General features: G+C 43.8%; 1 protein-coding gene and 2 long non-coding RNA genes across 4 annotated transcripts; all 3 read right to left on the bottom strand.

Annotated features, from left to right (window-relative positions):
* Positions 1-35,675: 35,675 nt before the first annotated feature.
* On the bottom strand, positions 35,676-61,666 carry ctsl.1 (cathepsin L.1). Its single transcript, XM_073028365.1, has 9 exons — positions 61,550-61,666; positions 61,358-61,455; positions 54,918-55,060; positions 49,812-50,003; positions 48,944-49,135; positions 46,735-46,900; positions 41,984-42,089; positions 37,916-38,011; positions 35,676-37,404 (listed from the first exon to the last, which is right to left on the bottom strand). Exons 2-9 carry the CDS (start codon positions 61,452-61,454, stop codon positions 37,398-37,400), a joined length of 999 nt encoding a protein of 332 aa, XP_072884466.1. The 5' UTR covers position 61,455; positions 61,550-61,666; the 3' UTR covers positions 35,676-37,397.
* Positions 61,667-91,172: 29,506 nt separating this feature from the next.
* Positions 91,173-99,636, bottom strand: LOC140715879 (uncharacterized). Its single transcript, XR_012096203.1, has 3 exons — positions 96,147-99,636; positions 95,127-95,222; positions 91,173-92,649 (listed from the first exon to the last, which is right to left on the bottom strand). It is a non-coding gene; the product is annotated as an uncharacterized lncRNA (long non-coding RNA).
* A 6,487-nt stretch (positions 99,637-106,123) lies between these two features.
* On the bottom strand, positions 106,124-133,117 carry LOC140715878 (uncharacterized). 2 transcript variants are annotated; one of them, XR_012096201.1, is made up of 6 exons: positions 133,010-133,117; positions 131,475-132,687; positions 116,464-116,589; positions 110,287-110,352; positions 110,101-110,162; positions 106,124-107,629 (listed from the first exon to the last, which is right to left on the bottom strand). It is a non-coding gene; the product is annotated as an uncharacterized lncRNA (long non-coding RNA). The 2 variants fall into 2 exon arrangements; XR_012096202.1 differs by lacking the exon at positions 116,464-116,589.
* Between the last annotated feature and the right edge of the window lie 11,062 nt (positions 133,118-144,179).

The raw sequence follows: 144,179 nt of genomic DNA, 5'->3' as shown, positions 1-144,179 counted from the left end.
AGACCACTGCTACACTACGATAAGGAATGTCTCTCTCTTCTTCCTGAGACCACATTTTGACAAGTCAGTTGGCTGTACTCCTGCTACCTGCGTACAGACAGAGCCTGAAGATCAAGGCTCCAGAGATCAAGACAACCAAGAGTTGGTCACGGGAGGCAGAGGAACGGTTACAGGAGTTAGTGGACTGGACTATATTTCAAGAACTCATCTGAGGACCTGAATGACTACACCAGGGTTGTTACAAACTTTATTAAAACAGCTGTGGATGAGCGTGTCCCCACAAAATCATTCAGGGTTTTCCCCAATCAGAAGACCTGAACGAACAATGAAATCTGGAATGTGCTGAGAGCTAGAACAGAGACATTCAAGTGCAGAGATCAAGAATGCTATAAGAGGCACAGGTATGATATACAGAAGTCCATCTCTTGAGCAAAGTGGATATTCTGGACTAGACTGGAATCAATGAGGGATGCTCGACAGCTGTGGCAGAGCTTGAATGCCATAACTTCTTACAAAGTTAAATCTTGTGAAATAGGGGAAAGCAGAACTTCACTCCCAGATGAGCTCAATGCATTCTATGCTCGTTTGAATCACCAAAACAGGGAGGAGCTATCGTGCACCCCCATGCCTTCTGATGATCCTTTGATCTCAATATCTGAAGATAACATGCGGGCTGCCTTCAAGAGAATGAATCCAAGGAAAGCTTCTGGCCCAGATGGAGTACCTGGCCAAGTACTGAAGACCTGTGCTGACCAACTAGCTAGAGTATTCACAGATATCTTCAACCTCTCGCTCGGGCAGTGTGTGGTACCCACCTGCTTCAAGCAGGTTTCAATCGCACCATTGCCCAAGAAGAGCAAGGTAACCAATCTAAATGACTATTGCCCAGTGGCACTTACATCCACAGTGATGAAGTGTTTTGAGAGGCTGATGTTGAGAGTTCCTGTCTGAAGGCAACTTGGATCCACTCCCATTCGCCTACCAAAGCAACAGGTCTACAGCAGATACTATCTCGTTGGCTCTTCACATAACTCTGAAACATCTGGACAAGAAAGATGCAAACATCAGGATACTCTAATAATACATTTTACTTTGTACTTTGAGCTTTGATTTAGCATTCACGCTCATTTAAATAATTCAATATGGGTTATATGTAAAAATATGTGAATTGCGTGTATCAATACACTACCATGTGATACATGGGCATCTTGTTTAAAAGTAAAGACGAATACCTGCTTTTGCAGACTCGCGTGTTTTCCTTTGAATTAGTTTAAAGTTTTGTAGTTACAAAATATAACAGTATTGATAATGGCTGGGGTCACATGTCTTGTAAAGACACCGCCCAGAAGAAGGCAATGGTAAACCACTTTTGTAGAAAATTTGCCAAGAACAATCACAGTCTCATCATACAACATGGCACATAAGGATGGCGATGATGATACAACATTATAAAAGGTAATTACAAGCAGGCAAATTCCATTGAGTTTCAGACTACAACTAGAGGTCAGGGGTTAAAGATACAGGGTAAAATTTTTAAGGGCAACCCGAGGGGGATCTTCTTCACTCAAAGGGTGGTGTGAGTGAGGAATGAGCAGACAGAAGAAGTGGTGGAATCAAGCTCGATTGCAACATTTGAGAGAAATTTGGGTAGGTACATGGATGGGACGGGTATGGAGAGCTATGGTCCAGAAGTGAGTTGATGACAGTGGGCAGAATAACAGTTCAGCACAGACTAGATGGGCCAAATGGCCTGTTTCTGTGCCATAATGCTCTACGACTCTGCTGGTCCTCAGCGGGAGGGAGGTGGATGTGTGAAATGGTTCGTGGCTGTCAGGCCTGGAGGGCGCACAGCTTGACTGCGTACAGCAGGGTTTCCGCGAGCTGACACGGGATCTCCTTTCCACAAGGCCGAGTGCCACTTTCACAATTCTGGAACCTTCTTGCAGCAATGCCCATTCGTGGTAGGAGTGAGAAGCCAGGGAAATAGAGAACAGATCTTATTCCTCTGCCGTCAGCCCTCCCTGCAGTGCTAAATCTCATTAAGTGAGCTTCCTTACTGCTGCAGAACAAGATGGATCAAGCCTAAATCAAAGTCAATATTGAGTTTATTGTCAAGTGCATCATTACATATTTCACAGGTGCAATGAAATACTGCACATGCAGCAGCATCACAGTCACGTGCTGTAGTAGCACAGTACCGTGCAGAGGTCCCAGGTGCATATTTATATGGGGTGCCTAAGGCTTATGCACAGGACGGTATTTGTCAACGTGGAGCAGAGAGCGAGTTTGTAAATCTGGTGGAACAAAGATGTTGGGAATGGCGAGGGTGGAGTGCCACGGGAGGGGTGTGGGACATCTGGTAGAGAAGGAGTGCCGGGGCAAGGGCTGGCGTGGGTGCAGACTCACCCAGCCCTGACACGCCAGGAAAGGTAATTTGACTCCAAACAGTTGGTTTATTGTTCATTACAGAATGTCTCTCTGGTGCTTCCCACTCCCTCCCCTCTCCCTTCCCCTTTTCCCAACCATGATTCCCCTCTCCCTGCCCCCTTCCCACTCTCAGCCCACAATAGAGATGCGTATCAGAATCAGGTTTATCATCACTCACATATGTCATGAAATTTGTTCTTTTTTGCGCAGAGGTACAGTGCAATACATAAAATTACTACATTACTGTGCAAAAGTCTTAGGCACCATAGCTGTATGTGCCTAAGACTTTTCCACAAAACTGTAAGCAGCATTTACAAGCGAAACCCACATTCATTCATTCATTCATTTATTTATTTGTTTGTTTATTTAGTGATACAGTGCTGGACAAGCCCTTTGTGCCCAACAGGCAGTACCACCCAGCAATCCAGCTATTTAACCCTAGGCTAATCAAAGGAGATGGAGCTTAGGAGAGACAATGGCGCCTAACGGCAATTCCTTTGCTTGCATCTTCAGAAACAACTCTATTTCTATCTTCAATATCTCTGTTTTTCCCTTTCATGATTCTTTTGAACACTCTGACCCGGAGTTAGATGCTAACTTCTGTACTTTGCAGGAATGGGACCCACTCTTGGGGTCTCCCGACTGGCTGTTATTCAATATACCAAGGTTGCAGTCCAGATATATTGTATACATTTCTCTGACGTTAAAGGTATCTTGAAACCTTTGAAGGACCATTTACAATGAACAATTAACCTACTAAGCCATACGCCTTTGGACCATGGGAGGAAACCAGAGCAACTTGGACAAAACCCAAGTGGTCTTGGGGGGGGCAATGTACAAAGTCTTTACAGTTGGTGCCAGAGATGAATTCTGATATCTGGAATGCCCCAAGCTGAAATAGCGTCGCACTGACTAGTACGCTACCGTGGCACCCAAACTTAAGCACAAATTGAACTCAGTTTTTACAAGACAGAACAGCATTGGAACAAAAGAAATCAAAGTGCTCAGAGTGATTTAATGTTCCTATACATTTTCGTGATTAGTGTTTCAAAACTCAATAACTCATGTTCTCAGTACTATTTACATTTTCACTTGTGAAATTTCTCTTCTTTTGCAGAATAAAGATGAAGATGACAAAGAAGAAGATGGTGCCAGCGAACATCACCACCAAGGGGCGACAATCTCAAACTGGTCACAAAGCAATTCCTTTCACTTCTTTTACATCTTTTTATTTTGGGTGTGACTCTGTTGGAGCCTGTAATTTACATTCTGGCAGCATGATTTCGGGTCAATCGGGCAATCTGTTGCTTTGCTGTCTCTGAGAGAGCTCCACGAGGCTGCAAGCAAAGTGTGTGGCATGGGGGCCAGGAAGCCAGGAGGCAGGGCACAACCCACGATCGACTCCACCTCTCACTGAACAAAGTACCGAGGGAGATTGAAATCATCGAGGCGGGTGTGGAAGGTGAGCGAGTGTTCAGCGCTGTCTGCCAGTACCTCACTCATGGCTGCCGAGGAAGGTGTTGACATGTGACCCTATCTTTCTCCTCTCACTTGATGTTCCTGAAAGAAGGAACTTGCGTTTGAAAGATCTCTCTCTTTCCCCTTGATGCTGTCAACAGGCGGTGCAGGCGCAAGGTTTAACTGATGTGGATTGTAGATTTGGATTCTAATTCAGTCCTTATGATGTGTTCTATTTCTTGTTACTGCTTTTGGGCTGTTTTTGAATTTGGCAGCCTGCAGGTAATGAAAACTGATCTGAGCTGAACCGAAATACAACTTTTGATTTTGTGGTTTATATTCGGTGTTTTTGCTCGTTTTTTCCTGCTGCTATTTGTGCAAGTTTTTTTTGCACGTGGAGGGGGGGGGGGGGACGGGGTTGATGTTTGATGTTTCTCTTTGAACAGGTTGGTTCCATGGTTCTTGGTTTTGTGACTGTCTGCAGGAAGGTGAATCTCAGGATTGTGTACCGCATTTGATAATAAATGTACTTTGAATCTTAATTGTTTGTCAGCCTTTGTTTATATAAATTCATAAATTCTATAGTATTTCTTTATTTTCCTGTAAATGCCTTCAAGAAAATGAATCTCAAGGTTCTATATGGTAGCATTTACATACTTGGATAATAAATTTACTTTGAACTTTGCGTTTATTGAGTTTATTATCTGTATTTATTGAATTTAGTTATTTAAATCTTACATCCGTTCCACAACGTGAGGGAGTAAAAATCTTTGCGTTATGACTCCATTGCAATGCACGGACATGTGAATTTATAAGGCTAATGGCTTGTAGAAAGAAGCTGATCTGTAGCCTGTTGGTCCTGGCTTTAATGCTGTGGTACCATTTGCCGGGTGGAAGCCGCTGAAACAGTTTATGGTTGGGGGTGACTGGTGACCCCATTGATCTTCCAGGCCTTCTTTATGGACTTTCTGTTGTAAATGTCCTCAATGGAGGGAGGTTCACCTCCACAGATGCGCTGGGCTGTCCGTACCACTCTCTGTAGTGCCCAGCGATCAAGTTTGGTGCAGTTCCCGTACCGGGCGGTGATACAGCCAATCAGATTGCTCACAATGGTGCCCCTGTAGAAATTCCTGAGGATTTGGGGGCTCATGCCGAACTTCTTCAGTCACCTGAGGTGGAAGAGATGCTGTTGTGCTTTTCTTGTCGCACAGCCAGTGTGTACGGTCCAAGTAAGATAATCGGTGATGTGTATACTGAGGAACTTGAAACTACTCACCCTCTCAACCGCAGACCCATTGATGTTGATCAAGGCAAGCCTGTCTCTGTTCCTCCTGTAATCCACGATCAGCTCTTTTGTTTTTTGGACATTGAGGGAGAGGTTATTATCCTGGCACCACTGTGTCAGGGTGTTGACCTCTCCTCCGTAGGCTGTCTCGTCACCGCTAGAAAAAAGGCTGATCAATGCCGTGTCATCTGCAAATCTGATCGGCAGATTGGAGCCGTGTGTGGCAGCAGTGTCGTGGGTGTAAAGGGAGTAGAGGAGGGGACTCAAGACACAGCCCTGGGGGGGGGGGGGGGCACCTCTGTTGAGGATCAGCGGGGCAGAGATGAGGGAGTCCATCCCTGCCACCAGTTGGCGATAAGGGTTGGTTCATTAGCTGAGTGGTCGAAGGGAAGTCGTTGCTCTTGAACCTGGTGGTGTTGGACCTCCTGCCTCCTTGAGGAAACACCTCCAGTAGATGCTAACAATGATGGGGAAGGATGTGCCCATGAAGCATTGGCCAGAGTCCTCTAACCTCTGCAGCTTCTTACATTCCTGTGTATTTGAACTGCTCTGTCAGCAATGATAATGCATACAGTCCAAATACTTTCAACTGTGCTTCTGTAGAAGTTTGCTAAAGTGTTCTGTGACTAGCAAGCCTCCTTCACACTAATGGTAGACATTTACAAAAGTGAGGCACACTGCGGGGTAAATGCCTGCAGCTTGAGAAATCATCTTCTTCATCATTATGTGCCATGTTGAATTGACATGGGCAATTATAGACTATGACCATGATTGCTCTTGGCAGATTTTCTACAGAACTGGTTTGCCATTGCCTTCTTCTGGGCAGTGTCTTTACAAGACAGGTGACCCCAGCCATATTCAATACACTTGAATACACATGTTCAATACAGATTGTCTACCTGGCGTCAGTGGTTGCATAGCCAGGACTTGTGATGTGCACCAGCTGCTCATACAACCACCCACCACCAGCTCCCATGGCTTCACGTGACCCTGATCGGGGGATAGGCAGGTGCTACACCTTGCCCAACGTGATATCTGCAGGCTAGCAGAGGGAAGGAGCACCTTACACCTCCTTTGGTAGAGACGTATCTCCACCCCGCCTTCCAAGCTTTAGAAAAGCCTATGATTTAATGAGATGATACATTTATTGTATTTCCATGGTGAGTATTCGTGTGGCTTGGTTGTGAGCATCTTAATCTATACAATAAAGAGTAGCTGTTCCATATTGAACCATCCTGTTTCTCAAGACAACTTGAAGCAGGGCAATGCCCAATGCACTAACTACAGTACGCCTGGATTGATATGGAACATAGAAAACAGCATGGACAAGCCTTTTAATCCACAGTGTTGTTCTGACCTTTACAAAGTTCAAAGGTGCTGTACACTCACTTGCTAATAAAGTATGCTTACATTATGCAACCTTGAGACTCCTCTTCTTGCAAGCAGCCACAAATCAAAGAAACCCCAAAAGATCCCATTAAAAATGCATACTCTAATTTTCATCCATAATATAGCAAAAGAAAGCACAGTATATTCTTCTGTTGCTAAACGTCAGAATCATGCTATTTCCACAGAGTAGGAAGGATACTTCCAGTCAAGATGGAGCCGGCAAATAATGATTCTACGGGAGATATCAATTATTTCACTTTCTCTACATCCTGTACTTAATCTTAATTGTGTTTCAGAATCTGTTGCAGACTTGGAGTTATCAAGTATCGCTCTTCTGTCTGCAGGAAAATTCCAGGAGAGGACAACGAGCCAGAACTGCCTGGAGCAGAAGATCAGAGATGGGGCACGTTGCCATGATCGACTCTATTTCTCACCGATCAAAGTGTCGGGGAAGGTGGAAACATCGAGGCGAATGCGGCGGGGTCCGGGTCGGCGGTCGCTCTCCACGGAGGCCGCGTGTCAGCGATTGTTCTCTACCAAAGGACTGAGTTCGAGCGGTCGCTGTCCTCGGTGCTGACATTCTGAGCTCTCCGTGATTATTGGTCTCCTTCAGTTCTCTGAGCTTTCTTTCTTGTTGGCGATTGACGGGTTAGGAGCTTGGGGGTTCTAATATCCGTATGGGCGATATGTTAGTTTTTGTGCGAGGGAGGGCTTGGAGATTTGGAGTCGGATGTTCTTGCTGATGCTTTTCCGTGTGGGGGACCTGTTAGTTTTTTTGCGAGGAAGGGAGCTGGGGGTTTAATGTTCCAGCTGCCTTTTTCCGGAGAGGCAATCAGTTAGTTTTCGTGTGAGGAAGGGGTTGGGGGGGGGGGGGGGTTGGAGTTGGCGAATTTTTGTTTCTATTTCCTTTTTATGTGTGCGTGGTGGGGGGAGTGGTTTGATGTCTTTTCATTCAACAAATTCCATGGTTTTTCTGTACGTCCTGGCTATCTGGAGAAGACATATCTCAGAGTTGTAGTCTGCACATACTATATACTTTGATAATAAAATGAACCTTTGAACCTTTGGATAAATTGCCTCCAACATGAGCTTTTGCTGTTGGAATATTTATAAAGGGGGTAATTACTAAAGAGGGTTCAGGCAGATGGCAACTCATCAGAAAAACTCTGATTCAAACCTCAGCTGCCTTGTGGCTATACCCACTCACAGGCAAGGTTTCAGGAATAAACCCCAAGGGAAAAATGCAGAGCTGGAGTCCCTAAGGTAGTGTTCAATTCTGACTGGCAACTCCTGGTGCCGAACTGCATCGGTCTTTGCCGTTCCTTTGGATTCACCAGCTGAGCGGAGAGGGCAGCGCCCACTGCATGGCCAACAGCTTGCTCTAGTCTGCACTCGTAGATGGCTAGGACGTAAAATCCATGGTCGATCCCTCAGCTATTAAGGATGGATACAAAAGAGCCTGCAGACACTGGAATGTGGAGTAACAAACAATCCACTGGAGGAACTCAGCCCGGCAAGCAGCATCTGTGGAGAAGAAAGGAAAAAAAACCCTGTCCTGATATCCAAAAGCATGACAATTCCTCCTCTGTTTCCAACAGATGCTGCTCAGCTGCTGAGACCCTCCAACAGATTACTTAATGCTGAATATTAAAAGCTATTCAGAGAACTGAGTCATTGCCATTTACATGATTACGTGTTTCATTTTCCATATTCAGGGAAGAACTAATATTACCGATAGATTACTCCTTAATGATTGCCTGTCTGATGTTCAATAAGCAATGAAAAACTATTGGACTAGAATCAGTGGTCCCCAACCACTGGGCCGTGGACTAGATAACACCAATGGCCAGCTGGTGCTTCTGTGGTTTTGTTATTGGTTTATTACTGTTACAGGTACCAAGATACTGTGAACAAATCGCCTTACATGCTGTTCGCACAGATTAATCCATTACCCAATGCACTGAGGTAGAACAAGGTAAAACAATAACAATGCAGAATAATGCTTAAAAGCATAAGCGCAGGAAAAGTGAAAGATTATTCTCAGTATTAGACCTAGAATCAAGTTTAATATCATCGGCATATGTCATGAATTTTGGTTAATTTTGCGGCAGCAGTACAATGCAGTAAACAATAACAGAGAAAAAACTGTGAATTATAATAAATATATTTACACACACACACACACACACACACACACACACACCAAAAAAGCAAGGAGAGAGAAGAGAATATCCTGAATGGGTGGGATCTTGGATTATGATGACAGTTTTACTGTGACAGCAAGAAGTACAGACAGAGTCAATAGAGGGAAGGCTGGTTTCCGTGGTGTGCTGAGCTGTGTGCGTCAATGAAAATTCATATGGGACGATGGGAAAGTGACAGGTTTCTTTCGCCTCCAGAGCGAGTGAAGGCGTAGGTGAGCTTTCTTGTTCGAGACATCAACGTGTGGGTGGGCTGCAGTCAGTGCACAGGAAATTCTGCAGATACTGGAAATCCAAAGCAACACACACACACACACACACACACACAATGCTGGAGGAGCTCAGCAGGTCAGGCAGCATCTATGGAAATGAATAAACACGCAACGTTTCTGGCCGAGACCCTTCTTCAGGACTTAATTGCCTGATGCCATGCCAGTACAGAACAGAGTGACCACACCTCCTACTCTACCGTTAGACCCAGTTCTGGGCCTAGCAGCAGTTCCTGGTTGTACTAAGCAAAAGGGCCGAATGCACTTTGCATTTGTGTTCACAAATTACACAAGACTGGAGAAAGCACAATCTGTTCTCAAGTGCTTCCAAACTGCAGGATCATGCTAGTTCAGCAGAATGACAGAGACGTTAGAGAGAGAGTAATACCCTGAACTCACCCTTCTGCACTGGCAATATTTACAACATACTTTATGTAAAGGCTAAAGCCATTCTTCCACCGGCTGTTTTACCAAGGGAGTGAGAGGAATCGACGAAGTCCATAGAATAGAGTCTGGATTCCGGGAGGTGATGAACTCTGTCCATTGATAAAAATAGGCATGAGTCATCACTATTTCCCCAAATTCAAAAACAGAACAATGTCACTAATATTACCTCCTTATGTGCCATGTAGTATGACGTGGGTGATCATGGTCTTTCAACTGTCTTTAATCTGACCGTCGCCTGTGGGGAAGATCCCCTTCACGCTGTTAATTTTATTCTTTTCACATTTCACGGCCTTGATTGCTCTTGGAAGCATTACCTTCAGAAGTGGTTTGCCATTACCATCTTCTGGGCAGTGTCTTTACAAGCCGGGTGACCTCCCCCCTCCTGCGCCCCCCCCCCCCCCCAACCATTGCCAATACTCTTCAGAGATTGTCTGCCTGGAGTTAATGGTCGCATAACCAGTATTTGTGATGTGCTCCAGTTGCTCATACGACCACCCATCACCTGCTCCCATGGTTTCATGTGACCCTGACGCAAATGGCCTAATCCTGCTCCTACGTCTTATGGTCTTATAGACACTGTAGGTGAAGACCAGAGACTCAATACAAATGAGTGGGTTGGTGTTGGATGTACCAGTTATGGTCAGTGTAAAACCCAGGGATATTGATCATTAAGGGGTAATCTATCGGTAAGTTACAATATTTGTTTGATACAGGAACATAAAGGCTAATTGGTAAACATCAGTAAGGAAGGGCAGTGGGGTGGAGATAGGTCTTTGGTAAAGGTGGTCTAAGATGTTCCTTCCCTCCACTAGCCTGTAAGTCACATTGGGCAAGGTGTAGCACCTGCTTAGGGTCACATGTACCCTTGGGAGTGGGTGGTATATGGTCACAGGGAGAACGTACAAACTTCTTGCAAAGAGTGGTGGGAAATAGATTTAGATCTCAGCTGCTTTAAGGCACCATTAGTTAACGTATATTACATGCTTTCTTTTGCAATTGTTTTAGGAAAACATTTTCCAATTATTAGAAGCTGTATAAGAGTCTCAATTGTCTGCTATCCCATTCCGTGCTTTGAGTACCTTCATCTTACAAAGCAGAATAAAGCCACCATTACCCTGGAAACTACTCTTTGTTGCCGAGCCAGCTAGCCATTATCTTTCACACAGTTGGAATCTGAAAACAGAACTAATTATTACCCGCTAATAAGCCCTCCATAAGTGGCCACTGGGAAGAATCACATTTAGCTTTAATAATGTACTGTGTCAGCTGTGCAGGCTAATGACTCCCCCAGCCACACTCACAGCAGTTGTCTCTCATCAACCCTGTTGGCTGTCTTCTTTGATTCAGCCAGCAATTATAGATTAACTGGAGCAGTCGAATGCTGTGTGATTGATTTGACATTCAGTGGGTTTTAATTTCAGCAAACTGATAATCCGGCAGCAAGATGAGAATTGATAATATTTATAATTCGGATCAGATACTTCACAATGGCTTTTGAGCAATAGTACTATTCCTTCCCCTCGCCATGGGCAGAAACTGGCGTGCACCTGTTTAAGTTCTGGGGGCAGTGCCAACTTTGCTATGCTTCCCTCAGTGTTAGCTTTTCCCTGAGGACCTGCAAAGTGAGCAGTAAGGTGCATTCTCACTTGAACCCCGTCCTGTCCCTAACCCATGTGCAGTTACTGTCCGGTATTGGAGGGTGCGCGTGAGTTCAATGTCCATTCAGAAATCGGACAGCAGAGGGGAAGAAGCTGTTCCTGAATCACCGAGTGTGTGCCTAGCCTCCGTAGTATCTGGAACAGCTTCAAGGAGCGATGCCTCAAAAAGGCGGCTTCAATCAGTAAGGACCCCATCACCCAGCATGTGCCCTCTTCTCATTGATGCCATCAGTGAGGAGAAACAGGAGCCTGAAGGCACACACTCAGTGAATTGGGAACAACTTCTTCCCCTCTGCCATTAGATTTCTGAATGGACATTGAACCCATGAACTCTGCCTCACTACTTTTTTTCTCTCTTTTTGCATTACTTATTTAATTTAGCTATACTTACTGTAATTCACATGTTGTCTCTATTGTTATGTATTGCAATGTACTGCTCCCACAAAGCCAACATATTTCACAACATATGCTGGTAATATTAAAGCTGATTCTGAGGAATTACTACATTGTAGTTCAGAGAAAATTGTTGTTTCCTGTTACCTAGTCCAGGCCACAGACACCACAGCCACAAGCTACTCTTGTCCGAGCTGCACCAGAACATGTGGATCTTGGATCAGCTTCTACAGTCAACTGAGAACCCATCAATAGACAGCCCATTAAGAGGGCATCGTACTTGACTCGAATGATTTCATTACTGCCACTGCTACAATACTACTTAGCTCAGGAACATAAATTCACCTTCAAAGTGAGATTCATCCATTTTTTCACACATTCATCAAAACATATGGTAAAAACGTGTCGCTTGTGTTAATAACCAACACAACCTAAGCATGTGCCCACGAGTGTCACCACACGTTCCAGGACCAACACAGCATGCCCACAGTGCTCAGCAGAACAAGCCAAGCCACAGCAACAGAACAACTGCAAAACAGGCTCCCTCCCGCCCGCCCATCAACCCGGTCACACACGTAGAGTCCTCCAACCCGACGACAGACCGCCTCCAGGCCCCTGGCTTCCACTGGTCTCACTGACAATGGAAAAAGCCTTCTTGTATTCACCTTGTCTATACCCCTCACATTTCACTTTTAGGCATACTGACTTATGAGAATGCAGAACATAAGAAATAGGAGCAGGAGTAGGCATTCGGTCCATTGAACCTGCTCCGCCATTCAATAAGATCATGGCTGATCTGGCCATGGGCTCATCTCCATCTAATGCAAGCAGGTTTTTCCCACTGAGGTTGGGTAAGATGAGAACTAAGGGTCATGGGTTAAAGGTGCAAGGTGAAATATTTAAGGGGAACCTGAAGGGAATCTTCTTCACTCTGAGTGTGGTGAGATTGTGGAACAGGCTGACAGTGGAAAAGGTGGGTGTGGGCTTGCTTACAACGTTTAGGAGAATTGAATTGAATTGACTTTATTACTTACAATCTTCACATACATGAGGATTAAAAATCTCTATGTTACGTCTCCGTCTAAATGTGCAATGTGCATCATAGTAATTTATAATAACTATGTGCAACAGGACAGTAACAAGATGGCTAAATATGAACAGTCAATATAACATAGAAATACAGTTGCGTCAGCATGAATTAAGCAGTCTGATGGCCTGATGGAAGAAGCTGTCCCGGAGCCTGTTGGTCAGCTATTATGCTGCGGTATGCTTGCGGTAGCAGCTGGAACAGTTTGTGGTTGGGGTGACTCGGGTCCCCAATGATCCTTTGGGCCCCTTTTACACACCTGTCTTTGTAAACGTCCTGAATAGTGGGAAGTTCACAACTACAGATGCGCTGGGCTGTCCGCACCACTCTCTGCAGAGTCCTGTGATTGAAGGAAGTACAATTCCCATACCAGGCAGTGATGCAGCCAGTGCAGGATGCTCTCAATTGTGCCCCCGGAGAAAGTTCTTAGGATTTGGGAGCCCATACCAAACTTCTTCAACCGTCTGAGGTGAAAGAGGCACTGTTGTGCCTTTTTCACCACACAGCCAGTATGTACAGACCATGTGAGATCCTCAGTGATGTTTATGCCGAGGAATTTAAAGTTGTTCACCCCCTCAACCCCAGATCTATTGAATCAATAGGGGCTAGCCTGTCTCCATTCCTCCTGTAATCCACAACCAGCTCCTTTGCTTTTGCGACATTGAGGGAGAGATTGTTTTCTTGACACCACTGTGTCAGGGTGATGACTTCTCTGTAGGCTGCCTCATTATTACTTAAGATTGGGCGAATCAATGTAGTGTCATCAGCAAATTTAATTAGCATATTGGAGCTATGGGTGACACAGAGAGTAAAGGAGGGGGCTTAGTACATAGCCCTGAGATTTGATGTGTATATAGATGAGGGGTTTTGTAGAGTTGTGGGACTAGACAATAGATGGCATCCGAGCTGTGTCTAGGCACACAGTTGTGAGTGTAAAGATTGTAGAGCAGAAGGCAGTGCTGACTGTCAGCAAGAAGGAGATTTTATTTCCAATCCACACAGACCATGGTCTCCCGGGGAAGAAGTCAGGGATCCAATTGCAGAGGGAGGTACAGAGGTCCAGGTTTTGGAGCTTGTTGATACATTTGGGTAGATGCTGAGCTGTAATCGATAAACGGCAGCGGGATGTAGGTACTACTAACTTCCAGATGAAGCAAGGCTGAGCAGAGAGCCAATGAGATTGCATTTCCTGCAGACCTACTGTGGCGCTAGACAGATTGCAGCTTGTCCAGGTCCTTGCTTAGGCAAGAGTTGGTTCTAACCATGACCAACCTCTCAAAGCACTTTATCACGGTAGATGTGAGTGCCACTGGGCGATAGTCGTTGGGGCAGTTCACCCTGCTCTTCTTGGGCACTGGTATGACTATCGACCTTTTAAAGCAGGTGGGAACCTCTGAATGCAGCAGTATGGAATTGAAAATGTCCTTAAGCACTCCAACCAGGTATTCAGCACAGGCTTCCAATGCCCTACCAGGCACACATCAGTTTCTGACACCTTGCGAGGCCTCACCCTTTTGAAAGGTGTGCCGATGTTGGCCTCTGAGGCAGAGATCACTGTCAGCAAATACTGCAGAGATTCTCCATTTCAAAGCATGCATAAAAGGCATTGGGCTCATCTGGGAGTGAACCATTCGTGATGATAGGTTTCACTTTGTAGAAGGTAATGGCCTGCAAACCCTGCCAGAGCTGACGTGCATCTGATTCTCTCTCTAACCTCAATCGGAATTGTCTATTGCTCTTAAGATAGCCATATGTAGGTTGTATCTGGACTTCTTGTATATTTCTTCAACACCGGTCTTCAATGCTACATCTAGCCCTCAGCAGACAATGAACCTCCTGGTTCATCGATGGCTTTTGATTTAGGAATGTCCGGTAGGTTCTCAAAAGCTCACAGGTTTTGATGAAGTCGATGATGCATTCATCCAGACCTGAAGATGAATCCTTGGATATTGTCCAGTCCACCGATTCAAAGCAGTCCTATAAGCGCATCTCAGCCTCCCCTGAGCATACCTTCTTGGTCCTCACCACTGACGCTGCAGTCCTTAGTCTCTCCCTATATGCTGGGAGTAGAAGTACAGCCAAGAGATCAGAACTTCCAAAGTGTGGGTATGGGATGGCATGGTAAGCAGTCTCGATGGTGGTAGAACATTGGTCAATTGTGTTGGCTCCTCTGGTTCCTCAGGTGAGATGTTGGCAGTAGTTCTTCAGAGACTCCCCCAGGATGGCCAGGTTGATATGCCCCGCACTGATAAGGAAACCATCAGAGTGCACAGTTCCATGCCTGATGATAACAGAGCTTAGCTCCCCTTGTGCCCTGAGGTGAAACGTACACTGTTAGCAGGATGATGAATGGTAAAAAGGATGGCATTGGACTGCAAGGTGTTCCAGGTCGGGTGAACAGGACTGAGACAGAGCTGCTACATCTGTGCACCATGATGAGTTAATTATAAAGCGTACTCCACCTCCTCTTTTATTTAAAGACTGCACTGTCCTATCTTTGGTGAGAATGGTGAAGCCATAAAGCTGCTGCAGTACATCCAAAATGGTGGGGGATAGCCATGTTTCTGTGGAGCAAAGAACACAGCAGTCCCTGATGTCCATCTGGTACAGAAGTGTTTTTCTGATGCCTTCTATTTTATTTTCCAAAGATTATACATTCACTGGCAGGATAGTCAGGAGTGGGGTTTTAAGGCCTGTGCTATTGCCACAACTATTGTTGGCAGAACTTTAGATGGTGATGAGAAGGCGTACAGGAGCGAGATAGATCAGCTGGTTGAGTGGTATTGCAGCAGTGGCCTAGCGCTCAATGTCAGTAAGGCCAAGGAATTGATTGTGGACTTCAGGAAAGGTAGGTTGAGAGAATACACACTAGTCCTCATCGAGGGATCAGAAGTAAGCAGTTTCAAGTTCCTGGGCGTCAATATCTCTGTGGGTCTATCCTGGGCCAAACATATCGCTGCAATTAGAAAGAAGGCACGACAGTGGATATACTTCATTAGGAGTTTGAGGAGAATTGGTATGTCACCAATGACACTCGCAAATTTCAATAGATGTAGCGTGGAGAAGATTCTAACTGGCTGCATCACCATCTGGTATGGGGGGGGGTGGGGCAAGGCACAGGACTGGATAAAGCTGCATAAAGTTGCAAACTCAGCCAGCTCCATCACGGGCACTAGCCTCCCGGCGTCACAGACACCGTCAAAAGACGATGCCTCAAAAAGGCAGCATCTCTCATTCCTACCATCACGGAGGAGGTACACACACACTCAATGATTTAGGACAGCTTCTTCCCCTCTGCCATCAGATTTCTGATTGGACATATGTTATTATATATATATATATATATATATATATAAATACTTACTGCAATTTCTAGTTGTTATTATTATGTATAGCAATATACTGCTGCCACAAAACAACAAATTTCATGACACATGCTGGTGATATTAAACCTGATCTGATTCTGATAATAGTGTGGCATGGACTAGATGGGCTGAAGGGCCTGCTTTTATGCTCTAGTGCTTGCTGATATTGGACCTCCAACGTCCCCAGTGGACTCAAATCTAATTGTATTCTGAGTATTTTAAAAATTGTACTATTTAAAATAAACTCGTATCATTTCAAGAAAGAGGAAATGGGAAGGTAGCTGTATGGTTAACAACTCAACCACATTATGTATGATGACTGAAGAAGTCCACTGTATGTGAACCCTTGCCTGGTGTAAAGAGAAAGGGGAACTGGATCGCCATCTCAGCTGACAAAGCTGACTGGAGATATGTGTCAGTCAGTTAAGGATAGGAGTGGGAACAGAATCAGATACATGTCACTGATACATGTGAACTGCGTCCGGTGCTCCCGGTGTGGCCTTTTATATATTGGCGAGACCCGACGCAGACTGGGAGACCGTTTCGCGGAACACCTACGCTCGGTCAGCCAGAAAAAGCAGGATCTCCCAGTGGCCACACATTTTAATTCCACGTCCCATTCCCATTCTGATATGTCTATCCATGGCTTCCTCTATTGTCAAAATGAATCCAAACTCAGGTTGGAGGAACAACACCTTATATACAGGCTGGGTAGCCTCCAACCTGATGACATGAACATTGAATACCCCTCCTCCCCTTCTTACCCCATCCCTGACATATTTAGTTGTTTACCTGTTCTCCATCTCCCTCTGGTGCTTCCCCCCCTCTTTCTTTCTCCTGAGGCCTCCCGTCCCATGATCCTTTCCCTTCTCCAGCTCTGTATCGCTTTCGCCAATCACCTTTCCAGCTCTTAGCTTCATCCCACCCCCTCCGGTCTTCTCCTATCATTTTGCATTTCCCCCTCCCCCTTCTACTTTCAAATCTCTTACTATCTTTCCATTCGGTTAGTCCTGACGAAGGGTCTTGGCCCGAAACGTCGACATCGCTTCTCCCCATAGATGCTGCCTGGCCTGCTGCGTTCCACCAGCATTTTGTGTGTGTTGTTACATGTGAAATTTGTTGCCTTTGTAGCAGCAGCACATTGCAATACATAATAATAGAGAGAAACAAACTTTGAATTACAGTAGAAGGAGAAATCAATATTCATGCCGTTAGCTTGGAGGCTACCCAGGCAGAACATAAGGTGATGCTCCTCCACCCTGAAGATGGCCTCAACTTGGCACAAAAGGAGGCCAGGGACTGATATGTCAGAACGGGAATGGGAGCTGGAATTTAAAAATTGGTCACTGGGAAGTCCTATTTGCGGCGGACCGAGTGGGAACACATGACAAAGTGGCCGACTGATTTATGATGGGTTTCCCCAAAGTAGAGGAGGCTGCATCGGGAGCACGGGATATAAGATCCCAGCAAATTTGTAGTTGAAGGGTGCCTCACCTGGAAGGACAGTTTGGGGCAAGGTGAGGGATGAGGTGAATGGGCTGGCTGCTTGCAGGGAGAAGTGCCGGGAAGTTTTACGAAACCTGAGCTTAAGATTATTTATTTTGACATGTTAGTTAATTCCCTGTCAGGATAATTGGTCAAGAAGAAAATAGCTTCGAAAGAGATTAGCTTTATTCGTCACATATACATCAAAACATAGAATCATACAGTGAAATGCGTTGATGACCAACACAATCCGAGGATGTGTTGGGAACAGTCCACACATGTTGCCATGTTTCTGGCACCAACATAGCATGCCCACAACTTGCTAACCATAACCATGCATCTTGGGAAAGTGGGAGGAAACCCACGCGGTCACAGAGAGAACATACAAACTCCTTTACAGACAGGGTTGGGAACTGAACCCGCAATCGGAGATCACTGATGCTGTTAAATTAACCACGACACCACTGCGTCATCCCTCCTTAGTTTTCCTTTAATGTACCGATTACACTGGACAAAAAAAGATTTTGCTTCCTGAATACCTTTGGAGGTGCCTTATGGATTTTAGGCTGCTGATCATGAAAATTTTCAGATCGCACATCATTTTTTTGAAATCACCCATATTTATTATTTCAATTCATAATTTAAGTCAGAATAACTGATGCCAAGATTAAGGAAGGCATTTTTGTTTGCCCACTAATCACACAGGTCATAGTAATAGGCAATTCAAAGAACATCCAGTTGGACCAGAGAAAATTGCATGGAAGGCATTCTAGAATGTTGTTGAATATAATGTGTTTAATTGCATAACAGTGCTGACACTTTGCAATAGTTCAACTAAGCTAAAAATGTTTTGTTGATGATTTTCATTTGCTCTTAGTGTCTGAGGCTTCTTGTGTAAGTGTCCAACAATGATCAACTAGCATTGATGGATTCCAATTGCCCTGATACTTTCTTGGCAACTAAAGATTCATTTTCTGCATTCCCATTTAGACTTCTTCCCGTCAAATCTTGGCGCTGTCAATGACAAGCATGGTGAAAGGTTTCACCAGGACATTGCGGTCATGGAGAAATGGTATCCGGGCAGCTGGAATCCATCAATGCTGGCTGATTATTGTTGGACACTTAAACAAGAAGCCTTAGACACTGAGTACAAATGAAAATCATCAACAAAACATTTTTAGCTGAGTTGAACTATGGCAAAACATCAGCACCGTTATGCAATTAAACATATTATATTCAATTAAAGTTAATTTCTTGTTTCTCTGAAGTGCTGCATGACACACGTAGTCTGAAATTATATTTGTGTTCAACTTCAAGTGATCTATCATAAACAAAACAAAATTTTTGAAGAAGCAACACTTCCAAAAAAAAAATTGCTGACCAGTGTTTTCTCAAAAGGTGTCTTTATGTTTGAAAATGTCTGCTGACATTGATGCTTAGTAGACCATTTGTTAAATTAATGTGACATTTCTGCTCTTGAAATATCCAGTGACATTGACCCACTGTCTCATTCTTGGCTGTTTCCATGACCAGATACAAAACCATAAATCCCGCTGATTCACCACCAGCAAATAGTCTTCCCAAATTAGTACACAACAAATGACCAGAAACAAAATTGCTGTGGTTGGCTTACTATTTCATTTTGAGTTTGCAAATAATAAACGCTACTGTTTAGAACACAAAGACTCTCTCGGTGTGACTCCCTGTTGCCACATTCACTAAACAAACAAGCTGGAGAGCTTTGTGAATATCCGTGTAGGTGTGAATCCCTTGAGGTGCGTGGAAGGAACCAGATCCCAGCTTTCACTGCCCGAACAACATCACAACTGAACAGGAAATCAGACATTCTGTTTGGTAGATGAAAGAGAGCTTGCTTTACCTTCTTTCCACGGGTGTTTCCAACCTGGGGTCTAAGGACCACTTCCCTAATATCATTAGTCCATGGCATAAAAACGATTGGCAACCCCCGGTCTATTGCCTTCATTCAAAGGCATTGCAGTTCATACACCAAACACTGATACTAAGCTGCCAGTATGGATGGGTAAAATAAGTTGTTGATAGATTGGTCTTCATAAATCTGAGTATTGAATCTGTATCACTTTCGCCAATCACCTTTCCAGATCTTAGCTTCATCCCACCCCTTCCGGTCTTCTCCTATCATTTTGCATTTCCCCCTCCCCCCACTACTTTCAAATCTCTTAGTATCTTTCCTTTCAGTTAGTCCTGACGAAGGATCTCGGCCCGAAACGTTGACAGTGCTTCTCCATATAGATGCTGCCTGGCCTGCTGTGTTCCACCAGCATTTTGTGTGTGTTGTTTGAATTTCCAGCATCTGCAGATTCCTCGTGTTTGCTCATTGAATACAAGAGTTGGAGTGGTTCTACAGTTCGATTTAATATCAGAGGATGTATAATACAGCATACAACCTGAAATTCTCATTCTTCACAAGCATCCACAAAACAGAGAAAAGCCCCCTCAGAATAATCGACAGAAAGCATTAGAACTGCAAAACCCTCTCCCCCTCGCATGCACAGGCAGCAGTAAAGCATCAATCCTCCCCCCCCCCACTTGCTCCAGCCCCTCCCCACCCTCCATGCAAGCAATAGCAAGCCCCCCAATGACACCATGATCTAGAATCTGCACCCGCCCCGGCACCCCTCCCTTGGCACTCCACCCTCGCCAATCCCAACATCCTTTGCTCCTGCCAGATTTACATACTCACTCTGTGCTCCATGTTCACGAGCACAGCACTGAGCAGGCGTCTTAGGCACATTTATATAGCTAGGATACATCTACCACCTTCTAAGTTCAAAGTAAGTTGTATTATCAAAGTACACATATGTCACCATATACAACCTTAAGACTCATTTTCTTGCAGGCATTTACAGGAAAATAAAAAAAGGTTTCAAAGGTACATTTAATGTCAGAGAAATGTATACAATATAAATCCTGAAATTCCTTTTATTCACAACCATCCATGAAAAACAGAGGAGTGCTCCCAAACAATGAGTGACATTTAAATGTTAGAACCCCGAAGTTCCCCCCCACCAGCTCCCCTCCCTCCCACGCGTATGTGGCAGCGAGCAACGATTCCCCTTCCCCTAGCGGCAATAAAAAAGCAGCATCGGCACCCGCCACCGAGCACTCAAGTGTGAGCAAAGCAACATAAAGGACACAGACTTGCCGTTACTCCAAAGATGACTTGTCCACCCGATAATTGACATACCACAAGCTATCTCTCTCCCTAATAAGGAAGAAAGAGGTGCCTCCGTTTCACAGCAAGAGGGGAGACGTAACAAACAACTTGCGGATTTACGATGTTAAACGTCCGTGTGTCGCTTTTTTCCAAAATCTGTGCCCAGAGATCTTGGGTCTCTGGGCACACAGCCTTAGATCTTCCATATCCCACGACATACCAATCTCCTGCCCGGACACTGACCTCCGAACTCCCGGTCTCCAGAGCCACGGAATCTTGGCTCTCCGAAGGCAAGCGGAGCTCCAAAGGCCGTGTCCTTGGCGTTCTGAATAACAGCCATTTGTGAAACCCCGAGAGCGGGTCCCATTCCCGCAAAGAACCGTAGTCAGTGTGTAGCTGATGCACCATCAATAACTCTCGGAGACGTGAGGCGAGATATAGGCTTTTATTGGCTGGAAGAAAGAACAAGCAGCAAGTGACCACCACACAACATCCTGGAGACTGAGGCCGGGGCTGTGCCTCCAATCGCCTTTATACCGGGGTCCGTGGGAGGAGCCACAGGAGCAGTCAGCGGGGGGGGGGGCATGTCCAGACAGGTATATGTAGTTCACCACAGTAACTCCAGGTCAGGGTCTTCAAAAGAAAAACAGAAATATCAAAGATGGAAATAAAGCTGTTTCCGAATTTGCAAGCAAAGGAGTTGTTATTAGGCGCATTGATTCTCCTAAACTCTGCTTAGGAGTACAATAGAATTCAAGAAAAACTCTACATACCAAAGACTGACAAACAACCAATGCGATAAAAAAAAGTCAAATAGCGCAAAAAATATAAAAATTAAAGAGATAGTACCGTGATCATAAGTTGTAGAGTCCTCGAGAGTGAGTCAATAGCTTGTGAAGTCAGTTCAACATTCAGGTGAGTGAAGTGATCCACACTGGCTCAGGAGCCTGCTGGCTGAAGGGTAATAATTGTTCCTGAACCCGGTCATTTGGGACCTAAGGCTCCTGCACCTCCTGCCCGATAAATTATGATAAGATTATGGAAGATATTGGAACCAAAGCTATGAGGTGGGATTGTGCCCAGTTCAAATCATCAAGTCAGACTCAACCAGGTGCTCTGAAATGAAATGTCCAATTTAGAAAATCCTCAGAGTATGAGACAGTCTTTGAGTTCAGAGAATACAGTTGATGTTTTCAGGTGATCAAACTTTAATTAGAACATAATTTTACTTCGCCTTAATTAAATGTAATCATCAAAGTCTGACTGTTGCTTTCAGTTTGTAAGAAAAGGACATTTTCCTGAAACCTAGCTCTGTTATCCATGAGGTTTAACAGTGAAATTCACTGAAACTAATCAAATGTTCTATTTCAGCAAATGGCTCAACTCATGGTAATGAAATATTAACTTTTTTTTGTGGTTGAATCAGACAAAGGCTTGCTTTTGATAACTACTAAGTCAAATATTACAAAATTATTTCAGAACTACAGACATTCACAATTAAACATCTCTTTATTCCGGTATTGGTTACTTTGGTTCCTTCTATGCGTTGTGTGTTGCTCCAGGTTCCAACATCTACAGTCTCTCCAACAACATTTGTTCGCTTGTTAAGGCGCGTAACAGATCATTAGAACTGGAATCGGTATTGATTTATTATTGTGCCTTCTACTTGATGGGAGGGAGCAGAAGAGAGAATGACCGAGGTGGGTGGGGTCTTTATCAAATCAGGAAGAAGTGTAGACAGAGTCCATGATCGAAGCTGGTGTCCGTCATGTGCTGAGTTGTGGTCACTACTCTCTGCAGTTTCTTGTAGTCACATGCAGAGAAGTTCCAATACCAAGCTATAAATACTTACTTGTTATTGCTTATCTATGTATTAATTATTATTATTATTTATTTATTTTCATTTTTGTACAGTTTGTTGTCTTCTGCACTCTGGTGGAACACCCAAATTGGATGGTCTTTCATTGATTCTGTTATGGTTATTATTCTATAGATTTATTGAGCAGACTCACAAGGAAGTGAATCTCAGGGTTGTATATGGTGACATATATATACTTTGATAATAAGGTCACTTTGAACTATGATGCATCAAAATATAAAGCTTTCTATGGTGCATCGATAAAAATTCATTAAAGTTGACAGGGAGATGCCAAATTTCTTTAGCCTCCCAAAGAAGTAGAACTGCTGGTGAGCTTTCTTGGTTATGGTATCAGCGGTCAGATCCAAGAATGACTTTTCCTGAGTGAAATTTCAGTCATTCGTACTCAATTACCAAGGGTTACTTTATGTACAGATACTCCTGCATCTCCTGTACCTAAAGTGTGGCTGCTGAGTGAAGTTTGTGGTCTGCTGCTGTAGCCCATCCACTTCAGGGTTAAATGGGTTGTGTGTTCAGAGACGCTGTTCGGCACACCACTGTTGTTATGCGTGGTTATTTGAGTTACTGTCTCCTTCCTGTCAGCTTGAACCAGCCTGGCCATTCTCCTCTGAACTCTCTCAACGACAAGGCGTTTTCACCCACAGAACCCACAGAACTGCCACTCACTGGATGCTTCTTTGATTTTTGAACCATTTGCTGTAAACTCTAGAGACTGCTGAGTGTGAAAATCCCAGGAGATCAGCGGTTTCTGAGATACTCAAACCACCCTGTCTCACACTAACAACCATTATACAGTCAAAGTCACTTAAGGTCAAAAATTTTTCCCATTCTGACGTTTGCTCTGAACAACAAATGAACCTCTTGACCATGTCTGCATGCTTTTGCTGCCATATGATAGGCTGATTGGATATTTGCATTAATGAGCAGGTGCACAGATGTACCTAATAAAGTGGCCAAAGAGCCACACCGAAACCGTTGTACATTGTGCTCTGTAGGACTGGCTTTATGTTGTGTTCATTACACTTGTTGTGATTTTTTTATGTTGCATCGGATCTAGAGTAGCGATTATTTTCTTCCCCTTTACTTTTGTGTATTGAAAAATGATAAAATGCTATCTTGAATCTTTAACCTTTCTGCAAAAACTGCATTCATAACAAAATTAAAATTTCATATTTCCTTAAAAAGGATTTATGCAACCAAGGAAAACAAGCTAGCAAGTCCCAACAGCGGCGTACAGAGTACCTCATTGTTAACTAATTTGGTATATTCATTTATATTATTTAGTTGTTGCAAAAATCCATTTAAAAATTAACCTCATCTCACTTCAGTTTCTGAAGGTTCAGCTGTGCTGACATCAGCTAATGGAAGGCATTAAAATTCTATAATGCAGCAAAAAAACCTGACCATGTCTGGCAGATCCAGTGGGAGCACTTTCCTTTCAGCTCTTTCGAGCGCACTGGTGTGGTTGTGGAACACATCTCCTCCTCTTCAACTTCACGAGGCTTGGAATCCATGTATATCCTGTGCATATCTCAACTCAGATATTAGGAAGGAAAAGGCCATTTCAATGATAGGACCTGGCACAGCGCAGTATAGGAACAGGTTCTTTGGATCACAAAGTCTACACCGAACACCATGCCAAGTTAATTAGAACTCTTCAAAGTTCAAAAGTTCAAGGCAAGTTTATTATCAAAGTAAATAAAGTTTTGAATAAAGTTGAAAGAGTACATAGAAAATTTACAAGGATGTTGCCAGGGACTGGAGGATCTGAGTTATATGGAATTATATAGGACTCTCAAACAGGAGAAAATCTGCAGACGCTGGAAATCAAAGCAATGCACACAAAATGCTGGAGAAACTCAGCAGACAAGGCAGCATCTATGGAAAAGAGTAAATGGTCAATGTTTCGGCCCGAGACCCTTCACCAGGACTGGAAAGGAAGGTGGAAGATGTCAGAATAAAAAGGAAGGGTCTTGGCCCGAAGCATCAACTGTTTACTCTTTTCCACAGTTGCTGCCTGGCCTGCTGAGTTCCTCCAGTGCTTTGCTTGGAGGTTAGGACTCTATTCCTTGGAATGTAGAGGACTGAGAGGAGACTTGATAGAAGTATATAAAATTAAGAGGGGTACAGATAGAGTAAATTCAAGCAGGCTTTTTCCACTGAGGTTGGGTAGGACAACAACTAGAGACCATGGGCTAAGGGTGAGATGTTTAAAGGGAACATAAGGAGAAACGTCTTCACTCAGAGGGTCATGAGAGTGTGGAACGAACTGCCAGTGTAAGTGGAGCATATGAGCTTGATTTCAACATTTAAGAGAAGTTTGGATAGTTACAGGATTGGAAGGATATGGAGGGCTATGGTTCTGGTACAGGTCAACGGGAGTAGGCAGTTTAAATGGATCAGTACAGGGCTAAAGGGGCTTTTTTTGTGCTGTGACTCTATGTAAAAAAAATTAAACAAGTCACACAAAAAGAAAACAGAAGTAGTGAGGTAGTGTTCATGGGTTCATTGTCCATTCAGAATCTGATAGCAGAGGGGAAGAAGCTGTTCCTGAATCGTTGAGTGTGGACCTTCAGACTTCTCGCCCTCCTCCCTGATGGTAGCAATAAGAAGAGGGAATGTCCTAGATACTAAGGGCCCTTAATGACGGATGCCACCTTCTTTAGGCATCACCTGTTGAAGATGTCCGCGATGCTGGGGAGGTTAGTGCACATAATGGAGACAGCCTGAGTTTACAACATTATGCAGCTTATTTCAATTCTGTGGAGTGCCCCCCTCCATACCAGGTGGTGATGCAGCCAGTTAGAATGCTCTCCACTGTACATCTGGTAACATACCAAATCTCCTCAAATTCCTCGTGAAGTATGATGGGGGGGGGGGGCATGGATTCTTAACAGTTGCATCAAAATGTTTGGCCCTCTACCTCCTACTTGATGGTAGCTATGAGAAGAGAGCAAAGAATGAGAAAAATACGCTCAGTGGGCCAAGTTATTGGGCAGACCTGTACAGCTGCTCGTTAGTGCAAATATCTAATCAGCCAACCATGTGACAGCAACTCAGTGCATAAAAGCATGCAGACATGGTCAAGGGGTTCAGTTGTCATTCAGACCAAACATCAGAATTGGAAAGAAATGTGATATGAGTGACTTTGACCGAGGAGTGATTGTTGGTGCCAGATGGGGTGGTTTGAGTATCTCAGAAGCTGCTGATCTCCTGGGATTTTCACGCAAACAGTCTCTAGAGTTTAGAGAGAATTGTTCGAAAGAAAGCAAACTATGAGCAGCTGTCCTGTGGGCGAAAGCACCTTGTTAATGAGAGAGGTTAACAAGTTAACAGGAGGGTGACCGTAACTCAATAACCTTGCGTTAAAAAAGTTTTGTGAAGAAAAACATCTCTGAATCTACAATATGTTAAACCTTGAAGTGGATGGGCTATAGCAGCAAAAGACCACAAACCTGCACTCTATTATTTTTTACCTGTTACGCCGCTGGTGTTTAGGGCAGCAATGAAGGTCCTCCATCCCTGGCAGTGCTCAGGACTTCCTTCATTGTGTCAGTAGCCTCCTCTCGGTTTTCACTACTGTCAGTCATGCAAGTCCCGGGTGAAATAATGTCACACTCAGATGTATTCATTGGCTATATTTAAGAGTGAGTTAGATATGGCCCTTGTGGCTAAAGGGATCAGGGGGTATGGAGAGAAGGCAGGTACAGGGTTCTAAGTTGGATGATCAGCCATGATCATACTGAATGGCAGTGCAGGCTCAAAGGGCCGAATGGCCTACTCCTGCACCTATTTTCTAAGTTTAGAAGGATTCTTTATTGCTGTTTGCGTAAAAATTTCATTTGACCAGTCAAGGTTGTTAGCCCTGAGCTGAGCCCCTGAACCTGGAGGTCTGATGGGACCACTCTTAGTCCGATCTCTACCCTTTGACCTGTTTGGCATGGGTGACCCTACCAAAAGCCAAAGCATAAAGCCCTGACTCCAGCCAACATAGCTCTCTGTTAGGGTCACTGAGGCACACAAGCCTCCAAACCCTATGACAGGATTGAGGTCCTCTGGAAGGAAACTTACACATGTTTTTATTCCACAACAGGGTTAGGTCATGATGAATATCAGCAGCAGATGGCAGAATAGAGCAGCAACAGGCTGAGATTTATCAAGTGACAGCAGCTAATGCATTCATAAAGAAACCAAGGCAGCCAACTCTCCCGATCTGACTCAGGAGGACAAGGTCACAAAGGCCTCAGATTTTTTATTATATTGTAAGATTGCTTGCACAAACTGAATGAATTAAACCCTCAATGCATCAATAGACTCATTATTCAAAGCTGTTGACTTGTCAGCGATACACAGAGATCTAAACTAACTTGCTGACTTTATTGTCAATCTTGGACATGTCACACAATATAATAAAGAGGCCAGCTGACACTTTAAGTTGCATTGCTCAGGAACTACCTTTGAAACTGCAGACATCAGTTGATCATGAGGCTCTGGGTTGCACTCTGTAATACCAAGATACTGGAGCAGAATTAGGCCATTTGGCCCATTGAGTTTACTCTGCCATTTCATCATGGCTGATCCATTTTCTCTCTCAGCCCCAGTCTCCTGGCTTCTCCCCATATCCCTTCATGCCCTGACTAATCAAGAATCTATCAACCTGTGTCTTATATATACATAAAGATTAGGCCTCCACAGCCACCTGTGGCAAAGAATTCCACAGATTCACCACTCTTAGGCTAAAGAAATTACTCCTCATCATCATTCTAAAAGGACAACCTGAGGCTGTGTCCTCTGGCCCCAGACTCTCCCTCCATAGGAAACATCCTCTCCACAAGTCCTTCCACCATTTGATACATTTCAATTAGGTGACCCCTCACTCTTCTGAATTCCAGCAAATACAGGCCCAAAGCCATCTAACGCTCATCATACGACAAGCCATTCAATACTGGAATCATTTTTGTGAACCTCCTTTGAACCCTCTCCAGTTTCAGCACATTTCGTTCAAAGATAAGGGGCCCAAAACTGCGATTGAGGGAAGTATAGTTTCCACACCAGGCGGTGATGCAGCCAGTCAGGATGCTCTCAATTGTGCCCCTGTAGAAAGTTCTTAGGGTTTGGGGGCCCATACCAAACTTCCTCAACCGTCTGAGGTGAAATAGGCGCTGTTGTGCCTTTTTCACCACACGGCTGGTGTGCACAGACCACGTGAGGTCCAAGGTGATGTGGATGCCAAGGAAATTGAAGCTGTTTACCCTCTCACCCCAGATCCATTGATGTCAATAGGTGTTAGCCCATTTCCACTCCTCCTGTAATCTCGCAACCAGCTCCTTTAGGTTTGTGACATTGAGGGAGAGGTTGTTTTCTTGACACCACTGTGCCAGAGAGATGACTTCTTCCCTGTAGGCCACCTCGTTATTGTTTGAGATATTGCCAATCAATGCAGGGTCGTCGGCAAACTTAATTAGCAGACTGGAGCTGTAGGTGGCGATACAGTCATGCCATTTGGCATGCATTTTTTACCTCTATAACACTGCCCTTTGGCATGCATTTTCTAATCTCACTGGAATTTAGAAGAGTGAGGGGGTGATCTCATTGAAACATTGAAAGGCCTCAATATAGTGGATGTGGCAGGGATGGTTTCCATGGTGAGGCAGTCTAGGACCAGAGGACACAGCCTCAGAATAGAAGGACATCCATGTAGAATGGAGCTGAGGAGAATTTCTTTTGCCAGAAGGTGGCAAATCCACGGAATTCATTGCCACAGGCAGCTGTGGAGCCCAAGTCACTGGATGCATTTAAGGTAGAGGTTGTGATTAGTCAGGGCATGAAAGGTTATGGGATGGGAAGCAGGAGACTGGCGTTGAGAGGGAAATGGATCAGCCATGATGAAATGGTGGAACAGACTTGAGCCGAACAGCCTAATTCTGTTCCTATGTCTTATGGTCTCAAGCCTGAAAATTGGATCTGTTACTGGCTATTTTTCATGCATGTATTGTGCGCAAATAACTATTTATTCTCGGGATGGCTGAGATTGTGATGATTTCTGGGTAAAATCACACCATCAGGAAGATAACAGCATCTGTTAATCATAAGCTGGAACAATTTGATTCATACTGGGAAAAATGGTTTAACTACATGATGCCTCATAGGCCTGATTTTATTCTCACAAATCAATGAATATGTTTAAAATAAAAAGATCACTCCCTACTTGTACATAATTTTTTTCCTTTTGCTTGTTTTTTCTTTCCACTCTTTTCTATAAGTGTATAGCTCAGATAAAAACTATGTGGCAATTTGCGACATATACGATTATATGATATATATGTACAATGTCTGAAACATATCTCATGGAAATGTTTGTTTGATGATGAACTTCAATAAAAAAAAATAAATTACAAAAAAATTACAGAAGTCATAGAAAAGTACAGCATAGAAACAGGCCCTTCAGCCCATCTAGTCCATTCCAAGCCATTTAAGCTCTCTGATCTCATCAACCAGCGCCTGCACCATAGCCGTCCATTCCCCTCCCATCCTTGTACCTTTCCAAACTTCTCTTATACATCGAAAACTTCCCTTTTAGTTCAATGGATGTTTTCCTATTGAGAGACTAATATTTAATTAAATCACAGTCACTTCCTTTACATTTCTCGATAGTTGGTGTTAATTACAATATTAAGTTCAAGTTTATTGTCAGCTGACTGTAAATATCTACAACCAAAGAAAACAACAATCTTCTGGAGCACGGTGCACCCACACAACATATATCACACACAGCGCATCACACAAAATATTACCATATACAAGTGAATAAAATGACATTCCAAAAGCATGTGAAGTGTGAATCACTGGTAAACAGTTAGGATCATATTGAATGGTGAAGCATGCTAGAGATGCCTAATCCGTGTATTGGCACAGAAGGAAAACAAGCCCCTGAAGGAACTCAACAGTTCAGGCACCGTTGGTGGTGGGAAGTGGACAGTCGACATTTCAGGTTGAATTGAATTGAATTGAATTGACATTTTTACTTACATCCTTCACATACATGAGGAGTAAGAATCTTCACGTTACATCTCCGACTAAATAGGCAATGTGCAATTTAGTCATTTGTAATAAATAGTATGTACAACAGGACAGTCAATATAGCATAGAAGTACAATTATATCAGTGGGAATTAATCAGTTTGATGGCCTGGTGGAAGAAACTGTCCCGGAGCCTGTTGGTCCTGGCTTTTATGCTGCAGTTCAGTTTCCTGGATGGTAGCAGTTGGAACAGTTTGTGGGTGGGGTGACTCAGGTCCCCAGTGATCCTATGGGCTCTTTTTACACACCTGTCCTTGTAGATATCCTGAATAGTGGGAAGTTCACATCTACAGATGCGCTGGGCTGTCCGCACCACTCTCTGCAGAATCCTGCGATTGAGGGAGGTACAGTTCCCATACCAGGCAGTGATGCAGCCAGTCAGGATGCTCTCAATTGTGCTCCTGTAGGAAGTCCTTAGGATTTGAGGGCCCATACCAAGGTTGAGACCTTCATCAAGACCAGTCTCGACCCCAAATGTCAACACTCTGTTTCCCTCCACAAATGCTGCTTGATCCACTGAGTTCCTCCAATAGTTCTAATTTTTGGTTCCAAACCCAAACTGTCTGCTCCCTCTTCTTTCTTGTCTGTTCATATTCTGTGGTGGGGATACCTTGGAATGTGAGCTCTGGTCACTGAAGATGTTCAGCACATCAAGAAAGAATAAAATCCAGGTTCTAGGCTTTGGTGTCAATACAGAAATAAAAAGTACAAAGTACCAAACAAATCTATTACCAAAGTATGTACATATATGTATATACTGGGCACCCACAGCAGAACAAAATAATCAATGATAAACGACACACAAAGACTGATAAATAATCAATGTGCAAAAGAAGACAAACTGTGCAATAGATAGACAGATAAATAACTAAAGAAATAAATTCTAAGAACTTGAGTTGTAGAGACCTTGAAAGTGAGTCCATAGGTTGTAGAAACTGATCAAAGATGCAGTGAGTGAAATTATCCACACTAGTCCCGAAGCCTGATGGCTGAAGGATAATAACTGCTCCTAAACATGGTGGTGAGAGACATAAGACTCCTGGGGGTGGGTGGGAGGGGGGCTAACGCGCAGGATCAAAATAAGCCGCAAAGAGTTGTAAACTCAGTCCGCTCCATCATGGGCACTAACCTCCGTAGCATCCAAGACATCTTCAAAGAGCGATGCGTCAAAAAGGCAGTGTCCATCATTAAGGACCCGAATCACCCAGGTCACACCTTGTTCTCATTGCTACCATCAGGGAGGGGGTATAGGAGCCCGAAGACCTCATTACTACCATCAGGGAGGAGGTACAGGAGCCTGAAGACCCCTCTTCTCATTACTACCATCAGGGAGGGGGTACAGGAGCCTGAAGACCCCTCGTCTCATTACTACCATCAGGGAGGAGGTACAGGAGCCTGAAGGCACACACTCAATGATTCAGGAACAGTTTCTTCCCCTCTGCCATCTGATTTCTGAATGGACATTGAACCCATGAACAAGATCTCACTACTTTTTTATTTCTGTTTTTTGCACTATTTAATATATATATATATACTTAATGTAATTCACAGCTTTATTCTATTATTATGTATTGCATTGAAAAGGACAACACATTTCACAATGCCTGCTGTTGATATTAAACCTGTTTCTGATTCTGTATCTCCTTCCTGATGGCAAAAGTGTGAAGAGAGCACGGCCTGGATGGTGGGGTCCTTGATGATGGACGCTGCTTTCTTGTGGCAGTGCTCCTTGTAGATGTTCTCAATGGGGGGGCAGGCTTTGCCCGTGATGGACAGGGCTGTGTCTATCACATTTTGAAGGCTTTTCCGTTCAAGGGCGTTGCTGTTTCCATACAAGGCCATAATGCAACTAGTCAAGGTTCTCTGCTTGACAAATATAACGTGATAACAAAATAGGGTAACATGAGTCCAGATACTTCAAAGACAACTTTGGAAATTTTACTTCCAATCCCAATAGTTAATCGAAGGTCAGCAAGTTAAAATTTACTATAATCTAACTGTTTCCCTAAGTCTCTGAAATAATTTAGAGAGGACAATTCAGGAAGCTTAAATTTCCTTCCACAATAATGAGCAGTTTCCATCAAAATCTTAAAATGAAGATTAGAAAGTTTCCTAGCTTCCTGTTTATAAATATTTGCCAATGTATACTTCTTTCAGAACACTCTATACAGCCAAAAGAAAAGCTCTTCAGAGCTGCAGCGCCTTGACATAGTCAAGGAAATGATGCATCAGCAAGATCTCTCAACCAGAGATAAAATGATTAGGTAATCAGTTTTATGGTTGAAGGTTAGATGTTGGGCAGGCAACCAGTGATGAATCTACCTCGATAATACCCACATTATCAGGCCAACAGAGACTTGGTTTATGTGAAACCCTGACCAGTGCAGAATATAACAACATCTACAACTTTGTGTTCAATGCTCGAGCCCACAAATGTCTCACTCGGGTAGGAACAGCGTGAAAACTGATTAAACCCACATTAACTGATAAAAGGTTGGCATTACTCAAAGCCTGAAGTTTTTTACTTTATATTCTGTGGTTTTGCCCGTTCTTTCTTGTTGTCATTTGTGTGATTTGTTTGCCTTTTTGCTGCATGGGGGATTTGAGGTTTGGGGTTTGACATTATTCTTGCCACTTGCCTGATTTGCTTTCTTTTTTTGCACATGGGGGAGGCAGGGTCTGAGGCTTGGGGTCTGATGTCCTCGTTGCCGTCTGCATGATTTGTTTGTGCTTTGTGCGTGTGTGGGGGGGGGGGGGGTTCCAGTTGGGGTTTGGGATTTGATGTTTCTGGTGTCTTACGCGTGATTTGACTTTTTTATTAACACGAGGGGGCGGTTTGTGGTTTGGGGTCTGATGTTCCTGTTGCTGTTTGCATGATTTGGGGGGGTTTGCTGATGCTACTCGGGAGAGTTTTTTTAAATTATTTTTTTTATAAGTTTCTGCACTACAACAGAAAAAAAACCTTGCCAACAAAATGGAGATTTATACAGTGCGAAAACAGACGAGTCTAATATACAAGTCATAACAATACAGAAAAAGCACCCAAAATGAAATCATATAAAGTTAGAATCCTCCCCTCGCTCCTACTACTAAACTCCAAGCCATTACAATGTAAAGAAAAGTTCATCAGAGCTTTCGTCACCACAGAGCTGTAAATATAAAAAAAGTATACTTACTACCTAAACTATAATGTACTTCACAACAAAAAAACAGAAAAAAAAAGCTGAAAGTAAGGGATTGTAGTACAAAAAAATGGATAAACCGTTAATTTAAAGAGGAATTATGAAAATACTCAAGAAAAGGTCCTCACACCTTATGAAACTTTCTGTCCGAATTAAGAAGTGAATAATGAATCTTTTCAAGGTCTAAACAGGATATAATATCACTAAGCCATTGAGCATGAGTGGGTGGGGCAACATCTCTCCATCTGAGAAGAACTGACTGTCTAGCCAAAAGAGATGCAAAAGATACTGCTCGACGTTTAGTCGGACTCAAATGCATGTCAACTTCACTCAAGGTGCCAAAAAGAGCAATCAGAGGGTTAGGTTCTAAATGGCAATTAAGAATATGGGATAAAGTTTTTTAAAAAATCTCCAAAATTTCTCCAAACTAGGACAGGCCCAATAAGTATGAATAAGAGAAGACTCACCCCCTTTATGGTTATCACAAAAGGGACTAATGTCAGGATAGAACCATGATAATTTAATTTTAGACATTGGGAGAGTTTAAACTAGTTTTGCAAGGGGTTGGGAACCATATCTCCATGTCAGTAAGGGAAGGACCAGACCAGAAGGTCTACGTCAGGGAAAGTATTGAAAGGCAAAATTGAAATACCAGGTGCGATGGGTCAGATAGTTTGAAGTGTGTGTGTTTAATTCTGGGAGTAAATGAGTAAGGGTGATGAACATGGATCAGTACATGGAACTACAATGTTGTAGCCATTTCTGAAACTTGGTTGAGAGAGGGGCAGGAATGGGCGATTAACGTAACAAGTTTTCGAAGTTTTAGAAATGACAGAGAAGGAAGTAAAAGTGAGTGGAGTTGTGCAACTAATCAGGGACAATATCACAGCTACACTCAGGAGAGACGTAATGGAGGGGTCAGGCATGGAGTCCATTTGGGTAGAACTTGGGGTGCAATCACTCTGAGGAGAATATTCTACAGACCCCTAATAACAACTGGGACATTGGGGAAGAGATAAGTCATCAGCTTGAGGAAATATATAAAAATAACAGGGTTCTTTTCATGGGGGATTACAACCTCCCTAATATAAACTGGGCCCTTCTTAGTGCAAAGGGTTTAAATGGAGCATAATTCATTAAGTGTATCCAGGAAGGTTTCTTAAATCAATATGTGGATGGTCCAACAAGAGGAGGGGCCTTACTGAACCTGGTGTTGGGTAATGACCCTGGCCCAGTGACTGACCTTTCAGTGTGTGAACAATTAGGGAGAATTGATCACAGCTCCTCAACTTTCAGGAGAGCTATAAATAAATAATGGTACGGTCCTTGTGGGAGAGTTTTAAATAGGAGTTGGGCAACTTACGAGGGCGTGAGGCAGGAACTAAGAAGCGTTAATTGGGAACACCTTTTCTTCTGGCATGTCCACAGTGTTTAAAGATCAATTGCACAGAGTACAGGAAAGGTATTGCTCCTGTTAGAAGGAAGGTCGGGGGGCAAGGTGGAAAGATCAGAGAACTTTCAGGTAAGAGAAGTGATGAATTTAGTCAAGAAGAAAAAGGGAAAGTATGTAAAGCTCCAGAAGTCAGGATCAAACAGAGCATATGAGGAGCATAAAGAAGGCAGAAAAGAACCAAAGAAGGGAATTAGGAAAGCTGGGAAGGCATGAGAAGTCCTTGGTAAGTAGGATTAAGATGGATCCCAATGCCTTCTATGCATACATCAAGAGCAAGAAGGTAACTAAGGAGAGGGTGGGACCCCTCAAAGATAAAGGGGGGAGCATTTGCTTGCATGGAGAATGTGAGTGAGGTACTTAATGAGTACTTTGCTTCAGTATCTACCAAGAAAAAGGATATGGAGGAACAGGAGATCAGTGCTGAATGTATAAATATGTTAGGGCATTTAGTGGTCAAGGGGGAGGAAGTGTTGGGCCTCTGAAGGAGTATTAAGCTGGATAGGTCCTGAGGGTCTGATGAGATTTACCCCAGGTTATTGAAGGAGGCAAGAGATGAGATTGATGGGCCGTTGACCAGTATCTTCATGTCCTTTCTAGCCACAGGCAAGTTTCTAGAGGACTGGTGACTGCCTAATATTGTGCTTCTATTTAAGATGGAAACAAGGGAAAAATCCTGGGAACTATAGAACAGACAGCTTCAACTGCCATTTGCCCGTTTTTCTTTGTGCAGGTGGGGAGGGGTGGGTTGAGGTTTGGTGTTCTTGTTGCCGTTTGCACAATTTGTTTTATTTTCATGCATGGGGGGGAGGTAGTTGATGATTTTCTTTGAGTGCCTGCCATGGTTTTCTGGAGAAGATGAATCTCTGAGTTGTATACCACAGACATGCAGACATACTTTGAGGAACAACACCTTATATTCCGTTTGGGTAGCCTCCAACCTGATGGCATGAACATTGATTTCTCTAACTTCCGTTAATGCCCCTCCTCCCCTTCTTACTCCATCCCTGATTTATTTATTTCCCCTTCCCCCTTTTTTTCTCTCTCTGCCCATCTCTCTTTGTCCATTCTCCATCTCCCTCTGGTGCTCCCCACCCCTTTCTTTCTCCCTAGGCCTCCCGTCCCATGATCCTTTCCCTTCTCCAGCTCTGTATCATTTTTGCCAATCACCTTTCCAGCTCTTAGCATCACCCCACCCCCTCCTGTGTCCTCCTATCATTTTGGATTTCCCCCTCCTCCTCCTACTTTCAAATCCCCTCCTACTCTCAAATCTCTTACTATCTTTTCTTTCAGTTAGTCCTGACAAAGGGTCTTGGCCTGAAATGTCGACAGCGCTTCTTCCTATAGATGCTGCCTGGCCTGCTGCATTCCACCACCATTTTGTGTGTGTTGCTCGACAATAAATGAACTTTGAATCTTTGCATCTTGAATCTTGAATTTATTATTAAAGTGCATATGTGATACCACATACCATATGTTAAAATTGATCAACTTTCTGCCAAGCAATTACAGACAGAAAGAAATCCCCCAGAATTTTACAAAAACCTATACATAACCAGACAAGCTCTGACAAACAACCAGTGCAGTGATGTCAACAAGTTCCACTGATCTCAGCTGCAAATAAATGGTTTATAAGGTAAAGTTTAGATGTTTAGAACATTATGAAAGGAGTAAATAAGGTGGACAAGCAGTAATTTTTACCCAGGATCAAAATAAGTAATACTAGAGTACATTTACAGTACTGTGCAAAATTTTTTGGCGCACATGTATAGCAAGGGTACCTAAAACATTGGCACAGTACTGTAGTAATTTTATGTATTACACTGTACTGATGCTACAAAAACAGACAAATTTTATGACATATGTGAGTGATGATAAGCTTGATTCTGATATGGGTCTCTATTGTGGAGTGAGAGTGGGAAGGGGGCAGGAATCATGGTTGGGAAAAAAGGAAGGGAGCGGGCAGTGCCAGACAAACTTTCTATAATGGTCAATAAACCAATTGTTTGGAATTGAATAACCTTGCCTGGTGTCTCAGGATGTCTACACTCACCCTTGACACCTCTTCCCTGCCACCTGTCCCACAACCCTCCCACGGCACTCCCGCAGATAGCCTTCACTCCCTCCAGATTTGCAAACTCGCTGTCCACTCCACCAGGACAAATACAGTACTGTGCAAAAGTCTTAGGTACCCTAGCAATATACATGTGCCTAAGACTCTTGCACAGTTCTGTATTTAAGGTGCTAGAGGGGGAAATGCCTAATACCTTTAAGGTGAGAGGAGATGTTCGAGGTGAGGGGGGATAAGTTCAAATTGTTTGGGGCAATTTATTTTTACAGAGTGGTGGATACCAGGAATGTGCTGACAGAGGCAAATATGATAAAGGCTTTTAAGGTATTCTTAAATGTTCATACGAATGTGCGTGGAATTGAGGAGTATGGACTGTTTGTAAGCAGAAGAGATGACTCAGATGTTTAATTTTGGTTCAGCACGACATTGTGGGGCAAAGGCCCTGTTCTAGTCTATTGCTCTGTACTACATTCTATGGAAAAATTTTGAGGTTTTTAACATTGTCAACAATATCTGGACAAGCAGCACAAACAAAATGCTGGAGGAACTCAGCAGGCCAGGCACCATCTGTGGAAAAAAAGTGCAGTCAACGGTTCAGGTGGAAACCCTTCGGCGGGTCATTATCATTTATGGGAAGGGTTTCAGCCTGAAACGTCGACTGCACTTATTTCCACAGATGCTGCCTGGCCTGCAGAGTTCCTCCAGCATTTTGTGTGTGTTGCTCGGATTTCCAGCGTCTGCAGGTTTTCTCCTGTCAGGAAAAGCAAATTCCAAATGCCTACACAGAAAATGTCAGATTGTGAGGAGCACCTTAAACATCACAGAAAATTCAATTATATGTCAACATAGAAATACATTCCGGAAAAAAGTACATATCGTCCAAAATTCAACTGGTCAGGATCACAATCGCATATTACAATCCAGTGTAAAAGTGTGCAACAAATTGAGCTTGCAAAATCTATTCATAAAAGGACTATATATCGTACCATTATGTTATAAATTGTTTTAATAGTGCACCAAAGATATGTGACTTCTTTAGAAGATCTCGGGCCAATTACTTCAAGTTGTTCAGAATTTCAATATCTGAAAAAAAAAACAAAGCACTTTAGAAATGGTGGAACTAATGTGTTGAAAATGACAAGAAGAAGTAGAAATTCCTGGTTCAATCTGGAATAGAAATATAATTTATGTATATAAGCTATCTTATGTATTTATATTTATGGTTGCAATGACTCCTTAATTTAATTAGACAGAATTCACCCAATCTGTCAAGGGTTAAGTTCACTGTGTATAGTTCCTGTTATGTTGTACGTTATTACGTTTTGGGCCGGGGTTTTTTTTATATAAAGCGACAGTAACTCAAATAACTACACGTTACAACAGTGGTGTTCAGAAGAGCATCTCTGAATGCAGAACATGTCGAACCTTGAAGTGGACGGGCTACAGCAGCAGAAGACCATGAGCATACACACAGTGGCCGCTTTATTAGATACCTCCTTTTCCTAATAATATTTCACTTAATTGCTACAAAAATGTTTTCTCAAAGTGCACGTAAAAGGATTTTGAAGATGTAAGTAAAGACATTTCAACGTACACTGTAGGGAAGCTGGCATCTGTCGCAATTCCACACTGATTATTCTTGTTTCTTGACATATAGATGTATCCGCCATCACCCCAAGTTGTGCCCCAGCTAGGAAAAACAAAACATTCGTTAAAGAAGAGTTAAAATCCAATTTTCAGTAATCATACTTGTCAGAGGTTAACTTTATTTATCTCATATCTATTTATCTCATTTATTTATCTTTATTTGTCTCATTTGCAATTGTTACGATACGGCAACAATTGAATATAGAATGGAGACAGGTTTTCTATAAACAAATTAAACATTTATTTAAACTCAGCTCAACAACAAATGAAAAGTAAACAAACGACTAACTTAACCGTAAGTTAACTGCTATACGGCAACTCAAACAGATCTTAAAGCAATAAATGTGAACACGGTTCTTAAAGTGATAAATGTAAAAGTCCAAGTGATTTAGACAGTCAATTAGGAGAGACTTTCACAGCAAGGCTTTCCCGTTTTATACTTTTTTAACGTTTTTTAACAGGCCGTCACATGACCTCTCACTGGCGGGGAAATTACATCATGTGACCTCACACTGGCAGAAAAATTACATCACCCCACCATCACAAGACCATTACATCATGCTCACCAGATACTCAATTACATCATGGTCGTAAGACAGTCACAAGATACCCACGGGGTATGGGACACAGTACTGTACAAAAGTTCTGGCACGTATAAATTCGGACTATTTTCTAAATGGGGAGAAAGTCCTGGAATGTGAGATGCAGAGGGACTTGGAGGTTAACTTGCAGGTTGAGACGGTGGTGAGGAAGGCAAATGCAATGTTCGCATTCATTCCAAGAGGCCTAGAATGCAAGAGCAAGGATGTGATGCTGAGGCTTTGTAAGGAGTTTATAAGGGTGTACTACAGGAGAAGGAGAAGGAGGAGAGGAAAAGGTATTGTTTAAAAATTCAGGACTGGAATGACCCAATGAATTTGAAATATTATATTATTATATGGGCATCCAGAGGCATTTTATAAAGTTCCTTGCAAAAGACGATTGGTTAGAGTTGAAGTCGTGGAATCAAAAGGGAGTTTTTGAACTGAAAGAGTAATTGGTTGATCGCAGGAAGCATAGGACAGGGAGCAAACATGTATTTAAAATTGTCAGGGTGCAGTCCCACAAGGATCAGTGTTGGCCACAACCAATGACTGCTTTTTTTTAAACAATGTAGATAATGGAATACTTGCTGGTGTCATGCCAACCATTCTATCAGCAACTGAGACAGAAGAATTGAAGAGACATTATAAGGTGAAGGAAGAAGGCCAAACGGTGTCAAGTGTGTGCAAATGCAAAGCCATCTACTTGAAAATGAATACATGTTTGAAGTACATGTATTATCAAACTACGTACACTTTATACAACCTTGAGACTCGACTCCTTGCCGGCAGCCACGAAACAAAAAAATCCAAAAGAGTCCATTAAAAACAAAAGAAGACTATCTCAGAGACACAGAGAGAGAGAGAGAGAGAGAGAGAGAGAGAGCCAATTGAGCGAACAATAAAACAAACAAACAGCATTCAGAACTGAAGTTCACAAAGCCAACCATCGCTGCTGCCAATCTAGATGTCCACTAGCTGCGGGCCAGTCTGGCACAGATTCAAGCAAACCCTGCCGTGCAGGTGGTTAGCTAGAAACAATAGAAATCCCAAGAGCCCTGGGAGTCCATGGACGCAAAAATGTCACAGGCAAGTAAAATAATACGGATGGTTGCAAAATAAACTCATGCTAATTTCCCTGGATACAGAGGAGAGGAATATATGAGGGCAGATGTTATGCAACACACACAAAATGTTGGAGGAACTCAGCAGGCCAGGCAGCATCTATGGAAAATAGTACAGTCAATGTTTCGGGCTGAGACCCTACGACAGGACTGGAGGAGAAAGCTGAGGGGTGGATTTAAAAGGTAAGAGAGGGGGGAGAGAAACACCAGGTGATAGGTGAAACCTGGAGGAGGAGGGGAGATGTAAAGAGATGGGAAGTTGATTGGTGAAAGAGATACGAGGCTGGAGAAGGGGGAATCTGATAGAAGAGGACAGAAGGCCATGGAAGAAAGAAAAGGGGGGGAGGAGCACCAGAGGAAAGAGATGGGCAGGCAAGGAGACAAGGTGAGAGGGAAAAGGGGTTGGGGAATGGTGAAGGGAGGGAAGGGAGGGAATTACCAGTAGTTCGGGAAATTGATGTTCATGCTATAAGGTTGGAGGCTACCCAGACAGAATATAAGGTGTTGTTCCTCCAGCCTAAGCATAGCCTCATCACGACAGAGGAAGAGACCATAGATAGACATATCAGAATGGGAATGGGAAGTGGAATTAAAATGGGTGGCACTGAGAAATCCTGTTTTTTTTTCTGGCAGATAGTGTAGGTGCTCAATGAAGTGGTCTCCCAACTTATATCGGGACTCATCGATACACAGGAAGCCAGACCGGGTCCACCAGACAGAGTATATGATTCTAACAGACTCACAGGTGACGTGTTGCTTCACCTGGAAGGATTGTTTGGGGCCCTGAATGGTAGTGAGAGAGGAGGTGTAGGGGCAGGTGCTGCACTTGTTCCACTTGCAAGGATAAGTGCCAGGAGGGAGACCAGTGGACAAGGGAGTTGCATAGGGAGTGATCTCTGTGGGGTGGGGGGTGGAGAGAAAGATTTGCTTGGTGGTGGTGGGATCACATTGGAGATGGCAGAAGTGCAGAGAATTATATGCTGGACACGAAGGCTGGTGGGGTGGTAGGTGAGGACAACAGAAGCCCTGGTTGGGTGGTAGGAGGATAGGGTGAGATCAGACGTGCGTGAAATAGAAGAGATGCGGTTGAAGGCAGCATTGATTGGTGGAGGAAGGGAAGCCCCTTTTGTTGAAGAAGGAGGACAGCTCCTTCGTCCTGGTATGAAAAGCCTCATTCTGAGAGCAGATGCGGTGGAAATGGAGGAAATGAGAGAAGGAGATGATGTTTGTATAAGTAACAGGGTGGGAAGAGGTATAATCCAGGGTAGAATTTGTGTTGGATCTATACAAAGCTAAATTCTGCATCCCATGCTTTAGGATGGATATGTTCACTTTGAATGAAGTGCCAAACATAACTGCAGAAATCTGATCTCAACTCCAAGAAAATGGAGGGTTATGAGCTGTGCAGGAAGAAAGTGTTAGTTTGTTTGTGGAGTGTGTTTGCGTATATGGGTCAGCACAATATTGTGGCCTGAAGACGCTGCACTGTGCTGCACTGTTCTAGTTCTGTGTTGTTCTACATTTATCTATAATGCTAGGGCCAACGTGTCTGTTGCTGAACTTCTGGAAATGTTTCAGACAAATGCAGTTTAAATATCTCTTTGTGGTTTCTTAGATCCTTATCACCTAGTGCATTCAAGATGGAAAGTCTTACCTTAATTTCCACAACTGAAGTTCTGAAGTTTAAAAGAAAAGTTTTATGTAGTTAGGTCATTTTTAATAGGAATGGAAATTGGTGTGTTGATGATTAATCACAAGAGTTGTCATTTATCATCTTTCTTGTACCTTTGTAAATGGACCAGTTAGATAATCTGGTAGCCTGTAATGAAACTCCATAAGGGCTGGATATCGGAGGTCATTCATTCATTATGTGCCGTGTTCTATGACGTGGGCGATCATGGTCTACGACCATGATTGTTCCTGGCAAATTTTTCTACAGAAGTGGCTTGCCATTGCCTCCTTCTGGGCAGTGTCTTTACAAGACAGTGACCCCAGCCTTTACCAATACTCTTCAGAGATTGTCTGCCTGGAGTCAGTGGTCGAATAACCAGGACTTGTGAAATGCACTGGCTGCTCATACGACCATCCACCACCACCTCCCAGGGCTCCACGTGACCCTGATTGGTGGGGTTTAAATAGGTGCTACACCTTGCCCAAGGGAGACCTTCAGGCTAGTGGAGGGAAAGAACACCTTACATTTCCTTTGCCACCCCGTGCATCAGAGATATTCACAATAAAATAACAGTGAACATCCTGACATCAACAGGATTCAATAGATTTTAAGGATTGTATATAACGTTTACATGTTACCTGTTCTTAACCAGCCAGTAGTCTGTTCCTTCTAATGTCCCATATCCGACAGCGAGAACACCATGGTCGAGAAAATAACTACTGCACATTTGCTCATCATAAACTCCTGAAAGCAATGGGGCAGAAAGGCAAATATTATTCCTTAAGGAAAGAGATTAAACATAGGAGTTAAAACACAGCAGTTTAGTTGGAGACACAAGAGATTCTGCAGATGCTGGAAACCTGGAGCAACAACCACAAAACACTGGAGGAACTCAGCAGGTCATGTAGAGGCTATGGAGGGAAGCAATGGCTAGTTTGAATTCAAGTCAAGTCAAGTAACTTTTTATTGTCATTTTGACCATAACTGCTGGTACAGTACACAATAAAAACGAGACATTTTTCTGGACCATGGTGCTACATGAAACAGTACAAAAACTACACTGAACTACATGTAAACAACACAGAAAAAAACTACACTAGACTGCAGACCTACCCAGGACTGCATAAAGTGCACAAAACAGTGCAGGCATTACAATAAATAATAAACAGGACAATAGGCACAGTAGAGGGCAGTAAGTTGGTGTCAGTCCAGGCTCTGGGTATTGAGGAGTCTGATGGGTTTGGGGAAGAAACTGTTGTTACGTACCCCTGACACGGGACAGTGGTGTACTTGTCATGTGACAGGTGTTGAAGCTATACTGGACTTGAGGTAATGGTCTTGTGATGATGGAGTGATGTCATTTTCCCGCCAGTAGAGGTCATGTGACAGGTTTTTTTTTACAGGGTATAAAAGGAGGACCCCTCCCTGTGAGGAGGGGCAGTTTGTGGCTGGATTTGCCATGTTGGCTTCATGCCACTGCGTGATTTAATGTTATGACGCAGTTTAGTTGAAAGATGAAGTTTTATCTAATGCCTAAAGTTTAAAAGGTCATTGCCAGCAGTTTCTTTATAATACTGCTAGTTGAAAATCAGTGGAGAGTGAAGATCGGAGTTCGGGAGTCAAAAGATCGAGGGAAGTCGATTTCGACGGTGAAACAGGTTCGACCTTGTTTGATCCTCATTCGGAAGGAATTCATTGACTGTTCTCGTGTTAATCCCTGTGAATAGCAGAAAGGATTGGGTACAGTTTTGTAAAGGAAAGGTCAGTGCCTTTAAGCCGTTTCCTTTGTCCATCTACGTAAATTCTTCATGGGAAAAGTTCGATTTCTGGGAACCGAAACAACACGACATGAAAGAGAATTTAAATCATCTTGAAAAGTCTCTCCCTTAAATGGACTGTGGGCATTTTGAACTTTTGCAAAGTTACTTTGAAGAACTGTTTGTGCAACATCGCTTTAAGAACTGTTTAAGCTTCCTTGCTTTAAGAACTGTTTAAGCTGCCGCACAGCAGCTGATTTCCGGTTGCGTGAGTGGTTTGTTTACTTTTGGGGGGGTTTGTTTTCAGTGTTTAATAAACGTGTTATTTGTTATAAAAACCCCTGCCTAACTCATATATTTATTGTTGTTTGAATCCGTAACATTGTTACATAGTCCAGTTGTGAGAGCCCGAATGCTTCGGTGCCTTCTCCCAGACGGCAGGAGGGAGAAGAGTTTGTAGGAGGGGTGCAAGGGGTCCTTCACAATGCTGTTTGCTTTGCGGATGCAGCATGTGGTGTAAATGTCCGTGATGGCGGGAAGAGAGACCCCGATGATCTTCTCAGCTGACCTCACTATCCGCTGCAGGGTCTTGCGATCCGAGATGGTGCAATTCCCGAACCAGGCAGTGATGCAGCTGCTCAGGATGCTCTCAATACAACCCCTGTAGAATGTGATGAGGATGGGGGGTGGGTGGAAGATGGACTTTCCTCAGTTGTTTATACATCAGCGATAATGAGCTTGTACTTCCTGCCAGTTATTTCAATTTTTGCTTTCATTTCCTCATGGAATTTAGATTTCACTGACAAAGTCAGCATTTGTTGTCCATTCAAGGTCCAGATACATTTATTATCAAAATATGTATGTGGTATACAGCTTTGAGATTTGTCTTCCCCACAGTCAGCCATGAAACAAAGAAAACCATGGAAGCCATTCAAAGAAAAACATTAAACCCCTCCCCCAAAGCATTAAAAAAACACAAGTTGTGCCTCCTCTCTATGTTTCTGGGCCTCGAGGTCACTTGTCAACTGGAATCTTCACGGAGACAGCCAAGTGCCAGATTGCTCAATCGATCACAGTAGATAACAGTAGATGAACTGTAGATCACAGGCTCTAACAGTACTAGAAACACATTTAGAATAAGAAGAAGACGTTAAAGAAGTGAAGCTAACAGTTTTGTGGTCTATCTGGAAGATGTCACCCGAGGTAGCACTGTTCGCTGGTTCCATCTTGACCAGAAGAGGTTAAGAGTCTTAATCACCTCTGGATGGGCGGTTTGCCGAGATATTTTAAAGATGTTAAAATTAAGCAGCATTTGCTTCAGCAACATTTGAATCTGAATTCACAAGCAGCCAGCCAAAGTAAGGACCACATATCTTAAACTCCGATGGACATTTGTGAATCAAATGGGTTGTTATAACACCTGGTATTTTATGGCTCTCATCACTGACCCCTCTTTTAATTCTAATGATTCTAAGTTTCCCAGGTACCATGGCAAAATATCTCTTAGTTCAAAATCCAGGTCTCTGGATAATGTTCTATAACGCCAGGCTGAACAAACCTGGATTGTTTTCTATGGAGCGGTGGTGGCTGAGGGATGATCTGGAAGAGGTTTTGTTAGATTATGAGAGGCATTGTTTACTTCGGTCATTCGAGACACACTGCCCAGCGTTTCCTCCGATTTAATCCTAGCCTAATCATGGGACGATGTACAATGACCAATTAACCTACCAAATGGTAAGTCTTTGGCATGCGGTAGGAAACCGGAACACCCGGAGCAAACCCCATGTGGTCACGGGGAGAGCATAAAAACTTCCTACAGGAGTCATGTGTTGAATTTTGTGTTGCGCCTTATGGTCGGTTGTCATGGGGTTGGGTTGTGGTAGAATGAATATAGTCACACATTCACTCTTTGTGTCATTGGTTTTAGTTAGAGAGAGGCTTAGTAGGGGATATGGGTGTTTTTGTTGACCATTAACCTTGCTTATTTCACTATTGCTTCGCTAGTTTTGTTATCTCTTTTAGTGCTATAGAAGATCGTTTGTCTTTGCTGGTTTCATTATAAAGGGTTGAACATACTTTTTGCAACTTGGAACTCAGGTATTTGGAAGAGTGCCATACGGTGTCAATTCCCTCACTCAGTCTCTCAGCGGCTTTGACTTGTTCTTCAAGTAACCATGACAGAGAGCATGGTCTGGATGGTGGGGGTCCTTGCTGATGGATGCTGGTTTCTTGGGGCAGTGCTCCTTGTAGATGTGCTTAACGTTGCGGAGGGATTTTCCTGTGATGGACTGGGCTGTATCTAGTTGGTACCAATCGGCTTACAGCAGACGTTGCCTAATGATCTAGAGATTAATATCTGATCTTGTTCTCGCCCATACACACCATGTGTCAGAACACCTACTGGGTGACCTACATCACTACATCAGGTTGGACGTAGTAAAGCGCATCATAATGAGTCGAGTCTCTCACTCAGTCTCTCAGTGGTTTTGGTTTGTTTCTCAAGTAACCGCTGCAGGCGGAGATAGAGTAGACATGTGAGTGTAGGAATGTGAAGGGTAAGTTTTTTGTTACTCAGGTGGATGCCTGATTCTGCTGCCTAGGATGACGAGAGAGCAGATCCATTGGGCACTTTCAAGAGGTGTTTAGTTAGGCAACTGAATGTGGGGAAGATGGAGGGATATGGACGTTGTGTAGGCAGAAGAGATTAGTTGGCCATTAATTGTCTTGGCACAACATTGTGGGCTGAATGGCCTGTTCCAGTGCTGTACTCTTCTATGTTCTATATTCTATAATAAATGATTTGAACTGTTCCTACAACCAACTTTCAAGGACTCTTTATTTCATTCTCTCATGTTCTCGTTATTTGTTGCTATTTGTTAATGCTTACATTTGCACAAGTTTGTGGTCTTCTGCACTCTGGTTGATCTTTCATTGATCCTGTTATAGTTACTGTTCTATGAATTTGCTGAGTATGCCCGCAGGAAAATGAATCTCAGGGTTGTATATGGTGACATAGATGTACTTTGATAATAAAATTGACTTGGAATGTTGAATGTGAGGGAAATGGCTGGATATGGTCATTGTATAGGTAGAAGGGATTAGTTCTCTTTTTGATTACTAATTTATTTAGGTTAGCAGAACATTGTAGGCTGAAGGGCTTGTTTTTGTGCTGTACTAGATTATGTTCTATGTTCTATAATGACTTCATGACCTTAATAACTGTGTTTCAGTACAATACACAAATCTATCATATTTGATCTGTAACCCCCATATTATGAATGATAGAACATCAGAGCCCCCAAACCCCCCTCTGCACCCTTCACGGAAGCAGAAGGAAAGGCATTAACAGCCCTCCCTCCCCCCACTCAAATCAGCAAAAGCACCAACCCTCCCCACCCTCCCCCCACCCACCATTGTGTAAGAAACTACAAAAGCCCCCAAAGAGACCTAGATTCAGATTCCATCAAAACAACAGTCCATCACCCAGCTCTTTGGTGTTTCAGACAAGCTCTCTCTCACTTGTGAAGGAGAGAGAGATTGCTCCTGCAAAAATGAGACTGGAGACCAGTAACTCCCTGTTCCAATGTTCTGATATGAGAATATAACGCACACAATTCTAACCAGCCACCTACCTGAGGAGTAGAGCATGAACGATGGATGGCTTGCATCAATAGCAACAGACACTGGTCCATTCATAGCCACGGCGTACTTCAGTGATCGCTCACTTCCTTTTTTGACCTGAACAAATCCATTGCAAGTAGCACCAACGGTTCTTGGATTGTATCTACAAGGTCCATCCTAAACAAACGAAACAAGAGGAACTGTATATCTATAGATATAGATAGACAGATAGGGTGTCTGGGAAGTTTGCACAGTACTGTATTTGTCAAGCTGGAGCGGAGAGTGAGTTTGTAAATCCGGCGGGAGCAAAAGATGTTGGGAATGGTGAGGGTGAAGCGCTGCGGGAGGGGTGTGGAACAGGTGGCAGACAAGGAGTGCCGAGCAGGGGTGGTGCTGCTGTGATGCGGGTACAGACACACAAAAACTTGCAATTAAAGTTGTTGTTCAAGTTCAAATCTATTGCACGTGGCACATTTAGACAGAGATGTAGCGTAAAGATTTTTACTCCTCATGTATATGAAGGATGTAAGAAATAAAGTCAATTCACTTCAATTCAATTCAATTCGACTCAGTCCGATTATACATATATATCACCGAATGAAATAACGTTCCCCCAGACTACGCTGCACCCACAAAACATATTACACGCAGCTCTCTAACCAAAATAGTAAAGTTCAATGTTCGAAGTAAACTTGTTATTATCAAAGTACATACATGTCACCATGTATGGTGATTGGACACGCTAGAGGCAGGAAATATCTTCCCGATGTTGCGGGAGTCCAGAACTAGAGGCCACAGTTTAAGAATAAGGGGTAGGCCATTCAGAACAGAGTTGCGGAAAAAAATTTTCACCCAGAGAGTTGTGGATCTGTGGAATGCTCTGCCTCAGAAGGCAGTGGAGGCCAATTCTCTGGATGCTTTCAAGAAAGAGTTAGACAGAGCTCTTAAAGATAGCGGAGTCAAGGGATATGGGGAGAAGGCAGGAATGGGGTACTGATTGTGGATGATCAGCCATGATCACATTGAATGACGGTGCTGGCTCGAAGGGCCGAATGGCCTACTCCTGCACCTATTGTCTATACAACCCTGAGATTCATCTTCTTGTGGGCATACACAGCAAATCTATAGAATAAGAACAGGATCAATGAAAGGTCAACCAGAGTGCAGAAGACAACAAACTGGGCAAATGCAAATACAAATAAACAACGAGAACTTGAGATAAAGAGTCCTTAAAGTGAGATCATTGGTTGTAGGAACATCTCAATGATGGGGCAAGTGAGTGTGGTTATCTCCTTTTGTTCAAAAGCCTGATTGTTGAGGGGTAGTTACTGTTCTTGAACCTGCTGGTGTGAGTCCTGAGGCTCTTGTACCTTCAACCTGATGGCAGCAGCGAGAAAAGAGCATGGCCTGGGTGGTGGGGATCCCTGATGACGGACGCTGCTTTCCTATGACAGTCTTTCATGTAGATGTGCTCAATGGTTGGGAGGGCTTTACACATGATGCACTGAGCCGAACCCACTATCTTTTCCTGAATTTTCTATTCAAAGCCATGGTCGTTTCCATACCAGGCCAAGATGCAGCCAGTCAATACACTCTCCACCACACAGCTATAAGTTAATAAAATACAATTCAAATGAGTTAACAAAATATAATTCAAAATGAATGTCATGGAGTGCAGTGCAGGTAACCAGCTCGCTGTCCTGGTGATGAGACCTTGGGGGTGGCAGGGTATTCATTAGTCTCACAGCCTGAGGGAAGAGCTGTTACCCAGTCTGGCAAATCTAGTCCTGATGCTCCTGTACCTCCTTCCTGATTGTCTATTGTCTGTTGTCTATTGAGGCTTTTCATTCCAGAACTTATGAGATGTCCTCCTTCTTCAAAGAAAGGGACTTTCCTTTCTCCACAATCAACGCTGCCCTAACCTATGACCTCTAGTTGCAGTCCCACCTGCACTTCCTGTACTCCTGTACTTCCTTCCTGATGGTGGAGTCTAGGGAGCGTTGGTCATGTCACTTTACAACCAGTGGCAAAATGTCCGCAAGAAAATTGCCAAGATCGGAGAACAAGTCAACCCAACCATCAACCGCCTGAGCTATACAATTTCTGAACACTTTCCGTCCTCAGAGATGTTGACACCCAGGGTGTACATTAATGTCTTGTTAATTCACATTGCGTTATCATCTTACTATGGGAAACTCGAGCAGGATTATTTTGGCCTACCTCTGCCTCATAGGGGTATGACCATTCTGTGTCGATTCCTCCGTTGTCTATTATATATTGAAATGCATTATTCATAAGCCCTCCGTCACAGCCATAATTTCCGTATTCAGAGGAACAATCCACCAGTTGCTGCTCACTCAGAGAAATTAATTGACTGGTTTTTCTGTAGTGCTGTCCTTCCAAAGCCCCTGTCTGTAGAAACATGTACAGGTCACACACAGTTAAGTTAAAACCCCAAAAATAATAGTTATTTATTCATTTAGAGATACAGCATGGAACCGACTCTTCCAATGAGCCGCAGCACCCATAGTAAATTTTCTCTGTACTCTTTCAACCTTATTTACATCTGTCCTGTAGGTAGGTGACCAAAACTGCCCAGAATGCTTCTAACTAGACCTCACCAATGTCTTACACAACTTCAACATAACGTCCCATCTCCTGTACTCAATAGCTTTGATTTATGAAGGCCAATGTGCCAAAATCTTTCTTTACAACCCTATGTACCTGTGGATGACTTCCAGTTTTAGCCTCACCAAACATCAATGGAAAAAGGTTGCTTAAATTATATTTACAGCACAGAATAGGCTCTCCTGGCGCTTTGAGCCAAGCTATCCAGCAATCTCCTGCTAATCACAGGACAACTTACAATGACCAATTAACCTTCCAACCGGTACATCATTGGACTCTGGGAGGAAACCAGAGCACCTGGACAAGGGTCATGGGGAGAACAGACAAACTCCTGACAGGCAGCCTCGGGATTTGAACCCAGGTCGCCAGCACTGTATACCATTGCACTAACCACTACGCTACCGGGCCACCTCGTACGGAATAGGCTTGACATTTACCTTTAGTGAATGAGTACACATACCGCACTGAATGCCCAACAGGAACCACACATTTTCTGGTCTTTGACAGGAGTCACATAGCCTTCCTTACTCCAGTCGACTGTATCAGGCAGACTAACATTCTTGTAGGTCAGAGAGGCAAAGCCAGTGAATTTTGTGCCATTAACAGTTTTCAGGCACTTACCAAGTACCATTTTTTTATATTCTTCTTCAGCCTGCAGAAGAAGCAATCAATTATTAACATTGAACCTTTTTAATATTAATAGACGAGGGATAAGGTAACATTTTGTAGGTAATTCTTCACCATTTTAACAAGGATAAGAGAGTTATGGCTTTCTTTGTGTAAATCATATATGTCAAACTCAAGGCCCGCAGGCCAAATCCGGCCCGCGGTGGAATTATCTTTGGCCCACGAGATAATATCTAATTACTATTAAAGCTGGCCCCAGTAATCGAAGCGCCTATGGCGTATGATATGGCTAATGCTGAGTTTATTCAGGTACCAGGTTTTCAGGGACTTTAGTGTTTATTCGGCAGTCTTGCTCGGCAGTCTTCTTCATAAGAAACGGAATTTGTAAAGTGAAACACTTTGTAGTTATAGCAGAGACTGAGACACATGAGAGCAGGCTGAAAAAACGGAGGCAACGAAAGCTGCGTTTGCACGCGTCCGACTGATCCGGCCCGCATGAAGCTGCATTTCGCTCAAACTGGCCCGTGACCTAAAATGAGTTTGACACCCCTGGTGTAAATGTACAGTACTGTGCAAAAGTCTTAGGCTATAGCTAGGGTGCCTAAGATTTTTGCAATGTCCTGTAGTAATTTTATGTATTGCACTGTACTGCTGCTGTGAAAAAAAATAAATTTCATGACATATGTGAGTGATGACAAACCTGATTCTGATATGGGTCTCTATTATGGACTGAGAGTGGATAAGGGCCTGAGAGAGGGGTATCATGGTTGGGAAAAGGGGAAGGGAGAGGGAAGCACCAGAGAGACATTCTGTAATGATCAATAAACCAATTGTATGGAATCAAATGATCTTGCCTGGAGTCTCAGGGGTGAGGGTGTCTACATCCGCATGACCCTCCCCACCTGCAGCCCACTTTCTCCACCATCTATCTCACACCCCTCCCACGGCGCTCCACACACGCCATTCTCAACATGCTTTGCTCCCAACAGATTTACAAACTTGCTCTCCACTGCACATTGACAAATAGAATACTGTGCAAAAGTTTGGGGCTTTCTAGCTGTATACATGTGTCTAAGACTTTGGAATATTTAATGTGAACTTCAGCTTCCTACTGCCAATGACAAAGAATTATGAAACCCCTTTTAAGGGCGTCTCTAGAGATGCAGCCCTTAACCTCTCGCTAACAGCCACTAGACACAGCTGTGAGAAAAGCACCTCTCTCAGACTCCACATGTCTAGGGTAGATATGACTTGGGTCCTGTCGAACCTATGAGGTTAGGATGAATCACCTGCCCAGACCCTGTGAATGATGTTTAAGTTACTGCTCCCAAGCAATCGCCTGTCAGCAAGAAATAACAGGTTGCACACTGCATGCAATTATAAAGAAAGCATATTTAAGAATGTTAACTTAACCAAACAGTTATTAAAGAAAATAAAGGAAAAGGGCCCATCAGAATTACATACATAAGAACATAAGAGATAGGAGCAGGAGTAGGCCAATCGGCCCCTCAAGCCTGCTCCGCCATTCAACAAGATCATGGCTGATCCAATCTTAACTCTAGTTTTCACCGAATCCCACAAGGCAACAGTGCCAACCAACAGGGCACCATGCCGCCCATTTTATTTTATTATTCATCCCGCCCAAACCCATGTGATCACCCGGGGGAGAAAACCGAGTTGCCAATTGAGGAGAAAAAATCTGGAAAATTCCTCTCCAACCCATCCAGGCTATTGAAAACTGGTCCAGGAGATCACATGGCTGATCTAAACCTAGCCTCATGTCCACTTACCTGCTCACTCACCATATCCCCTAATGCCATTTTTATCCAGGAAAATGTCTATCTCTTTAATTAAACAGTTAAAGGTGCACATAAGTTGGAGTTCATCTTGAAGTTGTCTTTAACTCGTGCGCTGGACCCTCGCTCTGTGTGAAAACATGCACCACCTTCCGAATCTTGCTCAAAATCCATCTCAAACAAATGGGCTCCCCCATGGGAGTATTTGTCCTCCCTCCCTGAAGCCATTCATCTGCACAAAGCACCTTATGCAACAGGGACGGCATCCTCAGCCATCTTCCCTCCTGCCTTCTCCCAGCTCCCGCCAAAAAGACCTCGAGCCACACCAGTGTCCGTCACAAAAGCCTCTCCACCCATCGTTCTCTAGGACCTTCTCCCATTTCCACCATCCTGATTAGCTGACACCACATTCCTAAGTTTAACAACAAAGCTCCTTATCTCAGCTCAAACCCAAACAGGCTGGAATTAGAACTGCTAAAATGAAATGCCAACAGCATACCAGTAAAAATCTTAACCAGATCATTACAATTAAAACGGTGGGAAGTCCTGCAGTTTGCCTTTTGTTCCTGACACCAGCATCTGCCGTCTCTCATCTCTACAGCCCATGGTGTTCTTTAAAATGTTAAGCACCATTGTAATGCAGAATATACAACAGTACAACAGCAATTTCACCAAGAAACAATATACTCCTGATGAGATAAGGATCACCTTAGAAAACATCCAACCTGGACAATTAAATAAGTAGTGAAAAGTAGAAATTAAAAAGTAGTGAGGTAGTGTTCATGGGTTCAATGTCCATACAGAAATCGGATGGCAGAGGGGAAGAAGCTGTTCCTGAATCATTGAGCGTGTGTCTTCAGGCTCCTGTACCTCCTCCCTGATGGCAGCAAAGAAAACAAGGCATGACCTCTGTGATGGGGGTCCTTAGTGATGGAAGCCGACTTTTTGAGGCATCGTTCCTTAAGATGTCCTGGATTCTATGGAAGCTAGTGCCTACGATGGAGCTGACTAAGTTTACAACTCTCTGCGGCTTACTTTGATCCTGTGCAGTAGCTGTGCCCCCAAGATCAGATGGTGATGCAGCCAGTTAGAATGCTCTCCATGGTACATCTGTAGAAATTTGTAAGTGTCTTTGGTGACACATCAAATCTCCTCACCCTCCAAATGAGATATAGCCACTGTCATGCCTTCTTTGTGGCTGCATCGATATGTTCGGTCCAGGATAGGTCCTCAGAGATATTGACACCCAGGAACTGGAAATTGCTCACCCTTTCCACTTCTGATCCCTTATGAGGACTGGTGTGTGTTCCCTCATCCTACCCTTCCTGAAGTCCACAATCAGTTCTTTGGATTTAAAATGCAGCCCAAGCACACAAATAAATGCAAGGGCCACAACAAGGCTGAGAGGTCAAGAGATCAAAGGTTCAAAGATTCATTTTAATATCAGACGTCTATTCTGATACTATTAAGGTGGGAGGTGGGAGGAACTAGGAATGGTGGTGCCAATGATTTTAGCAGACCCAGGCGACTGCTTCCAGTTCAACCATGAAATGGCTTATTCTTCTTCTCTTATGTCTTTCTTTTCAGTCAAGGTGGCTGGGGTTCTGTCAGATCTACAGTTCAAACTATGGTTCTTCGCATGCGGTGGGATTTTGTACCGGCTGTGTGGCCTGTGTCTATCTCCAGGAACTGGCTGGAAGATGAGCAGCCTCATAGACGACCCAATCCCTCACAAATTTCACCCGCTGAAGGACCGTGGGAGACTGAAACGAGACGGAAGGCAGTGTGGGTGGTGTCAGAAGAAGGCCCCTATACTCAAGCGATCCCTCGCTCTCTCCCTCTCTTTTGATGGTGACTGGGAGCCTGTCGGTCCTCGGGTCAGGGGGCCTTGGAGAAGCGGTGTGTAAGATTGTAACATTGGAACAGCGAGTTGACGGTCTCCAGTCTCATTGTTGCAGGAGTGACCTTTCTCTCCCTCCATGGAGAGAGAGGGAGAGCCTTTCTGAGATACCAAAGTGCTGGGTTATGGACTCTAGTTTTTGATACACTCTAGATTAGAGCTTCGTTGGGGGGAGGGAGGGGGGCTTTTGCTGTTTGCTTGCATACGGAGTGTTGGGGTTGTTGCATCTGCTGCTGCAAGTGGGTGGTGGGGTAGGAGGAGGGTCGATGCTTCTGCTGCTGATTGTGTGTAGACGGGAGAGGTGGGGGGGGGTTTCGGAGTTCTGATGTTTCTATCATTCATACTATGGGGTTTCTTGATTTGTTGATGTCCGTGAAGTGTAAGAATTTCATGTTGTATACTGTATACATTCTTTGATATTAAATCAAACCATTTGAACCATTCAGGAGTCTTATAACGGTGGGATAGATGCTGTCCTTAAGCCTGGTGAAATGTTCTCCAGCTATTGCATCTTCCGCTTGATTGCCAAGGGGAGAAGAGAGATTGACAGGGTGAGGGGAATCCTTAATTACGTAGGCTGCTTTCCTGAGGTAGCTGGAAGAGTATACAATGGATGGATCCAGGTGAGGAACTGAGAATGAGGAAGAAAGAGTAGAAATGGTTTCTGAGGCTGGGAGGTAATAGGTGGAGGCAACAAAGATAGCCCACTGGTGTTAAAAGAAAATGTTATCAGAGCATAAATCTTGGAATTCCATCACTCTCTCTTTTGAAGCATTGAAATAACACAATCCAACACACAAAACATGACCTCCTTCATGCTGTTGTTCTTATTCTTTTCTCTATCCATGCCCATGATTGTTCTTGGCAATTTTTTCTACAGAACTGGTTTGCCATTGCCTTCTTCTGGGCAGTGTCTTTAAAAGACAGGTGACCGCAGCCGTATTCTATACACTTCAAAGATTGTCTGCCTGGTGTCAGTGGTCGCATAGCCAGGACTTGTGATGGTCACCAGCTGTCCGTACGACCATCCACCACCTAGTCCTGTGGCTTCACATGACACTGATTGGTGATGGAGTGGGAGGGAGGCTAAGCAGGTGCTACCTTTTGCCCAAGGATGAGCTGCAGGCTGGTGGAGGGAAGGAGCACTTTTCACTTCCTCTGGTAGAGACATATCTCCACCCCATCACCTGCTTAAGCTGTACTATAAAGGCACCATTCAGGAAAATAATAGATGTTGAATTACCAGGTCAGAAAAGGAATTCATTGCCATTCGGTAGGTGGACAAGCCCTTGTCTGCCTTCATATTGTGCAGCATAACCACCTTCCGGTTTTTCAGCCAGATGTCTTTACGATGGGCTACCTCTTCAGCTGAAGAGTAGGTTTTACCTTGAATGAAAGGAACAAGGTTACAAAATGTGCCCAGCCACTCTGTATCCTCAGAAGTGGAGTGAACGTTAATGGAGCTAATGAAACTAGAAAAGATTGGAAGTACCGAGCAGGTCAGGCAGCCTCTGTGGAGAGAGAAGTAAAATTAGTGCATCAGATCACTGACCATATATCAGATTTAAGAGGTTATTGTGACTTGATTTAGTGAACTGATCTATGGTGAGAATACACCAGAACAAACCAAAAGCCATGGATGAACTAAAAGATTTGCAGTCTGCTAAGGGCTAGATCTCTGGCATTCAAGACGAGTAATCCAGAATTATACAAGAAGGCCTGTATGATCTATGGAAGGGTATTTTTAAGGCAAAAGAACTAGTCCAATTGATATATTTTCCTTCTCTCCCTCTCTCTCTCTCTCTCTCTCTCTCTTCTCTCTTTCCCTCTCCCTCTCTCCCTCTTTCTCTCTCCCTCTCTTCCTCTCTTTTGCTTTCCCCTGCCAATCTCTCCCCTCTCTCTCTCTCTTTCTTTCTCTCCCCCTCTCTCTCACTTTCTTTCTTTCTCTCTCCCTCTCTCTCTCTCTCTCTCCTCTCTCTCTCTCTCTCTCTCTCTCTCTCTCTCTCTCTCTCTCTCTCTCTCTCTCTCTCTTTCCCTCTCTCTCTCTTTCTTTCTCTCCCCCTCTCTCTCTCTCACTTTCTTTCTTTCCCTCTCCCTCTCTCCCTTTCTCCCATCCTCATCGAAACAGCAAGCTGCTTTGACTCCCCTCTCACTGTAGTAGGAACGATCTCACTCTCTCCCTCATTAGTGACAGAGAACCTGTCAGAGATGTAGTTTTTGACGGTCCCTCTGTGGTGATTTGCTATTGCTTGCATGGTGGGTGGTGGTGGCGGGGGTGGGGTTGATGATTTTTCTGCTGCATGTGTCAGGGGGACTTTAGGGTTCTGATGTTTCCTGTCCTTCATTTTTTCAGGTTTTCTTCTGCTTCATGGATGTCAGCAAAGAATAAGAATTTCAGGTTGTATATTGTATACATTTTCTTATATTAAATTGAGCCATTGATTGAATGGAGTTGAAAGGGATAATAAATCAGCCATAATGGAATGGTGGAGCAGACTCAATAGGCCAAATGGCCTAAGTCTGCTCCTGTGTCTTATATTCTTCCGATGTCCAAGTGCTCGAGATAAACATTGCAGACGGAATGCAGGCCTAGTCTGTGTGTGTAGGCCTCCGTTAGTCTCGATAGGCCATGGATTTGCACCTTGGAAAGTTTCCAGGGCACAAGTCTGGGCAAGCTTTATTTTTATGGAAGACCGGCAGTTGCCCAAGCTGCAAGTCCATGCCACGCCACTAATGTTGTCCAAGGGAAGGGCATTAGAGTCTGTGCAAGCTCTGCACAATCAACAAGTGTACCAAAGCAAGAATCAACCTAGGGACCGATCTCCATTTGCCTTAACCTTCATCTGCTTTGGAAAATATCTTGCTATTAGAAAATATATATAATATTTATAGAGTATTACGAACAATTAAATCTCTTTCAACACATGCAAAATGCTGGAGGAACTCAGCAGGTCAGGCAGCATCTGTGGAAATGAATAAACAGTTGACAATTCAGGCCGACACCCTTCTTTAAGACTGAAAAGGACAGGGAAAACGCCAGAAAAAAAAGATGGGAGAGAGAGGAAGGAGGCTAGCTAGGAGGTGATAGGTGAAACCAGGTAGGTGGGAAAGGTAAAGGGCTGGAGAGGAAGGAATCTGATAGGAGAGGAGAGTGGACAATAGGAGAAAGGGAAGGAGGAGGGGACCCAGGGGGATGTCTCTTTAAATCTCTTTGCGTAGCTCTGTACCAGAAGTTAATTGATAAAGCTCCAAATGAAGGACGTCAGGATGATTTATTATAGAATTGTACTGAGATATGGCATGAAACCTGACCCTTCAGCCCATCTAGTCTGTCCCAGCTCTCAACCAAAAATTTACACCAATCCCTGCTTGAATCCTCCACACTTTTTCACCAACTCCTCAGTCATTCTGGTACATCACCTCCCCCCCCCCCCACTAGGAGCCATTTACAGTGGCAAATAAACTTGAAAACCCACACGTCTTTGACGTGGGGTGAAACTGGAGCACGCAAAGACAACCAGAGGGAGGACGTGCAAACACTCCACAGACAGTGCCTGAGGTCAGGACTGAAACCAGGTCACTCGCATTCTGAGGCGATGACTCTACCAGCTGGGCCGCTGTGACACTGTAGTCAGTTCAAGCTACCATACAGCAATGTTCAGTCATAGAATCACAGAACTGTGCAGCTCAGAAAGGAGACCATTCACCCATCACATCCATACTAAACCTTCAGCCCATTTATTCTGGATCCACTTGTCCATATTAGGAGAGTAAGGGGAGATTTGATGGAGGTATACAACATTATAAGACTATAAGATATAGGAGCAGAATTAGGCTATTTGGCCCATCGAGTCAGTTCTGTTATTTCATCATGGCTGATCCATTTTTCCTTCTGAGCCCTTATCTCTTGCCTTCTCCCCGTATCCCTTCACACTCTGACCAATCAAGAATCTATCAACCTCTGCCTTAAACATACATAAAGACTTGGCCTCCACAACTGCCTGTGGCAAAGAATCCCACAGATTCACCACTCTCTGCCTCAAGAAATTCCTCCTCATCTCCGTTCTATTAGGACACCCCTCTATTCTGAGTCTGTGTCCTCTGGTCTTTGACTCTCCCACCATACGGAACATCCTGTCCACATACACTCTATCAAGGCCTTCCACCATTCGATAGGTTTCAATTAGGTCATCCCTCATTCTTTTAAATTCCAGTGAATACAGGCCCAGAGCCATCAAACACTCTTCATATGACAGGCTGTTAATCCTGGAAACTACTGACATGATGAGGGAAGCCCTGAACACTGCCAGAGATGGAGGACCTTCATTGCTGCCCGAAACACCATCGGCATAACAGGCAGTAAGTAACCGTGCTGAGTTTGAGTGAGACTAGAACCAGTGTTTATAAATTAAGGGTGAATGGCGAAATATTTCAGGGGAACCTGAGGGGGAGCTTCTTCACAAAGAGGATGTTGTGAGAGTGGAATATTGAAGGTTACCAATTGCGTGAGACTAGAACTGAGGTCATGGGGTTAAGGATGAAAGGTGAAACGTTTAAGCAGAACATGAGGGGGAGCTTCTTCACTCAGAGTGTAGAACAAGCTGCCTGATGCACCATCAATAACTCTCTCTGAGATGTGAGGTGAGATATCGGCTTTTATTGACTGGAAGAAAGAACAAGCAGCAATTGACCACCATGCTACATCCTGGAGACTGAGGGCAGGGCTCAGGCCCCAATCGCCTTTATACCGGGGTACGTGGGAGGAGCCACAGGAGCAGTCAGCGGGGGGGGGCGTGTCCAGACAGGTATATGTAGTTCACCACACTGCCAACAGAATTGGCGGGTGAGGGATCGATTTCAACATTTTTAAAAATGATGGGAGGTGTTTGGAGGGCTAATTCTAGGGGCAGATCAATGGGCAGACTAGCAGTTCGGCACAGACTAGATGGGCCAAGGGGTCTGTTCCTGGGCTTTTTTTTGATACGCATACCATGGGAACAAGATTCTAGCCTATGCCTCTTGTAATTTCCAGGATGAGAATCGAGTTTCTTATCACTGAAATACATTATGTGCAGAACTCTCGGACCCTGTATGTTTTAAACATTGTTTCCGATGGCATGGCCTCCACAGGTTCGTGATCTCTACATCATCGAGGCCCTCTGGGATTACCTGGAGAAACAGAAGCCAGCGAGACAGCCAAAGTCCGCAGAGGAACTGTGGCAAGTTCTCCCAGATACCTGGAACAACCTACCGACAGATCTGCTTATAAAACTGCAAGGCAGTGTACCTAAGAGAACTGATGCAGTTTTAAAGGCAAAGGGTGATCACACCAAATATCGATTTGAAGCATAGAAAACCTACAGCACAACACAGGCCCTTCGGCCCACAAAGTTGTGCTGAACACTACCTTAGAAATTACTCGGCTTCCCCATAGCCCTCTATTTTACTAAGCTCCATGTACTTATCCAAAAGCCTCTTAAAAGACCCTATCGTATCCGCATCCACCACCGTTGCTGGCAGCCCATTCCACACACTCACCACTTTGATTTAGTTTTGTACTGTTTACTGCTCTTTATAATAATTTCTTTGATATTTAGCAACTTTTCATTTCATGACTTTGAAAGCATCTTCGCTCTACAGAACTTACTTTACAGGTGCCTCGGACTTTTGTACAGTACTGTATGTCATGAAAAATGTTGTTTTATGGCAATAGTACACTGCAAGACATAAAAGTTATTATAAGGTACGTACCTTTGTAGACCTTTATCAGCTCGACCCTTAACCTCCTTCACTCCAGGGAAAACAAGCTCACCTATCCCATCTTTCTGTATAACTAAAACCCTGCAGACCAGATAACATCCTGCTGAATCTCCTCTGCACTCTCTCCAGTGCATTCACATCCTTAATATACTGTGGTGAGCAGAACTGCACGCAATACTCACAGTGTAGCCAAACTATGCTGTTGTATAATGCTGCAACTTAACATTCTGATCAAGTCAAGTTTATTGTCATTTAACTATATATATATATATGTACCGCCAAATGAGACAATGTTTCTTTGGCCCAGGGTGTAAAGCACACCAGTACACTCAACACAAATATAAGACACGATAACTTGGAAAGTACGAATTAAACCTACAGATGAATTAAACAGAGATAAACAAAGTAAAGTGCATAAATTAAATATGGTAGGGTACAGTACACTATACAGGTGACACTTCGAACGTGATGTGGCATGGGAGTTCAGAAGCCTAATGCCTTGAGGGAAGAAACGGTTACCTATCCTGACTATTCTCACTTTTATGCATTGGAGTCTCCTGCCTGTTGGAAAAAGTCAAAGAGGATGCTGGATGGATGGGTGGGATTCTTAATAACACTAAGGACCCTGCATGTGCAGTTCTCCTGATGAGGGTCCCAAATGGATGGTAGGGAGACACCAATGCTTCCCTCAACCATTCTCAGAGACCTTTCTAGGGACTTCCAGTCCAATGCTCTGCTACTCCCATACCAGATGGAGATGCAGCATGTCAGGAAGCTCTCAATGGTGCTCCTGTAAAATTCAGGGAAGATTGGTGGGGTGCGGGGGGAGCCTCGCTTGCCTCAATCTCCTTAGGAAGTGGAGGTGCTGCTGTGAATTTTTATTCAGGTTATATTATAATGATACAGTACATAAATCTGAATGAGGTCCACCGCCCTATCTAGCTGTGTTGTCACATTCAGGAAACAATGAACTTGTATCATGGGGTCCCTCTGTTCATCAACATAGAGCATAGAACATTACAGCAAAGAACAGGCCCATCAGCCCACAATGTTGTGCCAACCCTTTAACCTAGTCTCTGGTCAATCTAACCCTTCCCACCAACATAGCCCTCCATTTTACTTTCATCCATGTGTCTATCCAAGAGTTTTGTAGAATCTCTTAATGTACCTGCCAGCATATTCCACGTTCTCATCAATCTCCATGTAAAAAACTTACTTTTAACATTTCCCCTATAGTTTCCATCAGTCACCTTAACATTATGCCTCTTGTTTCAGCCATTTCAGCCCTGAGAAAAAGTCTCTGAGTATCCTCTTGATCGATTCCTCTTATCATCTTGTACATTTCTCTCAAGTTGCCTCTCATCTTCCTTCGTTCAAAAGAGAAAAGCCCTAGCTCGCTCAACCTATTAGCGTAAGACCTGCTCTCTAGTCCAGGCAGCATGCAAGTAAATCTCCTCCGCACCCATTCAAAAGCTTCCACATCCTTCCTATAATAAAGGGACCAGAACTGATCACAATACTCAAGTGTGATCTAAGCAGGGCTTTATAGAACTGCAACATTACCTCACAGCTGTTGAATTCAGTCCTACAAATACTGAAGGTCAACATATCAGGTGCCTTCTCAACAAGCCTATTGACCTGCACGACAAATTTGAGGGATCTATGGATGTTAAACTCAAGATCCCTCCGTTCCTCCACACTACTAGAAATCCTGTCATTAACCCAGTATTCTGTCGTCTTGTTGTCATTGTTCAAAGAATCCATGACTTGGTGTACAGTATCCACTCACAGAAGTGGGTAGTTCAAAACACACAAGACACGGACAGGTTTGTGCAGCAATCATTTCACAGCTAAATGTGCACAAGATAAAGCAAAATAATTATAATTAAAATTAACAAAATAAGACAAAATAATTATAGTTACCAAACTTTTCTTTCCAGGCAAGCCATTCCATTTCTTCAACCGAGGAGCTAGCGGCACTTGACAATGTCAAAGCCATCGTCAGTATCAAAAGCTTCATTCTAGATTAAAGAATTGAAATCAAATTATTTGATTCAAAGTTTTAAAAGGTGTGAGTTGGAACATTTGTAGAGGAACAGCAATGGTCATTCTCACCCAAGGTTTTCTGTGAGCCAAACTGCTGTTCAGATTAGTCTCCGGTGAAATAACACCCCAAGTGCAGGAATCGAAAGAAATCTAGTATTTATACACATGAACTTGCCATCTGTCATGTTTGCTTGCTGAGTTAAAAAAAAGAGGAAATGGGTGGTTCCTTTTAATTTGGTACAAACCACATGACAATGGTAGGAAATAGATGAATCAACGGGCAATTTCCCTGATAAATACCAATAAATAGCTGGGAAATGTGACAGGGTATTCTCATTTGAAAAAATAACATTTGATTTTTTTTCTTGTTTCGTACAAGTCACAAAAGTTTTCTCTTTAGAAGTGCACTTCCTTATTCCAAGCATTGATTTGAACTCAGCCCTGTGTGTATGCAAGTAACCACTGTCCTTATCTGGCCGTGTTGAGAGCATTCCTTCACACTGTGCTCTGCAGACTGGGAAAGGCATTCCTCGGTCAATCCCTGATCTACTTCCGGCGCCGTAGCGTACAAGCCACTGGCTCAGAGAAGCCGCTCACAAAATTTTACTGATGTGCTGTGGAGAGCATTCTAACTGATGCACCACCATCTGGTTTGGGTGGGGGCAGCTACTGCACAGGATCGAAATAAGCTGCAAAGATTTGTAAACTCAGCCAGCTCCATCATGGGCACTCACCTCCTCAGCATCCAGGGCATCTTCAGGGAGCAAGGCCTCAAAAAGTTGGCATCCATCATTAAGGACCCCCACCACCCAGGATATCAGAACATGGCCTCTTCTCATTGTTACCATCAGGGAGGAAGTACAGAGGCCTAAGGAACACACTCAGTGATTCAGGAACAGCTTCTGCCATCAATTTTCTGAATGGACGTTGAACCCATGAACAACACCTCACTACATTTTTTCTCTTTTTGCACTACTTATAGTTATACAGCTCTCGTTACATGCACATGCAGTTCAACTCTTTGAGTGATCGTACAGAAAGTTTGAAGTTAATAACTCATCTCCTTCTACCTCGGGCCACGAACTTATCAATCACCCTATGCTGTGGACCACTTTCTAGAGGTCCAAGATGCCAACTTCTACAAAGACGGGATCCGTATGCTCCACGACCACTGGACTAAGTGTGTAAATGTAGGAGGGGACTATGTTGAAAAATAAATGTGCCAGATTTTCTAAAATTGACTCCTTCTACCTTAGGCCATGAATTTATCAATCACCCCTCGTATATATTTCTTACCATAAATTAGTTTTTATTATGTATTGCAATGTGCTGCTGCTCATAACAACAATTTTCACGATATATGCAGGTGATATGAGACCTGCTTCTGGTTCTGATTCTGATGAATAGTGAACCCCAGTGTGCTGTTGATGGGAGCTAATGCCATAGGAACTTTCGTGAACCAAATAAGTACATGTATTTACTCCTGTTGGGTGGGACTGCAACTAGAGGTCATAGGTTAGGGCAGCATTGATTGTGGAGAAAGGAAAGTCCCTTTCTTTGAAGAAGGAGGACATCTCATAAGTTCTGGAATGAAAAGCCTCAATAGACAACAGACAATAGACAATCAGGAAGGAGGTACAGGAGCATCAGGACTAGATTTGCCAGACTGGGTAACAGCTCCTCCCTCAGGCTGTGAGACTAATGAATGCCCTGCCACCCCCAAGGTCTCATCACTAGGACAGCGAGCTGGTTACCTGCACTGCACTCCATGACATTCATTTTGAATTATATTTTGTTAACTCATTTGAATTGTATTTTATTAACTTCTATAGCTGTGTGGTGGAGAGTATATTGACTCGGCCTGGTATGGAAACAACCATGCCTTTGAATAGAAAATTCAAGAAAAGATAGTGGGTTCGGCCCAGTGCATCATGTGTAAAGCCCTCCCAACCATTGAACACATCTACATGAAAGACTGTCATTGGAAAGCAGCGTCCGTCATCAGAGATCCCCACCACCCTGGCCATGCTCTTTTCTCACTGCTGCCATCAGGTAGAAGGTACAAAAGCCTCAGGACTCACACCACCAGGTTCAAGAACAGTTACTACCCCTCAACCATCAGGCTCTTGAACAAAAGGAGATAACCACACTCACTTGCCCCATCATTGAGATGTTCCTACAACCAATGATCTCACTTTAAGGACTCTTTATCTCAAGTTCTCGTTGTTTATTTGTATTTGCATTTGCCCAGTTTGTTGTCTTCTGCACTCTGGTTGACCTTTCATTGATCCTGTTATTATTCTATAGATTTGCTGTGTATGCCCACAAGAAGATGAATCTCAGGGTTGTATAGACAATAGGTGCAGGAGTAGGCCATTTGGCCCTTCGAGCCAGCACTGCCATTCAATGTGATCATGGCTGATCATCCACAATCAGTACCCCATTCCTGCCTTCTCCCCATATCCCTTGACTCCGCTATCTTTAAGAGCTCTATCTAACACTTTCTTGAAAGTTTCCAGAGAATTGGCCTCCACTGCCTTCTGAGGCAGAGCATTCCATAGATCCACAACTCTCTGGGTGAAAAAGTTTTTCCTCAACTCCGTTCTAAATGGCCTACCCCTTATTCTTAAACAGTGGCCTCTGGTTCTGGTCTTCCCCAGCATCGGAAAGATGTTTCCTGCCTCTAGCATGTCCAATCCCTTAATAATCTTACATGTTTCAATCAGATCCGCTCTTATCCTTCTAAATTCCAATGTATACAAGCCCAGTCGCTCAAATCTTTCAACATATGACAGTCCCGCCATCCCGGGAATTAACCTCGTGAACCTACGCTACACTCCCTCAATAGCAAGAATACCCTTTCTCAAATTTGGAGACCAAAACTGAACACAATACTCCAGGTGTGGTCTCACCAGGGCCCTGTACAACTGCAGAAGGACCTCTTTGCTCCTATACTCAACTCCCCTTGTTATGAAGGCCAACATGCCATTATCTTTCTTCACTGCGTGCTGTAGCTGCATGCTTACTTTCAATGACTGATGAACAAGGACACCTAGATCTCATTGTACTTCCCCTTTTCCTAACTTGACACCATTCAGATAGTAATCTGCCTTCCTGTTCTTGCCACCAAAGTGGATAACCTCACATGTATCCACATTAAACTGCATCTGCCATGCATTTGCCCACTCACCCAATCTGTCCAAGTCACCCTGCATTCTCCTAACATCCTCCTCATATTTCACACTGCCACCCAGCTTTGTGTCATCTGCAAATTTGCTAATGTTACCTTTAATCCCTTCTTCTAAATCATTAATGTATATTGTAAATAGCTGCGGTCCCAGCACCGAGCCTTGTGGTACCCCACTAGACACTGCCTGCCATTCTGAAAAGGACCCGTTAATCCCTACTCTGTTTCCTGTCTGCCAACCAATTTTCTATCCATGTTAGTACCCTACCCCCAATACCATGTGCTCTAATTTTGCCCACTAATCGCCTATGTGGGACCTAATCAAAGGCTTTCTGAAAGTCCAGGTACACTACATCCACGGCTCTCCCTTGTCCATTTTCATAGTTACATCCTCAAAAAATTCCAGAGGATTAGTCAAGCATGATTTCCCCTTCACCTCATCCTGAGAGCCGATGTGGTGGACAGGGGAACTGAGAGAAGGGGGTGGAATTTTTATCAAGTGACAGAGTGGGAAGAGTTGTGAGAATCCATGGGTTTACTAAAGATATCAGTAGGTAGACAATCCTAAGGGATAGAAAGATCAAGAAGGGGGAGGGAGGTGTCGGAAATGGACAGAGCGAATTGAGGGCAGGGTGGAAGCTGCAGGCAAAGTTAATGATGTTGATGAGCTCGGCATGGCTGCAGGAAGCAACACCAATGCAGTCGTCGGTGTAGCGTAGGAAGAGCTGGGGAGTGATACCAGTGTCAGCTTGAAACATAGACCGCTCCACGTAGCTGACAAAAATGTAGGCAAAGCTGCAACTCATGCGAGTGCCCATGGCTTCACTCTTTGTTTGAAGGAAGTGGAAGAAGCAGAGGGAGAAATTACTGAGGGTGAGGAACAGTTCTGCCAGACGGAGAGAGTGGTAGTGGAGAGGAACTGGTTCAGTGTGTTGTTCAGAAAGAAGCGGAGAAATTTAAGGCCCCCCTGATGAGGGATGGAGGTGTATAGGGACTAGACATCAATAGTGAAAATTATATGATTGGGGCCAGGGAATATTGAGATCAATAGACTGTGAAGTGTCACAGATGTAGGTGGGAAGGAACTGAACCAGGGGATATAAAACAGAGTCAAGATATGCAGATATAGTTCAGTGAGGCAGGAACAAGCAGAAACAATGGGTCTACAGCTTTATGGATCTTAGGTAGGAGGTAGGAACAAGAGGTGTGGGGTAAAGGAACTATGAGATTGGTTGGCAGTGGATTGGAGATCCCCAGGTTGCAGGAGACAATTGTCTGCTGCTCTTTAGTGAGGTCCTATTCGAAGCATAATTAGGAAGAGGTGTCTGAGAGTTGTCACCTGGCTAAACTGAATCATCTGTGTGCTGAACTGAGGCTGTGGACTGCAACTGATGGGCTCCTGGACTCACTTTCATGAACTTTATTTCTGTGTGTTATTTGGCTATGGGCGGATTATGGTCCAGATTATGGGCTGATGGCAGAATAACAGTGAGGCACAGACTAGATGGGCCAAAGGTCCTGCTTCTATGCTGTAGTGCTTTATGACTCTATGGGAAAGGCTACTAGGAGTGAGTTTGAAACATCACACCTAGAGGTAACAACAATAGATGTTCTTCTCTAAAAGAAAGCTTGGATCAAGAAAAAACAGGAGAAAATCTGCAGATGCTGGAAATTCAAACAACACACACAAAATGCTGGTGGAACACAGCAGGCCAGGCAGCATCTATAAGGAGAGGCACTGTCGACGTTTCAGGATGAAGGGTCCTGACGAAGGGTCTCAGCCTGAAACGTCGACAGTGCTTCTCCTCATAGATGCTGCCTGGCCTGCTGTGTTCCACCAGCATTTTGTGTGTGTGCGTTATTTGGATCAAGAACAGATGGGTCCCGGGCCATTCCAGGAGTGGACTTTGGGGCCAAAACTAAGAAGCAGGGCCCAGGCCCCTGAGCGGGGAGGAGACCATGTTTGGCTGATTTAAGCACTGCGCCAGATTGAAAATGTGGGTTTTGGGTTGAATGGAGGTAGTGGTGCCTGGGCCTGAGAGTGAGGAATAAGACAATGCTTGGCCATTACAGGAGCGGACTCGGGGTCAAGCTGAAGAGGCAGGGCCCAGGACTGAGGGCGAGCAACAAGCCAATGTTTGGCTGATTTAAGCATATCGCCAGATTAAAAAGGTTAGGTTGTCAGGGTCAGCGTTCAGCTCGCTGAACCACAAGCTTTACTCATCTCTGCACTGAATTGAGGCTGTGGCCTGCAATAACAGGCTCCTGAACTGAATGTGGTGATAAACTAGCCTTTTAGCAGTGGACTCACCTTTGTGAACTTTAGTTATGAGTGTTATTTATCTACTTTTTATTGTCTGCACGATTTGTTCTTTTTTTACGTATTGGGTGTTTGATGGTCTTTTTCAATGGCTCTATTGGGTTTCTTTGTTATTGTGACTGCCTGTAAGTAGACCAGTTTTAAGCTTATACATAGTGTGCATACTTTGATAATAAATGTACTTTAAACTTTGAACTTTGTAACTCATTGTCCAAACATCCATTTTTCAAAAATTCACTACCCGAAGAGTGTTGAAATGTCCTTTCATCTTAGTTCTGAATGGACCATGCTGAATTTGAGACTGTGATTCCTAGATATTGATGCTGCAGTCAGGGGAAACAAGCACTACATCTAAGCTGTCAAAACCTATAAGCATCTTGTAACTTTTACTGTTCTAACTTCCAGATATTATAGTCCCATTCTCCTTAATCTCTCCTCAAGGGGCAAACTCACAATTGTCAAATAACTTTCTTTAAAGAGAGATTTAACTTAGCGGTTTGCTTCAATGACCAACACAGTCCGTGGATGAGCTGGGGGCAGACCGTAGGTGTCACCACGCTTCCAGCGGCAACATAGCACGCACACAATGTACTAACCCTGAGCCATACGTCTTTGGAGGAAACCGGAACATCCAGACAAATCCCATGAGGTCATGGGGAGTACGTACAAACTCGCCACAGGCAGCAGCAGGAATTGAACCTAGGTCTCCGGCATTGTAAATTGATGCATTTACCGCTAAGCTACTGTGCCGCCCCTGCACTTAATACACTGATACATCTCATTTATCCTGCTGCTACACGCAGGCACAGACTCTTTCACTGGCTGAAGGGTCTCAAATGCAATTAAGCATTTTGCAATCATCGTACCGTGTGGCAGAACAGTGTGGTTAACGAAACGCGATTATAGCACCAGCAAACCGGGTTCAGATCGTCCGCTGTCTCTAAGGAGTCTGTACGTTCCCCCATGACCACATGTGTTTCCTCTGGGCGCTCTGGTTTCCTCCCACATTCCAAAAGCATACCAGTGAGTAGGTTAATTCATCACACGGGTGTATTTGGGCAGTGGTGGCTTATTGGGCTGAAAGACCCTGCTGTAACTCTAAACAAAGTAACTAAATACCAGTGAACATGCCCACTCCTGACTTTATAATGGAAGGCTGGTCAGTGCTGGACAGAGTTCACCCTGGGATATTGTCCTGCAGTGTTTGAGATGATTGACCAATTGAATTCCTATAGTCACAAACATTTTCCTGCATGTGAGAAATAACTTCAACCTTTGAACCATTTCCCATTAAATGTCCAATAACTTCACCCATTAGACCATGTTCCTTTTATGTCCATCATTTCAACCATGGGCCCATTTCCCCTTTGATGCAAAATAGCTTCACCCATTGGACCATGTTCCTTTTATGTCCATCACTGCAACCATTGGCCCATTACCCCCTTGATGTCCAATAACTTCACCCACTGGACCATTTCCCTTTGATATCCACCACTTCAACCATTGGACAATTTTCCTTTGATGTCCATCATTTCAACCATTGGCCCATTTCCCATTAAATGTCCAATAACTTCAACCTTTGGACCATTTCCCTTTGATATCCACCACTTCAACCATTGGACAATTTTCCTTTGATGTCCATCATTTCAACCATTGGACCATTTCCCATTAAATGTCCAATAACTTCAACCTTTGGACCATTTCCTATTAAATGTCCAATAACTTTACCCATTAGACCATGTTCCTTTGATGTCCATCATTTCAACCATTGGCCCATTTCCTCTTTGATGTCCAATAGCTTCACTGATTGGACCATTTCCCCTTTTATATCCAATAACTTCAACCATTGGACCATTTCCCATTAAATGTCCAATAACTTCAACCTTTGGACCATTTCCTATTAAATGTCCAATAACTTTACCCATTAGACCATGTTCCTTTTATGTCCATCACTGCAACCATTGGCCCATTTCCCCTTTGATGTCCAATAACTTCACCCACTGGACCATTTCCTTTTGATATCCACCACTTCAACCATTGGCCCATCACCCCTTTGATATCCAAAGACTTCATCCATTGAAGATTGAGGAAAGCAAGGCTCCCCCTCCATCTTAACTGAATTCTACAGGAGCACCATTAAGAGCATCCTGACAAACTGCATCTCTGTCTGCTATGGGAACAGCCAAGCATTGAACTGGAAGTCCCTACAAGGGACTCATAGAAGGCTGAGAGGATCATAGGAGTCCCCATAACCCTTAATTCACTTACTATGCAAAAATCTATCCAACCTTGTCTTAAAAATACAAACATTTGTATTTACCGAGGTAGCCTCCACTGCTTCATTGGGCAGAGAATTCCAAAGATGCACCACTTTCTGGGAAAAGCAGCTCTTCATCTCCATCTTAAATCTATTCCCTGAAATCTTGAGGCTATGTTCCCTAATTCCAGTCACACTTACCAGTGGAAACAACTTTCCTGCCTCTATCTTATCTATGTCTTTCATAATTTTATGTTTCTATAAGCTTTCCTCTCATTCTTCTGAATTCTAGCGAGTACAGTCCCAAGCAACTCAACTTCTCCTCATAGTCTAACCTCCCCCCCCCCCCCCCCCCACCATCTCTGGAATCAAGCTGGTGAGCCTCCGCTGCACCGCCTCCAAAGCCAGTATATCCTTACTCAAGTAAAGAGACTAGAACTGTACACAGTACTCCAGCTATGGGCTCATCAGTACCCTGTACAGTTGCAGCATAACCTCCCTGCTCTTAAACCCAATCCCTCTGGCAATGAAGGCCAACATTCCATTTGCCTTCTGGATAGCCTGATGCACCTACTAATCAATGTTGAAATGTCCATCCAGGTTTATTGCTGTTGTGTTTTTTTTTTGATGCAAAGGGAAAGGTCATGAGACACAGGAGCAGAATGAGGCCATTCAGCCCATCAAGTCAGCTTCACCGTTCCATCATGACCGATTCATGCCGCCAAGCCCACTCTCCTCCCTACTCCATGTAACCTTTGACGCCCTGACTTAAGTCCTCATGAGAAACACCTCATTCCCGAGCATCAATTTTTTCGTGATGAACACACATTTTCAAAAAGAGGATTTTACAAATTACCTTTAGCCAAGCAAAGTCATTTATTCATTATGTTTCATATAGTACGACATGTCTGATCATGATCTTTCTATGACCATGATAGTTCTTGGCAATTTTTTTCTATGGAAGTGGCCTTCTGCTGAGCTCTTGGAATAAAAGAGAATAACTACACTCACTTGCCCCATCATCAAAATCTTCCCACAACCAATTATCTAATTTTAAGGACTCTTTATCTCATTATCTCATGTTCTCATTATTTATTTATTTTTAATTTATATTTGCACTTGTATAGTTGTCTTCTGCACTCTGGTTGATCTTTCATTGATGCTGTTATAGTTACCATTCTTTACTTTACTTTATTGTCACCAAACAATTGATACTAGAGCGTACAATCATCACAGTGATATTTCTTTCTGCGCTTCGCGCTCCATTCTGTTGATTTGTTGAGCATACCCACAAGAAAAAGAATTGCATGGCTGCTTCTGGTGACAAATATGTCCTTTTATAATAAATTTACTTTGAACTTTGAACATAACAGGTGACGTCAGCCATTATCTTCAGAGATTATCCGGCTGGCATCAAATGGTTGTAAGATCAGAACTTGTGATATGCACCGATAAAACATATATATAGTATATATATATTTTTTTAAAGTTAAATTAAATAAGTTGTGCAAAAAGAGGAAGTAAAGTAGTGAGGTAGTGTTCATGGGTTCAATGTCTTCAGAAAATGGATGGCAGGGAGAAGAAGCTGTTCCTGAATCGTTGAGTTTATGCCTTCAGGCTCCTGTACTTCCTCCCTGATGGTAGCAATGAGAGGAGGGAGTGTCCTGGGTGATGGGGATCCTTAATGAGGGATGCTGCCTTTTTGATGTGTCGCTCCTTGAAGATATCCTCGAAACTGGAAGGCTAGTGTCCCTGATGAAGCTGTCTGAGTTCACAGCTTTCTGCGGCTTATTTTGATCCTGTGCAGTGCCCGTTCCCCAAAATCAGACAGTGATGCAGCCAGGGAGAATGCTGTCCACAGTAAATCTGTAAGAATTTGCGAGTCTCTTTGGTGAATACCAAATCTTCTCAAAGTCCTGACGAAGTATAGCCACGATTGTGCCTTCTTTGTAGCTGCATTGATATGTTGGGCCCAAGAAAGAAAAGAGACTGCAGGTACTGTAAACCTTGAGTAACACACACAAAATGCTGCAGATCAGTTAGCATCTATGGAGGGAAATGGACAGTCGACTTTTCAGGTCAAGACTTTCATCAAGACTGAGTAGCTCCAGAGACAATTTACAATTGATTTTCAATCCTTTACTGCTATGCAGGGATTCAGACTTCTGCTCTAGTCTGTTAATCAAAATGTGGTGTTTAATTGGTCTGCAAAGTTATATCAGAAATATATATATATATATATGCATTTTAATATAATTCCAATATATGTCTTGATTACAGGAGATTGGATGTCGTAGAAGGTGTTGGTGAGGCTTAATTGCGAGTATTGTGTGCAGTTTTGATCACCTACCTATAGAAAAGATAGAAATAAGGTTGATAGAGTACAGAGAAAATTTGCAAGCATGTTGCAGTTTAAGTGGTTCAGCATGCCCTAGATAGCCTGTTTCTGTGCAGTACTTTTCTATGACTCTATCAGTGTTCAGGCATAATGAAGAGAGGGGCCAAATGGTCTTGTAGGAGCCACGTATCTATTTTCTTTCAGTATTGTATTTTGTGCTGTATGTTAATAATGGGTTACAGTCATTTGTCACGTGAGTTGGGGACCTAGTTGAAATGTGTGAGTATCATCACATATTCACTCTTTGTGCTGTTTGTTTAGTGAGGGACAGACTGAGCAGGGTTTGGATATTTTTTGTGGACCACGAACTTTGCTTATTTCACCAGTTTTGCTAAAAGTCACTAATTTTGATCACACGACTGTGCTGGTTTCGTATTAAAGGATGGAACGTACTTTTTTCAACTTGGAACTCAGTTAGCTGGAAGCGCGTGATATGGTGTAAATTCCCAAACTCAGTCCCTCCATGATTTGTCTGGTTTTTCAAGTAACCGCTACAAGTCTGTTCTGTTCTATTGTATTTCTACATTGCTCTCCACGTGCATTAAAATGTAGGGAGCATGTTGTAATATTGAAAGTAAAACTACTTACAGTTGAAAAGTTTCAACAATAAAACTGGGGAAAAGAAAGTCAGACAGAACATTACAGGAACTCACCATCCAGGAAACGAATTTTGCTGACATAAGAAGATTCATTTGAGAGATGTTATGATGAAGGAGCTGCTGAATTTCACATTTGGCTGTCTGATGTATCCCTTCCACTGCAACGATTTTTCAGAAACCTGATGCTGTTTCAGAATGGGAAGTCCATGACGAAACACGTCAAAGTCAGAGCAGATGGTGGACACGTGACCCTCACCACACCTGCTTCACAATCGATGAGGTCGTGGGTGATCTGATCTTTACAGCTCCAAGCCTCTAACTAGAAACACGAGGGATTCCACAGAGGCCAGAAATCCTGGGCAAGACCACGGAAATGCTGGAGGAACAAGGCAGGTCAGGCAGCATCAACGGAGGGGGAGAAAGCAGTCAATATTTCAGGCTGAGACCCTTCATCAGGACTGGGAAGGAAGGGGGAAGAAGCTAGAATAAGAAGACGGGTGGAGGGGAAAGAGTACAAGCTGGTTATAGGTGAAGCCAGGTCAGTATATTTTTTTAAACTTAGTGCAATACAGCGCAGAATAGGCCTTTCCAGCCTTCCGAGCCATGCTGTCCAACAACCCCTAATTTAACCCTAGCCTATTCATGGTGTAAGTTCTTCTCCATGGATTGTCACCTTGTCGCGGTGGAGAAGCTCGTGTGGTCCTGAGATCCCAAGAGCAATGCCGTGTGGAGCTGTGCTCCTGGTAGGGTCACCCATGGCGATAAGGTTTAGGGTGACAAAGAACAATCCAACCAAGACCTCAACGGTGGAACAGGCGGACGAGGTTCCTTCGAACTCAACGGCTCTGAAAGCGGATGAAGGCTGCAACAGGTCCATCAGCTCCAATCATCATTTGGTTGATTTGTGAAGTATCGTGCGCTTCTTGAATTACAACATCAAGTACACGTTAAACAAATACACGCACAGGTGTGTTCGCTCTGTGATAGATCAACAGAACGAAGACCTTGAGGGATAGCCACAACATGGTGTAGGTTAGAGGGGCATAGGTTTGTGGGACACTGGGGTGTTTTTGGGGCAGATAGAACCTGTACTGCCAGGACAGGTTGTATTTGAAACAGAGGGGCAATAATCTACTGAGTAAGTTAGTTGAGGACTGCTTAAACTAGGGAATGAGGGGGGGGAAGGGAACCTAGAACAGTTCAGGCTCATCTGTTTAAACTCCTTGGTGGAGAATAACACATTATTACGTAAACTGATTATAGGCTTCAAAAATGCAAATGCTTCAGAATAGGATGAAAATCATCAGTAATAGACTAAGAATGGCCTGTATAAATGCAAGAAGTATTCAGAATAAAATAAATGAGCTAAAATTATATGCAAATGTGTATAAATATGATCAAAATTGGACAATCCACAACGGGGGGCCGGGGGGGGCATGAAATGAGCTACTTTTAATCAGGGTGGTTATTGGCAGAGTTTTGTGGCAGTTTTTCTGATTTGAGGAGCGACCAATCAGCAAGAGGGATTCATTAGGAAAGGCCGATAAGAATATTTCAGCTTCAAGCGGGAGCAGCCATTCATTTGGAGTATGGCAGTCTTTAGAGTGGCTTTGGCTAATCGGCTGAGGCAAGATCAAGCGTGGGTGAGGAAGGATCGTCTTGTAAGTTACTCGCTCTGTGTTCTTACTTGTTTATTCCTTGTCCATTACATAGAAACATAGAAAACCTAAAGCACAATACAGGCCCTTCGGCCCACAAAGCTGTGCCGAACATGTCCCTACTCAGAGTGTGGTGAGAATGGCTCTGGGGCAGTGTTTTGCACTGCATGTGGGACGTGGGAAGTCTAGTAGACCGCCACTCTCCCGAATAAACACATTTGCACCAAGTGTACCAAGCTACAGGTCCTGAAAGAACGTATCAAGGATTTGGAGCTGCACTTTGATGAGTTTTGACTCATACCGGTGAATGATGAGGTGATTGACAGGAGCTACAGGGGGGTAGTCACATCTAGGTTGCAGGAGATAAGTAATAGGGTGACTGTCAGGAGAAGGAAGGGAAATGCACAGCCTGTGTAGACTACACCTGTGGCCGTCCCCCCTCAATAATAAGTATATAACTTTAGATACTCAGCAGGTCGGGCAGCATCCGTGGAAACAAGCAGTCAATGTTTGGGGCTGAGACCCTTCGTCCGGACTGAAGAGGGAGGGGGCAGGGGGCAGGGGCCCTATAAAGAAGGTGGGGGGAGGGAGGGAAGGAGAAGGCTGGTAGATGCCAGGTGAAAAACCAGTAAGAGGAAAGATTGCCACCCACTTCAACTCTGCTTCACATTCCCATTCGGATATGTCCATACATGGCCTCCTCTACTGCCATGATGAGGCCAAACCCAGGTTGGAGGAGCAACACCTCATATACCCTCTGAGTAGTCTCTAGCCCCTTGGCATGAACATTGAATTCCCCAACTTCTGATCATTACCTCCCTCTCCCTTCACCCATGCCAGTTTCACTCTGCCTCCTCCTCCAGCTGCCTATCACCTCTCTCATGATTCTGTCTTCTTCTACAACCCATAGTGCTTTCCCCTCACATTCCTTCTTCACCTCTCCTGCCTATCCCCTCCCTGCTTCCCCCCACCCCCCACCCCTTGATCTTTCCTCTTATTGGTTTTTCACCTGGTACCTACCAGCCTTCTCCTTCCCACCTTCCCCCCACCTTCTTTATAGGGCCCCTGCCCCCCCTCTTTAGTCCTGACGAAGGGTCTCGGCCCGAAACATTGACTGCTCATTTCCACTGATACCGCCCGACCTGCTGAGTTCTGTGCTGTACGTGTTGCTTTGACACCAGCATCTGCAGTGCACTTTGTGTTAACTTTAGACACTATTGAGGGTGATGACTAGGGAGAAGGTTCTTGGGAAACTGAAAGGTCTGAAGGTAGGTAAGTCACCTGGAACACGGATGGCCTGCTCTTGTCAGAAACTTTCTAATATTCTAATGTTCTAATCCTGGGACAATTTTCAACGACCAACAAACCTACCAACCAGTACGCCTTCGGACTGTGGGGGTAAACTGAAGCACCCGGAGGTAACCCACGCGGTTATGGGGAGAACATACAAACTCCTTATGGAAAATGGTGGGAATTGAACCTGGGTCACTGGTTCTGTAAAGGGTTGTGATAAGAGTTATGCTACCCTGCCGCCTAACTTCTGATTGACTTATAATCCAAAAATCTATCTATCGCAGCGTTGAAAGTAAAAGATCAGTATCCATAGCTCCCTGAAGTGAAGAATTCTAAATATTTACAACCTCACAAGAGAGGAAATGATCTATTTTTCACTTTCAAATGGGTTTCACTTCACCTATAGCTCTATTTTCCTGAACTGTGGGGAAAACCTCTCAGAATCTACACCATAAAATCCCCTCAGATTTGTAAACCTTTTAGTAAGTAGATCTTTCACCCACATAGCACGCTAGTGTAGTGGTTAGCACAACTCGTTACCATACAGACGACTGGGGTTCAATTCCTGTCGCTATCTGTCAGAAGTCTGTACATTCTCTCCGTGACTGCATGGGTTTCCTCCAGGTGCTCTGGCTTTCTCCCAAAGTCCAAAGATACACCAGTTAATAGGTTAATTAGTCATTGCATATTGTCTCTAAATAGGTTAGGATTAATAGGAAGGTTGTTGGGCAGTGCAACTTGTTAGGCCAAAGGGCCTGCTCCATGCTGTATCTCTAAATAAAATAAACACAAATAAAAGTATTTTTAATGCTTGAACGGCCAATTCACTGTCTGTAAGGAGTCTGTACATTTTCCCCGTGAGCACATGGATTTCCTTCGGGTGCTCCCATTTTTTCCCACAGTCCAAAGATGTGCCAGTTGGTAAGTTAATTGATCATTGAAAATTTTTCCGTGATTAGGCTAGGAGCAAATTCAGTACTGCTGGATGGTATGGCTCTCAATCAATAAATGGATAAATTTTAAAAGAAATCCATCTCATTTACTATCAACACAAGCTTTTTGATTGTCCCCTCCTTCCTGACAAGCGGTTCAAATCATAAACTGTAAGTCTCCTGCAACCCACGCGAATGCTCCCAGCCGCTTCGATGAACTTCCCACTCCCGGCGTGAAATGTCTGTCCGAGGCGCAGGCCGCTTTCAGGCTGGAGGAGCCACATTTCTAATTCCGTCTGGGTAGCTTCATCCTTCGTGGCATGAATGCTGATTTCTCTAACTTCTGGTAATTCCTCTCCCCCCACCACCCCTCACCCTCTCCGGGTGTGGTCATCTGCTGCTGTGGCTCATCCACTTCAAGGTTCGAGGTCTTGTGCATCCAGAGATGCTCTTCTTCACTCCACACTTGTAAGGTGGGCTTATATGAGTTACTGTTGCCTGAACATTGAACCCATGAGCACTATTACACCACTTTCTTATTTCTATTTTTGCATTATTTATTTATTGAGCTATATATGTACAAATGTTTGTATATATCATTTTTTCCCCCCTCAGCCCTTATGACTGGTGTGTGTGTGTATTTTTCCCTCAATCTCCCATCCTCTACCAGAGGCCTGGGAGCTTGAGGGTTCAGTCCAGTATCCTTGCTGTTCCTAATGCTGTGCTCTTCTGGACCGAGATCTCAGATGTTGTTCCCAGGATTTTCTGGAGCCACTCTCCCAGTCCAGGTGTCACAGCTCCAAGTGCTCCCATCACCACTGGGATTACTCTGCCTTTAACCTTCCACATCTTTTCCATCTGCTCTTTCAAGCCCTGGCGTTTCTCCAGCTTCGCACATTCTTTCTTCCTGATGTCACTGTCATTCGGGATTGCCACATCCATGACTATTGCTTTCTTCTGTTCCTTGTCCAGTATTACTGTGTCTGGTTGGCTGGCCAGTACCTGCTTATCAATCTGTATTTGGAAGTCCCACAAGATCTTAGCTCTGTCATTAGCTCCACTACCTTCTCTGGTGTTTCCCATTTGGACTTGGGAGTGTCTGATCCATACTCAGCACAGATGTTCCTCACAATTCCTGCAGCTTAGTTGTGCTGTTCAGTGTATGCTGTCCCTGCCTGCATCCTGCACCCTGCTACTATGTGCTGGATGGTTTCAGTGGATTCTTTGCATAGTCTGCATCTTGGGTCTTGTCTGGTGTGATAGACCCCCTGATTCTATTGCTCTCGTGCTCAATGCCTGTTCTTGTGCAGCCATGAGTGCTCTGTGCTCTGTGCTGTCCCTCAGCCCTGCCATTTCCAGCCATTGGTAGGGCTTTCTTATGTCAGCCACCTCTGATATCTCATACATCCCAAAATGGCTGCTTTGACGCATCTAGTGTGGTAGTGTAGTGGGTATTGCTCGCCACTCTCGCTTTCAGCTTCCACCGCCGGCTAGCAGTCTCCCAAAGAAGGAGAGCTGAATGTGTAAGCCTCTCTCTGTCTCTCCAGTAGCAAGCCTCGTGTAGCGCCTCCTTTTTGGTGACACACGGAAACTGAACTCCTTTCAGACTCAGGCTGAACTACAGAGGACGGGGAGGAGGTCTGGCCCCTGTACATATAGTACGTAGGCCCACCGGGGTGTGGACACGCCCTGGTGCTCGTGAACCAGATCCCCAGCAATGGGTGAATAGCCCCACTGCCTTGTGGGCACCCTTGGGAGACGAAGGCTACGGGAGTAAACTTAGACAGCAAGTGTGGAGTGGAGCCCCAAGGCGGCTGGACGTCATTGAACATCCTTCCGGCAGCTCCTGTGGCCAAGCTGGTGCCGAACGTATTGCTTCATAACCTTTCCTTTGGTGAGGCCGAGAGGGGATCTTGACGACTGGGCATCTCAGGATCTCCATACCGTCCACCCAGGTTTGTGATGATAATCATCGCCCATTGACCTTCGAGACAGATGGATGCCACATCCCATCCCTGGTCTTCTGGCACTTCCATTTCCATACCCGCTGCCTGCTGTTTGAGGTACAATTTATACATAAGTCACAGTTTTTTTCTATATTATCATGTATTGCACTGTACTGCTACTGCAGTGTTAACTCATTTCACGAGGTAAGTCGGTGATGTTAAATCTGATTCTGTTCGATGAATGTGGCAGGTGTATACTACTGTACTCTTTATGATTAACCATAAAATCCGGACGTCTTCAGCTCGGCAAAATAGGATTTACAGTTTAACATTTTTTCTTTGCTGACAAGAAGTTATTGAAAGGGCCCATCGCAAACACTTGCAGAGGTGACCTAGATCTGAATGTGTTTGGTGGTTATGGGACAGTGGAGTGGTTAAGCCTCTATCGGATAAAAGTTTACCTCCCTGAAATATTGCCCCTTTCTCTCTCTCTCGGCCGATACTACTGAGCATTTCCGGCAGTGCTCTATTTTAATCTCAGATTTCCTAACTCTGCGTTATTTTGCTTTTGGTCTGTTTAATGAGCAGCCCACACATATTATTCTGCAAAGCCAGCTCATTTTCCGTTTATACCGCTACATGGCTTGGCTGCTGATGATTTCGCAGAATCTTAGAGCAGTGTGAACCAATCTGACCTTCCAGTGCTGTGCTGATGGAAAGTTTTACTGTCTGAGATGCCATCTTTCAGATGTTCAAGGTAAATGCACTGGTTCAATTTAATATCAGAGAACGTACGCAGAATGCAACCTGAAATTCTTACTCTTCATAGACATCCATGAAACAGAGAAAAACCCCTAAAGAATGAATGACAGAAAATGTTGGAACCCCAAAGCCCCACATCAGCCCTCCCACACACACACACACAGCAGCAAAACATCAACCCTCAACCCCCCCCCTTGCTTCAGCAAAAGCATCTAACCCCACCCCCTCACACCACCAGCCACCATGCAATCAATAGCAAGACCCCCAGACACCATGATCTAGAGCCCATCAAAAACTTCTGTCCATCCCAAAACTTTGATGACTCAGACTCTGTTTGGTTTTGCTGATTGAGGAATAACCCCAGCATTCCTCTCCCGGAATGATCTCTCAGATTCTGTATGTCCACCTGAAAAAGGAGACAGTGTTTAAAAGATGGTTTAAAAACTTATCACGGTTACCTGTCCACTATGGGAAAGCCCTTCGCAACACTGATCACATCTCCTTACAGCCTGGTATGGGAACTAAGGAGGGGGTGGGACCACTCAACGATATAGGTGGGAAGAACTGAAAAAAATGTAAGTGTTACTGCATGCCCGTGTGCGCCCATGTTTTTTATTTTCTGTGCTGTCACTGTCTCCATCCAGTTCTCCTTGTTTTAAGTGTGCTGAGCCACTTTCAATGGAGAGGGAGAGGGAGAGGGAGAGAGAATCATTGCTTGCCAATGATTTAGGTGATGGAATTGATGGGTTTGTGGCAAAGTTAGACAGGTGGAGGGGTAGGTAGTTCTGAGGAAGCAATGCGATTGCAGCAGAACTTAGACAAATTGGAAGGATGGGCAAAAAAGTGGCAGACGGAAAACAGTGTTAAGAAATGTATAATAATGCATTTTGGTAAAAGGAACAATAGTGTGGACTATTATCTAAATGGGGAGAAGATTCAAACATCAGAGGTGCAGAGAGACTTAGGAGTGCTCGTGCAAGTCTCCCAGACGGTTAATTTACAGGTTGAGTCTGTGGTAAAGAAGGCAAATGCAATGTTGGCATTTATTTCAAGAGGAATAGAATATAAAAGCAAGAGGATAATACTGAGCCTTTACAAGTCAGGCCACACTTGAAGTATTGTCCACAGTCTTGGGCCCCATATCTCAGAAAGGATGCGTTGTCACTGGGGAGAGTCCAGAGGAGGTTCACAAGGATGATTCAGGGAACGAAGGGGTTAATATACGTGGAGCGCTTGGCAGCTTTGGGCCTGTACTCATTGGAATATAGAAAATTTCAGAGGGGGTTTGGAGGAATTGGATTGAAACCTACCGAATGTTGAACGGACTAAATAAGGAGAATAAAGAGAGGATGTTTCCTATGGTGGGGGTATCCAGAAATAGAGAACACAGCCTCAGAATTGAGGGGCGACCCTTTAGGACAGGATTTTTTTAGCTATAGTAGTGAATCTGTGGAATGCTCTGCCACAGACTGCGGTGGAGGCCAAGCCCGTGGGTATATTTAAAGTGGAAGTTGATCGTTTCCTGATTGGTCAGGGCATCAAAGGATATGGCGAGAAGGCAGGTGTATGGGGTTGAGTGGGATCCGGGATCAACCATGATGGAATGGTGGAGCAGACTCGACGAGCTGAATGGCCGAATTCTGCCCCTATGTCTTATGATCTAATGGACTGTGGGGAAATTTCGACGGAAACACAGGTTGTAATCGGCCATCCCAAGAAAGCGCTGAAGCTTCCGTTTCGTATCAGGCACAGGGAAGGAATGTTCTGCCTCGTCCTTCGCATCAGCTGGACGCACTCGACCCCGGCCAACGACTTTGGCCAAACAGGTGACCGACTTTCCGAAGTCACACTCAGGCAAATCAAGGCCGCGCCTAAACGTGTAACTACGCCGCTGGCGAGTCTCCGTGTGCGACGCCAGTCAGCAAAATAGGCCACCGGGTCATCTAAATAAGCCTCGCAAGTCACAAGCCGTTGGATGCTGCAGGTGCGATACGCATTCCAAATGCCATGATGGATTACTGGCAGAAATGGTCCGGTGTAACAGAGACAGAGGTTTCAGCGGCACGATAAATTAGCGGGTCCTGCCAATCTCCTTTTAACAGGTCAATCTTACTGACAAACTTAGCTAAACCTACTCGGTACCATGCAATCCGACAGTGGAAGTGGGTCTGGCACCGTAACACCACATACTTTCAGATCATCTGTGCAGAAACGGGCAGTTCCATCGGTTTTGAGCATCAGGATGCAAGGGGGGGTCTCCACGGACTGGAGCTAGGACGGGCTAGCCCGTGATTGAGCAGGTAGGTTACCTCCCGCTGCAGCAATACTTTTGGTGGGGTTCACCCGGTACATATGCTGTTTAATAGGTTTAGCACCACCCCAGCAATGTCATGCTCCAACATACTCGTTCCAACAGGCACATCAGTAAACAATGCCGGATAATCCTGGGTTAACATATCTAACTTGCAGTGTGACCACCGACCGGGAAGTTCCTGTAGCGTGGAAGAATTCCACAATCTGGCGCACTGCTCCGGGGCGTTCCGCAACATCAGGCCATCTTCATCCGTGCTACCAGCTAGCATAGAAACGGCGGCTGCAATGGAGCCGGCGGCCCCTACTTGCGAAGGGGGAACTCCCACTCTCTGCTTGCGATCGTAACACGGCCTTAATTTCTGAAAGTTTCCCAGCGGTCGCGTAAGGACCTGAAACGCTGGGAGAGCCGATCCAGAAAAGGGAGGAAATGCCAGAACCGAATCCCCAGTCCCCAGCGGGATTCCTAGGGACTCCGTACGGTTTATAACACCAGACATAATACCAAAGGAATGCCAGTGTCCTAGTCTCTGCCACGTTCCCAACAATAGGCACGCAGCATTAACTTTAGGGTTTGATGGTTCGCTCTAGCTCGCCCCGTGACTCGGGGTGATCGGCATCCCAGCCCAAGCCATCGGGCACAACTGGCGCCCACTTACGCATAGGCAAGCCACTTTCCTCAGGGTAATCACTCTTTTTACCCCTGACGGTATGACCATCCCTCGCAGCAGACCAACGCAAAGGGAGGGAGGGACCTGCCCATCGAGCTGCTGTTGGCTGCTCGCGGGGGGCCGGCATCTCAAGCATCGCACTGGAATTTCCTTCGGGAGCTTCACAGCAGAGTCCGGCGCGACCGGAGCCAGGTTGAGGTGATACAAAGAGGGAGCCCGGTGAATTTTTCTGTTTACATGTACATAGTCATATAACGTGTATAGAAATGAGACAACGTCTTCGAACCAGGTGTAAAGCACAGAACACACGATAACTTATGTAGGTATGAACTTATGAAGTCCACCCCTCCTACAAATGACCAGGTGCTGTGTCTCTCCGTGGCCGACGTGAGAAGAACCCTGTGCAGGGTCAACCCACGGAAGGCTGCTGGACCAGTCAACATCCCTGGTAGAGTGTTCAGAGGATGTGCAGACCAGCTAGCAGATGTTCTCACTGACATCTTCAACATCTCCCTGAGCAGCGCCACCATTCCAACGTGCTTCAAGGCCGCCACCATCGTCCGGGTGCCAAAGAAGACTTCAGTGTCCTGCCTGAATGACTACCGTCCCGTTGCACTTACATCCATCATCGTGAAGTGTTTCGAGGGGCTCGTCATGAGGCATATCAAGACCCTGCTGCCCCCCTCACTGGATACCCTGCAGTTTGCGAACCGTCCCAACCGCTCAACAGGTGACACCATTGCCACCACCCTCCACCTGGCCCTAACCCACCTGGACAAAAAAGACACATACGTTCAGATGCTGTTCATAGACTTCAGTTGAGCATTCAACACAATCATCCCTCAGAAACTGATTGGAAAGCTGAGCCTACTGGGCCTGAACACCTCCCTCTGGAACTGGATCCTAGACTTCCTGACTGGGAGACCTCAGTCAGTCCAGATTGGGAGCAGCATCTCCAACACCATCACACTGAGCATGGGGGCTCCCCAGGGCTGTGTGCTCAGTCCACTGCTGTTCACTCTGCTGACCCATGACTGTGCTGCAACACACAGCTTGAACCACATCATCAAGTTCGCCGATGACACAACTGTGGTGGGTCTCATCAGCAAGAATGACGAGTCAGCTTACAGAGAGGAGGTTCAGTGGCTAACGGACTGGTGCAGAGTCAACAACCTGTCTCTTAATGTGAACAAAATAAAAGAGATGGTTGTTGACTTCAGGAGGGCATGGAGCGACCACTCCCCGCTGAACATTGACGGCTCCTCGGTGGAGATCGTAAAGAGCACCAAATTTCTTGGTGTTCACCTGACAGAGAATCTCACCTGGTCCCTCAACACCAGCTCCATAGCAAAGAAAGCCCAGCAGCATCTCTACTTTTTGCAAAGGCTGAGGAAAGTCCATCTCCCACCCCCCATCCTCATCACATTCTACAGGGGTTGTATTGAGAGCATCCTGAGCAGCTGCATCACTGCCTGGTTTGGAAATTGCACCACCATCTCAGATCACAAGACCCAGCAGCGGATAGTGAGGTCAGCTGAGAAGATCATCAGGGTCTCTCTTCCTGCCATCACGGACATTTACACTATCTGCTGCATCCGCAAAGGAAACAGCATTATGAAGGACCTCATGCACCCCTCATACAATCTCTTCTCCCTCCTGCCATCTGGGAAAAGGCTCCAAAGCATTCAGGCTCTCACGACCAGACTATGTAACAGTTTCTTCCCCCAAGCTATCAGACTCTTCAATACCCGAAGCCTGGACTGACACCTTGCCCTACTGTTCTGTTTATTATTTATTGTAATGCCTGAACTGTTTTTGTGCACTTTATGCAGTCCGGTGTAGGTCTGTAGTCTAGTGTAGCTTTCTCTGTGTTTTTTTTTATTATGTAGTTCAGTCTAGTTTTTTGTACTGTGTCATGTAACACCATGGTCCTGAAGAATGTTGTTTCATTTTTATTATGTACTGTACCAGCAGTTATGGTCGAAATGACAATAAAAGTTGACTTGACTTGAGGTAAAGATAAAATTAACAGATGAATCACACATAAATCACAAACTAAAGTGCATTTCTATTAAATATTGTAAGGTATGGAACAGATTAACCAGTGACACTTGAAATACAATGCGGACGGGAGTTCAAAAGCCTAATGTCCTGAGGCAAGAAACCGTTTCTCATTGCGACCATCAGGTGGGAGACTACCAAGTATAAAATCATGAATGGTCACGATGAGAAATGGTTTCTTCCCTTAGGACATTAGGCTCCTGAACTCCCGTCCGCAACGTATTTCCAGTGTCACTGGTTAATCTGTTCCATCCACTGCACACCAGACCGATTCTCCTGAACCGGTCCTCCAGGCCCCCACCTTCCTGTGGGTGCACAACACTCTTTCAGCGTCCACTGGTGTGTCTGTGGGTGTCTCCGCAGACCCATCTTTTATCCCCACTGACGGGGTATCAGCCATCCATCAACTCAATATGTCCATGTCCATCAAACTAGGTCACTCCCTGCTACCTCAGCAAGAATGTTAATGAGCAAAGAAGTGTCCTTGTAGCAAAAGATTGCTTACCTTTCCATCAGTGAAGAAGCCATAATACTTAAATCATTTGTCTCTCTCTGTTATCTGTAGCAGATGTCTCTACCTCTGTTCTTCATCTCTCTCTCATTAACAGCATAGTTTCAAAGTGGGGGGTTAGCTCTGGACCCCATTTCCATCTGGTTCATTCAGCACACATAACACCCCCACCCTTCAAAGAATTTTCACCGGCTGAAAATTAACTAGTAAGGCACATTACAGAGTCTAATATAATACAGAAATGGTCATTAACTACAAGAATAACACAGATATACTTTCAAATTAACACCTGGATAAACGATCAGCAATTACATTGTCAGTCTCCTTTACATGTTGTATTTTAATATCAAATTCTTGTAACAACAGACTCCAACTTAATAACCGCCTATTTTAAAAAATACCAATGGGTTGTGATCAGTATAAACTATCAATGGTTTCTGTGCCGGACAAATGTAAACTTCAAAATGCAGTAATGCCAGGATAAGTGCCAGTAATTCTTTTTCTACAGTCGAATTAATTCTTAGCTTAGGTGTATATTACAAAGTGTGAACCAATACATGTGTGATTATAATGTAGTACATTACAGAAGTTCGTGCAAATACTAATCTCTATTTTACTTTTAAACTTAACATTCAGTCAATCTACTATGACCTTGTCCTTATTACTCACATGCTTTGTTACAAAAAAAAAATCAAATTCCTGCAGAACCAGATCTTGTTATTCAAAGTGGCATTTGGTCAACCCTTGCCTCTTTTCCACTTAACTCTCACGTGATCCGCTGGCTCACCAGCCCAGATTAAGCCTTCACAGACTCCCTGCGCAGGAGCTAGCTTATCACTAATGTTTTCCAAACTAAGCTCACTTGCTGAACTTCCACACCACTCATTAATTTTAAGCAGGTCATTAATTTTATCTTCAGGATCTTTAATTCTATTAGTTTCCAGTTTAACACCTGCAGGTGATCCCTCTTGGTCAAAAGAACACAAGTTTTGCCTCTCCAAATCACATACCTGAACAACATCAAGTTGTTTATCCTTAAATTTCAAAACAAACTGTAATTGATTCGCAGGCACCTTGTTATCAAACCACTGTCCCTTCAGCATAATAATGGACGCTGCCTTTCTGAGACACCACTCCTTGAAGATGCCCTGGGTACTTTGTAGGCAAGTACCCAAGACGGAGCCGACTAAATTTACAACCTTCTGTAGCTTCTTTCGGTCCTGTGCTGTAGAAATGAATGAATTACAGTATTCATCCCCCATTCACTGTCACTTCACACCTCCTACCCACACTGACACACTCCTCTCCACAGTCCCTCACCACCCCTCCATCCCCCATTCACTGACACTCCACACCTCATACCCACACTGAAACACTCCTCTCCACAGTCCCTCACCACCCCTCCATCCCCCATTCACTGACACTCCACACCTCATACCCACACTGACACACTCCTCTCCACAGTCCCTCATTTCCGATACCTTTTATCACATTTACCTCCCCAGTCTCGGTCTCAGCACCGAATTCTAACACCTTCCTCAGGATCAATGACTGACCAGCCCCCAGTATCTCTCCAGATCCGCAGGGAACTGGGGTCTCTCCCTCCTTCATGGATACCATCCCTTCCGAAATAAACTTCTCGCGCCCCTCTTGGGCTCTACCTAACTTCGCCTTCCTCATCGGTCTGTTGACCAGCTCAATGCAACCAGTCGGAGATGTCGTCTTTCCTTTTCCTGTCTCCTTCTTTGGAGCAAAGCACTTAGATGCTTTGTGACCAGCTTTCCCACAATTATAACACATGAAACTGGGAAACTTCCTGCCAGCCTGCTTTTCCTCCTCCTTGCCTTTTCCAGTAGTCCCTGGCTTATTCTCTGCCTTAGCCGGTGGGCTTTCTCTACCATCCCTACTGCCTCTCTGGTAGCTCTTATTTGGGGGAAATTTCATCTTGTGGGTTAAGGCATACTCATCTGCTAACATGGCAGTCACGGACAGAGTCTCTGTCTCCTTCTCGTCCAGATACGTCCTCATACCTTCAGGGACACAACCTTTGAACTGCTCAATCAGCATTAGCTGTAGCAGTTTGACATAATCCCCAGTGACCCCTTTCGAGGCGCACCGACGCTCACAATACATTTGCATCTCACGGGCGAACTCTAAATACGTGCGGTCCCACTGCTTTCTCAAATTCCGGAACATCTGCCGGTATGCCTCTGGATCCAACTCGTAACTCCTCAGTATAGCCCTTTTCACTTCATCATAATCTTTAGCCTCATTCATAGACAATGCAGAATAGGCTTGCTGAGCCTTCCTCTTAAGTACACTCTGTGACAGAACAGCCCACTTCCTCTTAGGCCAGTCCTGATTCATAGCAACTTTCTCAAAATGGAGGAAGTACATATCAACATCCATCTCCTCGAACGGGAATACCAACTTAACCTCCTGACCAATCTTGAACCCTTTGTCTGGGTCCGCTGCCTGGTCCCCTCCCTTCAATGCCTTTAACCTTTCTTTTTCCAGCTCAAACTGCTTCTCTCTTTCCCTTTCCCCCTCTGCCTTTCAGCTTCTTCTCTCTGCCTTTCTGCTTCTGCCCTCTGCCTTTCAGCTTCCTCTCTTTCCCTCTCTGCCTCCAGCTTCCTTATCCGGAACTCAAGCTCCCTTTTCCTTTCCTCCTCCCTTTCCTCTTTCTGTCTCTCTACTTCCAACTGTTTAATTCGGTACTCATGTTTGTACTTTATTTTATCTGCCTGAAGCTGAACCTCAGCCTCAGTAAGTAGTTTACCTTCAAAAAATAACTCCAACGCCTCATCTTCAAATTTCCCCTCGGCTACATAATGATGCACTATTAACAGCTGGACATGAGCCTTCTTCATGCGAGTGGTCACCTTAATCTTTAACTTCCGAGCAATTCCCAGCAGTACATCCCTTTTAACCTCGTCCAGTCCCTCAGGGGTTAGATCCACCACAAACTTATTAAACTCAAACTCCATTTCTGCTGTCCACTTCTTTGGTTTCCCACACAACCAAAGCAGATAAGGGAATGCACCCCAATCAATTCACCAGCCCCCAATTTGGTAGTCAAATCCCGGACGAGCCCCCAATTTGTTGTGTACCCCGTAATTGAGTTAACAGACCAGCAGAAATGGAATGATACATTGGAGTCTGGTGGTACTGTAATGAAAGGTGTTTATTAGTAAACTAAGCAATACAATATCAAAAATGCAAATATACATATAAAACAGGTTAGCAATAATAAAAACAGAAGTGTAGGAATAAGAATCAACAGTACAAAACAAGCTCTATCGAAGTCTAGGGGTAAATGAATTGTCATAAGAGAACATAGAGTTCAGTTCAGTTCATGCTGAGGTAGTTGTTGTTGTGTTGCAATGTTGGAGAGAGAGAGAGATCGAGCAAGAGATGAGCAGATGCCGCAGGCAAACCTTCCGTCATCTTCTTGTTCCATTGTACTGTTGGGGTCATTGGTTATGACCCTTCCATTCCAGGCTAGACCATTCTTCAGCGTTGGACTCGTCACCCAGGCAAGGATGGACACACACACAAGTCCCCACCTTCATCCACTGTACACCGGACTAATTCTCCTGAACCGATCCTCCAGGCCCCCACCTTCCTGTGGGTGCACAACACTCTTTCAGTGTCCACTGGTGTGTCTGAGGGTGTCTCCGCAGACCCGTCTTTTATCCCCACTGACGGGGTATCAGCCATCCATCAACTCAATATGTTCATGTCCATCAAACTAGGTCACTCCCTGCTGTCTCAGCAAGAATGTTAATGAGCAAAGAAGTGTCCTTGTAGCCAAAAGATTGTTTACCTTTCCATCAGTGAAGAAGCCATAATACTTAAATCATTCGTCTCTCTCTCTCTTATCTGTAGCAGGTGTCTCTACCTCTGTTCTTCATCTCTCTCTCTCATTAGCAGCATAGTTCCAAAGGGGGGGGGGGGGGTTAGCTCTGGACCCCATTGCCATTTGGTTCATTCAGCGCACATAACACATGCCTTACAATATTTAATAGAAAAACACTTCAGTTTGATATTTATGTATGATTTATCTGTTAATGGTCTGTTAAAAGGATGCTGTATTGATGGGTGGGAACTTTCATAATACTAAGGCCCCTGCGCACACACTGCTGATGCACAGGGTAGATTTGTAGTCTATGAACTATAATTCCCTGCTACATGCGCCCTCGTGTCAATGGTATCGCAGAAGTGATGGTACATTCTTTGAGAATGCACCGATTTCACCTTCCTGATAGAGCGGGAAAGCACAGCTCTTGCTTCCCCGAGAGCTGACGCATCTCCCAGTCTAGAAGCCGCATCACCATCCCTCTGCCTGGCACAGACCTCGACAGTCAGCCATGACTTCTGATTTGCCCTCACCCGGATGTGTTTCGTGGTGTTAACATCCTCCGTTCACTTCTCCATGTGGTTGGTCACAGAATCCACATATTCCTCATTCTCACAGGTAGCAGCCTGCCTCAACATACTCCAGTCTGTGGAGATTCGGAGAGACGCAGCGATTCACTGCCTCTTCAACTCTGTGGGATTGAGCATGAATCATCACACAAGCAGGAAACAGCTTCCTTCTGGGTTGTTCCAGGGGTGTAGCTGTCGCCTCCGGCCAAGGCAGCACTTTCAAAGCCGGCTAGGTCATTGCCCAGGATTAGGGTGACCCTCTGCCTGGTAGCGAAGGCCTTTACCCCGGCTGTGACGGACCCACTGACTAGGTCTGACTGTAAATGGATCGCGTGTAGAGGAACTTTGAAACACCCCATCTCAATTCCCTGACCCACAAAAAAAAAAGTGCCCTCAGAAAAACCTCGTGCGTGGATCAAAGACTGTATCACGCAACATGGTCACCGAGACTCGTCCGCCTGGCCTACCAGGCTTAGAAACTAGCCCATGAAATAAGAACGGCTCATAGCTGAGATCAGACTCCCAAATCAGCAGGTGCCCGAGGAGCACCACGGACAGTTTTAATCAGACCCACACTCTCAGACTGGTCCGACTTTTGCGTACATCTCAAGCAATCAGCAATTAAATGACCTGACCTGGGACACTTAAAAAAAAAACGCTTACGCTGTTCCTTAGTACGAGGTGAAGTCGGAGTAGGCTATTTCTCATCTTGAGCCTGAGCGACATTGAGCCCCTTCTCACTGCTCTGAGGATGCTCACTGCTTTTACACTCGATATTGAGAATATCGTACAGATCTCTCTCTCCCCTTCTCACTCTCTCCGTCCCCTCTTTCTCTCTCCGTCCCCTTCCCTCTTTCCATCCCTCACTCACCCTCTCCATCGCCTCTTTCTCTCTTTCCGTACCCCTTCCCTCTTTCTGTCCCCCTCTCACTCTCTCCCCGTCTCTCTCTTTCTCGCTCTCTCTCTCTGTCTCCTCCTCTCTCTCACTCTCTCCATCCCCACTCACTCTCCCCCTTTGTCTCTCCCCCTCTCCCTCTCTCCCTCTCTCTCCCCCTCTCTCCCCCTCTCCTCCTCTCTGTCCAGCTTTCCTTGGCTGTGCCGTTTCGCTGTCATTCGCCACGTAGAGCGCTGCTGGACCCGGCTCCTTGTCAGGACTATTCTAGTTGGGGTTTAGAGAGCGCAATTTAGAGAAGCCTGCATCCGGGAAGAGAGGGGGCCACTGGGGGAGAATCAGTAGTTAACGAATCGCGCTAGTTTCTCTAACATGGGTTTCCGTATTGTGGATTTTGGCTTTTGGATTAGGTTGCTCTGCATCATTTCGGTAAATACTGTAAATATACTGCAAGAGTTGTTTTCGTGTCACAAACAACACCAACACCAACACCAGGAGTGGACTTGTTTTTATGTTCCTTCCCCGACACCCCCAGACTTGAGCGAACAGGGGATCCTAACAGTAAGTGAGATACTTAAAGAGTTGTTTGTTTCAGTATTTACCAAGGAAAAGGATGTGGAGGACCAGGAGATCAGTGCAGAGTGTATACTACCATAGGGAGTTTAGAGATCAAGGAAGAAGAAGTGTTGGGCCTCCTAAGGTGGATATGTCCCCAGGACCCGATGAGATTTACCCTAGTTATTGAAAGAAGCAAGAGACAAGATTGCCAGACCCTTGACCGGTATCTTCATGTCCTCTCTAGCCACAGGCAAGGTCCCACAGGACTGGTGAGTGGTTAACGTTGTACCTCTGTTTAAGAAGAGAACAAGGGTGAATCCTGGGAACAATAGACCAGTGAGCCTCACATCGGTTGTAGGGAAAGTGCTGGAAAAACTCTTAGGGATAGGATATATGAACATTTGGATCCCCATGACCTAATTAGGAAGAGTCTAGGTAGGAGGGATTAGTGTTTGGGTGTTTTTGATTTAGTTTTTAACTGATTCGGCCCACATTGAGGACCATAAGTCCTGTTCCTGTGCTGTACTGTTTTATATTCTATGATTGTTTTTTTTCTGCACAAGATGGGGTGTAGAAGTTTGGGGTTTGATGTCCTTGTTTCCGTTTGCACTATTTGGTTTTTTTGTATGAGGGGGACGGGTTTGGGGTTTGATGTGCTTGTCGCTGTCTGCACATTTTTTTTTGGCTGGAGGGGTTGGTTTGGGGTTTGATGTTCTTGTTGCCATTTGCACGATTTCTTTGTGTGAGTGTGTTGGGGGAGTGGTTGGTGATGGTTTTCTTTGAACACCGCCCACAGTTTTTTTTGCTTCATGGTTTCCTGGAGAAGACAAATCTGAGTTGTATACTGCAGATATACTTCGACAATAAATGAACTTTGAATCTTTGCATCTTAAATCTTGAATTTATTATCAAAGTGCATATATGATAACACACCGTATGTTAAACTCGATCAATTTTCATCCAAGCAATTATAGGCAGAAAGAAACTCAACAGAATTTTACAAAAACCTATACATAAGCAGACAAGCTCTGACAAACAACCAGTGCAGTGATGTCAGCAAATTGCACTGATGTCAGCTGCAAATAAATGAGGTAAAGTTTAGATGTTTAGAACACTATGAGAGGTGTAAATAAGGTAGTTTTTACTGTGGGTCTGAATAACTAATACCAGAGGATATGTAAAGTACTGTGCAAAATTTTTAGGCACATAACGAGGGTGTCTAAGACATTTGTACAGTACTGTAGTAATTTTATGTATTGCACTGTACTAGTGCTACAAAAAAACAACAAATTTCATGACATATGTGAGTTATGATAAACCTATTCCAATAGGGGTCTCTATTATGGACTGAGAGTGGGAAGGGGGCAGGGAGAGGGGAATCACGGTTGGGAAAAGGGGAAGGGAGAGGGAATGGAGCTGGAAGTACCAGAGAAACATTCTATACTGATTGATAAGCAAATTGACCTTTGCTGGTGTCTCAGGGCTGGGTGTGTCTGCACCTACATAACCCCCACCCACCCCAGAACTCCTTCCCTGCGACCTGTGCCACACCCTTCCCGTGACGCTCTGCCCTCACTCTTCCCAACATCAGTTGCTCCCGCCAGATTTACAAGCTGGCTTTCCACTTCACAAAGACAAATACAGTACTGAGCAAAAGTCTTGGGCACCCTAGCAATATATACATGCCTGAGACTTTTAGCTGTATTTAAGCTGAAGTTCTGTATTTAAGATGATAGAAGGGGGAAATGTCTAATACCTTTAAGGTGAGAGGAGATAAGTTCAAGGTGAGAGGTGGGTAAGTTCAAAGGAGATGTACGTGGCAATTTATTTTTACAGAGTGGTGGATACCTACAATGTGCTGACAGAGGTGGAGGCAAATATGATGAAGGCATTTAAGATGCTCTTAGATGTTCATACAAAAAGTGCAGGAAATTGAGGAATACGGACCTTTAATATGCAGAAGAGATGAGTTAGACATTTAATTCCTATTTTTATTGATTCAGCTCAATATTGTGGGCCATAGGACCTGTCCCTGTAATGTACCATTCTATGTTTTATGAAAAAATAAGAGATTTTCAGCATTTCCAACAATATCTGGACAAGCAGATTCCAAAAGACTGTTCAGATGATGTGAGGAGCATCTTAAACATCAGATGACAACACAGAAGTACATTCCAAAAATATATTTAGTCCAAAATTCAATGAATTAGGATCACAATCCAACATAAAAGTGTGTGAAAAATTAAGCTTGCAAAATCTATTCATAAATGGAATATATATATATCATTCCATTGTTTTATAAGTTGTATTAATAATGGACCAAAGATACGTGACTTCTTTAGAAGATCTCAGGTCAATTGCTTCAATTTGTTGAGAATTTTAACATCTGAAAAGGAAAACAAAGAATTTTAGGATTGGTGGAACTAATGTGCTCAAGTTGATAATCAGGAATAGAACTTCCTGATTCAATCCAGAATAGAAATATAATTTATGTATATATATTTATCTTGTGTATATACTTACACAGGCCATCTTCTCTACCACTTGTCCTCCACCCCTTCTGCAAGGCTCCACCCTCACCATTCCCAACATCATTTCCTCCTGCCAGATTTACAAAGTCACTTGCCGCTACACATACTGTCCAAAAATCTTAGGCACTTTAGGGAGGTACTGTATTTGTGCCTAAGACTTTTGAACAGTACTGAATATTTCCAAAGAAAACAATGTTCCTTCAGACCAAGGTGGACAACGTAGTACATGTAACTCGCACACAACACCTTACGCAATATTACCACATATAAATTAACAAATAATAAGGTGCATTTATAACCCAAGCCAAAAAGTAAACCGTATAATGTTACAGGCGCTTCATACATGTTGAAACCAGGGTGGTGGCAGGGAATTCAGTAGTCTCATAGTCTGGGAGAAGAAGTTGTTTCCCATCCTTATCCAAACACTTTTGTACTTTCTGCCTGATGGTAGGGTGTCAAAGAGATTGTTGGATGAACGGGAGGTATTCTTGAGAATGTTAGTGTGAGGGTCACTAGCGAACTCAAGTGGAGGGATCACAGAGAGATGTTGGCAATTCAAATCAAACTAACTATTTATTACAGAAATTAACGAGAAAAACTAACAAGAGCTCAGGCAAACTATATGAAAAAAAAAATCACTGACGATACATAGAAGAACTCAGTCTGAGTTTCACCCGACAAAGAACCACAACAACCCAACAGAGAGGGGTTGGCATGCCCCCCACCAAAATACACCCTGGAAAACGTAGGAATTCTGGACATAGACAATACAGCGCTAATTAAATTATCGCAAATTGAATAAAAGTGATAAATACAAAGAGAGCTTAACAATCTCCATGATCCCACTTGCAAATCAAAGTGAAAACCCAGAGTTAATGAAAAGACAAACAGTTGCACATAAAAGGTAAACAATCCAGGGAAAACGCATACTAACAAGGTGACACCAAGAAATTACAGTCCACATACAAACTTCTAAAAATCCCTCCTGTTTCTTTAAAAACAACCCCTGCTTCTGACATCTCAGTTGACTGGAAGAGCCTGTTTCCATGCTCTGTAACTATGTATTCATTATTGTACTTCATAGATTTATTTTGTCTTTGCATTGTACTGCTGCCATAAAATATCAAATTTCACATCAAACAAATCAGTGCTAAAAATCTGAACATGGCATTCCTTTTAGACTAGTGAGATTAGCATCAGATATTTTATGGGATTATAGATAATCGGACCTCAGCAAACTGATTAATTTGTGAAGATGGAGGCGACTGATACAAGTATCTGATTAGCTACATTACATCCAAGGTAAACTTGAATTAAACTTTCACTCATCTCTGCACTTTTAAGGCTCTCAATGCCATTTGAACCAGGTTTTCCTGTATGGTTTGATCTCAGTAGCCACTTTTTTGGGTACAACTGTACACCTATTCGTTAATGCAAATTTCTCATGAGCCAATCATGTAGCAGCAACTCAATGCGTAAAGGCAGCAGACATGGTCAAGAGGTTCAGTTGATTTTCACACCAAATATCAGAATGGGGAAGAAATGTGATCTAAGTAACTTTAACCGTGGAATGATTGTTGGCGCCTGACAGGGTGGTTTGAGTATCTCAGAACTCCTGGGATTTTCACAAACAGCAGTCTCTAGAGTTTACAGAGAATGGTGTGAAAAACAAAAAAAAACATCCGGTAAGTGGCAGTTCTCTGGGCAAAAATGCCATATTAATGAGAGAGATCAGAGGTGAATGGCCAGACTGCTTTAAGCTGAAAGGAAAGCAATAGTAACTCAAATAATCAAGTGTTAAGAGCAGTTTTCAGAAGAGCATCAGAATGGTCAATAAATGAGATCTGAGAGACATTGACCGTGGAATTAATGTTGGTGCCAGACAGGGTGGTTTGAGTATCTCAGAAAATGCTGATCTCTTGCTATTTTCACAACAGCAGTCTCCAGACTTTACAGGAATGGTGTGAAAAACAAAAAAAAAAAATCCAGTGAGTAGCAATTCTATGGGTGAAAATGCCTTGTTAAGGAGAGAAATCAGGGGAAAATAGTGAGACTGGTTCAAGCTGAGAGGAAGGTGACAGTAACTCAAATAACCACGTGTTACAACAGTGGTGTGCAGAAGAGCATCTCTGAATGTACGACACATCAAATCTTGAAGTGGATGGGCTACGGCAAGAGAAAGCCATGAACATACACTCAGTGGCCACTTTATTGGTATCTTCTTTACCAAATACAGTGGCCACAGAATATTTCTCTTAATTGCTACAAAAACATCTTCATAAAATGCAACTAAAAGTATATTTAAAAAGTAAAGAAAGGCATTCCAACATACACTGTGGGGAAGCTGGCAGCTGATGCAATTCCACACTGATTATGCTTGTTTCTTGACATATAGATGTATCCGCCATCACCCCAAGTTGTGCCCCAGCTAGGAAAAACAAAACATTCATTAAAATCCAATTTTGGTAATCATACTTACAAGAAGTTAACTTTATTTATCACATATGTAGTACTGTGCAAAAGTTTAGATGCATACATAAAGCTAGGATGCTAAGACTTTTGCACCGTACTGTATTTGTCAACGTGGAACAGGGAGTGAGTTTGTAAATTTGGCGAGGTGAGAGCAGTGCAGTGGTAGCGCAGTACAGCGCAGCCACAATTACTCTCGGCAGATTTACAAACTCATTTTCCGCTCCACTTTGACAAATACAGTAACTCAGTACTTTGCAATTCGTGCCTGACTTTTTCACAGTACTATATATATATTGTATATATAAAATTGTATATCCTATTATAATTTAATGTATTACTATTAAAATTCAATACATTCAGCACATTATGGAAGCAGAACAGCTGAAGTCATTCACTCAAAATGCTGGAGGAACTCAGTAGGTCAGGCAGCATATATGGAAATGAATAAACAGTCAACATTTCGGGCCAAGACCCTTCTTCAGGGCAAGTTATTGTTTAAAAATTCAGGACTGGAATGACCCGGTGAATTTGAAATAATATATGGGCATTCAGAGGCATTTTATAAAGTTCCTTGCAAAAGGCGGTTAGAGTTGCAGGTCGTGGAATCGAAAGCAAGTTTTTGAACTGAGAGAGTAATTGGTTGAGCCTCAGGAGGCTTGGGGAAGGAGAAAAACATGTATTTACACTGTTCGGGTGTGATTGGTGAGGTCCCACAAGGATCAGTATTGGCCATAACCAATGACTGTACTTTTTAAACAATGCAGATGATGGAGTGTATGGGGTGTCTAGGGAGGGGTAGTATCCCTGGTGGGGGGCCTGCCACGCCCTTTTTCAGGGAAGCTCATCTACCTTTGGTCTGCACCTGTCACTCGGCTCTCACCCGTGGCTCCAAGTAGCTGTAACATGCGCAGCGGCCACACCCCGGTAAACCGCCTCGGCAGACGGGCCAAACCAGGTGAGGGTAGCCGATGGGTCTTCAACCCTTGGTGAGGTAGAGGGTCTGCCTATCCCAGTGTGTGAAGTCTGGCCCTGGCGGATTGAGCGGAAGAGACAAATTAATGGTCCAACAGTCAAGAAGGCAGGTCCAGCAGGCGTTGTGGAGCGCGAAGAGCAAGACAGGACCCTTAGACGTCCTGGTCATCCACTGCAGCAGGAGAGGTCTCCAGCCGTAACGGTTGTCCATGCCACTGGACTAAAGTCTCTTTGGCCGAGAGAGTGGGATTGCCCCTGTGCAATGGCTGTTCTACTTAAAACTCTGTCACGCACAGGTTTCAGATGATGGAATACTTGCTGGTGTCAGGCCAACCATTCTATCAGCTGTTGGGACAGAAGAATTAGACCATAAGACTGTAAAACTATGTGTTCAAACTTAAAAGTGCATTGTATTATCAAAGTATGTATACTTCATACAAGCCTGGGAGTCAGCCCCTTACAAGCAGAGAAACCCGAAAGAACCCATTCAAGGCAAACACTCAGAGCGGCAAGAGAGAGAGAAAAATGTGGAACAATACAAGCAAGCAAACAGCATTCAGAACTGAAGATCACAATGCCGAGCATCACTGCACCCGATCTAGACGCCTACTAGTTGCAGGCCACAGCCTCAGTCCTGCACAGATTTGAGCAAACGCCATGGAACAGGTGGGATTCTGGCGGCTCTGGAAATCCCCAGGGGCTTTGGGATCCAAGGACATTACAATATCATGAGCAAGTAAAACCATCCTCCAGGAGGACCACAACCTTGTCGTTGGGTTTGGAGGCTTGCGTGCCTCAGTGACCCGGAGAGCTGTGCTGGCTGGAGTCGGGGCTTTGTGGCTCTCGGTGGGGTCACCCAACCCAAACAGGTCACAGGGTGGAGGCCAGACTGAGAGCGGTTCGCTGGTCCTCTAGGTTTGGGGTTTCAGCGCAGGGCTAACGATCCTGACTGGCAAAACAAAACTGTGACAGGAACAGCAATGAAGAATCCTCCTACACCCGAGTGCGATGGTATTCCTGAGTCTCCACCCGGGACTTACATGACTGACGGCAGTGAAAACCGAGAGGAAGCTACCGACACAAAGAAGGAAGCCGAAAATGCCGCCAGAGATGGAGGGCCTTCATTGCTGCCCTAAACGCCAGTGGCATAATGGGAGAGCCATCATCACTATCAGGTAAAATAATATGAAAGGATACAAATCAAATGATCTGGTTCTAAAGGACATGACGATATGAGGGCAGAAGTTATGTTAGATCCATATAAAGCTAAATTTTACATCCCACTCTTTTTTTAATTTTAAATGGGTTTCTGGTACTGTAAGAGCCTGTGATCTGCAGTTTATCATATTTGACTTTCTGCCCCGTTGCTTTCAGGAATCTACAATGAACCACAATGCAGTAGATATCATCTTGCTCTCACTGCTCTTGTCGTTGGATATGGGTTGTCATGAGGATGTGACCACTGGCTGGTTAAGAACAGGTATCATGTAAACCCATACATTGTGAATGTTGTATACAATCCTTAAAATCTATTGAATCCTGTCCGTGTCCGGAAATATATTGTTCTTTCAATTCTGAGTATCTCTGATATCCGGGCTGGCGGGGTAGAGATTTGTCTCCACGAAAGGTGGTGGCTTTCCCTTTCCTCTGCCAGCCTGTAAGTGGGCAAGGTGTAACACTGCATAGCGGCACCCCCTCCCCGCTAATCAGGGTCATGTGAAACCATGGGAGCAGGTGGTGGGTGGTCGAATGAGCAGCCGGTGCACATCCCAAGTCCTGGTTATGCAACCACTGAGCAGTTCTGGGCTCCTTATCTATGAAAGCATGCGTTGACATTGGAGAGGGTTCAAAGGAGGTTCACGGAAATGGTTCCGGGTCTTGAAAGGCTTAACATATCAGGAGCGTTTGACGGCCCTGGGCCTGTATTCACTGGAATTCAGAAGACGGAGGGGCGATCTCATTGAAACCAATAGAAAAGGCCTCAATAGAGTGAATGTGGAGAGGATGTTTCCTATGGTGGGGGAGTCTAAGACCACAAGACACAGACTAAGAATGGAGGGATGTCCTTTTAGAATGGAGATGACGAGGACATTTTTTAGCCAGAAAGTGGTGAATCTGTGGAATTCGTTGCCACAGGTGGGCGTGGAGGCCAATTCTTTGGGTATATTTATGGCAGAGGATGGTAGATTCTTGATTAGTCAGGGTGTGAAGGGATACCAGGAGAAGGTAGGAGACTGGGGCTGAGAGGGAAATGGATAAAACATGATGAAGTGGCAGAGAAGACCTGATAGGCCAAACCCTGCCACAGTTGTCGAGCATCCCTCGTTGATTCCAGTAGCTCCACCTCGCCCATGAGATGCCTTTCTGGAGATCATACCTCCACCTCTTGAATCATTCTTGGTTTCCCCACTTGAATACCTCTGATCTGGGCCTCAGCAGCTTCAAGATTTCCTTGTTCATCCAGGGCTTCTCATAGGGGAAAACCCTGAGTGATTTGGCGGTGACACACTTATCCACATCTGTTTTAATAAAGTCAGTAACAAACCTGGTGTCGTCATTCAGGTCCTCACATGTGTTCTTGAACAAGGCCCAGTCTTCTGATTCAAGGTGATTCTGTAACCATTCCTCTGCCTCCCATGACCAACTGTTCGTCATCTTGATCTCTGGAGCCTTGCTCTTTAGGCTCTGTCTTTATGCAGGTAGTTGGAGTGCAGCCAAATGATCCAACTTGTCAAAATGCGGTCTCGGGATGAAGCGATAGGCAATCCTCATCATAGTGGTCTCATTTGTTGGGACCTCTGGTGCAATAGATTATGTGCTGGTGATAATTGGGCAGGGATTCCTTCAAACAGGCCTGGTTAAAGTCACCGACTATAATTTGGAATGCATCAGGAGAGGCTGCTTCTTGTTTGCAGACAACACTGTGCAATTTTGTGAGTGCTTGCTTGCAATCGGCCGCCGGTGGTATGTAAACTGCAGTCAGGATCATGGGTGGGAACTCGCGAGGCAAATAGAATAGTCTATGTTTAACCGTTACTTGTTCTAAGTCAGGGGACCAAGAAGTTGACATAACCCCAACATTCATGCACCATCAAGAATTGATTAAAACACTTACACCGCCACCTCTTTTCTTACCGGAATTTGAGGTCCAGTCCCTTCTGAAAATCATAAAACATTCTGGTTAGATAGATAGATAGATACTTTATTCATCCCCATGGGGAAATTCAACATTTTTTCCAATGTCCCATACACTTGTTGTAGCAAAAACTCATTACATACAATACTTAACTCAGTAATAATATGATATGCATCTAAATCACTAACTCAAAAAGCATTAATAATAGCTTTAAAAAAAAAGTTCTTAAGTCCTGGCAGTTGAATTGTAAAGCCTAATGGCATTGGGGAGTATTGACCTCTTCATCCTGTCTGAGGAGCATTGCATCGATAGTAACCTGTCGCTGAAACTGCTTCTCTGTCTCTGGATGGTGCTATGTAGAGGATGTTCAGGGTTTTCCATAATTGACCGTAGCCTACTCAGCGCCCTTCGCTCAGCTACCGATGTTAAACTCTCCAGTACTTTGCCCACGACAGAGCCCGCCTTCCTTATCAGCTTATTAAGACGTGAGGCGTCCTTCTTCTTAATGCTTCCTCCCCAACACGCCACCACAAAGAAGAGGGCGCTCTCAACAACTGACCTATAGAACATCTTCAGCATCTCACTGCAGACATTGAATGACGCCAACCTTCTAAGGAAGTACAGTCGACTCTGTGCCTTCCTGCACAAGGCATCTGTGTTGGCAGTCCAGTCTAACTTCTCGTCCAACTGTACTCCCAGATACTTGTAGGTCTTAACCTGCTCCACACATTCTCCATTAATGATCACTGGCTCCATATGAGGCCTAGATCTCCTAAAGTCCACCACCATCTCCTTGGTCTTGGTGACATTGAGATAACTGGATAACTGCGTCTGGCGTGTTTGCTGTTAACCAACAAACAATTGAGATCTGCCTCATCTGCCTCTGAAGCAGCAGCCTTGCCTTGCGATTGTCAACTTTATTTTTAAGCAACTGCACATTCGCCAACGGGATGCTTGGTAGAGGAACTTATAAATACGGCCTGGTATTTTGCTGAGCATTGATACCTTTTCTAATTCTAAATTTCCCAAATACCCTCTTTCAAAATCCAGGTCTCTGGATAATTTGCTGTAACACAAGGCTGGACAAACTTGGGTTGTTTTCTCTGGAGCGGCAGAGGCTGAGGAATTGGATGTCAGAGGGGAAGAAGCTGTTCCTGAATCACTGAGTGTGTACCTTTAGGCTTCTGTACCTCCTTCCTGATGATAACAATGAGAAAAGGGCATGCCCTGGGTGGTGGGGGCCCTTAATAATGGACATCACCTTTCTGAGGCACCGCTCCTTGAAGATGTCTTGGCTACTACGGAGGCTAGAACCCAAGATGGAGCTAACTAATTTTACAACTTTCTGTAGCTTCTTTTGATCCTGTGGAATAGTGACCCCCCATACCAGACGGTGATGCAGTCTTTCAAAATGGTCTCCATAGTATATCTACAGAAGTTTTTGAGTGTTTCAGTTGACAAACAAAATCTCTTGAAGCTCCTAATGAAATATGGCTGCTGTCTTGCCTTCTTTATAGCTGCATCAATATTTTGTGGACCAGGTTAGATCCTCAAAGATCCTGACAACCAATAACTCGTAATTTCTCACTGTCTCCACATCTGATCCCCTTATGGGGGATGGTTTGTGTTCCCTTCCCTTACTCTTCCAAGAAGTTCATAATCAGCTCTTTCATCTTAATGGCACTGAATGCAAGGTCGTTGCTGTGACACCACTCAACTAGCTGGTATATCTTGCTCTTGTATGCCCTCTCATATTTATCTGAGATTCTACCAACAATGGTTGTATCATCAGCAAATTTATAGATGGCATTTGAGCTATGCCTAGCCACACAGTCATGTGTATATAGAGAGTAGAGCAGTGGGCTAAGTACACACCCCTGAGGTGCACCAGTGTTGATTGGCAGCAAGGTGGAGATATTATCACCAATCCATACAGATTGTGATCTTCTAGTTAGGAAGTCGAGGATCCAATTGCAAACAGAGGTACAGAGGCCCAGGTACTGAAACTTATCAATCAGGGTTGTGAGAATGATGGTGTTAAATGCTGAGCTATAGTCAACGAACAGCATCCTGACATGGGTGTTTGTATTGTCCAGGTGATCTAAGGCCATGTGAAGAGACATTGAGATTGGGTCTGCCGTAGACCTATTGTGGTGATAGGCAAGTTGTAGTAGGTCCATGTGTTCGCTGAGGCAGGAGTTCATTCAAGCCATGACCAATCTTTCAAAGCATTTCATTGCCATAGATGAGAATGCTACTGGATGATAGTCATTAAGGCAGCTCACACTGCTCTTCTTAGGCACTGATATATTTATTGCCTTTTTGAAGCAGGTGGGAACTTCCAGCTGTAGCAGTGAGAAGATGAAAATGTCCTTGAATAGTCCCACCAGTTGGTTGGCACAAGTTTTCGGAGCTTTACCAAGTACTCCATCGGGGCCTGCTGCCTTGCGAGGGATCACCCTCCTTAAAGACAGTTTGACATCAACTTCTGTACGATTTGCCAAGAAGAATTGTTGACGTTGTTATATCATAAAATTTTCCCAAATGAATGACTAGATTTAGATTTAGGTTTGTTTAAGATCAGAGAATGTATACAGTATACAATCTGAAATTCTTACTCTTTAATGACGTCCACGAAAGAAGAAACCCCATCAAATGAATGATAGAACATCAAAGCCCCACTCTCCCCACAGAAGCAACAGCAAAACCATCAAACACCTTCAACTACTGGACCATTTCACCTTTCATTTCCAATAAGTTTAACCATAGGACCACTTCCTATTACACGTCCAACATCTTCAAACATTGGACCACTTCCTCTTTGACATCCAATAAATTTAACCATTGGACCAATTCCCCCTTGATGTCCAATAACATCAAACATTGGACCATTTTGCCTTCATTTCCAAAACTTTAACCATTAGACCATTTCCCATTACATGTCTAATGTCTTCAAACATTGGACCATTTCCTCTTTGATGTACAATGATTTTCACCATTGCACCATTTCACATTTTGATGTCCATTAACTTCAGCCATTAATCCATTTCACATTGAACATCCAATTATTTCAAGATGGGACCATTTCCTATTTGTTGTCCAATAACTTAAACCATTGGACTATTCCCCAGTAAATGTCGAATAACTTCAACCATTGGATCATTTCCTATTAAATGCCCAATAACTTCAACAATTGGACTATTTCACCTTTGATGCCCCATATCTTCAAATGTTGGACCATTTTGCCTTTGATGTCTAATTGCATTAACCATTGGACCATTTCCCCTTTGATATCCAGTATCTTCAACCACTGGACTATTTCCCTGTAAATGTCCATTTACTTCAGCCATTCAACAATTTTCCAGTAAATGCCCAATCATTTCAACCATTGGACTATTTTGTCTTTGAAATCCAGTAACTTTAACCATAGGACCATTTCTTATTTGATGTCAAATAACATCAACCTTTGGACCCTTTTCCATACTGATATCCAGAACCTACAAACATTGACCATTTACCCTTTGATGTCCACTAAATTCAACCATTGCATCATTTCCCAATAAATGTCCAATAACCACCTGTTGGACCATTTCCCCTTTGATGTCTAATAGGTTCAAACATTGGACTAATTTCCCTTGATATCAAATAACTTCAACCATTGGACTGTTGCCTTTGATTTCCAGTATCTTCAACCACTAGACCATTGCCCATTACATATCTAATGCCTTCAACAATTGGACCATTTCCTCTTTGATGTCCAATAAATTCCACCATTGCACCATTTCCTCCTTGATGTTCAATAACTTCAAACATTGGACCATGTCCCATTTGATATCCAATAACTTCAACCAGTGGACCGCTTTCTGTAAAGTGTCCAATATCTTCAACCATTGGAACATTTTACATTAAAATGTCCTATAAGTTCAAGCATTGGATCCCTTCCTGTTAAATGCCCATAACTTCAGCCTTTGGACCATTTCCCCTTTGATGTCCAGTAAGTTCAAACATTGAACCATTTCTCATTAAGTCTGCAATAACTTCAACCACTGGACCATTTCCCCTTTGATGTCCAATAAGTTCAACCATTTGACCATTTCCCAATAAATGTCCAATAACTTCAATAATCGGTCCACTTCCCCTTCGATATCCAATAACTTCAAACATTGGACCATTTCTCATTTGATGCCCAATAACTTTAGCTGTTGGACAATTTCCCATTAAATGTTCAAAATTTCAGCCATTGGACCATGTTCCTTTTGATGTCTAATAAGTTCAATCATTGGCTTTGATCTCCAATAACTTCAGTTTTACTTGAGATTCTTCATACCACTTGAGTCGCCTTGATGTGAAAGGCAGTCATTCTTAACTCCTATGTGAAATTCAGCTCCATGTTCTATGTTTGGACCAGTGCTGTGATGTAAAGAAAGTTTTTGGTACGTTGGCTTTCACAAGTCATAGTATGAGACTAGAAGATGGGATGTTATGTTGAAGTTATACAAGACTTTGGTGAGGCCTGATTTGGAATATTGTGTGTAGTTTTGGTCACCTGCCTACAGGAAGGATATAAATAAGTTTGAAAGAGTACAGAGAAAACTTACAAGGACGTTGCCAGGTCTGGAGGACCTGAGTTTAGAGGGTGTGTGCAGTCTCAAAAGGCTGGATAAACTTGGATTGTTTTCTCTAGAGCGCTGAAGGGAATTTCTGACACAGATTTACAAGATAATGAGAGGCACAGATAAAGTGGACAGAGAGTATCTTTTTCCCAGGGTTGCAGTGAAAATGTACAAAGATGTTGCTGGGTCTGGCGAAACTGAGTTATAAGGAAAGATATAATGGTTCAGAATGGACCAGATGGGCCAAAGGGCCTTTTTATGTGCCTTATTTTTTGGGTAGATGGAGCACGTCAGCCTGGGAAGGCAGTCCATCTAAGAGAGGGAAAACTCTGATTTCAAACCTCCGCTGCCTTGCGGCTTTACCCACTCATGGGAAAGGCTTCGGGAGTAAACCCTGAGGACAAATCCGGAGCTGGAGTCCCTAAGGCAGTCCGACGTTGTCTTCAATCTCGTTCTGGCAACTCCTGCGATGACACCGGTGCCAAGCTGTATCGGCCCTTGCCCTTCCCTTGGACAACATCGGTGGCGTGGAGAGGGGAGACTTGCAGCTTGGGCAACCGCCGGTCTTCCATACAAACCTGCCCAGGCCTGCGTCCTGGAGAGGGTGCAGATCCACAATCTCACAAGACTAATGGATGCCACACATTTTTCTATGACTCTCTCAGTGTTCAGCCAAAATGATGAGAGCCTAAATAGTCTTGCGGGAGCCACGTATCTATTTTCTCTCTGTCTGTATTGTATTTTGTGTTGTGCATTTATAATCAGTAACAGTATTTGTCATGTGAGTTGGGGCCTAGTAGAAATAAGTGCGTATCATCATGTATTCAGACAATTGCGCCATTAGTTTAGCTAGAGGTAGACTGAGCAGGGTATGGTTATTTATTGTGTAGACCGCTAACTTTGCTTCTTTCACTGGTTTTGCTAATGTCACTAATATTGATCGCTCAACTTTGCTGGCTTCGTATTAATGGATGGAACGTACTTCTTTCGGCTTGGAACTCAATTATTTGAAGTGCATCATATGGTGTAAATTCCCAAACTCAGTCCCTCTACAGTTTTGTCTGGTTTATCAAGTAACTGTCTCTTATGTGCTACTGTATTTTTACATTGCTTTCCATGGGCATTAAAATGTAGGGAGCATGTTGTAATATTGAAAGCCAAACTATTCAGTTAAAAAGTTTCAAGAATAAACTGGTGAAAATAAGATCAAACAAGATATTACAGGAACTCATCGTCCAGGAAATGCTTTTTTGCTAACGTAAGGAGATTCATTTGAGAGGTGTTATGATGTGGGAGCTGCTGAATTTCACACTGGGCTATCTGATGTCACCCTTCCACTGCAAGTGTTTACCAGACAAGTGACGCTGGTACAGAATGTGAAGACCATGATTTTTCATTGACGAAAGGCATCAAAATCGGAGCAGATGACCATCGCCGTGTCCGCTTCACAACTGATGAATTCGTGGATCTGATCTTTACAGTTCCAAGCCCCTGCCTGATCCTCCTAACTAGAAGCACAAGAGGTCCCACAGACACCAGAAATCCTCAGCAGGAACGCACAGAATGCTGGAGGAATCCAGCCGGTCAGGCGAAATCGAAGGGGGGGGGGATCATTCAGGCTGAGACCCTTCATCAGGATGGTGAAGGAAGAGTGGAGAAGCCACAATAAGAAGAGTGCACAAGTTGGCAGGTGATAGATGAAGCCAGGTGAGGGGGGAGGTAGGCCCGTACTTTTTTTCTACTATATATCGCAGGGGTTTGAAGGGATGTGATGCAGGCCCTCCCACCCCTTCAAACCATGCCACCGAGCAACCCCCTGATTTAATCATGAAACAGTTTACAATGACCAATTGGTATGTCTTTGGACTGTGGGAGGAAACCAGAGCAGCCGGAGGAAACCCCACAGTCACAGGGAGAACGTACAAACTCCTTACAGGTGAAACCCCAGTTTCCTTGAGCTGTGTAAGTCTAGGGAGTACACACTCCAGCCCCGCCAAATCCATGAGAATGGGACAGCTCTCCCACCCCAAACCCCGGGTTTTGTGAATGCCGTGTAACTTGCCAACTCGGAGAACTCGGAGCCAAGAAATTACAGACAGCACACCACATATGATTAAAGGAGTTATATTTATGAGGGTTAACTTACATAAAGGGCAAGAAAATAAAGGAAGGAAAAAAATAAGGGCCCATAATAATTAAACAGTCAAATTTGCACGAGTTGCTCAACTCTTCCAGAAGTTATATTCACTGATCCCCAGCAGACCCCTGCATCTTGCTCCATTGAATCACGGTCCCCAACTGGGTCGAATCCTACGATCAGCTCTCTCTTCATTTCCCGCCGAGCAAAACCCTCGCTCACACCGGTGTCAGGCAAACAAAAAAACCTGCTCCCCCAATTGGACAGCTCACATTCCAAAGCACCCATTATCTCTAACCGTGACCCAAACACCCTTCTACAGAAAGACTATTATGTTAGCAGTGAAACCCTACCTTAATTGAATGGTTTTCTCAAGTAATGATATGTCTCAGTTTGGAAAAAATTAGAAGTAGAACTTTTGATCCCCGATTCGATTTTGAGAGAAGATGGGGTTCCTTTGCCAAATATTACCATTTAATTTGAATTATTCTATATGGTTTCCTTCCAATTTTTTTTTAATATGAATTGGTGGTTGATGACTCTTTTTCTTTATATATTTAGATTATGGTTAAACGTATTGCTCCGGGGGGGGGTTGATTCCTAATGGGGTTTTTTTGTAGTTAGTTGGTTTTTTCCCTAGTTAGGCGGGCTTCTTTTTTTTCTTCCTTTTTCCTATATATATGGAAAAAATATATAATTTATATATATATATAATTTTTTTCCATTTATTACGATCAGCTTTTTTTCTTCCGCTTTATTAATTGTATACATATTAATCTGTTGAAGTTTTGTGTCATTCTATAGCTGTAGAAGATTATGTATCAATAAAAAGATTCTAAAAATGAAAACTTTGCAGCAGCGGTACAATGCAATACATGATAAATACGGGGTGGGGGGAGAGCTGATTACAGTAAGTTTATATACGTATATTAAATAATTAACTAAGTAGTGCAAAAGGAAAAATAAAATAAAAGCAGTGAGGTAGTGTTCATGGGTTCAATGTCCTTTCAGAAGTCTGATGGCAGAGGGGAAGAAGAGGTTTTTGAATCGTTAAGTGTGTGCTTCAGGCTCCTGTACCTCCTCCCTGATGGTAGCAATGAGAAGAGGGGTCTTCAGGCTCCTGTACCTCCTCCCTGATGGTAGTAATGAGAAGAGGGCATGTCCTGGGTGGTGGGGGTCCTTAATGTTTGATGTCACCTTCTTGAGGCACCGCTCCTTGAAGATGTCCTGGATGCTGCGGAGGCGGGTGCCCATGATGGAGCTGACTGAGTTTACAGCTCCCCGCAGCTTATTTTGGTCCTCTGCAGTAGCAGCCCCACCCATTTCCCACCAACCCCTTGTACCAGACAGTTCCAGATTCTGACTGCCTTCAGTTTTTGGAAGATGTTACATTCAGTGCAAAACACCTCGCGCAAGTAGACACACAGCTCCTCATTGATGTGGGCAGGCATTTCATCAACAATTCTGAGAACTGGTGCTTTGGTGACATCTATTTGCAGCGTAACCTGCTGAGATAACCAACATGTTGGTGAAAAAACAAAGTATTATCTACAAGTTAATCTGTGACGTTTACTGAACAGCCTGTCAGGCACAACCTGTTTCAGTCTGCACAAGTTCAAAGTCACCACGTAATTTTTATTTTCTTCTCGGTATGGTCTCTTTTATAAAAATTGTGTATAATTTAATTTTAATTTAGAATTTTCTTATGAATGCTGGCTGATGCTCTGTGCCTGTGTTGCTGACAAAAGCATGTTTTTCATTGTGCACACAAGAACTTATGCATATCAATGGTTCATAGAAACATAACATCAAGAACCTACAGCACAATACAGGCCCTTCGGCCCACAAAGTTGTGCCAAACATGTCCCTACTTTAGAAATTACTAGGCTTCCCTATAGCCCTCTATTTTATTAAGCTCCATGTATCTAAAACCCTCTTAAAAGACCCTATTGTATCCACCTCCACCACCGTTGCCGGCAGTCCATTCCACGCACTCACCACTCTGAGTAAAAAACTTACCCCTGACATCTCCTCTGTACCTACTCCCTTGTGCCCTCTTGTGGTAACCATTTCAGCCCTGGGGAAAAAGCCTCTGACTATCCACACGATCAATGCCTCTCATCATCTTGTACACCTCTATCAGGTCACCTCTCATCCTCCGTCGCTCCAAGGAAAAAAGACCGAGTTCATTCAACCTATTCTCACAAGGCATGCACCCCAATCCAGGCAACATCCTTGTAAATCTCCTCTGCACCCTTTCTATGGCTTCCACATCCTTCCTGTAGTGAGGCGACCAGAACTGAGCACAGTACTCCAAGTGGGGTTTGACCAGGGTTCTAAATAGCTGCAACATTACCTCTCGGCTCCTAAAATCAATTCCACGAATGATGAAGGCCAATACACTGTACGCTTTCTTAACCACAGATTCAACCTGCGCGGCTGCTTTGAGTGTCCTATGGAATAGGACCCCAAGATCCCTCTGATCCTCTGCACTGCCAAGAGTCTTACCATTAATACTATATTCTGCAATCATATGTAACCTACCAAAATGAACCACCTCACACTTATCTGGGTTGAACTCCATCTGCCACTTCTCAGCCCAGTTTTGCATTCTATCAATGTCCTGCTGTAACCTCTGACAGCCCTGCACAACACCTCCAACCTCTGTGTCATCAGCAAACTTACTAACCCATCCCTCCACTTCCTCATCCAGGTCATTTATAAAAATCACAAAGAGTAACGGTCCCAAAACAGATCCCTGAAGCACTCCACTGGTGACCGACTTCCATGCAGAATATGACCCATCTACAACCACTTTTTGCCTTCTGTGGGCAAGCCATTTCTGGAACCACAAAGCAATGTCCCCTTGGATCCCATGCCTCCTTACTTTCTCAATAAGGCTTGCATGGGGTACCTTATCAAATGCCTTGCTGAAATCTATATACACTACACCTACTGCTCTTCCTTCATCAATCTGTTTAGTCACATCCTCAAGAAATTCAATCAGGCTCGTAAGGCATAACCTATCCTTGACAAAGCCATGCTGACTACTCCTAATCATATTATGCCTCTCGAAATGTTCATAAATCCTGCCTCTCAAGATCTTTTCCTTCAATTTACCAACCACTGAGGTAAGACTCACTAGTCTATAATTTCCTGGGCTATCTCTACTCCCTTTCTTGAATAAAGGAACAACATCCGCAACCTTCAATCCTTCAGAACCTCTCCCATCCCCATTGATGATGCAAAAATCATTGCCAGAGGCTCAGCAATCTCCTCCCTCACATCCCACAGTAGCCTGGGGTACATCTCATCCGGTCCCGGCAACTTATCCAACTTGATGCTTTCCAAAAGCTCCAGCACATCCTCTTTCTTAATATCTACATGCTCAAGCTTTTCAGTCTGCTGCAAGTCATCACTACAATCACCAAGATCCTTTTCCATAGTGAATACTGAAGTAAAGTATTCATTAAGTACCTCTGCTATTTCCTCCGGTTCCATACACACTTTCCCACTGTCACACTTCATAGGTCCTCCCCTTGCTCTTCACATACTTGTAGAATGCCTTGAGGTTTTCCTTAATTCTGCCCATGAAGTCCTTCTCATGGCCCCTTCTAGCTCTCCTAATTTCCTTGTTAAGCTCCTTCCTAGTAGCCTTATCATCTTCTAGATCTCTAACATTACCTAGCTCTCTGAACCTTTTGTTCAATTTAATATCAGAGAATGTATACAGAATATAACCTGAAATTCTTACTCTTCATGGACATTTACAAAACAGAAAAGACCCCAAAGAATGAATGACAGTACCGCAAATGCATCAACTCTCTCCCTCCCCCTCCCCACTCATACCAGCAAAAGCACCGACCCCACCACCATGCAAGCAATTGCAAACCCTGCCACCCGTCCCCCCCGAGACCATGATCTAGGGAGTGAGGGTTAATCCTGCAGCAATGAGAGCGGGAAACCAGCAGCTCACCGTTTCGATGTTACAATCTTCCGCACCGCTTCTCTGAGCTCCCCATGACAGGCTGTCACTCACTATCAAAAAGGGAGGGAGAGCTGTGACAATAAACTTGACTTTGATTATTCAATAATATTTTTATTTTTCAAATTAAAAACTAAATGTCTTCTTACGAACTTTAAACTGAGTGAGGTCATGCACCTGGATTCAAAGGCTCGTATGCAACACACTCAAAACCCTGGAGGAACACAGCAGGTCAGGCAGCATCTGTGGGAAAGAGTGAACAGTGTGAACAGTCGACATTTCGAGCCGAGACCCTTCAGGTCTGAGAAGGAAGGGAGAAGATGCCACAATAAAAAGGTAGGACCGCCCTTTTATCTAAACATCAAGTTTTACAATCCAGCATGTGAAGGAGACAGGGTGAACTCAACACCTTCCTATTAAGTCAGAGCAACAACTTTAAGAAATCTCATTTTCACTACTTTAAATAGTTCATGTTGTTTGTCACCGCACATATCTGGTTTCAGTCATTTTCTTTCTTGTAAAAAACATGCGTAACTTGTGTTTTATTTTTCTTCTTAACGCTGCTTATCTGATGCTCTGTGCCTGTGATGCTGTTGTAATTAAGCTTTTTATCACACCTGTTCATCCACATGACAACAAACTTCGACTGATTTTGTCTTTAAACTTTCAATAACTTAAATGTTTTAAAATTTAAAATCTGGTGTCTTCAGATTTGGTTCTCAAAATCCAACCTTAATTTATTTCAGTAGACTGTATAAAGCCCTAATTATCAATAGAAAGGAAGCCAAGCTAGGATAGGGCAGAGGAACACACACCATTCCTCTTAGGGAGATTAGTAGTGAAAAGCATGAGCAATTTCAAGTTCCTGGGTGTCAATATATCTTAGAGGAGCTGAGCTGGACCCAACATATCGATGCAGCCATAAAGAAGGCAAGACAGCAGCTATACATTATTAGGTCGTACAAAAAAGCTGGATGAACTCAGCAGGTTGGGCAGCGTCTGAATGCAGCATCAGATGCTGCCCGACCTGCTGAGTTCATCCAGCTTTTTTGTACGTCTTGATTTGACCACAGCATCTGCAGTGCACTTTGTGTTTACTATACATCATTAGGAGTTCGAGGAGATTTGGTATGTCACCAAAAACACTTGCAAATTTCTACAGATATACCGTGGAGAGCATTCTGACTGGCTGAATCACCGTCTGGTATGGGGTGGGTGGGGCTACTGTATAGGATCAAAGTCAGCTGCAAAGAGTTGTGAACTTAGTCAGTTCCATCATGGGCACTAGCCTCTGTAGTATCCAGAACATCTTCAAGGAGTGATGTCTCAAAAGGGTGGCTTCATCATTGAGGCCCCCTCTCACAGAGGGCACGTCCTCTTCTCATTGCTACCGGCAGGGAAAAGGTTCAGAAGCCTGAAGACACACACTCAACGATTCAGGAACAGCTTCTTCCCCTCGGCCATCAGATTTCTGAGTGGACAATGAACCCATGAACACTACCTCAGTACAATAAATTCAACAACATATGGCAGTAATATTAAACCTAATTCTGATTCTGAAATCCAAGCACATTAGAAGAAGTTTCAAGATTTAAGATTCAAGTTTACTTACCATGTATACATCATGGTAAGTAAACATGAGATAACCATGTATACATCAAGGGGAAGAAGCTAATTATTATTATCATTTGCTTTTTTGTATTTACATAGTTCATCTTTTTCACGCTGGTTGTTTGTCAGTCTTTGCTTGTTTCACTGATTCTGTTTTATTTCTTTGTTTTACTGTGCATGCCTACAAGAAAAGGAATCTTGGGGTTGTATGTGTTGGCTTTGATCTACTTTCATTCAACTTTGAAGACTGAGACTGTTGGGTATTTGGTCACAAATGGAATTGGCATCAATGGGGCTCAGCTGCAGAACCAGGCGTGATCCTCTGGAACTGCAGAGCCACCCGAGGGACGTTATGATCTACACCCACCCCTATTTCATTCCTCCGTCCTGAGTAAAAGCTGCTTTCCCAGGAATGATGCATAGCTTGTGGATAAACAAAAGAGAAGGAGAAAGATTACAACACTCCATGGAAACAAAGTCCTCATTTAAAGTATCCTCCAAAACAGAAATGTGAAGCAGTCTTGTCTGTTGGGACATTATGAGGTACTAAAGGTTTTCAAAGTTCAAAATAAATTCTATTATCAAAGTACATATACAACCCTGAGATTCATTTTCTTGTGGGCATTCACAATAAATCTATAGAATAATAACCGTAAGAGAATCAACCAGGTCAACCTTAGGCGTTCAACCAGAGTGCAGAAGACAACAAATAGTGCAAATACATACATAAATAAACAAACAAGCAATAAATATTGAGAACATGAGATGAAGAGTCCATAAGGTATTGAAAGGCCTAGACAGCTTGGATGTGGAGAGGATGTTTCCTACAGTGGGGGAGTCTAAGGCCAGAAGGCACAGCCTCATAATTTACACCAGTGATGAGAAGCAATTTCTGTAGCCAAAGGAAGGTGAATCTGTGGGATGCAATGGTATGGATGTAGTCATTGGGTACAGTACAGTTAATGCAGAAGTTGATAGGTTCTTAATTAGTAAGGGGGGGGTCAAAGATTATGGGAAGAAGGCAGGAGAATGGGATTGTGAGGGATGATGGAGTGGTGGAGCAGACTCGATGGGTTAAAAGGCCTATGTCTTATGGTCTAACGCAGATGTTCCCAACCTGGTGTCCATGGACCCCTTGCTGAATAGTATTGGTCCATGGCATAAAGGAAGGTTGGAAACCCTTGGTCCAATGGAATTTGTAGTCAAAAAAATGAAACTGAGTGTACTTAAATGTACCAAGATGCTTTTAAACCCAAACTAATTTAGTTTTCTCTTCCTAGTTGTTGTCTCAATAATTGCCCTTCCTCCTATTCTCTCACTATACCCTCAAAGTTCAAAGTAAATTTATTATCAAAATATGTATATATAAATCTATGTCACCATATACTACCTTCAGATTCGTTTTCTTCCAGGCATTCATAGTAGAACAAAGGAATACAATAGAATCAATGAAAAACTAGAAAAAAGATTGACCACGGAAGTGCAAAAGAAGACAAACTGAGCAAATACAAAAATAAATAATGAGAACATGAGTTGTAGGGTCCCTGAAAGTGAGTCCATAGGTCGTGGAATCACTTCAGTGTTGAGGTGAGTGAAGTTGTCCACGCTGGTTCAGGAGCCTGACGGTTGAAGGGTGATGGCTGTTCCTGAATCTGGTGGTGAGGGACTCCAGGCTTTCGTACCTCCTGCCCGATAGCAGCAGTGAGCAGAGGGCACGAACTGGCTGGCAGGGGTCCTTGATGATGGACGCTACTTCTTTGAGGCACGACTTCGAAAGGGTGCTGTCCGCGGTGGGGAAGGCTGTGCCTGTGATGGATGAGGCTGTGTCCGCCTCTCCCTGCAGCCCTGTGCGTTGCAGCTGCTGTACCAGGCTTTGCAATCACTCAGGGTGCTTTCTGCCGGGATTTCCCGTCCTTTTTTCCTGCCATGGACCCGTGCCGTTGACCGCGGGGACAGTGGACCTCAGGCTGAGAACCCCTGCTTCTGAAGTGCACCTGTAGACAGAGTATCTGGTGACAAGCTGCATCATTGTGTGGAACAAAAACTGGACAGGAAGGCCCTACCACCGGTGGTCAGACGTAACACCGGCACTAGCCTACCTGCCACCAAGGGCATATATACAGAGAAGTACCAGTAACATCATGAAGGACCTCACCCACCCTGTTCATGGACTGTTTGTCCCACTCCCGTCAGGGAGGGGGCTACGTAGTATCCATACCAGGACCACCAGGCTCAAATGTGGTTACTTTTCCCAAGCAGTGAAGCTGATCAGCACCTCCACCCACTAACCCACCCCTCCACACCCCCAATCACCCACTAACCCACCCTTCCACACCCCAATCACCCACTAACCCACCTCTCTACACCCCCAATCACCCACTAACCCACCCTTCCACACCCCCAATCACCCACTGACCCACCCCTCCACACCCCCAATCACCCACTGACCCACCCTCCACACACTCAATCACCCACTGACCCACCCTTCCACACCCCCAATCACCCACTAACCCACCCCTCCACACCCCCAATCACCCACTGACCTACCCTTCCACACCCCCAATCACCCACTAACCCACCCTTCCACACCCCCAATCACCCACTAACCCACCCCTCCACACCCCCAATCACCCACTAACCCACCCTTCCACACCCCCAATCACCCACTAATCCACCCCTCCACACCCCCAATCACCCACTCACCCACCCTTCCACACCCCCAATCACCCACTGACCCACCCTTCCACACCCCCAATCACCCACTGACCCACCCTCCACACACTCAATCACCCACTGACCCACCTCTCCACACCCCCCAATCACCCACTGACCCACCCCTCCACACACCCAATCACCCACTGACCCACCCTTCCACACCCCAATCACCCACTAACCCACCGCTCCACACCCCTCCACACACCCAATCACCCACTGACCCACCTCTCCACACCCCCCAATCACCCACTGACCCACCCCTCCACACACCCAATTACCCACTGACTCACCCCTCCACAGCCCCCAATTACCCACTGACCCACCCCTCCACATACCCAATCACCCACTGACCCACCCCTCCACACCCCCCAATCACCCACTGACCCACCCCTCCACACACCCAATCACCCACTGACCCACCTCTCCACAACCCCCAATCACCCACTGACCCACCCCTCCACACCCCCCAATCACCCACTGACCCACCCTTCCACACCTACAACCACCACTTCTTTATCATTTTTTTGTCAATCACCTAAAGTACAGACACTCCTGTGCCTAGCATCACTTCAAGGACATACAATCAATCTATGTATATAAGCTATCTTACATACAGGACAGTATAGCACAGCAAAAGGCCCTTTGGCACAATGCTGTGCCAAACCAACACATCAAAAACACCCAAATACTAATCCCTCCTACCTACACCATGTCCATATCCCTCTGTTAACAGTGATCAACCTGATGTAATGGAACAAGTACCACTGTGATTCTTTTCCACCTTTATCAGTAGCAAGCTACAAGAGCGAACCCTCCTTCTGCACTGTCACAGAGTCGGCCACGGAGGTCGAAGCACAGAGATACAGAGTTTTTATACCATCTTTGTCACGTATGCAGAAAACAATTTTTAGCTAACCCCCACAGTCACATGTCCAGCAACAGTGATAGTCCGAGACAGAGACCACTTAATCACCTCAAACAAAATAGATATTCCAGCCAAGTAAGTGGACTATTGATACAAAAGGACAATCAGTTTGATAGGCACTCCAGCCACTTTATTTAAGAAAGGAATGCCCTGCCTGGTTTGTTGGAGCCAAAACTTAATTATAAAGACAAGAACATCCACCAACTTTTATGCTTTCATTAAGAAAGGAACGTCCTGTCTAATCTCCATCAGCAACCACTTTTTGTTGAAACCAAAAGGTGTGAAAAGTCAGGAGATATCCTTTCGTGGGTTCTGTGAGGCTTTTTAACCTGAAACCAAAAGGTGTGAAAAATCAGGAGACACTATCTCACTCTGAAGAGCAGCTGCTCAAACACGCTACAGCCATTCTCAAACCAGAATACGCAGACTCAACCTTAACCATTAGTTCGAGGAATCTGAGAATCCCCTTAAGACTTTATCACCTCCATTTTCCTCACATCCATGTGCCTTCTTTCAAATCTCTTACTATCTTTTCTTTCAGTTCGTCCTGACGAAGGGTCTCGGCCTGAAACGTCGACAGTGCTTCTTCCTATAGATGCTGCCTGGCCTGCTGCGTTCCACCAGCATTTTGTGTGCGTTGCTTGAATTTCCAGCATCTGCAGATTTCCTCGTGTTCATGTGCCTATCTAAACGTCTCCTAAAAGCCTCTGATGGATTTGCCTCTACCACCATACCAGGCAGTGCATTCCAGGCTGAGTAAAAATCTTACCCCTCACATCCCCTTTGAACCTACCCCCTCTCACCTCCAGTGCATGCCCTCTGGTATTAGACATTCCAACCTTGGGAAACAGATACTCTCTGTCCACTCTATCTATGCCTCTCATAATCTTATAAACCTCTATCAGATCTCCCCACACCAAAGAAAACAACCCAAGTTTGTCCAGACTCTAATTATTGGGATTTTTGTGATTATTGTGTTCCTTACCTCATTGTGCTTTCTTTTCTGCTGCACTGGGTCCGGAGTAACAACTATTTCAGAAATGACATCAAACAATCTTGAATTGGATGCCAAATCTCCTAAGAAAGTAAAATTGCTGATGTACCTTTCTCTGATAGGTGTTGTAGGAAGGTAGGTGTTCCTGAACCTGGTGGTGTAGAACTTCAGGTTTTCAGCTCCTCCCTCCTCCAGATGGTCGTAGTGAGACTAGGGCATGACCAGCCTCCATGTCCTGTGCTTAGAACAAGTCAGCATATCAGCACAACTGAAAATTGGCGTGCCATCTCCGATTTTTTCTCTCCCCTTTCTCAAGTCAATGCTGTTGGTTTTGTTGACACTGAGTGTGAGGTCATTACTGTGGCACTCATCTTCCTCCCATACACAGAATTATCACCACAGTGGTGTCATTACTGGATTTGAGGTTATGATAGGAGTTGTCCTTGGTCATGGGTGTAAAGAAAGCAGAGCAGAATTGTTTTGAAAGATATATTTCAACAAAATCCCTGCAATGCTGGACCATAGCCCTCAATACACATCCTATCCATGCACTTATCCAAACTTCTCTTAATTTTTACTTAACTATATTGCTTGGCAGCTATATTTTCCACTTTCATACTGTTCAGATTATGAACAGTTGCCAGGAATGAAACTCTGTTGTAATCCGGGAAGGATATGCACTTCACTCACAGTCACTTGGCCGTGTAATTAGAACACAATGGTTAACACAACGTTTTACAGTACCAGCACCCGCGGGTTCAATTCTTGCCGCTGCCTGTAAGGAGTTTGTACGTTCTCCCTGTGTCTGTATGCATTTCCTTCAACTGGTCTGGTTTCCTCCCATTTACCAAAGACATGCCAATTGGTAGGTTAATTAGTCATTGTAAGTTGGCCTGTGATTGAGATAGAGGCAGCTACGTGGATTTCCTGCAGGTGCTCCAGTTCCCTCCCAAAGTCCAAAGACGTGCCAATTGGAAGGTGAATTGGTCATTGTAAATTGTCCCGTGATTAAGCTGGGATTAAGTCAGGGAATTTCTGAGTGGCTCGGCTTGAAGTTCCAGAAGGGCCTATTTTGCACTGTATTTCAATAAATAAATAAATTTGATTTGATCCTATTATTTGCCTTTTTTTTTTAGGACAATGACAGGATCATATCTCCAAGTTATGCTTGGCGGTCTGCTGGTATTCGACATTACAAATCGCCATTCCCTTGACTACATTAGAAACTGGCTGGATGAAGCCAGCGACCTGTTTGACCAGTGCAAGTATGTCTTCATTCTTGTTGGCCACAAGAGTGACCTGTCAGCTGAAAGGACAGTCGCTACAGAGGAAGCCGAGAAATTTGCAGAAGACTCGGGCTTGAGATACATTGAGACGTCTGCCAAAGACAACACCAACATACAAGAAGTGTTTCACATGCTGGCAGCCTCGATTGCCGAGATGGTGAAACCAAAGATCAAGGGAGGAATTGCTGAAACACGACTTGTCATATTCAACCGATGACTTTTGGCTTTGGGTCGAAGAGTTTTGATGCTGCATTGACCTGATCTATTTTACATAGGAGGGAAAGCTGACAAACTTGGTCCATCACAATCATTTTGCAACTAGCAGATGATGACATGATCTTGACAGAGACTGAAGTGGATCTTTCATGACCGTTAAGAAGCTGAGATGAATGCCTGTACTCTTCATTGATGCGCTTCACTGGTACATCCAGGTACACTTTATAACTGGGACTTCTTCATATTATTGATAAAGTGATTACGGTTGCTGGAAATCTGAAATAAAAGCAGATGGTGCCGGAGGAACTGGGTGAGGCAGGTACCGAGGAAAGAGAAACTGCTAATATTTCAGTCTGACTCTACCCAGTCTAATATTTCTACTGTTTCATACCAAGTGTGGAGAAAATGGTAAATGAACCGTTTGTGTAAATGATGCAAAATAATTATCTTCACTACAAAGCCTGTGGGGCTGGGAGGAAGAACAAACTACCAAAAGCACCATGGTTTGGATCGCCTCATTCCGTGCAGTGATATAGAGTGTCTAATGGAAAATGTAGAAATGCATTGTTTGTCATTAGAGTACTGTACAGATGAATTGATAGTGAGGAGCATCAACATTACCTTTGACAATTTTATGTAGCACAGAGTTTTGTTTTGATGGAGATAATTCCCAGTTTTTATTCCCACAGCACGAATCTCCACAAGTGCTGGTTTCACGGGATTTTGTTGTTTTATTCCAGGTATTTTAATATCCACAAAGTTTTATCATAAGAGTAGTCTGGAGATTATTAAATGTGTAATATTGCACCCTCAGCCCCAGAACAGAACGATGAGAGGTAAGGTTGTTCTTTTTAAGAAGAAAATCCAGCATTTCAGATATACTGTAGAGTTGGAAAGAAAAGTGTAGCTCAGGTGGTTGATAGTTGGGTTGAGTTGTTCTTCAATCCTGGCAACTTATTTGCAAACTTTTCATCACCATTCGAGGGGACATTGTCAATACTCTGTTCACTTGCGTTGTGTCCTCCAAGTGAATGGTCTGCATATACTTTTCTGGAATAATGTCCAATCACCTGATTGAAAAGAATATGAAGACCAAGCATTTGGAGCACACCCCACAATCAACAGCGCACTGACGATGTCTTCTCGAATGGTGACGAAACACTTGCAAATAAATTGCTAAGATCAGAGATCAGGACTCAGCCCAACCATACTGTAGAGATCTGATTGTTTTAGATCTGAAAAATTAGGTTTTTTAATACCTTTTTCTTTAACTTTAAAATGTCTGAAAACTGTATAGTGATATTTAAGTGGAACAGAAAACTTTATTTACATGTTTATGCAATGGATTCATTTTATTAATTTTAACAATTAGTTGTACACTGTTAGTTTGAAAATAAAATGGATGTTAGTAGGACTCAGCATGTCAATTTTCTGTTGAGTTGAACATGGAGCCCAATGTTTGGATTTACTACTTCCTGATTGACATTCCTAGCACCTATATTTGGGTGGTGGGGTGGAGATATGTCTCTACTGAAGGAGGTGTAAGGCACTCCTTCCCTCCACCAGCCTGAAGGTCACCCTTGGACAAGGGGTAGCACCTGCTTGGCTCCCCCACCCCCCCCCCAATCAGGGTCACGTGAAGCCATGGAAGCAGGTGGTGGGCAGTCGTATGAGCAGCTGGTGCACATCACAAGTCCTGGTTATGTGACCACTGACGCCAGGCAGACAATCTCTGAAGAGTATTGATAATGGCCGAGGTCACCCATCTTGTAAAGGCACTGCCCAGAAGAAGGCAATGGCAAACCAGTTCTGTGGAAGCATTTGCCAAGAACAACCATGGTCTTGGAAAGACCATGATCACCCATGTCATAGGATATGGCACATAATGACTTCAAACCATACTGTGTAATGCGCAATTTGTGTTAACAGCCAACTGACCTGAGAGTGTTGCTGGGGAAGCCTGCAAGTGATGCCACACACTCCGGCGCCAACGTACCATGCCAACATTGCTCGGCAGAACAACTCAAAGCTCCCCCCACCACTGAGCACATCTACAAGAAGCATTGCCACAAGAAAGCAGAATACATCCTCAAGGAACCCCCCCCCCCCCCCACCCACCGTACTCTCTTCTCACTGCTGCCATTGAGGGGGGAACAGGAGCTTCCGGTTCCACACCACCTAGTTCAGGAATGGTGATACCCCTCCACCATCAGGCTCCTGAAGTGATAACTTCACACCTCAATATCGAATTGATTCCATAGTCTGCAATACAGACTCATTGCCAAGGACTCTACAACTCGTGTTCTCAGTATTATTTACTTACTTATTACAGAATCAGATTTACTATCAGCGGCATATATCATGAATTCTTTTCTTTTTGCGACTGCTATACAATGCAATTCATAATAATAAGCAGCTGTGAGTTGCACTATAAATATATATAAACATTAAATTAGAAAGCATTGCAAAAAAGTAGTCAGGTAGTGACTACTTTCAATGTCCATTCAGAAATCCGATGGCAGAGGGGAAGAAGCTAATTACTATATATAGCTTGCTCCCCATATCCTGCTGCCCAGGTTTGCATATCTAGACAGTTAGGATGGTCAATTCTGACTGAAGGAGGCCCTCGCATACTTACACAGTTTGTCTTCTTTTTCACATTAATTGCCCGTGTGCAGTTTTTTACTGATTCTATTTTATTTCTTTGTTCTACTGTGAATGCCCACAAGGGGAACTGTGGGGGTACTTTGGGGTTCTTACGTTTATCTGTCGTTCATTCTTTGGGGCACTTCTCTGTTTTCGTGGATGTTTGTGAAGAAAAACCATTTCAGGATGTATAATGTACATATCTCTCTGACATTAAATTGGACCTTTGAATCTTTGAACCTTTGAAGGAAATGAGCCCACAGGATAGTATATGTTGGCATATGCCTACATTGATAATGAATTTCCTTTGAGTTTTGAAGACTGAGACTTATGGGTGTTCGGTCATGAAGGGAATTGCTGTCAGTGGGGCTCAGCCGTGAAAATGGGCGAGCTGCAGAACCAGGCGTGATCCTCTGGAACTGCAGAGCCACCCGAGGGACGTTATGATCTACACCCACCCCTATTTCATTCCTCCGTCCTTACAAACAGCCACTCGGCTGCTCTCCCGGGAATGATGCATAGCTTGTGGATGAACAAAAGAGAAGGAGAAAGATTACAACACTCCGTGGAAACAAAGTCCTCATTTAAAGTGTCCTCCAAAACAGAAATGTGAAGCAGTCTTGTCTGTTGGGACATTATGAGGTACTAAAGGTTTTCAAAGTTCAGAGTAAATGTTATTATCAAAATACATATACAGTAAATTTGTAGAACAATAACCATTACAGAATCCATGAAAAACCACCCAGCTTGGGGATTCAACCAGTGTGCAGAATACCATGCAAATACAATGAGAAAAATAAATAAATAAACACACAAACAAACAAACAATAAATATAGACAATATGAGATGGAAAGTGAGTCTATTGTCTGAGGAAATAGTTTAGTGATGGGGCAAATGGAGTTATCCCCTTTGGTTCAAGTGCCTGATGGTTGATGGGTAGTAACTGTACCGGAGTCTGGTAGTGTGAGTGTTGAGGCTCCTGTGCCTTCTCCCTGATGGCAGCAGTGAAAGAAGAGCATGTCCTAGGTGGCGGAGGTCCCTGACATTCATTTTCCTCTGGTCATACTCGGCAAATCTGTAGAATAGTAACTATAACAGGATCAATGAAATATCAACCAGAGTGCAGAGGGTTTTAATGAACTACGTATACTTAATACATGGCAATATGCAATTAGTTTCAGAGATTTAAATCCTATTTATACTTTTAGTTTGGAAACATAATGTTTCGCGAATGTGGTCAGCATTATAGAGCCAATGAACATCAGTAAATCTGCCTTTTCTCAGTATGTTAGGCAACCATTGAACACCAGAGGGCACTATCGCCTCAGTTTCACAACAGATACCAATATTTCACACAAAGTACCATCTCTCAGAACACTTCTCAAAGTTGCTAATGTAGGGATGATATTTGTGCATGTAGGTAGCTATGACAATTTACTTTATATTTTCAACTTCTACACTGGATGATCTAGTGGCACAATCATAGATTACCAGGTATGATGTTGTGGCATCTCTGAGGATCTAACCTGGTCCCAATATATCAATGCAGCTATAAAGAAGGCAAGCCAGTGACTAAACTTCATTAGGAGTTTGAAGAGGTTTGGTATGTCAACAAAAACACTCAAGAAGTTCTAAAGATGAACCAATGAGAGCATTCTGACAGGCTGCATCACTGTCTGGTATGGGAAGGGGTGGGGGGCTACTGCACAGGACCGAAAGAAGCTGCTGAGGGTCGTAAATTTAGTCAACTCCATCTTGGGTACTAGCCTACAAAGTACCCAGGATATTTTCAAGGAGCAGTGTCTCAGAAAAGCAGTGTCCATTATCAAGGACCCCCAACTCCCTTTTCTCACTGTTACCATCAGGGAAGAGATACAGGAGCCTGAAGGCACACACTCAGTGATTCAGGAACAGCTTCTTCCCCTCTGCCATCCAATTCCTAAATGGCCATTGAACCCTTGAACACTACCTCACTTTTTAAATATGTATTATTTCTGTTTTTTTGCATGATTTTTACTCTATTCAATATACATACAGTGTAATCTACTTATTTTCTTCCATATTGTGTATTGCATTGAACTACTGCTACTGAGTTAACACATTTCACAACAGATGCCAGTGATAATAAACCTGATTCAGATTCTGAGTCATGGATGAAAAGGTCATAATTGGGAACTTAACTGTTGTAATGGGAACAAAATCACCAGAGAGATGCAGCTGGCAGATGTGAAGTGGTGTTTTATTCGACAAATGAAACACAGCAGGCATTGTATTGGGGCTCTTTCAGAGAAAGAGGTTTGCTTGACCCAAACTAATATGACATTTTATATGCTGAAGATCAAAGGACAAGTCTACATTTACAATGTATCTGCAATGCTTCCTTTGAATTACATATAACTTTTATACCTCCTTCTTCGCACCCACAATCTAGATAAGGTTAATCAATATTGAGTGTTTTTTCCAATTTACTGCTGTTTACTGTTCTGGGCACCTATTGTCCAGAGCTGCATTTTAAATTTAATCTACAGTCCATGTTCAGGTCTAAAGTCTGGTTGCTGAAGTTAAAATTTTGCTGCACACTATAAGTCCAGAATGGGCCCTAGCATTAACATTCAAGGATAAAATCGTATTGAAAAGATAGGCAGTTAAGCAGAGAGGGTTGGCTCTGTTGGTAAAAAATAAAATCACATCCTTGGAAAGAGGTGACATGGGATCAGAAGATCTAGAAACCTTGTGGATAGAGTTAAGAAACTGCAATGGTAAAAAGAACCAAACAGTAGCAGGATGTGGGCTACAAATTGAAATGGGTGACAGAAAAAGCACGCCAATATGACAATGTTCATGGTGGATCTCATTATGCAGGTAGATTAGAAAAATCATGTCGGTGCTGAATCCCAAGAGAGGAAATCTGTAGAATGCCTATGAGATGGCTTTTTAGAGCAGTTTGTTGTTAAGCCTGCTAGGGAAACAGCAATTCTGAATTGGGTGTTATGTCATGACCCAGATTTGATTAGGAAGCTTAAGGTAAAGGAACCCTGACGAGGCAGTGATCATACTATGGTAGGATTCATCTTGCAGTTTGAGAATTCTGTGTTTACTCTGAGAGTTTCAAGCTGGTTACTAGCTTGGTAACTGATTTAGAACAAAGAGCCATAAATTACCAGTCGTCACTTGTGGAAGAAGACAATAAATGAACACTGGCTTGGACCAGAGCCAGTAAGAAGGTGATACAGGTCAATCAGATGACCACCAGCCAACAAGACTGAAATGTGACATTTAAGCTGGTAAGGAGAGAGTATAAAAGCAGAGGCTTAGATTGCAAATTAGTGACAACTCTCTCCAGAGACCAATCTTCGTGGCTGTTGAGTACTCCATGGAGACGTGGAGATTAGATCGGGACCATGAGGAGCACATGGGAAGCATAGACTCCTTTTCTGGGTATTAGCTTTTCCATTCTCCGACTACTCGTGGAGAGTCTGAGAAAAATAATAGGTGTGCTCACCTTATTCGGTTGTGTAAATTCACATGCTCTTCAGTTGAGACAATAAAGTTCCGTGTCAGTAATTGTAGATTCTGTCTGTGCCTAACTGACCATTATTACTAAGTGGCAATCCTTGTAACAGAGGCGTACAAAATGATAAGAAGCATAGATAGAGTGGACAGCCAGAGAATTTTCACCAGGGAGGAATTAGACTAACCCAAGCCGGCATAATTTTAAGTAGTCTGGAGGGAAGTATAGGTGGGGAGATGTCAGAGCAAGGTCTTTTACATAGAGAGTGATAGGTGCATGGAATTCACTGCCAGGGGTGGTGATAGAGGCAGATACATTAGGAACACTTAACGTAACTTCTAGGCAGATGGGTGACAGAAAAATGGAAGTCTATGTGGGAGGGAAGGATTAGATTGATCTTAGAATCGGTTGAAAGGTTCAACATTGTGGGCAGAAGGACCTCTACTGTGCTGTACTGCCCTATATTCTGTGTTCTATTAAATTCAGAACTGACTAATGTACATATCTTCTTTCCTACAAACGGCAGAACTAATTTCCTCAATCTCTCTCCACTTTATTAACAGTCATTTCCTGTCAGTCTTAGGTGATTTTGATATCATTCTCTACAACACTGTGGGGGTCTGGGTAACACATCAAGAGGGCTCTTTGGGTATTCTCTGACCTTCAGACAAACCAAGGTGTGTTGGAGTGTATATTGACTGGCTGCGTCACAGCCTGCTATAGAAACACCAACGCCCTTGAATGGAAAAGCCTGCAAAAGGTAGTGGATTCAGCCCAGTGTATTACAGGTAAAGCCCTCCCCACCACTGAGCACACCTGCATCGTCACAGGAAAGGAGTATCCATTTATCAAAAGCAACAACATAGAAATTAGAGTAGCAGAGGCTGAAAGGAGACCTGATGAGGAGATGGCTGGTGCCTATCTGTTTCCAGGGGCTGAAATGTTTAATACAAGGGAGCATACATTTGAGGTGAGAGAGCAGAAGTTCAAAGGAGGTGTGCAGAGCTAGGTTTTTTTCTACACAGAGATTGGTGAGTGCTGGAATGTGCTGCCAGGGGTGGAGGCAAATACAACACAGGCATTTAACAGGCTCTTAAATAAGCAGGTGAACGTCAGGGGAATAACTGGATATAACACTTGTGGAGGTAGAAGGGAATAGATGAGTTACACATTTCATTGAATTGAATTGACTTTATTTCTTACATCCTTCACATGCAAACGTACATGAGGAGTAAAAATCTTTAAGTTACGTCTCCATCTAAATGTGCCATGTGTATCGTAGTAATTTATAATAAGTAGAACGGTCAATGTAATATAGAGTGCACTCAAATCAGCGTGTAGAAAGATTGTAGGATTTGGGGGCCCATACCAAACTTCCTCAATGGTCTGAGGTGAAAGAGGCGAAGTTGTGCCTTTTTCACCACACAGCTGGTGTGTACAGACCACGTGAGGTCCTCGGTGATGTGGACGCCGAGGAACTTGAAGCTGTTCACCCTCTCAACCCCAGATCCATTGCTGTCAATAGGGGTTAGCCCATCTCCATTCCTCCTGTAGTCCACAACCAGCTCCTTTGTTTTTGCAACATTGAGGGAGAGGTTGTTTTCTTGACACCACTGTGTCAGAGAGATGACTTCTTCCCTGTAGGCCACCTCGTTTATTGCTATCATCATCTGGGAACTCCGCCGCCCAGGACATGTTCTCTGCTCTCTGCTGAAGGTACAGGAACCTCAGGACTCACACCGCTAGGTTCAGGAACAGTTACTACCCCTCAAACATCAGGCTCTTGAACCAAAGGGGATAATTCCACACAACTTCACTTGCTCCATCATTGAAATGTTCCCACAACATATGGACTCACTTCCAATGACTCTTCATCTCATGTTCTTGATACTTAATGCTTATTTATTTATTATTTATTTCTTTTGTATTTGCTCCATTTATTGTCTTCTACACTTTGGGTTGAATGTCCAAGCTGGTGCAGTCTTTCATTGATTCTTTTATGGTTATTATTCATTTATGGATTTATTGAGTATGCCCACAAGAAACTGAACCTCAGGGATGTAAATGGCAACACGTGTACTTTGGTAATAAATTAACTTTGAAAGTAGACTTAAAATACTCTGTAAAATTGGATCCCGTTTGTTATCTGGGAAGGTTTTTATGTTAACTTTACAACATTAACCAGACGCTGGCTGAACGTGACTCTGCTTACCCATGTTCAGTGTATCTACACGCTGAAGAAATCACACCCGGGTTTCGTAAAAGGATAGTTGGTTTGGACTATTTTGTGACCGTCAAACAGATCCAGTATTTGTTACTAAAGTTTTACAAGTATTGTGGTCACATACTGATTCTATCATCTCCCTGATAGCTTCTCAGGCTCCAGTAGCAGGTACAATCTCTTCCTCGGGCACCAGGACCTTTCAACTTCACTTTCAAAATGAGGTTCAATATCATCAACACAGGTCGTGAAATCTGTTGTGTTTGTGGCAGCAGCACAATGCAATACATAGCATTAGAAAAAATGTGAATTACAGTAAGTATATACCGTATATGTATAAAATAGTTAAATTAGTGCAAAAATAGAAATGAAAAAAAAAAGTGAGGTAGTGTTCATGGGTTCAATGTCCATTCAGAAATCGGAGTGCAGAGGGGAAGAAGCTGTTCTTGAACTGTTGAGTGTGTGCTAATTGATTGATTTATTTATTTATAATTATTATTATTTTCTCTTCTTCTATATTATGTACCGTATTGAACTGCTGCTGCTAAGTTAACAAATTTCACGACACATGCCAGTGATAATAAACCTGATTCTGATTCTGAATTTGACAGATAACTGACGTTTGGTATAACTACACAATTATTTAGACTCGCGTCGATTAACTCCTGAGATGCCAGGCTTGTCATATAAGAAGAATGACAAGTAGAAGGTACAACAGCCTCAGGACTCGCACTACCAGGTTCAAGAACAGTTACTAACCCCTAACCATCAGGAACTTGAACAAAAGGGGTAACTACACTAATTTGCCCCATCATTGAGATACTCACACAACTAATGATTTCACTTTAAGGACTCTTCATCTCATTATCTCAAGTTATCATTATTTTTTGTTATTTATTTATATTTCCATTCGCACAGTTTGTTGTCTTCTGCACTCTGGTTGATCTTTCATCGATCCTGTTACAGTTGCTGTTCTATAGATTTGCTGAGAATGCCCACAGGAAAATGAAATAAAGTAGCCGTTGAGTGTATTCAAACCATTGGTCAGACTGCACGTGGAGTATTGTGAGCAATTTTTGGTGGCATTGGAGTGGTCCAGAGCAAATTCACAAGAATGATCCCAGAAATGGAAGGGTTAACGGATGAGGCAAATTTGACTGCCCTGGGACTGTATTCACTGGAGTGTACAAAAATGAGAGGGGACCTCATTGAAACCTATCAAATATAGAAAGGCCTGGATAGAGCAGATGTGGAGAGGATATTTTCTATAGTGGGAGAGATTAGGACCAGAGGGCACAGCTTCGGGATAAAAGGACGTCCCTTTAGAACAGAGATGAGAAGGAATTTCTTTAGCTAAAGGGTGTTGAATTTATGGAATTCAGTGCCACATGTGCCCATGGAGGCCAAGTCATTGGGTAGTTTTAAAGTGGAAGTTGATAAGGGTGTCAAAGGTTACAGGGAGAAAACAGGTAAATGGGGTTGATTGGGATACTAAGTCAGCTGAGCTGGAATGGTGGAGCAGAGGCAATGGACTGGTCTTATTCAGTTATATGTATCACCATGGCAGCAACCTTTTGCAGGCTGAATTTTCCAACCAATGTGAAGCTATTTGCTTTGGTCAATTTTGTAGCAAATTACTTAAAAGAAAAATTTTCATTACATTTTGTTCTGTTGACATATTCAATACTTAATGCAAAATAAAACCTAAACTGCAACATTTAAGAGAAGTTTGAATAAGTACAGGGGTGGGTGGATGGGAGTAGGCAGAATAATAGTTTGCCATGGAATAGATGGACAGAAGGGCTTTTTTGTGCAGGTTTGTTCTATGGCTGTATAAATCTAAAGTACGATTTCACCTGCCCCATTGGTGAAATCGTCAACATAATTACACTCTGGAAACACAAAAATGTCTGTAGATGCTGGAGATCCTGCATAACACACAAAGAGCTGGAGGAACTCAGCAGGTCAGGCAACATCCATGGAAATAAATAGACAGTTGATGTTTTGGGCCCAGACCCTTCAGCATATTGCTATCTGAAGGTGCCTTTATACGAGGGGTGATTGATAAGTTTGTGGCCTAAGGTAGAAGGAGTCAATTTTAGGAAACCTAGCACATGTATGTTTCAACATAGTCCACTCCTACATTTACACACTTGGTCCAGCAGTTGTGGAGCATACGGATCCCTTCTTTGTAGAAGTCAGCATCTTGGACCTCCAGATGAGGGCCACAGCAGGGATGATTGATAAGTTCATGGCCTAAGGTAGAAGGAGATGAGTTATATAGCTCTCGTTATATGCATGCGCAGTTCAACTGTTTGGGTAATTATGCAGAAAGTTTGAAGTTAACTTATCTCCCCATTTCTGGAGGTCCAAGATCCGTACGCTCCATGACCACTGGACTAAGGGTGTAAATGTAGGAGGGGACTATGTTGAAAAATAAATGTGCTAGGTTTTCTAAAATTGACTCCTTCTACCTTAGGCCATGAACTTATAAATCACCCCTCGTAATGGTTGCATGGACCAGCAGTGAAAATATTTAAACATTTCTCCCCTCCTTTTTCAGACTGTCTCTGAAAATGTACAAAACATCTTTGGTCTCGGAGTCGCTCCCACAGACACTTAAACTTTTAAAATTAGATTGATTATTGCCTGACTTTATGCATGTACTGTCCAAAGTTTAATTTAACCCAAATCAGATCGACCTAGCTCTAATTTCTGGGTGAAACAGTATGAATAGGAACTTGGACTTGGGCCTCCTGTGCACTCAACAGGTGTGCGAGCATCAGTGGCTGACGGGTTCTGGAACCTATGGGGTCACGATTTATCATGTACTTATTAATTTATTGAGATACAGTGTGGAATAGTCCCTTCTGATCATTTGAGCTGCTCTACACCATGCCAACAATTCCCTGATTTAATCCTCGCCCTATCATGGGACAACTTACAATCATTAAACCAGTGCATCTTTTGGACCACGGGAGGAAACCGGAGCATCTGGAGGAAACACACGCGGCCACGGGTGAGAACGTACACGCTCCTTAGAGGGCGCAGCAGGAATTGAACCCAGGTCACCTGTACCGTACAACACTGTGCTAACCACTATGTTACTGTGCCGCCCAACAAGACAACAAGAATCTTCATCAAACACAGGTGCTGGAAATCCAGGGCAATGCAGACAAAATACTGGAGGACATCAGCAGGCAGGGCGACGAGGGATAAACAGGCGATGTTGCAGGCCAAGATCCTGATCTTAGCCCGCAACATTGCTTACTCCTCTCCAAAGAATTTTCACCTTTACCAGCATAAATTAACACAGAAAATAAATTTAGAGAGAACGAGAGAGTCAGAGACCAATTAAACAAAGATAGTCACTATAATTCATAGGACATGTTAAAAAAAAGAGGCAAAGTTCCTCCCATATCTCGTTCAGTGCCATTTCTTTAGTGCTGGTCTGTATTACGAGGCCAAGTTGCGACCTCAATGCTCAACCCAACCCTCAATTGCCTGGTTTAAGAACACTCGAGTCGACATTGGTGTGTTTGAAGTTCTCTTTAGAACTGACTGCGTTAGGGTGAAGGATGTCGTTCCCTGAAGGACTTTGGTGAACTGCATGTGGATGAGACCTCACAGTAAACTGGCACTTTGACATCGACCATTACCGATAAAGGGTCTCGGCCCGAAACACTGACCGTTTACTCTTTTCCACAGATGCTGACTGGCTTGGTGAGTTCTTCCAGCATTTTGTGTGTGTTGCTCTGGATTTCCAGCATCTGCAGATTTTCTCATGTTTGCATTACTGATACTACCATTTTTTTAAAAACTTCCATATTTATTTACTAAACTTGCATTTATTTTCTCAGCTTCCATAGTGGGATTTAAATTTACCCCACTGGGTCAATAATCCAGAACTGGATACTGGCCAGGTACCTAATCACTATATTTCTGTACCTTTATGTTAATTATAACTGCGCAAGTATTTAACCTCATGCAAATTGATTCATGGGATATTAGGTTTGTTATGTAAGAAGACATTAATCAGTCAGAATCAGATTTAATCTCACTAGAGAGTATTTTAACTGGCTGCATCACCAAAGGGAGGAGAGGATTGTAGTAATTTGCAGAGAGTTGTAAAGTCAGTCAGCTCCATGGGGGGCACTAGCCTTTCTAGTATCCAGGACATCTCAAGGAGTGATGCCTAGAATAGGCGACATCCGGCAGTAAAGACCCCCATCACCCAGGACAAGCCTTGTTCTCATTGCTACCATCAGGGAGGAGGTACAGAAGCCTAAAGGCACACACTCAACGATTCAGGAACAGCTTCTTCCCCTCTACCATCCGCTTTCTGAATAGACATTGTGGAGATTATGCTTTTCCTGGCTGGGGCAAAAGGAACCAAAGATTACAACTCAAAATAAGGGACAGCCACATAAGAAGCACTCAGGGGAAATATCTTCATTCAAAGGGCAGTGAGTGCCTCCTCATTATAGGAAGGATGCAGAGTTTGCAGAGGACATTTACCAGAATGCTGCCTAGATTAAAGAGCACGTCTCATGAGGAAAGGTTGAACAAGCTAGAACTTTTCTGTCTGGAGTGAAGAAGGATGAGGGGGTGACTTGATAGAGACCTATAAGATGATAGGAGCATAGATCAAGTGGACTTTTGCCCTGGGTGGAAATTTCTAATCGATTGGTTCCCAACACGGGGTCCACAGACCCCTTGTATTGGTCCATGGCATACAACAGGTTGGGAACCCTTGGTTTAATGTGAGGGGACATCATTTTAAGGTGATTGGAGGAAAGTATGAGGGGATGTCAGAGGTATTCTTTTTACACAGAGAGTGGTGAGTGATTGGAACATGTGGCCAAGGGTAGTGGTAGAGGCAGATACATTATGAACAATTAAAAGATTCTTAGATAGACTCATGGATGATAGAAAACTGGAGGGCTCTGTGGGAAGGAAGGGTTAGATTGATCTTACATTTTGTTTAAAAGTCATCACAACATTGTGGGTCGAAGGGCCTGTATGTGCTGTACTGTTCTATGTTCTATGAACATTGGGATCTACCAACAACAATGCTGAGGCTCAGATACTGAATGAGAGAGATGGATTTATGGAAATTAAGGAAGTGAGGACAATGGGAAAAGTTTTGGAAAGCAGTGTGGAGATAAAATATCAGACATAAACTCCTGCTTCTATGACCACTGTGTACAGTGAAGGTTTGCAGTAAAAGACATCTCACCTCACTGCCTCATAGGGATGACGGGCATGATTAAGATGACTTTGAGGTCCTCGTGATCTGCCCATAAGGAGAAGCAGTCTAGGAATGCCAACTGTTGCCCTGACGGCTCTCGATGCATCAAAGTACCATCAAGTGTTCTGCCGTGACTGCAAGAAACTGGGGAGAGTTGTGGTCACAGTTCAACCTTGTAAAGAAACCATCTTATCATGCCGAATCCCTAAATAAATACAAAATAAGTTGCTGCTATTGTTTCATCTTGTACGGCTCTACATCTCCATTGACTCCGTCTACACTTCTTCAAAGGATTCAAAAGGATTCCGAGTACATTTATTATTAAAGTTTGTATGCAGTATGCAACCCGAGATTCATCTTCTCCACAGACAGCCACAAAACAACGAAAACCATGGAACCCATTCAAAGAAAAACATCAATCATCCAGCGCAGAAAAGCATACTGTGCAAATGGCAACAAAGACATCAACACACACCCACCAACGTGCAAAAAAAAACCAAACTGGACAATCGGCAACAAGAAAGAACAAGCAAAAACACAGAAAATAAAAAAACAAAATCAAAAAGGTATTCATTTCAGCTCAGTGTTCATTAGTCCAATCCACAAACCACAGACCCCGAACTTTGGTACCATCCTCCGACAGCGTCGAGGGAGAGAGACCAATTCGAACGCAGGGACTTTCCTTCGGGAGCAGCGGGAGGAAGAGAGAGGGAGAGACCGTTCAAATGCAGGGACCTTCCTTTTGGAGCAGTGATCGAGAGTGAGAGAGAGACAGTGACACAGAAACACTTCCTTCCAGCAGCAATGAGCGAGAGGCTGGTGGGTGGCGCTGAACACTTGCTCACCTTCCGCACTCACCTCGATGTTTCAATCGTCATCAATGCTTTAATCGGAGAGAAACAGAGTTGATCGTGGGCTCTAGGCTCTTGGCTTTGGGGCAGGTCAGCTCCCGGAGCCCTCTTGGAGATAGCAAAGCGCTGGATCGCTCAATCGGCCTGAAAACACACCATCAAACTGGCTCCTACAGTACCAGAACCACATTTAGAAGAAGAGGATGATGTGAAAGAAACAGTTTTGTGGACTACCTGGAGAACATCACCTGTGGAAGCATTGTTTGCTCTGCCACCTTCTTGCAGGGTCAGTAAAGCAGCCAGCATAATCCTAGACTACACCCAGAATGGGCATTCTCTCTTACCTCCTCCTATTGGGAAGAAGACACAAACACATGAACACATATCTGAAAGCACATAGAAAGGCACGTAGAAAACTTCTACACCACTATTGTAAGACTATTAAATAGTTCCCTAGCTTCACAATGTCATAAAATGTACCACCACATTCAAGGGCAGCTTCCGTCCAACTGCATTAAGACTATTGAATGGCTTCCTAGTACAATAAAATGGACTTGACTTCACAATCTACCCCGTTATGTCCTTGGAGCTTAGTGTCTACCCCATTGCCCTTTCTCTGTGGCTGTTATACTTTATGTTGCATTGTTATTGTTTTACCCGGTTCTACCTCACCTGGAGAGGGATGGGCTCTGCCAGGTTTCAGATGCCCAAGACACACCGTACGATGAGCAATCACCAAAAAGGTCGGTGCAAAAAGCTTGTTATGACGGCCCACACTCACACACACACACACACACGCACGCACACACACACACACACACACACAGTACACACACACACACACACACACACACGCACGCACACACACACACACACACACACACACACACACACGCACGCACACACACAGTACACACACACTCACACACACACACACACACGCACGCACACACACACACACACACACACACACACACACACACACACACACACACACACACACACACACTCTCACACACACACACACTCTCACACACACACACACACCTCACTGCACTGTATAATGATCTGATCTGTATGAACAGCATACAAAGACAATCTTTTTCACTGTATCTCAGTATATGAGACAATAATAAACTGTCTCCAATTCCAGCTGACACTAAGTCCCCCACCCACACACCACCCCTGGTGACCTAATTAGTCATACTGTCAGTGTTTTCTCTCCCCCGTTTCAGTGCGTCCCGCCCGGGCTGCAATGGAAGAGACCATCTCCAGCATGTTCCAAACTTCCGCAGAGAGAAGAGATGATGTTGCACGGGGTTGCACCATTTTCAAATCCACTTGCAACTTTTCAGCAAGTGAAGCAATTCATGTTTCCGTGCCATCAGACACAGGCAACATTCAGGCAGGGGCTGATAAGTTGTAAAAGAACTAAGTTCAAAGTAAGTTTTATTGTCAGAGTACATATATGTCACCATATACAGCCCTGGGATTCATTTTCCCGCGGGCATACTCAGCAAATCTATAGAATAGTAACTATAATAGGATCAATGAAAGATCAACCAGAGTGCAGAAGACAACAAACTGTGCAAATGCAAATATAAATAAACAGCAATAAATAACGAGAATATGATATAATGAGATAAAGAGTCCTTAAAGTGAGATCATTGGTTGTCAGGACATCTCAGTAGATGGGCAAGTGGGTGTAGTTATCCCCTCTTGTTTAAGAGCCTGATGATTAACACCATGAATTGGAATTGGAATTGGTTTATTATTGTCACTTGTACCAAGATGCAGTGAAAAGCTTGTCTTGCAGACCGTTCGTTCAGATCAAATCATTACACAGTTCACTGAGTAGTACAAGATTAAACAAGAGCAGAATTTTATTTTTTAGTTATTTAGGGATCAGCACCATAACAGGTCCTTCTGAACAATGAACCCATGCCGACCAACCCACCAACTTGTACATCTTTGGAATGTGAGAGGAAACTGGAGCAACCAGAGGCAACCCACATAGCCACAAGGGAGAATAGACAAACTCAGATAAAGCGTAACCACTTCAGAGAAAGGGCAGTGCAATATCCAAGAACATATCAAGGTAGATTATGAGGTCAAGATTCCATTTTATCGTACTGGGGAGGTTATTCAATAATCTTAATACAGTGGGGTGGAAGCTGCCCTTGAGTGTGGTTGTACATGCTCACGGGCTCTTTTATCTGACTGGAGAAGGGAAAAGAGAGAACATCCGAGATGGAAGGAATCATTGATTATGCTTGGAAGTGTCAGATAAACACCATCTCCAAAAAGAGAGATTCTAATCAATTACCCTTAATATTCAAAGTTCAAAGTAAATGTATTATCAAAGTACATATACAACCCTGAGATACATTGTCTTGGAGGCAAACTCAATAAATCTGAGGAATAATAACCATTACAAAATCAGTGAAAGACCACCCAACTAGAGTGTTCAACCAGTGTGCAGAAGACAACAAACTGTGCAAAAACAAAAAGAAAGAATAATAATAATAATAAATAAGCAATAAATATCAAGATCATGAGATGAAGAGTCCTTGAGAGTGACTCCATAGGTTGTGGGAACATCTCAACGATGGGGTTGAGTGGAGGAATCCCTTTCGTTCAAGGGACTGATAGCTGATAGCTGAACCTGGTAGGGTGAGACCTGAGGCTCCTGTACTTCCTCCCTGGTGGCAGGAGCAAGAAGAGAGCACGATCTGGGTGGTGGGGGTCCCTGATGTTTTACTGCGACAGTGCTCCCTGTAGTTGCACTCACTGGTGAGAAGGGCTTACCTGTGATGGACTGGGCCGTATGCATTACTTTTTTGAGGTTTTTCCACTCAAGGCTCCAAACCCCTCCCATCCATGGAACAATCCAAACTTCTTTTAAATGCTATAATTGAACCCACATTGACTATTCCCTTTGGTACTTTGTTCCACCTTCTGAACAAAAATGTTTCCCCTCAGGTTCCCCGCAGAGATTTCACCTTTCACCCTAAAGCAATGACTTCTAGCTCTAGTCTCACCCAACCTGAGTGGAGAAAGATTTGCATCCATTCATCTTATCTACACCCCTCATAATTTTGTATACCTCTATAAGATCCACCCTCATTTTTCTGCCCTCCAGGAAATAAAGTTCTAACCTTTTTAACCTTTCCCTACAACTCAAGTCCTCAAGCCCTGGAAACACCTTGTAAGTTTTCTCTCCCCTCTTTCAAGATTATTCATAACTTTCTTTTAAGTAGCTGACTAGAACTAAACACAATATCTATGTGAACCTAATCCATGTCTCGTACAACTTCAACGTAACATCTGAACTCGTGTACTCAGTGCCCTGATTTGTGAAAGCCATTGTGCCAAATGCTTTCTTTATGAGCCTATCTACCTGTAATGCCATCTTCAAGGAGTTATGGATCTATATTCCCAGATCCCTTTGACCTATTGCACACTTGAGAGCTCTGCCATTCACTGTGTAAGTTTGACTCTGGCTTATCCTCCCAAAGTGCAACACATCACACCATCCCTGAGATAAGACCATAAAATATGGGAGCAGAATTAGGCCATTTTGTCCATCGGTAGAAACATGTCACTTTTCCTTCTTTATTGCTGAGTTTAAACCCGGGAACTCCTTTCCAACAGTGCGACGGGAGCTTCCTCTCCATTTGCACCAAAACTGTGATATCTAAAACATTTAATGAAACAAAATTAATGGAATGGATATTAGAAGAGGTTAACATTTCTGCCTCAAAAAATGTTGAGTCATTAATTAATTTCCAATGTTGCAAAGTTCATTATGGAGGATCTATGCCGTTAGTATTTGCCAAGGAAGCATATTTTCCCCACCATTTGTCATTCGTAACTGCAGTTCATAGAATTTTGGCTCTGTGACTAACTCTGACCCGTAGTGAGCTTTTCATCAAAGTAGAGTGCTACATTTCAACAAGCAACACCCAGGAAAACTATCATCATGCTAAATGTTATGGCACACCCGGAAAAATTCCCCTTTTTCTTTTGGAAGTGGGAAGTTATTCTTTCTTGCAGAATGAGGCAGAAGAATAATGGGCCAGCCCTCAACAACTTGCCAATAAAAACGTTCAAACTCTTAACACAACATTAGAAATCATCAGGACATTAGCCAAAAGTGCAGAGCTGAAAATGATACACCTCGCTCTGACCTCTGGGGGAAAACAAATAAAAATGGACTGTATACATTATGTAATACTTGTGTGTGTCACCCTGGATTTCCAACATCTGCAGAATCTCTTGTGTTTAAGTAAAACTTGTAATCACTGGCACTGGGAATAAATACTAAACCATAGGCTTAGTTGTCAAAATAAATCTTGCTGGCTTTGAAATGGAACAATGGAATAAGTATAGAAGATGCTTTCATTTAAGGCAGCAAGATTGCAAGTCACTGGGTACCAGTGAAGGGTGTAAAGAGTCTACGTTTTCGTCATTCAATGTTACTGAACTTCTTATCACTCTGCAGAAAACAAGTAAACTGCAGGAAGTATTTACATGTACATCAAATCAGACAAACAGACAGACATACATTATTGATCCCGAGGGAAATTGGGTTTCGTTACAGTCACACCAACCAAGAATAGTGAAGAAATATAGCAATGTAAAACCATAAATAATTAAATAATAATAAGTTAATCATGCCAAGTGGAAATAAGTCCAGGACCAGCCTATTGGCTCAGGGTGTCTGACACTCCGAGGGAGGAGTTGTAAAGTTTGATGGCCATAGGCAGGAATGACTTCCCATGACGCTCAGTGTTACATCTCAGTGGAATGAGTCTCTGGCTGAATGTACTCCTGTGCCTAACCAGTACATTATGGAATGGATGGGAGACATTGTCCAAGATGGCATGCAACTTGGACAGCATCCTCTTTTCAGACACCACCGTCAGAGAGTCCAGTTCCACCCCCACAACATCACTGGCCTTACGAATGAGTTTGTTGATTCTGTTGGTGTCTGCTACCCTCAGCCTGCTGCCACAGCACACAACAGCAAACATGATAGCACTGGCCACCACAGCCTCGTAGAACATCCTCAGCATCGTCCGGCAGATGTTAAAGGACCTCAGTCTCCTCAGGAAGTAGAGACAACTCTGACCCCTCTTGTAGACAGCCTCAGTGTTCTTTGACCAGTCCAGACCAAATCAGTGATTTGATGTTGAACGTGTTGTTTGTTTCAATGACCAACACAGTCTGAGGAATCAGAATATGAATCAGGTTTAATATCACTGGTATATGTTGTGAAAAGTTGTTGGATACAGCAGCACTACATTGTAATACAGAATGATAAAAAGTGTAAATTATAGTAAGAAGTGTATGTATATATTAAAAGTTCAATTAAATAAGTAGTGCAAAGAGAGAAAAAAAGTAGTGAAGTAGCATTCATAGATTCAATGTCTATTCAGAAATCAGATGGCAAAGGGGAAAGGAGCTGTTCCTGAATCATTGAGTGTGTGCCTTCAGGCTCCTGTACCTCCTTCCTGATTGTAGCATTGAGAAGAGGACACTCCTGAGTGATGGGGGTCTTTAATGATGGATGCTGCCTTTTTGAGGCATCGCTCCTCGAAGATGTCCTGGATGCCGGGGAGGCTGGTGCCCATGATGGAGCTGACTGAGTTTACAACTTTCTGAAGCTTATTTTGATCCTGTGCAATAGCGCCCCCCCCCCCCCATACCAGATGATGATGCTGCCAGTTAAACACTCTCCATGGTACATCTGTCTCCCCATACTCCTAATGAAATGTAGCCACTGTTGTGCCTTCGTTGTAGCTGTATCTATATGTTGGGTCCAGGATAAATCCTCAGAGATGATGGCAACCAGGAAATTGAAATTGCTCACCCTTTCCACTTCTGATCTTCTGATGAAGACTGGTGTGTGTTCCCTCAACTAACCCTTCCTGAAGTCCACAATCAATTATTTGGTCTTACTGAAGTTAAGTGTAAGGTTGTTGCTGCAGAGCCGCTGATATATCTCACTCCAGTATGACCTCTCGTCACCATCCAAAATTCTGCCAACAATAGTCGTGTTGTCAGCAAATCAACGGATGGTGTTTGAGCTGTGCCTAGCCACACAGTCATGGGTGTAGAGAGAGTAGAGCAGTGGGATAAGCACACATCCTTGAGGCGCAGGAATGTTGATTATCAGTGAGCTGGAGATCCGTACAGACTGTGATCTTCTGGTGAGGAAGCTGAGGATACAGCTGCAGAGGGAGGTACAGAGGGCCAGGCTTTGGTGCTTTTTGATCGGAACTGTAAGAATGATTGTGTTAAACACAGACCTGTAGTCAGTACACAGCCGCCTGACCTAAGTATTAGTATCGTCTAGGTAATCCAACACTGCACGAGGAGCCAATGAGATCACAGCTGCCGTACTCCTACTGTGGCGATAGACAAATTGCAGCGAGTCCAGGTCCTTGCTGAGGCAGGAGTTGATTCTAGCCATGACCTCTCAAAGCATTTCATCACAATAGATGTGAGTGCTACTGGATGATATCATTAAGGAATTTTTCCCTGCTTTTCTTGGGCACTGGAATAACTGTTGCCCTTTTGAAGCAGGTGGGAACTTCCGAGCAGTAGCAATGAGAGGTCGGAAATGTCTTCGAGCACACCTGCCTTCATCACCGTAGATGTGAGTGTTACTGGACGCTGGGGGCAGCCTACAAGTATTGCCACACTTTTGACGCCAACATAGCATGCCCACAGCTCACTAACCCTGACCCATACATCTTTGGAATGTGGGAGGAAACTGGAGCTCTTGGATGAAGTCCATGCGGTGATGGGGAGAACGTACAAACTCCTAACGGGCAGCAGTAGGAAGTGAACGCCAACCTTCCAGTTGCTGGAGCTGTACCGCTAGACTACTGTGATGCCCTTCTATGCTACCGTCCGCTCTACTAGATCACTGTGGAGTTTGTGGAGATTCACCATGATGTTTGATGCATCTTTCAAATTTGAGCAAACCTGGCGACATTTTATTCAATATTTTCATATGCTCTAATTTTTAATTTTTTTTTCTTTTCTTTTCTATTTTGTTTAGGTTTTTTTTTTCTTCTCCCTCCGCAAAGTTTCAGATTTGACCAGAAGGATGTTTTCTTTTTTTGGTAATTTTATCCATTTCCCAGTCTCTTTTTTTTAGTTTAGTGGGGTTTTTTTCCTTCTTAATAATACAAAATTTCCAGTCTTTTTTTATATGATTTGTCAAGAGGAGTTGTGGTTCTCTGTTTAAATATACTAGCATAATATTATATTATACATGATTTTGACAGTGTATATCCCTTTCTTTGTTTCTACGTTTATTGTATTATGTATTTGATATAACTTCTCCTCTGATTTGTATCTATTCATATGATTTTTTTAAATCAATAAAAAAAGATTGAAATGAAATGAGATTCACCATGAACATCTAAAACTCCGACAAACTTCTATAGATATGAGATGGAGAGTATATTAAGTGGCTGCATCATAGCCTGGTATAGGAACGTCAATGCCTTTGCATGGAAAATATTACAAAAAGAGGTGGATATGGCCCAGTCCGTCATGGGTAGAGCCCTCCCCACCACTGAGCACACCTACATGAAATGCTTTCATAGGAAAGCAGCATCCGTCGTCAGGGACCCCAACACACAAGTCATGGTGTCTTCTTGCTGCTGCCACTGGGAAGAAGGTACAGGAGTCTCAGGACTCACACAACCAGGTTCAGGAACAATTGCTAACCCTCAAGCATCAGGCTCTTGAACCAAAGGGGGTAACTTCACTCAACTTCACTTGCCCCATCATTGAAATGCTCCCACAACAAATGGACTCACTTTCAAGGACTCTTCATCTCATGTTCTTGATATTTATTGCTTATTTATTTATCATTATTGTTTCTTCTTCTTGCATTTGCACAGTTTGTTGTCTTCTGCACTCTGGTTGAACACTCTAGTCGGGCAGTCTTTCATTGATTCTGTTATACGAGGGGTGATTGATAAGTTAATGGCCTAAGGCCCATTTTCTCAGACAGTGCTTACTTGCAATTTTCAATTATCTGAAACAGAAATAACACAAAAGTTATTAACTTCAAACTTTCTGCATAATCACTCAAAGAGTTGAATGGCACGTGCATGTAACGAGAGCTGCATAACTCATCGCCTTCTACCTTAGGCCACGAGCTTATCAATCACCCCTCGTAGTTATTATTCGATATATTTGTTGAGTATGTCCACAAGAAAATGAATCTCAGGGTTGCATATGGTGACATATATGTACCTTGCTAATAAAAAATTACTTTGAACTTTGAACTGAAACAAAATCAGAGAAGCTGGAAGAACTCAGCCAGTCAAGTAGCATCTGAGGGAAGTGAAACCAATTAATCTTTTGGATCAGCACCCCTTCCTCAGGACTGAGCTGAGCTGAGACACAAACTGGTTTCTCTTTCCATAGTTCATGCTGGAATGGCTGAGTTCAAAGTCACATACACAAGTCTGGAGCACCATGTCAGTGTAGCACGACACTATTACAGCTCAGGGTGTCAGAGTTCAGAATTCATATCCAGTGTCCTCTGTACGAAGTTTGTATGTCCTCTCCACAACCACGTGTGTTTCCTCTGGGTGTGGCGGCTTCATCCCACAGTCCAAAGACGTACTGGTTAGTAAGTTAATTGGTCATTGTAAATTGTCCCGTGATGAGGTTGAAGTTAAATCGGGGGTTGCCAGGGATTGTTGGAGGCAGCTGGGCAGTGTGGTTCAAGGAGCCAGAAGACCTTATCCGTGCTGTATCTCTAAGTAAATAAAATTACACGTTTGCACAGGTGCAATAAAAAACTTAGCTGCAGCAGCATCGCAGACATATCGGGTCAGATATGGAGGGCGGTGTTGGAGGGAAAGGTTAGATTAATCTTCGAGTAGGTTAAAAGGTCGGCCCATGTACTGTGCTGTGGTGTTCTATGTTCTATGTTATCAGTGCACACAGGAGTACAAATTAAACTGAAGTGAAGTGGGGTGGCGCAGTAGCGTAGCAGTCTGCCCTACGCTTTACAATACAGGCGACCTGGGTTCAATTCCTGACGCTGCCTGTAAGGAGTTTGTATGATCGCCCCGTGACCGCGTGGGTTTCCTCTGGGTGCTCCGGTTTACTCCCACAGTCAGTAGGCTAGTTGGCCATTGTAAATTCTCCTCTAATTAGACTAGGATTAAATCAGGGGATTTCTGGGTGGTGTGGCTCGAAAGTCCCGAAGGGCCAATTCCACGCTGTATCTCAATAAATAGTAATAAATACATTTTAGGCCATTTGTCGGGTAGAGGGAAAACATCTCATTGCTTGCTCCTCCACTCTCCCCTACCCCCTTGTCCATAGCGTCCGACGGACTGACTCCTTTCCGAGGCTCGGTCATGTCTTGCTTGATAACATTCCTGTGAAATACTTCAGGACATTCTTCCAATGTTAAGATGTCGCACTAATTGATGTTGCCCCTGCTCTAAGTCCCCAGGCTATACCACATTACCTGCTGTAAACCCAGCCTGCAAATCTTATTCCTAATTCATGTGTTGGCAACAGGTATCAATGGCACAGTATTAACCCAGCTAATTATATGAATATCTTATTTTCCTTCACAGGGGAAAGAAAAACAATAAGTCTTTGACAAACAACATAATGAGACTTCTGTAAAATGTGCATTTTATGATTCACACACTGGTGTTTTAAGGCATTAATGTCCCTTAGATTGGCTGGTATTATTATTGGGATTTTGCTGGAGACATCTTACTTACCAATAATGTCCCAGCTCTTTATACATATATGGACTCTAATCATTCCCCAGCAGATGACATAATTGACTTAACTTGGTCCATCCCTAAAATAACCAGTCGGTCAAAGTGTCTGATATAACTTACTCCCTGCTGTGGAATAAAGATGTCATATAGATAGGGTGACATCTTGCAGCCTAACACACACAAAATACTGGAGCAAACCAGCAGGTTTAGCAGCATCTATGAAGAGGAATAGAAAATCAATGTTTTAGGCTAAGATCCTTCACCAAAGGTTCAAAAGTTCATTTTGAATATCCGGGAATATATGTAGTATGCAACCTGAAATTCTTTCTCTTCACAAACATCCAAGAAACAAGAAGCCCACTGAATGAATAATAGAAACACTGAAGCCCCTTCACTAAAACAGGAGCAGAAGCTTCGACCCCCCCTCCCCACTTGCACCAGCAGAACGAAACCCCCCTCCCCACTTCATTCAAGCAACAGCAGAAGCCCCCCAAAAAGTTCTCAATCTCGAGTCCATCAAGACGACAGGACTGGGAAGGAAGGGGGAAGAAGGGTGGAGGGGAAGCAGTGCAAGCTGGCAGGTGATAGGTGAAGGGGTAAGTTAGGTGGTTGGGTGAGGGGGAGGAGAAATGGTGAGAAGCTGGGGGGTGAGAGGTGGAAAAAGTAAAGGGCTGAAGAAGAAGGAATCAGATAGGGGAGGAGTGACGACTATGGAGGAAAGGGAAGGAGGAGGGGTACCAGAGTAATAGGCAGATGAGGAGAACAGAAGGACTACGAGGGAATCCAGAATGGAAAATAGAGAAAGAGAGAAGCGGGAGAGAAGGGAAATTAGAAGCTAGAGAAATTGCTGTTCATATTGTCAAGTTGGAGGCTACCCAGATGCAATATAAGGTATTGTCTATCTAACCTGTAAGTGGGTTCATTGTGACGGTAGAGGAAGTTAGAGAAATCGGTGGTCATGCCATCAGGTTGGAGGCTACCCAGCTGGAATTTGAGATCACAACCTGAAGTTCACTTCATGCATTACTGAAGATACAAGGCTTCTCCATTTATATTTTTCCATCTGTTGTGCTAAATCCTTCAGCCCCTGTACCCTCAGAAAGTAACTACTCACCTCCTCCATCACCTCCATTCAGAGCCCACACTGTCCTTCTAGGTGAGGCAACACTTCACCTGTGAACCTGCTGGGGTTGTCTATTTGTATCTGGTGCTCCTGATGCGGCCTCCTCTGCATTGGTGAGACCCGTCGCAAATTAGGGGACCGCTTCGTCAAGCACCCCCGCTCCATTCGCCGAAAGTGGTGCTTCCCGGTGTTCCAACATTTTAATTCCCATTCCAACATGTTGGTCCATGACCTCCTCTTCTGCCAAGATGGTGCCACTCTCAGGCTGGAGGAGCAACACCTTATATTCCATCCGCGAAGCCTCCAACCTAATGGCATGAATATCGATTTCTCCTTCTGATAAAGAAAACGTTTCCCTCCTCTTCCCCTCCTCTTCTCTTCTATCCTCTTACCTCTTCTCACCTGCCCCTGAGTCCCCTCTTCCTTCCCTTTCACCTATGGTCCACTCTCCTCTTCTATCAGATTCCTCTTCTCCAGACCTTTATCTTTCCCACCCACCTGGCTTCACCAATCATCTTCTAGCTATCCTCCTTCCCCTCTCCCCACCTTTTCATTCGGGCACCTTCTCGCTTCCTTTTCAGTCCTGAATAATGGGCCTCGGCCTTCAAATCGTGCGAACAATAAAGTTTAAATAAGAAAGTGGCATTCATAATCAGTCATTGGTGCAGCTGATTCAGGAGCCAGTCAGCTGCAGGCCACGGCCTCAGTTCAATGCAGAGACGAGTAAACCTCACGGAGTTGTGAGCTGAACTGGCTTGTGCCTCACATCCGGCCCCGACACCCTGACCTTTCAGTCTGTCCCGGTGCATAAATCATCCAACCTTGGGTCATTCCTCACTCTTGGACCCGGGCCCTGCCACTACAAGTAAAAGTAAATATTTTAATTTCCATTAATGTTTAATGATTGACATTAATTTTATAATGGAGGTGAATA

The sequence above is a fragment of the Hemitrygon akajei genome, chromosome 24, assembly GCF_048418815.1.
Source record: "Hemitrygon akajei chromosome 24, sHemAka1.3, whole genome shotgun sequence".
NCBI classification, from domain to species: Eukaryota; Metazoa; Chordata; class Chondrichthyes; order Myliobatiformes; family Dasyatidae; genus Hemitrygon; species Hemitrygon akajei.
This window is presented reverse-complemented; position numbering and strand designations above follow the sequence as displayed.

What these genes read in the sequence shown, in the direction of transcription:
- ctsl.1 (XM_073028365.1), bottom strand. Translation starts at nt 61,454, where the DNA reads ATGAAGCTTTTGATACTGACGATGGCTTTGACATTGTCAAGTGCCGCT. An exon ending in CCTGTTGGGCATTCAGTGCG is followed by an intron (nt 49,136 to 49,811) that starts GTATGTGTACTC and finishes ATGTTTCTACAG; the next exon opens with ACAGGGGCTTTGGAAGGACA. An exon ending in CATACCCCTATGAGGCAGAG is followed by an intron (nt 46,901 to 48,943) that starts GTAGGCCAAAAT and finishes TCGTTTGTTTAG; the next exon opens with GATGGACCTTGTAGATACAA.